Raw genomic sequence first — 121,674 nt, forward strand, 5'->3', positions numbered from 1 at the left:
TTAATGAATAAAGAAACTGCTTTGGACCTATAGCAAGGCAGAACTTAGGTAGGCAGGGAAAGCTGGGAGGAAGAAGGGCAGAGTCAGGGAGACGCCATGGAGCCACCACCAGAGTCAGACATGCCAAAACTTTGTTGGTAAGCCACCGCCACATGGCGACACACAGATTACTAGAAATGTGATAAATTAAGATGTATGAGTTAGCCAATAAGAAGCTAGAGCTAATGGCCAAGCAGTGATTTAATTAATACAGTTTCTGTGTGGTTATTTCATGGCTGGGCAGCCGGGAATGACCAAGCAGCCTCCATACCACATTTCAATCATTTTACTTTGCCTCTTTTGAAAGGACAGCCTAATCTATATTTTGATTAATAAGAGTGTTTCGCATAGAAAAAATATTACAAGTTCATTTGACTTTGCTATTTCTGATTTTGCATTTACAACACGGGCAGTCTTCATAGTCAACCCAAGGCCTGGAAGTATGAGCGGTGAATCGCGGATGCTTTGATGAGCATCTCCAGCTTCTGTTCAGTTACACTAAGAAAGAAGAGTGTAGGTGTAAGTCTATCAGGAGAAGAAGAGAAATGGCACAGCTTCTGCTGTGGGCTTCAGATGACTGATACACAATGGGAACCGTTTGAGCTCTGGGGGCGGGGGAAGGGGGTGGGAAACCCCAAGGGTATCAGAGACTAGGGTGGACCTGCCACTCTGCCCTGCCTTAGAAGTTAGGGACACACTCTTGTCCTTTGATAATTTACGGATTTTTCTCTCGCAGAATCTGAGGTGTGAATATCACCTGCCAGATGAGTTTTGAGACGTTTGATTTAGTCAATAGCATGGAAGAGAAAGAAAAAGCAACCAAAGGTCTTTTCATTACAGTGTCAGCAAGTTCTCAAAGACCATGTCTCCAATTTCACAGAAATGAAAAGGAAAAATCAGATGCCACGATGCCAGAAGAGAAACAGCAGGTTTATAATTAGAAGTACTTCTGGAGATCTGGCCACAGCCATGTGTGACATGATACACTTTCAACACTGCATAATGCACCAGGAGGCAAGAAGTCCTCCTTGCAAGAAGGCCTGAGATCAGGACATCCTTGGGTATTTAAATAGGAGTTACGAAGTCTGGCAGTTTAAAAACAATATTTTGATCAAAGTCAGTTGATCCCTTCTGCTGGCAAGGGCTGGCTGGCCAGTGCCACTACTATTGTTCCAGCATTTAGTTTCAGAAAGCAAAGAGAGAGCAGATTGCTCGCCGGCACTGAAGAGCAGGTGACTCCTGGAGAACTTGACAGTGCAGAGATGGGTGAAGCAGAAAGCTGAACTGTGTTTACCAAGTTCCCTTCTGCAGGCCACTAACTGTTGGCTACCCTGGGTTTCTCTGCCGGGAATTCTGCACTGTGCAAGCACAGGCACAATTGCCCCAGGAATGTAGAACAGAAAAAGAGATTGTGACTAGCTGGAGAGGTCAGGGAAGGTTTCCCGGAGGAGAGTAAAGTATCTGACCTTGAGGTCTGGGTGGAGTTGACTAGAGGGAAGGAAAGGACGCTCCATCCCAAATAAAAAGTGCAGGAAAAGCAAAGCCGTGGAGGTGAGGTTTTCACAGGAAACTGAGGAGGGTGCTGTGGCAGAAGCAGAGAATGTTAGACGTGTAGTTTATGAAATGCATATTCCAGCTCAGCAAGAAGAGACAGGCAGGAGGAAAGGAAGGGGAGACACAGAGAGGCAGGGGAGTTTCTCATAACAGACTCCTTTATTAAAAATGTATCGATATATTACATTATATATAAATATACATAAAATATATAAATTAAATATATATCAAAGCTTTTTTATTATGTATACAGTGTTCTGTCTGCATGTATGCCTGCAGGCCAGAAGAGGGCACTAGATCTCATTACAGATGGTTGTGAGATACCATGTGGTTGCTGGGAATTGAACTCAGGATCTCTTCAAGAGTAACCAGGGCTTTTAATTGCCGAACCATCTCTCCAGCCCCCCAAATGTGTGTGTGTGTGTGTGTGTGTGTGTGTGTGTGTGTGTGTGTGTTTGTGTAGGGGGCAGGGCTTGGGAGATGGCTCAGCTGTGAAGATCACTGCTTTTCCAGAGAACTCAGGTTCAATTCCCAGCCCCCACATGGCAACTCACAACTCTCCACAACTCCAGTTCCAGGGGATCTGTCACACTCTTCTAGCTTCCACAGGTACTGCAAACACAGGATGCACAAACATACCCATGAAGAAAACAAGCATATGACATAAAATAAAATTTTAAAAATGGGGTAGAGAGAGCTTGGTGAAGGCACCCACAGTCAACTTCTGACCTCCACATGCTTGTGAACACATGTGACTGCCCACACGTGTGCCTGTACACACACCTATGAATGAACATGCACACACATATGCATGCACATATACAAAGGAAAGAAGAGTAAAAGACACAGGAAGGCTTGGCTCGGCTCCAAATGTAACAATCACAGTATTAAACACAATACCCACATGGCTATCAGACCTCACCACCATCTTCTTCAGTCCTTGGTCTTGGCTGCTGTGCTGAGTTGTCTGAGAACACTTTGTTTGTGGGGTTTATTGTCTCTGTGATATGAATATTTCCTCCGGGGCCAACTTCAAGTCATCACCCGCTTATTGAACGAACGGTGCTCATGTCTAAACCCTGAGCCAGCTCTTGTTCACATGCTCTACGACCGGTTCCTTCTTTATTTTCCAGACAGTGCTTCTCATGAGTCCCTATTCTCTGGCCTTTGTAAGTATGGATTTGCATTTCATCATAGGACTGAAGCCATGAGAATAGGTTGGCAAGACAAAACAAACAAAAGCTAAATGACTCTTATTAGAACTGCAGGGTGCTCAACTGTGTATTTTATCATTTAATGCATTGGTGCTTGACTTCCATTATCCATAAAGCCAAGTATTCTAGCAGTACTGGGTAACATTATAAACAAATGTACCTGTCTGGCTCTTTAGAATCATTTTATATACTCTCTCTCAGAGGCATGCACATTCCCAAGCACTCTACACCAGTCCATTGATAAATTTAATATGTATATATAACTATTTGGGTATCCTAATTAGTGAGACAGACAGGGGAAAATGATGTCACGAGTTTGCCTTTTCAACAGGTTCCTAGATGATGATGGTGGTGGTGGTGGTGGTGGTGGTGGTGATGGTGGTGGTGGTGGTGATGATGGTGGTGGTGGTGGTGGTGGTGGTGGTGGTGGTGGTGGTGGTGGTGGTGGTGGTGGTGGTGGTGGTGGTGTGTGTGCAGTCGTCACACCGGATAATTAGAACAACACTGAGTGTAATCATCAGATTAGATGCTGGCTGGAGGTCATGGCTGTCCACCCCTTACAGATTCTAAATTCTCTAGCTGTTGCAAAAGGGTTGGCATTGCCACTCCAACATCTCTAGAAATTCTACAGAAGCCAGCCATCCAGCCCTTTACCTCTGACACTATTGCCATAGCTTGGCTAAAATGCATGCCTGCGTCCATTCTGGCAAAGTTAACTTCCATGCTCCTCACCCAGGGCCATTAAAGCATTTCTCCTGCCCATACCTCATTTCCTACAAAACCCCTGTAACTCCCCGCTCCTACCGACCTCCTAGGCTGACTGCCCCTGGGTTCTCATGCCAGTTTTCACAGTTCCCTTTGCATATCCGCATCTTTAATTGACTCTATTTCTAGGGTGTCATTTTCCTATTTGTGTTCTCGTGCACATAATAGCTGCTTCTGTCTTTAAGTGTGGCAGTTGTGACTTTTCTCACCGTTTCCCCTGCTCTGAGCCAGGTGTGGAGCCCGCAGAAGTCACCTCAGAAAGGCGGCACTCAAGATCCCAACCCGACTCTCCTGGGCTCTGGCCTCTCTTCCTCTCTAAGTCCTTCCCTGACTGACCAGCCTCTCTCACGCTGCAACCTTTCCTTGTTTGCAGGGTGCCATAAAAGAAGTCAGCAGCTTTGGGTTTTGTAGAGAGAAGTTAAAGCCCAACAGTCTTAAGAGACCAGAGATGGCCCTCTGCCTCACTTGGAATATCATGCTCACTTACCAGATATGTGTTTTCAGGTAGGATATTTTGCCTTTTGGAAGTGATTTCTTGCTGCCAAATACCTGAAGCACTTGTAAGATTCAATGAAGTAATTCATAGGAAAAAATTAATAAGATTTCAATGGTGTCATGCCCAGAGCAAGGCTGTTCATATACAGCTTAAGAGAGTTGCAGAAGCTCCCTGACTCATGGCTTCCTCGTGGGTAAATTATGAACAATAGTACCAGGGTACCTACTGCACAGGGCATTTCTGACAACAAGGAGAAAGTGAACTACATACAGGTGTGTTTAAATGCTTGATCCATGGAAACATCTCTTCCCAAGTCTCTCGTCCTCCACTAGGTCAGGACTCCTGAGGTCACAAGAATGTCCCCTGCTCTGGACTCTTTCGCTTTGTCCACCATCCTCTGCTCCTGTTCCCGTAGGCTTTCTTCCCTTTACAGCTCCATTCACTCCATTGGCAATTATAGCCTGGATTCTAATTGTTCTTAATAAGAACCTGGGGGTGAAAGCTCAGAGATCAGAGAAGCAGAGCAGCCAGTCACTAGAGAGACCTTTCAAAACCTCTACCAAATCCTCAGACCAAAAGGACGATCCCGTCCTCAGACTACACGCTCGGATATCATCCTCAGAATGCACTGTTTTTGTCTCTTCCTGTCTTATATTCCTCTCTCTGTACAGTCATATCCTTCCTGTCTCCACCTCCTTAGTGCTGAGATTAAAGGTGTGTCACTCCCATGTTCTGGGATTAAAAGTATAAACCAACAACACTTGGTTCTGTTTCTCTTTGAGACTGGATCAATCCAATGTAGCCCATCGTGGCCTTGAACTCACAGAGAAAGAAATCTCTGTCTCTTTCTCCTGAGTCTTGGTATTGGTTTTTTCATTTCCCATTTTTTACTGTTTTTATTGAACTATACATTTTTTCCCATTCCCCTCCACCTTCCCCTCTCCCCTACCCCCTATGCTCCCAATTTCCTTAAGAGATCTTGCCTTTTTCTCCTTCCTAGGTGGATCCATGTATGTCTCTCTTAGGCTGCTCTTTGTTATCTAGGTTCTCTGGGGTTATGGACTGTGTAGGCTGGTTATCCTTTGCTTTATGTCTAATATCCACTTATGAGTGAGTACATTTATATTTGTCTTTCTGGGTCTGGCTTACCTCATTCAGTATGTTTTGTTTTTTGTTTATTAGATCTAGATGAGGAGTCCTGGGATTAAAGGTCACCATTGCCTGACCTCTAGTGGCTTAGCTTTGTACCCTGATCTTCAGGCAAGTTTTATTTGTTAAAACACAAAGTATCAGTATAGACAATAAGAGTGGAGTTAGGACTACCATTCAGCTCCCTTAAATCAGGGCGAAGGGAAAGAGTTGACAGGTCTGTGCAGATAAACACACAGACTGATGACCACTTTTACATTAGCTCCTTACTGTTGTTGAAATTACCGTCCATGGAACATGTCAAATTAAAAGGCATAGTCACTCTCTCAGTGCTCACAATCCCATAGTCATGAAGCCAAAAAGCAAACAAATAAAATCACAAGTTATAGGCTCAATGTCCTTTATTTATGGTTAGAAACCAATTATGAGTGATGTTCATCTTTTTGGGTCTGGGTTACCTCACTCAGGACAGTGTTTTCTATTTCCATCCATTTGCATGCAAAATTCAAGATGTCATTGTTTTTTACCGCTGAGTAGTACTCTAATATGTATATATTCCACACTTTCTTCATCCATTCTTGCATTGAAGGGCATCTAGGTTGTTTCCAGGTTCTGGCTATTACAAATAATGCTGCTATGAACATAGTTGAACAAATACTTTTGTAATATGATAGGGCATCTCAAAACATATAGTCATCCTCCTGGATATGGGAAGTAGACAAGATTGCCGGGCAAAAATTGGGAACTTGGGGGTGGAATGGGATGTGGGTAAGGGGAAACGTGGAGAGAAAAGTGCGTAGGGGAGGATGGGGGGATCTTGGGGGAATGGGATGGTTGGGATAAAGGAAGGGTGGATATGGGAGCAGGGAAGTATATATCCTAATTAAGGGAGCCATCTTAGGGTTGGCAAGAGACTTGACTCTAAAGGGGCTCGCAGGTGTCCAGGGAGATGTCCCCAGTTAGTTCCCCCCACTCTTCTCCCCTTCCCCCCACTCCTTTCCCCCTCCCACCAACATATCAGTGCACCTGCACTCAAACATGTGCGCACGCACACACACACACACACACACACACACACACACCACTGTATGTGTAGATAGTCATTATGAAAGATGTAATTTTCCTACCCTTCCAGATTCTCAACCCAAATGTCAAATAAAATCACCTGGGAAGATTTTTTTTTTGTTTTGGTTTTTCGAGACAGGGTTTCTCTGTGGTTTTGGAGCCTGTCCTGGAACTAGCTCTTGTAGACCAGGCTGGTCTCGAACTCACAGAGATCCGCTTGCCTCTGCCTCCCAAGTGCTGGGATTAAAAGGCGTGCGCCACCACCGCCCGGCTCCTGGGAAGACTTTTTTAAAAAGAAAAGCTTAACAAAATATAACATCCTCCTCGGTTCAATTAAATCTGCATTTCTGGGCATTCACATTTTTATATACTCCTCGAAGATTCTAAGATGAATTCTGAGCTCAGAGTTACCTGGTGGGAGCAGCAAACATCACCTGTTAGGTAGAAAGAAAGAGTCCAGCTCTGCCAGAGGCCACGTTCTCACTCTTTCTTTGTTCTTCTGCCAAGGTCTTTAATTTCCCAATGCACCCTGCCCTCTCACTCCGGAGTCTCACAAAGGCCTTCTACCTAGAACCTCCACCCTCTTCTTTCCTCCATCCAGGTCTAGTGCATCCAAAACTCAGCTCAAGGAAAATTCACATATGATTTTTGCTAGGATAATTATGGTGACTATGCTATTTTAAGTAGATAATAGAATTGTTGTGTGATAATATAATAGTTGATTAGTTGCATAGTTCCATTTTACTTGGTGTCTTGCTAGAAGCAGGGGTTCTCAGTGTGATGCCAAGAACAATAGCAGAAGTATTAGCAGGGAACTTGTCAGTGATGGAAGTTCTTCATATGCACTGAACAAGATACTCTAGGGGTGGGCCAGGCATTTCAGGATTTAATCTGCTCTTAGGGCGATTCCAGCAAACACTGAAGTTTGAATGTACCTGTGATGGAGTCTCAGTTCCTAGATGAAAACTCCACTGCTGCACGCCTCACGATCCTGTGAGGAATATATGCTCTATAAATATTTATCAGATAAATGATAGCATGGTAAAAGAATCTGATCTGGGAAGGAATACGAGGGGCTTAGATGGGATGGTGGAAGGATGGAGGGGAGTACATGGGACATAGATGGGCTGGCAGAAGGAGATCTTACGGGATATTAAGGAGAGCTAGGGCTAAAGCAGAGGCATTAGTCAAACAAATACAATGTCTGGAGGAACAAAAGAACTATGGCATTCTCCTGGAGGCACAGGAAGACTCTGGGAAGGCACCAAAGGTGGTGGTGGTGGTGGTGGTGTGTGTGTGTATACAAAGATGCACATGACAGCATTCCTGAAAGAACAATAAAATGGGCAAGCACAGCGACTGAGATTTGAACGAATGGTGGAGCTGTTTGGGAAGAAGCGTGACTTTGTTGGAGGAGATATGTCGCTCGTGTTGGGATTTGCGGTTTCAAAGGCCCATGCCATTTCCAGTTAGCTCTCTTGCCTCTTGCCTGTGGGTCAGATATAAGCTCTAAGCTACTGCTCCAGCGCCATTCCCGGCAGCCTTCTGCAATGCTTCCTGGTCATGTACTCTAACCCTCTGGAACTGAGAGCCCCCAGTTCAACATTTTCTCCTATAAGTTCTCTTGGTTGTGATGTTTGTCACTGCAATAGGAAAATAACAGAGACAGAAGCTCCTGAAGGAAAATGTACACTGGTCTTAATGAGGTTGTGGCTTATGGTGTTGACTGCTAAGTAGGCATGGACCTATTTAATTTCTCGTCATAAAGATTATTGACTTTCTGATTGTGGGGGCCATTTTATTTCTAAATGTGAAGAATGAATTTTTATACTTATTCAGTATATGTGTGTGTGTGTGTTTGCATTTGTGTGTGTGCACAAGTGTTTATGTGCCACTGCACACATGTGTAAGTCAGAAGACAACGTCTACCTTTACATAGATTTCTGGGATCCAACTCAGGCCATCAGGCTCAGCAGCAAGCATCCTTAGCCACCGAATCATCTCTGCAGTGCCCGGATGGAGAAGGGTTTATAATAGATAAGAAACAAATAAAACCTCATATCTTTTATCCTCTCAATAGGGTATAGTATCTTGATCTTGATTCTTGAAAGCATATAACCCATATCTGGCAATGGTTCTTATCATCCTAGGATTCTGGATGGAATTGTATTCTTGACCTGCCACCTCAGGGCCTCCGTTCAATCATTTCCCCGCTCTGTGTGGGACAGCAGTCTAGAAACTTGGTTTTACAACCTCTTCTTGGCTCCTATTCTCATACCAAAGTCCCCCTTTTTTGAAGCCAGATCTGCTTATTGTTGACTGCCAAGGGAAAAACATTTGTTTCCACCTGCAAAGGAGGAGTCCTGCTTTTCTAGAAACGCCAGTGTCAGAATGTCAACCCCCTCCATTGTTCAAGGTCACCAAGAGAGACAAGACTCACAGAGGCACTGGATGGATCAATGTTTCATTCGCATAAAGGAGTTACCCAACCAGCTCAGCTTCAGCAGTGGGAGCCCACCCCCACACCAGCAGCTGAGACAAGGTGCTGATCTGTCTGCTTGCACTCCTCCCACACCTCAGGTGAGGAACCCAGTTCCCTGCTGCCAAAAGCTGCTACACTAGTGGGGGTGCCCAAGTACCAATTAAGGTGTGGGCTAAATAGAGTAAAGGAGTATGTAATAAGGCAGGGAATAATGTTCTCACACAAGCCATGAGTCAAACATGTTTGAAAAACTCTTAACACTTGGTAAGAGGAAGTGTTCTGGATCCCAGGCTCATTCGTGTGTGATTACAAAGAGGTCTTGAGAAGTTTAGTGTTGAAGGAAGTCCTTGGGATCATTCCATTTACTTTTTTTACATTTTACTTTAGATTTATTTATTTATCTATTTGTTTATTTATCTTACATCCCCATCACAGTTTCTCCTCCCCCCCTTCCTTCCAGTCCTTGCCCCCTGTTCTGTCTATACCACCCCCATCCACTCCTTCTCCATTTCTGTTCAGGAAAGGGCAGGTCTCCCATAGATATCAATCAAACATGGCATATCAAGTTGCAGCAAGAATAAGCACCTCCTGTGTATTAAAATGGGGCAAGCAACCCATTATGAGGAGCAGGGTCCCAGAAGCCAGTAAAAGAGTCAGAGTCAGACCCTATGCACACTGTTAGGAGTCCCACAAGAAGATCAAGTTATGGAACTTTCCCATACATGCAAAGGGCAATCACATGCAGGCTCCCTGGATGTTGGTTGAGGTTCTGTGAACTCCTATGAGCATTGATTAGCTGATTCTGTGTGTTTTCTCGTAATGTCCTTGATCCCTCTGGCTCCTACAATCCTTCCTTCCTCTCTTCAACAGGATTTCCCAAGCTTGGTCTCATGTTTGGTTGAGGATCTCTGTATCTATTTCTATCAGTTACTGGAAGAAGCTTCTCTGATGACAATTGGGCTAGGCACAAATCTATTAGCATAACAGAATATCATTAGGCATCGTTACATTGGCTTTATTTTAGTCATGTTTGGCTCTATCCTAGATCTCTGGGCCACTCAGCCTCTGGGCCCTGGTGCTCCAGGTGGTGTCTGGAGAGGGCTTACTCTCATGGCATTGGCTCTCAGGCTGGAACAGTCATTGGTTGGTCTCTCCTTAGTTGACTTCCCAGGGGAGGCCTTACCCTCTCTGAGGAGCAGATGAGGGGGTAGGGTGGGGGTGGGGAGAAGGTATGGGGGGTGGGAGGAGAGGAGGGTGGGGAAATTGAGATTGGTATGTAAAAAATGAAATTTAAAAAACAGGTATGCTTAATAGATTATGGTTTTCAGACTCTTCAGAGATCCTCTGGACATGACATTTACGGTGTTTAATGGGAAAAAAAAATTCTTGTGATAGCCAGAAATGCCAGCAGGACAGACTGTAGGTTGAAGGTTATTTGGCTGGTTTGGTGTTCTAATCCATCTACTTTAAGTCTTGCTTGTTCATGGGAGGTGACCAGTTCAGGCTATATATGGGCTATTGCAACGAGTCTTAGCTGGGGTCATCCTTGTAGATTCCTGAGAGTCTCCCTTCCATTCACTTCTTTCTTCATATCAATTTGTTCTCTGTCTCATGTGTATTTGGCGGAAGGGATCACAATTCATATGCTAACATCCCAGGGAATTCACCCAGTTTTCAGACAACCTTACATCTGGTCTAAATGGAATTATTATTGCCATAGACTGGGTTTGGATTTGGTTTGTTCCTGTTTTTCTAAATTTTTGACTTGCATCATTAAGCCATACTGTGTTTTTTAGGTAGACCCTTAGATATATAAATATTCCTCATAGGAAAGCTTTCAGAGTGCCCCCGAGGTTTTATTGCGTTGTGTTTTCATTTTCATTGAGTTCCAGACATTTTATTTCTTCCTTGATTTCTTCTTTGACTCATTCCTTATTTAGCAATGAGATGAGTTATTCAATCTCCATGAGTTCGTGTATTTATTAGAGATTCATTTGCTGTCAATTTTAAGTTTTACTGTATTGTGGTCAGATAAGATACATTCAGTTAGTTCAATCTCTTTGAACTTGTAAAGATTTGTTTTGTGTTTAGGATGTGGTCTGTTTTAGAAAAACCTCTGTGTGGTGCTGAGTAGAATGTGTTTTCTTTGTTGTTTAGGTGAGATAGTCTGTAGACATTGCTAAGTACATTTGATGTGGGATGTCAATTCATTCTGATGTTTCCATGTTTGTTTGTTTGTTTTATCCTGATGACTGGTCTTTTAGAGAAGGGGGTCATTGACATCACCAACTATGAATGGATTGATGCTAATCTGTGTCTTTAAGTCCAATAGTACAATTTTATGAAAGTGGATATACTTGAGTTTTGTGTATTTATGCTTAGGATAGTAATGTCTTCTGGCTTAATTGTTCCCTCAATTAAAATTAGAATTCCCTTCTCTATCTCTTATTATTTTTAGTTTTAAAGTCTTTTACGCCACATATTAAAATAGTGAGCCCAGCTTGCTTCCTGGCCCCATTGGATTGGAATAACTTTGTCCATATTTTTATTCTAAGACTGTGCCAAGCTTTAAAGCTAAAATGTATTTCCTATAGACAACAGACAGATAATGTTTTTCCTTGACTCGTTCAGCCAGCCTGTGTCTTATGATTGGAGAATTGAAGGCCATTAATATTTAAAGTTATCATCTCAAACTTTGTGTGTTAATTGAGGATATTGTACTGTTGGGTTTTGGTGGTTGTTTGTGTTTGTAATGGTACTTAATTATGGCTTTGTATTTCTTTCCAGAATCTCTCTGCTATGCTTATTCCTCTCTTCAGCACAAAATATTGCTTCCTGTATTTTCTTTGGGTTTAGTGTGGTGGATATAAATTTTCCTAGGCTCTTTATATCAGAGAAAATTTTTCTTTTTCCTTTAATTATGGCAGATAGTTTTGTGGGATAAATTAGATTATTCTGCCTATCCTGATCCTTTAGAATGTGGAATGTATTGCTCCAGACTTTTCTAACTTTTTTTCCCATTTCCAAATCAGCTGTTATTCTGGGTTTTCCTTTATAAACAACTTGCATTTTTCTCTTGAAGTTTTATTTGTTATATACACTTAATGTTTTAACTATGGTATGTTATGGGGAGTTTTCTCTCTGGTTTGTCAATTTGGTATGCTCTTTGTATCTGTATGCCTATTTCTTTTGTAGTCTTGATAAGTTTTCTTCTATGATCTTGTTGAAGAGTTGGTCTATGGCATTGACTTGGGATTTTTCATGGTATCCCGCATTACTTTTATGTTGTTTTGCTGTGTTTTCTTTAATTTCTTTTTATTTCTTGCTTATTTGGTCTAGATCTTCTATATTATCTTCTAATTCACTCATTCTACTTGTAAGGTTTTCCTTTGAGATTTCTAGTTGAGTTATTGGATTTTTCAATTCTATTTTTGTTCCAGCTTGAGTACTCATCGATGTTTCTTTCTCCATTCTCAAGTCTTCACTATTTGCATCAGCCTTTTGTCTGTGTTTTCTTGGGCATCATTCAGCTACTTATTTCCCTCAAATTCTTTCTCTTTTATTTCATTGAGCTACGTCTTTATGTTATCCTTAAACTCCTTGAATTCTTTGATGAAGTTTATGATTGTTCTTTTAAATTCTGTGTCATGGGATTCATCTAGATAATTCCCATTGACAAACATTTCTACAGGACTGGTAGGTTTTGAAGAAAAGATACTGGTTTGACTTTCATGTTATTTTTACTTTTGCAATGAGATCTGGACATGTGTACTTCTTTTGTTAGCATGAAGTTTGTATGGATAGAGCAGGTTGGGGCAGCAGAGAAGGGCCTAGAAGTTGGAAATAGCTTGGGTGGAGTGAAGTCAGGTGGGCAAAGGGTACTGGCCTGATGTCCAGAATGTGCCTCCTGGTCCAAGCCTGGAGTGTGGGAGTAGATCTTGCTGCGTAGAAAGGATGGAGACCTTGAAAGGAAGAAAGGAAGGGACCTGTGGCTTAGGGAATAGGCAGGTAGGTTCTGGGAAGGCTAGAAATTGGTTGCAGTGTAGCTAGACAAGAATGATTTGGATTTGGGATCTGGGTTAGATCTTGTGGGTTGTGAAGGGTTTGTGGATGAGAAAGGTTAGGGAGACTCACCAGGCTTGATCTTGGAGGAGAGTGTGTGGGAGATCTGGCTTGCTGGAAAGGTTGGGTACATATTAGAAGGGCCCTGTGTAGGACAGGTCCTGGTGAACTCCTAGAGGTTTTAATGAAATATTCAAGACATTGAAGAAATAAATTGATGAAGACATGAGAACATGCAAACAGCTGCCTTTTTAAAAACACTGCTTAACCCGAATGGAATCTATGTCAGTATATATCTATTCAGTGGAGAGCATTTGGTAAGGCATAAAGCTATATGTCACCTCTTTGTTAGAAGGTTTTGAAAATATGGGATGGATTGAATGGTTTGACTTAGATTACGCTGGAGAATACACACTGTCTTAATTCTACTACTTGACCAAGGTCATATAAAATACTGTGACCAAGGTGACTTATAAGAGAAAGAGTTTACTGGGGTTTATAATTTCCGAGGGATAGAGTCCATAACTACTATGGAAAGGAGCATGGCAGCAGGCAGACAGGATGACACTGGAGCAGTAACCGAGAGCTCATGTTTTGGATAATCATGAGACACAGAGAAAGAGAAACACAGGGAATGGTACAGGTCCTTTGAGACCCCAGTGACATACCTCCTCCACAAAGACTTTGCCTCCTAATTGTTCCCAAATAGTTCCACCATAAAGACCAAGTATCCAAACATATGAGTCTATGAGAGTCTTCTCTTTCAAACCACCACACAGAGCTTTGCAAACAAGAAATGGTGGATGTGGGCAAATCATTTCTGTTTCTTCTAACAATCCTTTGGCTCTTTGGAGGGAATTTCACATCCCATTTTTCTTCTATTTACTATTACGATAAAAATCTCCCCCATTTAGGTATAAAATAGTTTGAAGTTAAGTTGTTTTGCCATATGATCTTATTTCTGGCATGCTAATTTTGGTAGATATTTTTGGGCTTTTAGTGCTAAAACCTGAAATAATAAAAGCCACCGCCTACATTCTACTACAGTTATAATTTTTAACTTAATGTTGGTGCTTTACGTTGACTAGACATTATTTTAACAAAATCTTATTTCCTCTTGTCCTATTTATTTTCTCTTCATTGAATCAGATTCTGAAGTTAGTATTAAAAATCAATGCATGGATAGTGAATTCAGAAGCAGAGTAATCAGCCTGTTTTAACAAGAGGGGGAAAATGAACACCGAGACAGGAACTCAAAGCTCATGTTTTGCAAATGTATCTTCCAGCATGCATGCATTCCAAAATGTTCAACTATGTCTTCCTACTAGTGTCATGGTCATTGGTGCGAAGAGAAGATTTTTTAAAAAAAAGTTACAGTTTATATGCATAGTAGGCAGATTGTTAACCACTACAGACTGATTTTTTTTTTTTTTGCATTGAAATGTTTCTCTCCTTTTGACAGGGAAACTGAGTTTACTAAAAAATTAAAATCATTATGGGATGGAGAGATGGCTCAGAGGTTAAAAGCGTATAATGCTCCTTCAGAAGACACAAATTCAATTCCCAGCATCCACGGCAGCTACCTGTGCCTCAGCTCCAGGGGAATCCAATGCCTCTGCAGACACCTGCACTTGCATGCGTTCCTTAGACACGGATACTCACCATACACATTCTTAAAACCAATAAGAATAAAGAAAAATTAAATAAGTATCTGAATATGATGTAAGAAATTGGGCTTGCTCATACCAAGCAAGCTGAACTGAAGTTAGGTTTGCTTTCTAAGTCTCCTGAGTTTTAAAAACGTGTTTTTCATTTCTATCCTTTTCTACTTTGTAGGAAAACATTTTGGTGTTTGTAAAGCCTAAGACCTCAGACATACTCACAAGCACAAGCTCTGGCGGGCACTCACTTTTACCTTTCATTGATTCCCCAAGACATTCAGCCTTTGTGGCTTAGGATTCTATGAGATGGTTAGATTTTTTTTTTTATTACTTAGCACAACTTCTTTGACTCTTTTAGACAATACAATCCAATTACAAGTGAGGTATTTTAAAAATTAAACTAAGTTTTTCTCAAATTTATTTTTTCATTTGGGGAGGAATGCCTTATGTTATCCAAAAACTACATTTGAAATAAACACAAAAAATAGTAACTAATTGGTTTGTGAATAATTTCTACTTATTTCAAGGTATAATCATCTGGGCGTCTAATACAATGCCCACTAGTGGGCTACCTTTCCTCTCTATCATCCTCCCAACATGCATTGAACATGAAACTTTTTGAATCAGAAGGATTTCAACTGTAGAATACACTATGGACCTCATGAAAGGTATTGGGGGAAGCCAGCCCTATAGAATGTTTGTTGTGGAGTTAAAGGATGGGTCTGTGGTTGACAGAACTTCATGCTCTTCTAGAAGACCTACGTCTGCTTCTCAGCAGCTTCTGCTCTCCTCGGGCACTATACTCACCTACACATATCCATGTGATACATAATCAAGAATAAAGTGAACTCTGGGGCTAATGAGATGAGTCTATAATTAAGAACACTGTTGCTCTCACAAAAGATCCAGATTCCATTCCCAGAATCCATATGGCAGCTAACTCCAATTATTTGTGGCTTCAGTTCCAGAGGATATGATTTTCTGGTCTTTGCCAATACTGAATGCTTGTGGTATACAGATATACATTCAGGCAACATACATCCACACACATAAAAATAAATAAATAAATAAATAAACCTTTGAAAGTGTATGGTGAGAGATATATTGTTGTGGGACAATTGTTTTACACTGTAAATACTTGTTTCTTGACTTGCTTAATAAAATGTTGATTGGCTAGTAGTCAGGCAGGAAGTATAGGTAGGGCAACTAAGCAGGAAGTAGAGGCAGGGCAAGGAGGAGTTCTGGAAAGAGGAAAGAGTCAGTCTGCCACCATTACCCAAACACAGAGGAAGCAAGATGTGACTGCCTCTCCAAAAAGGGTACCAAGCCACATGGCTAACACAGAGAAGAATTATGGGCTAATATAAGTTATAAGAGTTAAGAAGAAGCCTGAGCTAATAGGCCAATCAATTTATAATTAATGTAGACCTCTGTGTATTTCTTTGGGATTGAATGGCTGCAGGACCTGGTGGGACAAAAACCTCAGTCAACAATGTATTAGAGAACTTATGTATGTTATGTATTATGCATTATAAAAGTTACACATTAGAGTGTAAATGGAGACTGTGCCTTTGCTTTCTGGCCGCTCAGGCCCAAATAATACACAGAAACTATGTTAATTACAAAACTGCTTGGCCACTGGCTTAGGCATATTCCTACCTAGCTCTTGTATCTTAAATACATCCATTTCTATTATTTTATATTTTACCATGAGGCTCATGGCTTACCGGTAAAGTTCTGGTGTCTTTCTCCCTCGGCAGCTACATGGCATGTCCCTGACTCTGCCTTCTTTCTCCCTGCATTCAGTTTAGTTTTCCCCACCTAGCTCTATTCTGCCCTGCCATAGGCCAAAGCAGCTTCGTTATTAACCAATGATAATAAAACATATTCACAGCATATATAGGGGAATCCCACATCATTAGAGAATCTAGAAAATACATTTTTTCTCATAAAATACAAAGACATTGTGCAGAATAGTTTTTGTCAACTTGACACAAGCGAAAGTCATCTGATGTCAATTAAGAAAATGCCTCTGTAAGATTGGTTTGTAGGTAAGACTGTAGGACATTTTCCTAATTACTGATTCATGGGCAAGGGGGCAGCCCACTGTAGGTAATGCTCCCCTGAGCTGGTGGTCCTGGGTTCTATAAGAAATCAGGCTAAGCAAGCCATAATGAACATCCTTCCATGGCCTCTGCAACAGCTCCTGCCTCCAGGTTACACTATGTTTGAGTTCCTGTCCTGGCCTCCTTCAGTGATGGACTACAATATAGAAATGCAAGCCAAATAAACCCTTTCCTCCACAAGTTGCTCTTGGTCATGGTGTTTCACCACAGCAACAGTAACCCTAAGACAGATATATACAGCATACTTTCTCATCAGCATTCTGACATATACTTCAGTGTGCTTCCCCTCTGACATCTGTGTGGGGAAACCTCTATTACAGTACGGATATTGCAGCCTCGCATCCCGATTAACACATGCCATGAGCAAAAGCACACCTTTCACATAAGTGATGCGGCTTTCACAGCTTGGGTGCCATTTTCCCTTCTTTAAATACGTATGTGCAAATGAGAAGGTTAGTGTGATGATACCATGGGAAGTTTAAATTCACAGGAAATTCCCAAAGTAGAGAAAGAGCTTCTAAACATCACATGTGCACAAGGTCACCAAGTATAAATAGTAGTTGATTATAACTCGGTTTTCCTTGTCTTCAAAGGCATTTTAGTCATCTCATAAATTAAACTGGGTCCTTTTTGTGTTGGCTCTTCTAATTTTAATTATTTAGGACCAAAGCTTTCCAAAATGCAATAAACGGGGTAAATATAACATTTTGAGAAGAATTCAACACAGATCCTAACCACAAGAGAAAAATATAAGGCAGAAGAGAAGGATAAACAGGATTAGAAGATGGCATAGCCATCTGTCAGCCTCCCAGAGGACATGTTGGTTTTCACATCAGTGTTTGCTTTCTTTTTCAATGCTTTCCTGGGCAGCATATTGCTCGGTTAGCATAATTCAGGTCCAGGAATAGGACGTCAACTGATAATAGTTATACACCTTTAGATATCTCTTTTCTATAGCCTGGCCTATCTACTAACAGGTTTGGGATAATGGGTTTCAAAGAAAGGGTGTTACAATGGGAATCACAATATAATAAAAAAAATAAACATTTTCCTTTTATAATGTTTATTGTTCAGAAGCAAGGTAAAAGCTTCTGTAGATGAAGTCCCTAGAGGAAATAAAGACTTTAGTCTAGCAGGCAATATACAGGATGACTTTCAACTTGTCCTTGGTGAAGTACCAGGAAATCCGCATCACATAGAGTAATCCACACTGTTTAATATAGTTGATGGCAGTGTCTTCAAGGGACAGCAACCCACAGGTGCTGGAACTAAAGGACAAACTGAGAACCTGCAAAATGTGGGCTACTGATATTTGAGGGCCCAGTCCACAGGACAGAGCCAACCCTGTGCAGGTGATCATGGGTTGTATAAGAAAGCAGGCTGAGAAAGTCATGGGGAGCAAGCCAATAAGCTGTGTACCTTTATCATCTCTGTTTTAGTTCTTGCCTTGGCTTCCTCTGCTAATGGTCTGTAGCCTGTAAGTCAAGTAAACCCATTCCTCTGTATGTTGCTTTTGGTCATTTTTTTTTTTATTGCAGCCCAAGCAACCTAAGACAGATGGTCTATATCTAGTTAGACAATTTAAGAAAATAGATGGAATAATTTGTAAATAATAGAAGCTCAATTCTCACAGTCCTGGAGAACTGCAAGTTCAAACTTGGCCCTTGTAGCCTCAATGTCTAGAGAGGTATCAGTCTCTGCTCCATAAACAATGTCCTTTTTCTGCACCCTTTGGGCTAGGATGCTCATTCTCAGTCTTAAAAAAACTACACAAGTATGAGGGTTGGACCCTTATAACAATGGGATACCTCCCATTGGCCCTCCTCTATACTACTTCACTGGGCATTAAGTTTCGGTATAATTACTTTGGAGGCACACCATTATTCTGACTATAGCAGAGAAGGAAGGTTTTTGCATCCACCTTCAACTAGGCCTAAAAGCATTTCTTAATTCTGGGGGAATTTAAAGATAACAGTGAAGTAATTTTTCTTAGAATGAGAACCCATCTTTCAACTTTAAAGGCAATCAAGGAAAATTTGGTACCAGCCTCACACTCTGCTTCATTACAAAACCATTAGCAACTGATCATTTGTTGAGGGAGCGACAGCAGCTACACTGGCTTCATCTTCATGGTGCCAATCACCACTGCCTTTTGTGCCTAGGTTTGGTTGCCTTTTGTCTCTAGGCATCGTATTTTCAAGATTCACTCTCTTGGTAGGTATTTACTTAAATGCTATCCTCGAACATCACAGCACATTTTACTTGCTGGTAACTTCCTGACTCCAACAGGTACCTTGCTCTCCTCTTTCTTTATAGCTGGGAATGTCATATACTTCATTCCATTCTCCAGAGACAAAGAGATGAAAAGGCTTTAACATCCGTTTTCTTTGTAAAATTCTCTCTGTTTGACTCAACTTCTATGTAATACCTTGCTGTTTCCTTAAACAATTTCTTTTTAATTGATTTCCTTCCAAAACTGTGGGTTATCACAGATGGCTGGAAATAGTGGAATGCTATGAAGGAAATGGAAGTTTTTCTCTTCCCTTTTTAAAGGTGATTATATTCTAGAAATGGCATCTCTTTTACTTTCCAGATATGAGAAGGAAGGAAGGAAGAAATAAAGGAAAGAAGGAAGGAAGGAAGGAGAGAAAGAAAAAGAGAGAGAAAGAGAGGAGGGGGGAAGAACAGATAAAAACAAACCAACTACTCAAGAGAAGCTAGGGTACCCAAGCATCATTTTCCCATCTTCAAGAGTTTGATGTGTGTGAGCATTTGGGGATCAGTAGATGATACAGTTGCCACTGAAACTCATGTTGAGCTTGCATCTCTGCTGTGAAGCATCAAGGATTAGGTGTATTGGGGATTGAAGTCATGGCAGTATACACACCAGGCAAAGGGTCTACCACTGAGTTACACTCCCAGTCAGCCTCAAGTCTGGTATTTCAAAGGTGATTAATTAGTGTTCTCTTCTTGTATGGCTTCATCTCTTTGTGGGATGATGGATTAGTCAATTAAGGGGTAAATGAGTTATTATAAGATTGAGGTTACTATAAAATCCAGTTTGTATCTGTCTCTTGTATGTGATGCCTCTTTCTACCTTCAGAATCTACAGGATCCTAACCAGCAAGAAGATCCTCATCAGAATCGCAAAGTGATTCAGAAAATAGTCCAAGACATTAGGCACCAACTGTCAACTCGGAGCAACACCAAAAGCTGGAGGACAACATCCGGCAGGTGCCCCCAAACAGGAATATGATGGCTTCTGGTTATATTAATGGCCCCCGGGGAGATGTTAACTGGAGTCTTGTTTAGGTTCTAAGACTTGCAGAAAAGAAAAGCAGGTGAGAAGGATGAGAGCTGGGAGACTGAAAAGATGCCGAGCATCAGGGCACTGGCACTTCTCCAGCTCTGATCGGCTCCTGTAGGAGGGCTCTAATCAGGCCTTTGTCTGCCTCCCTCCCGAGACGCCCAGAGGCCCCATCTCAACAGCCTTCCTGCAGCAGCTCTCTTTCCTTTGCAGGCTGGAGTTCCAGACCAGTGCTCTCTCCTGGGACATTGCTGGGCCCTCCACAGTTGGTGTAGCTGGATCAGGAGCTGGCATCTGAACAGTGTTTTGGTAACTTGATTATTGGCTATGCCAGGAACCCATCTCTCAAGCAGCAGCTCTTCTCCTATGCCATTCTGGGCTTTGCCCTGTCTGAAGCCATGGGACTCTTTCTGTTTGATGAATGCTCTCCTCATCCTCTTCACTGTGAGGCACTGTGGGGTAACCCAGATGTCCCTGCTGCTTGGCTCCTTGCCATTCTTAGTGCTGGAGTGTGCTAAGCTTTGCCATTAAATGTATTTTTCTAAAAACAAAACAAACCAACCAAAATGAGAGAGAGAGAGAGAGAGAGAGAGAGAGAGAGAGAGAGAGAGAGAGAGAGAAAGAAGGAAGAGAGGGGGGAAGAAGGGAGGGAGGGAGGAAGGAAGGTGAAAATGAAAAGGCCTTGGGAAGCAGGTCATTACCCCAAGCAAATGACCTTGGCTTTTGCGCATTCTATCAGTTCTCTCCACATTTGAGTATCTTTTCCATATGGGTACAGCATGTTTTTCTCTTGGTGGTCAAATGTTGGTTGTATAAGTTATCTTCCAAGAGCTCCAGGAAGGATTAATCATAGTTGCTCAGGACTAAAAGAGTCCTTAACAGTTTGTCTTGAAGCTGGGTATAATAGTGCATGTCCTTAAAGCCAGCAATTGTCAGAGGCAGGTGGGTCTGTGTGTAAGTTCCAGGCCAGTCAGGGCTACACAGGGAGCAGCCAGGGCCTCAGAGTCAGTGTTTTTACAACCCCCCCCCCAAAAAAAAAGTTCTGGTTCAAGTCAAGACTGCTGGGATTGGGACTCTCCTTGCTCTAAAGCTCCATTGGGCACCTTTTCTGTAACACACCTGAAAGAGAAAACCATTTCAACTGGGAGGGAGAAGAGATGAGAAAGGGCAGGTTACTCCACTCAGGAATGGATGAGCACAGCTTCATGATGGAGAAAAAGGCCATTGAAGACAAGGAGGGGCTTGGGACAGGTCCAGGGTGGGCAATAAGAGGCTGAAAACCTCTATGCTCAGGGTGTCACTGAGGACTGGTGATGACTAGCAGAATGGAACCCCCCAAAAGAGGCTGGGTCACAAACTAGTAGCAGGAGAGGCGTTTGAGCCATGGGAACCCAGCAACTGCCTTCTTAATAGGAGGCAGCCACTGTGCAGATGCCTGCTGTGCCTCCCTCTTGGCTGGTGGCAGTCACAGCTGAGTGGCGAGTCATCAGTGCTGGGCAGCCATTCATCCTTTTCTGATGCCAAGTCCCTAGTCATTTTCAAAAGAAAACAAAAGCAAAACAAAACCAAAAAAAGCCCAAGGAGAAAGTGAGCTTTCTGTCCCTTCAGAACTCACGTGGTGGGTGAAGCCATTGTTTGTTTTACTAATGAAGCGGCCACAGATTCAGTGCATTGTGGGCTGGATGTGCTCAGTTACTGAACAACTGTTGGCTCTCATTGCTGCTGTCACCGGTGATGTCAAAGGGCCACTATGGTTCGCCTGGTGGGGATGGGAAGACTTTGTCAGCATCCTTTGCTCGCTGAAAATTCGTTCCCAGAAGGCAAATGAGCACTTTCACTCATGTAAGAGGCCAGAGTAAGCCAGCTCTGTCTGTGCCCAATGGATTCCCCTCTCTATGCTGTGAATACCATTGGTTAATAAAGAAACTGGCTTGGCCTGGTAGGGTAGAGTAGAGACAGGCCGAGAAGACTAAACTGAATGCAGAAATGACTCCAAGATAGCAGGATGTCTCAAATCTCATCCCAGCATGAGTGTGTGCCCTGGACATCTGAACAGCCTCTAAGCATCTCAACAGGTTCCAGAAAGTCCTTCCTGGAAACTGAGACTGCCTCTCTGTAGTCCTTACTACCTATAAGGTCTAGTGAATCTGCTCCGTTTCAGGTACTTTCTGAAGCTCTTGAGTTGTTTGTTTGCTGACTTAGCTACCTTCCCTAAAGGTACTGTCCCTTAGAACAGTGGTTCTCAACCTGTGGGTCATGACCCCTCTGAGGACTGAACAACCCTTTCATGGGGGTCACAGAAAACCATCAGAAAACAGATATTTATGTATGATTCCTCACAGTAGCAAAATAAAGTTATGAAGTGGCAATTAAAATAATTGTATGGCTGGGGGAGTCAGCACGACATGAGGAACTGTAGTAATGGGTAACAGAATTAGGAAGGTTGAGATCCACTGCCTTAGAAAACCTTGTGTCTTAACAAGCTTCACTTCAAAGTGGAAAGTTTTATTCTGGAGGAAAGAGCAACACAACAGGGGTCTATGAAAAGCATTGTGAAGCAGGGACGGGCTTGGGAGGCCAGATGTGACAGCAGCATCAGAGATGACGCTGACCTTGTAAGTTGAGGAACTTGTCAGGCCAGTGGGAACGTCTTTTTAGCTAACACATCACCACTTGTACTTGGAGAAGAGGGATGTGCTGGCTCATGATGGACACTCTGAACCATTAAGGTGGGCTAGCAGTATTCAGCTGTGCTCCTATGTCACATGTCCCAGCACTTGGTTCATAGCCCTTGGTGTGTATGACACTGCCTTCCCCTCCCTGACCCCATGTTCTATCTGGCTTTGCTCTGACACGATGCCATTTTTGCACTGCCTACTAGGATCAACTTGGCACTTTTCCTGGTCCTTCCCTGATGCCTCCACAATCTGATCCTGTACCTAGGAATAACTAGCTCATCTAACCTTGCTTGAGAATCAGGACATTGTCTCTGTGGTAATGGGTGTTGGTCTCTAGATCGTGGGTCCTTGGCTAAGAAAACAAGAATGGATTGATCTCACTCAACTACTGAACTTCAGCATTCTTGTGGAAATATCATTTCAGAATTTGTCAAATGAAATGAATCTTTCATTATATATTCTTTACAAAGGAATTAGGGCTGTCCTGAAATGTTGAAAACACTAGGAATGGGGTGTTGTCTAACTGCGTATGTAACACTCGCTCCATGCAGCTATTTTAATGATCTAAAGTTCAGTTCAGATTTGCTCTGACAGTCTCGCCAGCCACATTTGTGACATGGGTGGACATGGGGCAGCACACGCAGGACATTGCCGGCGTTGCCGGGTTTTCCCCAGTACTCATACTGCACAGGGAAAGTCATTGAGCATGCTACAGAGAAGAATGGTACCATCAGGTCTGTGACGTGAATGGCCGAGAGAGGGGAGGGAAACATTGGGTCAGCTGACCTTTGCGGAATACTGAAGATGTCACAAGTCTGATTAGCAACTTGGAACATTCAGAGAAAGACAAGATAGACTATGGGATGGATAGAAAAAAGAACACCCCTCAGTTTACATATTTGTCCAGTTCTTTGGCCTTCTCTCTGGCTCTGTCCCCTTGAACACCCTGGGCCAGGACCTCAACGCTGCTTTCCCCTCTTCCGCATTCCTGTTTCTCTCCTTCATGCCAGGGCCTTCCCTCACCAGCACAGGTGGTTAGGAGGTGGGGGCCAGTGGCTGTCAGAGACGCCAGTGTCCAGAGCATGCTTGCACTGGTTAGCTTTTGTCAACTAGGTATAAACTAGACCTAGGAAAAAGGAATCTCAGTTGAGAAATTGCTTCCAGTTAGATTGAACTGTGGGCATATTCATTGGGATGTTCTCTTGACTGCTAATTGATGGAGAAGGGCCCAAGATGCAGTGGGCAGTGCCACTTCTAGGCAGGTGGGCTGGCGCTGCATGATACAGAGACCTGAATGTGAGCCCGGAGGTCAGTCAGTGAGTAGCATTCCCCTGTGGTCTCTGTCTCAGGTCCTGCCTCCTGGTTCCTGTCCTGAGTTCCTGCCTCAGCTTCCCTTCACGGTGGACCGATAAGTCAAACAAACCCTTTCCTTTCCAAGTTCCTTTTTGACAGTGTTTTATCATAGAAGTAGAGAAATAAAGAAAGGTAATACCATAGGCCCGTAGGCAGAATCTCTAGTGATAAGTTTTTACATTACTTTTCATGAATTGAGAAAGCTGCCATAGTGCTCCAGCGCCCAATAACTAAAAACATTAGGAGGTGACAAAAATGATTTTTGAGATGCATTCAGTAAGGGGTGACCAGAAAAATTCTTGGTGACTAAGTTACTCAGAAAGTTGAGTAGTTCAAATGTCTCTCCCTCCGCCCTCCGAGTCTGGTAGGAATCGTAATGCTACTGTATAATGTGAAAATTTTCAAATAGAACTAAACCCAGGTCTATAAATACACATGATTAAGGCTTCAAATATAGCAGTGCTTTCTTTTCATGGGGGCTATTTCTGTGTGGTGATTGCCTGGCTGATATGCAATTTCAGAATACAAATGGCTTTTCTCCATAACTAATGGGGAAGTTGGCCGGGTGCTGCACACCCAGGTCCTCTCTGAGAAAAAGTCTGTTCAGCTGTGCCAAGGACTCTTCTGGATTATGTAAGCAGAGTGGACAAGAAGCAGTGGTGTGACTGCACTTGCCATTAGGATGAAATAGTCTCTGTTTGGTTTGTTTCTGGTTCTAGAATACTGGCCCTTCTGGTCATAAATCATACAATGGTCAGCCACAAACAGGAGCCCAGCGCCTATTGCATGCTAAATTGAATAGACTGCAGTGTAAATCAGGCATAAATGCCAACAGGGTCTGAGTCTAGATTCACAAGCACTTAAAAAAAAGTTTAAATAAGAACGATGTAAATTCATTTATAACCACAGTGATTAAAACATAAAGGTCTGGCTTCAATGGAACCACCGACTCCTACGAGCAAAGATGGTCCAAGGAGTTGGTCATCTCATCCCATCCCATACAAAGGGGGGACTGAGGACCATGTGGACCCTCAGTGTCATGGAGCCACCTCTCTAAGGTCATCACAGCCAACAGAACCCCATTCTCGGTCAGTGCTCAGGCCACGTTTCATCAGTAGAATGAAATTGTGATGTTGGGTGTGCTTTAAACGGGGGTGAATTTGGTGTCAACGTGCAAATACTAGTTCCCTGTCTCATTCTGTGACTTTGACAAATAGCATTTAGGGAAGTTGAGCTTTGAAAAATGCCAACATCCTAGGGTAATTGGAGAGATAAAGCACTTGAAAGCCTGGCGTCTGTTATATAATACATATTAATTACCAAGTGGGCAGGAGACATTTTAATTTGACTAGAAAGTCGTTCTTTAGTCTCAGTGATATCTGACCTTTCTGGTCTGGCTTCTGAATGCTCTTTTGGGGAGCATTTGGATGGCCTTTCCTGACTGCCTATGTTAGGCTAGAGTTAGACCAGGTGTAGAGAAGCCAAGCAGCAGGGTCGGAACACAACCAGGTGGTGAGACTCTAAACTTTGTGTGAAAGAAACAGATGCGAAGCAGTCGCTCGTTAAGATAAAGGGATAAGTGGGGACGAGGCATACACCAAAACCACCTCACAAGCCCAAGCCCAGAAAGAGCTAGACAAGCCAATAAAAGTGAAACTTGAAGTCTCTGCTCTAACACAGTCTCTAATTTTATATTAATATTTTTAAATTCTTGCTCTTAAGCATGATCCCTAAAGTCATGAGCTTTAGACCCTGCCGGGGCTAAGCTGCTCAGGGACAGCAAGAGGAACTTGGAGCCCAAGGCCACCCTGGGATTCCATTCCCACCATCTCCCAGTGCCTGCCAGAAGCAGCAGACATTACAGAGAAGGATCTGTTTGCGGATGTCTGTAATGATATTTCATTTGTATTTTAATAAATAAAGCTTGCCTGAAGATCAGAGAGTAAAACAGCCCCACTGGTCAGTCTTACAGATGAGGCAGTGGTGACACACACCTTTTAATCCCATTAGCTACACTAGTTTGCAAAGAAACTGGGTGGTGGTGGTACACGCCTTTAATCCCAGTCCTAGAGAGGAGTATAGGATGCGGGGAGACAGCTCTCAGGCTCAGTCTCATTCTGAGGATCCTGGAGGCAGGATTGCCATTTCAGACTGAGGTAGATGTAAGAGCCAGTGGCTGGCTGTTTTGCTTTTCTGACTTTCAGGGGGAACCCCAATTTCTGTTTCTGGGTTTTTATTAATTGTGCTACAGGTATCTCTGGATTTCTTGTGGTAGAGAAGACAAGCACTTGTAGTAAATGAACTGGGCATAGTGTCTTTCCTGAAATTCCAGGAATCAGGATGCCAAGGCAGTATAATCCTGAGTTCAAGGCCAGCTTGGTGTACAATTCTGTCTGGGTGTTCACAGGCTCTGTAGCGAGACCCTGTCTTAAACACCAACAAAAGTCCCATCTCTGCGCCTTCTTTTACCTCTAACAGCTGTTGGCAAATCCTAGTGCACGACAGCTAACCTCAGAAGCTTTTTGGGACTGTATGGGTTACAAAGATAAAAGCTGTGGTTTTTTTTTAAATAATTCATTTTATATGTTAGATTCCCTTGAGTGGGGGTTAAAGGTGGCTGTGAGCTTACTGACTTGGGTCCTCTGGAAGAACAGTCCTCTTCACCTCTGACCCATCTCTCATGCCCCCAGATTTTATTTATTTTTTTAAACCAATATGCTATTACTCTTTATTTATTTGAGTGCAGAGGTGAGAGAACTTTTGGGAGCTGGTTCTTTCCTTCTCCCTTATGGGTCTTGGGGATTAAGACGACGTGGTCAGGCTCGGCAGCAAGTGCCTTTATGCTCTGAGCCATCTCACTGGCCCTCACAGTTGTTTGAAGTTGTCCTGGTTATTAGGGCTGTGGAACTGAGATGTTAGAGTGTATAAGGCTGTGAACCTATAAGCCCAGCATCGGAATGTTTTCTTCTAGTTATTACTGATTAGATTATCTGACACACTGGCTTAAAAGCTCAGCAGACCGCAGTAAAAGGGGGAAAGTAAGTCTCTGGCAGTCACAATGTGACAAAGACAGCTGCGTTCAGAATTTTCCTGGGGGGGGGCTGGAACCTCCAAATATTCCAAGCCTTAATCTGAGGCTTGGAGGGAGCTGCAGCTCAGGAAGGGGGTACCACTAGGACTGAAGTGGCTCTCTCCAGGACAGTGAGCCAGCCTGGGCAGCTGACAAAAGAGTCAGTCCTGTGCAACATTTTGAATACAGTGCCAGGCGCCTGTGTTTGTACAGACTGAAAAAAATAGAAGGGACAGAATAGAAACAGTGGGAAGCATCCAGGTACTAGAAATGCCAAAATACCTCAAGGAAATAGAAGACAGGATAAGAGTTTCATCCAAGGATTAGAGTTTGCTAACACACACACAGACACACACACACACATGTATATATAGAGAACTAGAGTTTTTTATATATCTATATCAATATGTATATGTATAAATGTATAAATAAATTAAAATAAAAAAGCAAGCAAGCAAACAAACAAAAAACCAGAATGGTAATTATGGAGAATGAAGTAGTGGAGATAAAATCAAAACCCTGAAGATGGTTTAACATCATGTAGAACAGAGCTGAAGGAGGGCATCGGTGTGGGTAAGAGAAGCGAGTAAAACACTGAGCAGCCCATAAAACCGGATAGCATCTTTAAGGAGCAATGGAAGAGAGACAGAGGTAAGGGATAAGATATTAAATGATGTTTCTCAGCACTCAAAAATGATACACCACCACAAAGAATTCTAGACATAGTAAAGACACCTTTCAGATTTAAAGGTGAAATAAAGACAACTCCAGAAAAAAACAACAACTGGACAGTATCAGGGGTACATATACTTGTACTGAAAAAAAATGAGGGGATGCAATTCCTCCTAGAGAAAGAAAATGATCTCAGAAGCACAGAAAGGGTAGGAAGAACAGGAGCAGGCCAAATACATGAAACTGCACGGTAGGTAAACGCATGCTAACTCAGGAAACAATGCTAATGGCTACATTTTAACTGCAAGATGGACAACGAGATGACATTTGTATGAATAGTAAGGGAGGAGGGGCCAGGACAGTCAGCCTTGCAAAGACTTAGCATTAAACCGGAAGTGAAATGGGGCTAATTCTTCAGAGGCCAGAGTAAGTCAAAAATGCCCTAGTGATCTTTGGGATAACTAGAATATAGTAGAAGTGAGGTAAGGAAATGGAGGAATGAAAAGGTACTTTATATATGCAACAGGAACAAGGAAAGAGAGCAATTAGGGAACACTGAAATATCCAAAACATCTAGATATAGAAAATTATTTACAGTTAAATGACCTAATCTATTTGAAATACAAACATCGTCTGATTGCACAGACTGCTTGCAGAAGAGAAATTTTAACTATAAGAACACAGAACGATCCAAAGAGATGAGCAGAGCTGCGCCGGGAGGAATCTAAGCAAAAGAAAACTAAATTGGTGTAGTTAGATTATCATTACAGTAAAGTACAGTTTGAGGCCAGAAACACTGCAAGAGTTAAGTCTATTTCCTGATTATAAAAGCATTTCTAATTGGGAAGGAATTATAATTCAAAATCTGTACATATACATAATAATATACCCTCAAAATAGGGACAGCAAAAAAAAAATCATGAAGAGAAGTGTGTGCACTCATGACCACAGAGGACCTCTGTGTGCTCGCACTTCCACCCTCCCGCTGTGTATGCGCGCATGTGTGTGTCTATTTGTGTGTTTGTGTGTGCATGCGTGTGTGCATGTTTGTCCCTCTGAGTGTCTAACAGAAGGCTGCTCTCCACCCAGGAGTTTCTCACGAGGGTTGCATTTGCAGCAGGAAACCTTGAGGGAGGAGGAAATGCCTCCCACTGGGATGAGGAGCAAATTTGTTTGCTGTGCTGTAAGGGCTGAGGGATCCCCTGCTTCTCACAAACCGCTCTCCTCATTCCTGTGGGATCTGGGTAGGGAGAGAAAGTGACTCAAGCACTGATGCTCACGCTGCTATGAATGACACAGCCCCCTTGACCGGGCACAGCCCCCTTGACCGGGCACAGCCCCCTTGACCGGGCACAGCCACCTTGACTGACTGGGCACAGCCCCCTTGACTGGGCACAGCCCCCTTGACCGGGCACAGCCCCCTTGACCGGGCACAGCCCCCTTGACCGGGCACAGCCCCCTTGACCGGGCACAGCCCCCTTGACTGACCAGGCACAGCCCCCTTGACCGGGCACAGCCCCCTTGACTGGGCACAGCCCTCTTGACTGACTGGGCACAGCCCCCTTGACTGGGCACTTGGGAATCTTCTGTCAGAAATGCACTATTAGCTTAAGAAGGGTAAAAGAAATCATACTCCAAGCCAACAGTATGCTGCACACAATAGAAGAGGCCCCGATAAAATGGCATGGGAAAGGTAATCAAGAGAGCAGGGAAAAACATATACGGTATAGGTTTATGAATATATGACTTTAATTTACAGGCAAGAACTGTAATTTAAATTAAAGGGAGAATACTAAATAGCAAAGGAAGCCTATCCATTAGGAAGATATCATAATTTTATAGTTCTTTGCTTTCAATAACAGCTTTAAAATGCTCAACACAAAATCTGGTAGGACTAGAATAATTGATGAGTAAATCTGCAATCATACTGAGATTTTAAAAAATATATTTTGGGGGCAGGAGAATGGTTCAGTTGGTAAAGAACTTTTCCTACAGCATGAGGAACTGAGTTCAGATGCCTCAAACCTATGGCTTCTTAAAAACTGAGGTTGGCAGAACATCCCTGTAATCCCAGCATTAGAGATTGGACAGGAGGATCTTGGCAGCTTGCTCAGCAGCAATCTTCAGGTAACATGAAATAAAAATCATTATCTATTTCAAAGGATTACCACTCTTCAGAACGTGCCCTCTGTTACGAAATGAAGGCAGAAATGTGTAATAAAACGACAAGACACTTACAAACTGAATAACAGCCTTCTTAAAAAGTGAGATGTTTGAAGGAAAATCCACACAATACAAAAGTAACCATTCGAAAATGAGTTGTGCACAGTTGACTTTGGGGCCAAAGGGAGCTTGCCTGTTAAAAATACATGCTGGGCGGTGGCGGTGCACACCTTTAATCCCAGCACTCGGGACAGAGGCAGGCGGATCTCTGTGAGTTTGAGGTCAGCCTGAGCTACAAAGCCAAGGCTATACAGAGAAACCTGTCTTAAAAAAACAGTACCAAAACCAACCAACCAACCAACCAACCAACCAAACAGACAGACAGACAGACAGGGGGCTGGGGAGACAACACAGTTGGTGAAATGCTTTCTGCAGAAGCTTGAGAAACTGAATTTGATCCATAGCATCAAAAGCCAGGGGTGGTGGCAGAAGCTTGTCATTCTAGCACTAGGAGGAGGAGACAGGAGGATGCCTGAGAGCTAGCTGGTCAGCTAATCTAGTTGAACTGGGGACTCCCCCACGTAGGCAGATCTCTGTGAGTTTGAGGTCAGCCTGATCTACAAAGTCAAGGCTACACAGAAAAACCCTGTTTCAAAAACACAGTACCAAAACCCACCAACCAACCAACCAACCAACCAACCAAACAACCAAACAAACAACCAACCAACCAAACAAACAAACAGACAGGGAACTGGGGAGACAGCACAGTTGGTGAAATGCTTTCTGCAGAAGCTTGAGAAACTGAATTTGATTCATAGCATCAAAAGCCAGGGGTGGTGGCAGGAGCCTGTCATTCTAGCACTGGGAGGTGGAGACAGGAGGATGCCTGTGAGCTAGCTGGCCAGCTAATCTAGTTGAATTGGGGACTCCCCCACATTCAGTAAAAAAAACCTGTCTAAAAAAATAAAAGTGGGGAGTGGTAGACGAAGATATCAAATACCAATCTCCTGACCCTATCTTCGTTACTTTCCTATCGCTGTGAAGAAATACGGCGACCAAGGCAACTTCCAGAATAGTTTACTGGGGCTTATAGTTTCAGGTTAGTTTGTGATCGTTGGGGAGAACATGGCGGCAGGCAGGAAAATAAGGCACTGGAGCAGGAGCTGAGAACTTGTATGCTGTGACATTCAATAACCACGAGGCAGAGAGAACTTACTGGGAATTGTGTTCCCCGTCATGATGATAATGGATTGAACCTCTGAAATTGTAAGCCAGCCACGCCAATTAAGTATTTTCTTTATAAGAGTTGTTGTGGTCATGGTGTCTCTTCACAGCAATAGAAATCCTAAGACTTATTCTTACTTATGAATGCCCAGCCTTAGCTGGGCTGGTTTCTAGCCAGCTTTCCTAACTTAAATTAAACTGTTTCTCTTCTTCTACATTTTGCCTCTTAGCTTTTGACTTTCCTTTATTCTGTATGTCTTTCTTCCCTTCTTACTCCATGGCTGGTCCCTGGCATTCTCTACTCCTCCTTTTCTCACTCCTCTCTCTTCTTCTCCCTAGATTTCTCCTTCTATTTATTCTCTCTGCATACTAGCTCTATCTATTCTTTCTCCTCTCTAGTATTGACTATTCAGATCTTTATTAGACCAATCAGCTGTTTTAGGCAAGCAAAGTAACACAGCTTTATAGAGTTTAACAAATGCAACATAAAAGAATGCAACACATCTTTGCATCATTAAATATTCCACAGCATAAATGAATGTAACACACCTTAAACTAATATTCTACAACACACACATATACAGGTGCATATCTTAAAGGGCTGCCCATAAATAATTTGCCTTAATTGTTGGGAGTGATAATATAGGAGTTTCATGTGTTCCCTTTTTCTTATATGCATAGTGACATATGAAAATCATTATAGTGAAATGTGAAGGAAAGTTCCTAGAATTTAAACAATACACATTATTATTATTGTTTTTTTTGAGACAGGGTTTCAATATGTATTATTTTTATTTATGTGTGTGTGCCTGTATGAATTCATGTGCATCGTGTGCATGCAGGAGCCCCTGGAGGCCAGAAGGGACATCAGGCACCTTCAGATACCCTGGAGCTGGAGTTCCAGGAAGTTGTGAGCTGCACATGATCTTCTACAAGAACAGGAAGCATTCTTTACTGCTGAGCCATCTCTTCAGCCCATGAATTCTCTTTAAACAAGTTCATTTTGGTCATCTATTTTTATCACTCAGAGTCAGTATTTGATCCTTTTCCTTTGGGAAACAATCCAAAAAACTCCAGAGAAACCAGAAGATGAAAATGCAAATGCCAGTTTCAGCAAAACCAGAAAAGAGCTAACATCTGTATACTCCAAAATAGGCAAGAAGAGCTGTCAGAAGCTGGAATCCAGCACAGGGTGGCAGGACCATGGCTGAGAACTCAGGAGATGGGGTTGAGACCCAGACAGGATGGTAAGAGGGAGGTTCGTGGCCTAGGATATCAGCAGATGTTCGCTTGCTGCAAATGTGGGCTGCCCACCGGGCATCAAGTCACATCCCTATTCACAGTGGTTGGTCCAGAGAGGTCTCCTTAACTCAGTTTGATTCTAAGCCAGTGTGGAACACCAAATGAAGCTGCACATAAGTAAGCCATTTGTTCAGAAAATTGTGGTCACAGAGGCCTTTATCTGGTGTCTTCTATACTTACCCTAAAGGAACTATCTAGGAAGAGCCAATCTCTCCTGAAATTGAGTCAAGAAGCAGAGTGGGAAATGTATTGGCAACAGCAGCCCCAGAACTTATTTCTGTAGCTGAGAAATAACAAAGAGACTCAGGCTCTTGGCCACTTTAAAGCCCATAGGTGCACTTTTCAACTCGCGTGCACAGGTGCTGAGTTTGAGAGTGAATGCTGACTGGTGGCTGAGCCAGTAAATGGACAAGTAGTTTAAACCATAGATCTTCGTAGGTGCGATCTGCCTCCTTACTGAACTCATGTTGTTTATAACCTGCTCTGCCACTGCTTAAATAGAACGTGACTTTTAGATAATTAATTAGCACGGAGGTTTCTGTCCATTATGTGCTTCTCATGTCTTTTTCCAACCAGAATAAATAATTTGGCTTTCACGTATTTAGTATAAACACTGTTAATATCAGACCATCTTTTCTAGAGAAGTCTTATTTCCTTCTGGTCCTTGTAATCCAGGCTCCTCTGGTATGCTAACCATGACAGCAAATCTTTAGTAGGCTTGCCTACTTAGGTGCAAAGTTCGAGCGCTGCCTTTTCTACTTTGACCTGTCTCAAGAAGTGCATGATAGAGGGGTATTTGCCTACGTCTCAGTTCAGTTAATTGTAGTGTCCTAAACAAACCACTGAAGATCTTGGTGTTCTTATTCACAAACCACTGGAGTTGCATCTGGCTTTGTATATATTGTATATAGTTTTGTATTAGGCTTAGAACTCTCTTATTTAGACAAAAGGGAGAGGTGTTGTGGGAATTCCTTCAGCCAATAGCCTTTAAGATACCGGCCCACTTTTGGTGTGGTCTCATGTACTATAAATGCAGATGAAAAGCATGTGCAGCCCCTTTTCTTCTGCTGGATTTGGTTCCAGTTCCCAGCATACACAGAGGACTGTGGATCACTATACCCTTACTGTGAGTTTATCCCCAAATAAACCAACCTTTGTTATATTCCATCTCGGGCTATTGTGGAGCTCTGTGGTATAACTATGTTGCCTGACACACACAGGTGACTCCCAGAGCCTTTACCAGCTTAGCTTAGACTGCAAGACAAAGGATGTATTGAACACATGTGACATTAAGTCAGACTGAGAGGAAGAGAGGATCACGGCAGCAGTTATCAACCATGAGACTTCAATAAGTCATACTAAGTTTAAATATCCTCATGGGAGGAGATTACATCCAGCTCCCCCAGTTTTCTTCTGGCTAACTCCTACTAGCTGAGAACAAGAGAAATGAAGAGTTGGACTATGTTGGAAACATAAGCTCTTCCTGTACAATGGGGATGTGGAAGGAAGGGTTGGTGTAAACATCTGGAGCGCTGTATTAACGTGTAAACAGACTTACTGCTCAGTAACCTTCTCTCGAAGACCCACGTGAAGGATGCCATGGTACCCTGGCCAAAGTATCATTAAATTTGAATACCAAGGATACCGCTAGTAATGCCACATGACTCTCAATATAATACTAGATTATAATATTTTATACAAACCATTTCACCTCAAGTTTCCTCACTGAAAAAACATATTAGGGCTTTATTATCTAGTGGGGAAGTACACGTTCTTACTGATGTAAGATAATGGCTTCCAAGCCAAAGACTGAGGAAACAGCTACATAAGATGGCTTATTAAAAAACAAAAGCAAAAGTCCTTTGATCTAACCTCAAGCTTGAGAAATGCTAGATTGGAAGAAGTTAAATATTATTCTTTACAGCAGGCCTTTTCGGAACCTGTAATTAGCTACTAATGCACTGTGATTCTGTAAAAGGGGAATAATTAATTTTGATGCCTGTGTGCTTGACCATGGAACATTCTGTTCATAATATTTTGTAATGGTAGCATTGTCTGTAATATATACTTGAGAAATAGTGGGATCAGATATCATTGCATATATGGGCAAAAATTTAACCTGTTACCATGATATGATCTGAGGGATGTTCTGGGGGACTGAGCTAGGGTTTGTTCCGAGGAAGGAAAACTAGAGCATCCATAGCTCCTAGATTCCATTTAATTAAAATCCCTTGGGATGCTAACAAGCACCAGTGGATGAAAAGTCTCACGTGTCTTCATTTCCATCCTCTGCTCAGCACAGCTCCAGTTCCATTATCCTTAAACATCTATTAACATGATTGCTTCATAATTACCAAGGCTAACCGCCAAGCACTTTGCCAGGAAGCAAGACACTGCTTATCTTTAAATGCTCTTCTGGCTTGTGCAAAATGGTCAGTAGGTTTCTTTTTTTTAAACCCTTTATATGCCCTTAATTGAAGAAACATCTCTAAAACTACTATCTGAATGACTACAAGATAAGAAGAAGATAGCACATGGAAGACACAAATCAAAGCAGATGAACACAAAATCTGCTCTTAGAGTGGGACAATACCAGATTCAGCATCTACAGCAATTATCGGCCACAGACGCTTCATATGGGAAAAGCATGGTGGGACCTATCGACTTCCTTCTGGTCACACTGTGCCGCTCGAATTTTAATTTCAGAACAGCCTATGCTGCATGTTACCATGGACTCACACAGTAGTAATAGTCAATAGACTTATCTCTGAGGAGTCCCAAAGGTCAACTGCCTCCACGTGTCTGCTTCATTGCCCATCCTTTGTGCTGCTCCATGGACAGGAGTCCAGCTAAGTGCTGAAGACACAGCCTAACTGGCAATATCCCACACTGTCACAATGCTTTGGGAGAACTGGGAGAGCGAGTGGCATTTACCAAGAATGTAGGTTATTAGATATTTTCATACTCAGCACACGAAAACAAACGAACGCCTGAATTTTTCATGGTCTTATAGATAAAATCAGGGCTCAGAGAGATTATGTTTGCCTAAGGTCAAGCCAATGCCTAATAAATAACTAGGTAAAACCTGAGTCTGCTCTCAGTGAGTCCCAAGTCTGTTTTATACTACCCATGCTTGTTCTATCACAAACAACCTGCTTTTTTTTTATTTTTTATTTTTTTTTAAACAACCTGCTTTTTTATAGATCACAAATGAGGCAATTATATAGTTTCAGTATGAAGCAAAACATCTTTAAAAAAAAACTGGGAGGGAATTCCAGTGAATACTGAAATTTGCTTGCAATTAATTTTCCATACACTTTTATACCCCAATACAACAGGGGGAGAAGGCAAAAGACTGCTTTAACATGATACAAAGAACAACTAGAACAGTTACTGGCTTCAATACTTGAGACATCAAGTCATTTTTTTTTTTTTTTGAGGAAAGCTTTCTGTTGTTTAGGCAGTGAACCCACCCTAGGCCAAGCAACCCCAAGGCAGCCACTCCCTAGGTAAAAACTCCTAATTCAAAAGAAAAAGCAGAAGTATGCTAGAATTCTCTGACCTTTGGTCAGGGTGGAGTGGATCTACCTGTACGGGCCTTAACGTCCAAAACACCAAGTAACCACACCCTAGGTCAGGGTGTTTAGCCACACTTGTGGACAACTTTGAACAAGTTAAAACTCTCTGACCTTCAGAGCAGGTGGAAACAGGCTCACATTTTTGGGCCTTCATGATCTTTCCATTCTGTAACTGACTCTCCTCTTCCATCACGCAATTCCTATAAAAAAAAATCCCCATTTTCAGCACTTAGGATAGTTTCTGTGTTCCTGATGGGACTCTGACTGGTTCATAAAATGTTTAAGTGCAACAAAATTGGTTTGCATGAAGTTTAAAATGTTAAGTCTTCTATCGATCCTGTCTCCTGGGAGGCTAAGTCTCAGCTACAACAAAGCAAACAAAGTCACAGAACCAATAGGCTGAGAAAGACCTTAAGATGTCTTCATGCTAACAACTGCCCAATGCAGAAATCCCGTGCAATGTCTGACAAGATGGTTGTAAGCTTCAGTGGATATCTTCAGTGCTAGTGTATTTGTTAGTTATAGTAGCAATACTGCTGTGTAACAAACCACCCCAAAACTTGGTGGCTTAAAATAACAGGCATTTTCTTTCTTTGTGCTCATGGGCTTGGTTAGCACTACTCTGAATATAAGTTGCCGAATTCTGGCACCATCTGGGTTCAAGGCTGTTCTATGCATCTACTGTATTTCCTCTTTAGTCTAGACACTACCTGAATGCTTTTTTTTAAAAATATTTTTACTGAGCTCTACACTTTTCTCTGCTCCCCTCCCCTTCAACTCTTTCCCAACGTCCCCATGCTCCCAACTCACTCAGGAGATCTTATCTTTTTTTAGTTCCCAGAGCAAAACATCTTAACTTTTATCATCACACTGACTTTAAAGTTTTACTAATGTCTAGACCTTTCTAGCCATTTGGCTACATCAATGGAGGTCTTTACTCTCTACTGTTGTAACGAACTTTCATAACTCAGTGTTTGGGGAAGAAAAAAGCCTCACTACGTTGACTGCCTCATTTCATCTTCATTCTTGGGGCACACACACCTTTCTGTCTCTTTAAAAAACAGGTTTCCAAGCTATGACATATTCAAATATGAAAAAGTTTGGAGAGCTAGGGAAACACTGGTCACATGACTTCAGTACCCATCTGATGCAACTCCAGACTAAATGGGGAACTCCAGAGTCGCTGCAGCAATCCAATCACTCATGTGTTATCCTTTTAGACTGTGAACCAGGCACATCCTCAGGACTCTGAAGTTTGATTCTACTGTTTCCTTATTATTAAAGAGGCAGGAGAGAGAAAGAGTGGGGGGGAGGGGAAGGAGGGAGGGAGAGGGAGGAAGACAAGACAGACAGACAGCAAATCTCTTTTCCAATTGCTATAAAAATTCACGGGTTCTGTATCAACTGCATCTCATTGGCCTTCAGAGTGAATGAACAATTAAAAATTGAACCCCCAGAGTCATTACCATATTTTAATTACTTTGACTAAATACTTGGCCAGGGTCCACCATGATTTAGTTTTACTGTGACAGAAAGAGCCAGCAGAAAAACAAACAAACAAACTACAGTCATCTAGGCAGACAGTGATACATGCCCAGACGTGAGCTTGTTTTGCTTTCTAGTATTTAATTCATACCTACTAACAGGTGGAGGGAAACATCTTTTCCAGGAAACACCATAATACAGCAAAGCTGCTTTCCTTCCCTTACAGTCTGCTAGAGTCTATTCAAAATGAAAATAATTCCATGAGTGCTGTTCCCCATACTCAGGCTCACGGCACCTGTTTTCAAAGTCTTGTATCAGAGAAATTATGTAACCGGCTATCTGGCTTGATCCTTACTCTGAGAAAACAGGCCACGGTTTTTTGCTAGGTGTTTCTAGCCCTTCATCCTCTCCTCACAGACTTACACTAGTGTTATGGTGCAATAGCACACCGTAAGCCGAGAATGTGGCTCCTGCCTGGTAGCTGAACAAACTTTGTCACTTAAAATGTAAGTGACTTGACTTTCTGGGTTTTACTTCTTTATGTGTTAATCATTTCTTTGCACTATCAGGATCAGAGGGATCGCAGTATGGTTCTTTCTTTAAAGGTTCCTTGGATGCGGTCAAATCTATGGGCACTAGAGGGAAGACTTGTGTAAATGTTCCCTCGGCAACTCTAGCAGATCAAAGTGGAGAAAAGAGAACTAATGGTCAATTCCTGCGTCCCACGTCCACAGTGCAGGCTGCCTTCTGCTCCTGCCACCATGCCCAGGGTCGTTATCGGAAGAGGTCACTTTTCAGAAACCATCAGTTCCAGTCACTGTTAGTTTCAGCAGCACAGTCTCACTCACAAGGGCAGCCGTGATCCGTGCAGAGGCTTCTCGAGCCACAGAGTGCATGGTTACCAGGGGACCTGGCTGGAATACAGATTTCGGTAAACAGAGAACTTCTACATCTCTAAGCAACTTCAGTATACCACCAATGCTGCTGGCTGGAAGACCACACTTCTGTAACAAGGTCCTAAGACATCGGCCTCCTCACATTTGACCAAGAGAGTTCAAAAGGGCACAAACACAGAGCTGCCACGGCCGGCGGCCTCCACACTGTAGGCGGCTTCCGCACTGCACACAGGAGTTAAGTTCTCTCACGCCTACTGCCCAGACTTGGGTCCTGCCGACAGTCCTGGTCTAGTGAACGATAAATCCTGGTTCTGTTGCTCCAGCCTTATCTGGTGCCACAGTGTTGTGGAGAACCTATCCCGTGTCCAAGGTTCCAATTACTTGGGTCTAAAGTGGGCCCTACCAATAAATAAGACTCCAATGGACAATCAGGCATGTCCAACTTTTTGGCATTGTACCAGAGTTCATGCTTGAGAGCAACACAATTGGGCTGGAGAGATGGCTCAGGGGTTAAGAGTACTGGTGACCGGGGTTCAATTTCCAGCACACCTGTAACTCCAGTCCCAGGGAATCTGCTATCTTCTTCTGACTTCCATGCATGTGGTACACAGACATACATGCAAGCAAAATACCTACGTACACACAAAATGAAAATAAGCAAATCTTAAAAAGAACTATGCAATTTAAAAAAAACTGCAAAACACATGAAAAGTTTTAAGTAAGCTTCTGATTTTGAATTGGACTGCATAATAGCTGCCCTTGGCTACATGGTGCCCATGGGCCACACACACCTGGGTGACTAAACCATTTTTTCAGGTCCAAGGAAGAAAATTTGTTCATGTTCTTTGGCAGACTGCAAAGACCTTTACCCCATGGCTATTTATGTCCTTACGGGAATAATGGGAGCAAGGCTCCAGGCTCGAGCGCCTGACAGTGCGCAGTCTACCCACCTGGGACCCGGTTCACAGGTTGCTGAACAATACTCCAGTATTGTGCGGCCTTTTTCCTAGAGACTCCTACTAAATGTGTGAGTTATGCGCCGGGCTGAGGTTTAGCTGGCAGTATGCATGCCAGCCTAGCATCTACAGGCCCCAGGTTTGATCCCACGCAGGACATGAGAGAAGTTTAGCAGAGTGCAAGCAACCCCAGTACTAGGGAGGTGGGTGCAGAAGATCGCGAGTTCATGGTCGTCTTTAGCTGCACAGGGAGCTCACTCAGGAGAACCTGAAGAGAAAAAGGGCGAGTACGCCTTACACATTCTATAGAAAATTATTTTAATGCAGGTATCATTACAGACACCTTCAGCAATCAAAATTATTTTCTCATTTGAATGAACAAACAAACCTGGAGTTTATATATTTACAAATTTAAAAATATACAAAATAAGGAAACCAGCTAATAAAAACAAGGACAGAACATCAGATGGTGTCATTAAAGTCATATAGCGAGTGTGAAAATAATAGTTTATAAATGGAATGTCCCAGGAAAGGCTTCCGTGAGCTATTTGGTCTCTGCAGAGACAGAAGCAGCATCTTCTGCTGCTGCAGACCCAGGCTCGGCGGCAGGAGCAGTGTCACACAGGGCAGAGACATCTTCTATCTCACTGGAGGCTGTCTCGGTCTGACTGGAGCACTCAGGCTGAGAGGCTGGGGTCTCCTGACTCAAGCTGGCTTCTGTTGGACTGGGTATGAGGTTAGCTTGAGCAGCTGTGGTTTCTTCTTCTGCTTCCATTTCTGTTTCTTGATTCTGAACTTCCTCACCTTCTTCCACCATTGCAGGTGGTAGCTGTAAGAAAGTCTAATAACAAAATACCATATGAATGTGAGTGTCAAGATCACTGGCTTAGAAAGCTGAGCAAGCTCACATATTACATCACTTTCTTAATACACAGCTTCTGCTACAGTTTTTCAGACACTGCTAGCCATTTGATGTGACAAATTCGACACTTTTAAACAATAACCTTGATTCTGCTAATGGCAAAGAATATATCTCTGTGTCACATGTAAGTAAAAACCTACATGAAAAATCCTGAGAGTTTTAGTGAGAGGAGTGTTTGACAATGCTTCCGAGAAAGCACAGTGGTTGGTTAGCATTACCCGCCACATCAGCTCGAGGTTCAGGTTCACTGAAGGTGTCTGTGAGGAGAGCCAATTTTAAGAGCAGGACATGGTGGGAGTGAAGGGCGGGCAGGGCTCAAGCCTCCAGCTCATTCATCTGGAGCAGCACAGCCATCCATGCCTAGCTTTTCCTCAATGCCTTGGCAGCTGGGGCCAAGCAATAGTTCTTTCCTCCTAGATTTTGTTTAGCTAGTCAGAAATTTTTTTTCTTTTTTTTTTTTGTTTTTGTTTTTTTTTTTTTTTTTTTTTTGTTTTTCGAGACAGGGTTTCTCTGTGGTTTTGGAGCCTGTCCTGGAACTAGCTCTTGTAGACCAGGCTGGTCTCGAACTCACAGAGATCCGCCTGCCTCTGCCTCCCGAGTGCTGGGATTAAAGGCGTGCGCCACCACCGCCCGGCCAAAAATTTGAAAACATTTTAAAAGTACCACTCAAGAGCAATGGGCACTCGGGGCAGAGCTAAGAGATGGAGATACACAGACTTGAAATTGGTAAGGTACTAATTTCCCCAAATTGACCACATACAATTTCACTCCTGGAGGCAGTGTCTCAATTACAGTGGGCTTTGAAAGGGCTAGAAACTGGCTGGCTGCGTCTAGGTAGAACGGGTCATTTTTGAAAAAGAATGGAATTAAAATATTCATTTTGCCCCATTTTAAGATCTGCTTATTCGAACTGACTATAACCCAGGAGCACGGTGATGGTGAAGGGATGGACAGATACCCCGAACTGTGGAATACAGTGGAGTACAGAAAGAACACTCATGTACACAGTCGATATTTTGGGTTTACTTATTATCATTTTTTTTGGACTAAGGTGACAAATTCAAAAGAGAATAAAACAGTCTACTGAGGAAATGGCATTATATGATACAATATCCACATATGGACGAATAATATAATACAGCATGGAATCTTGCCAGAATGAAATCAAAATCTATCCCACTTGCAAACACCACAACCCGAACTATAATTGGCAGAGGGTAGTCTCTGTCAACTGGGGCTAAAGTATGTATTTTTAGGACATGAAGAAAGTATTATAGGAAAGTAATTTTACATACTAGATATAAAATTCAAAAGTCTACTAAAAGCTTCTTTAAAGAAATTATAAAAACGTGTTTGATAAGGATCCTGTAGCTGGAAGACTGAAAACCTCCAAGAAGTCATTACAATAATAATATAAACAGACTCACCCCAAAGAGGATATTTAGGGGGCAAATAACAACACAAAATGACGCTTAAATGAAGAAAATGAACCCCCCCCCCAAAAAAAAAACTCAAGCTGCAGTGGGCTCACTACATTCCTGCTGTCCCTGCTAAAATAAAAAGGCTCACTACATCAAGTGTGGGTAAGGACACAGAATGAGCACACTCACATCCTTCTGGATACAACAGCAAGCTCTATTTCAAAAACTGCATGTACCAGATCAGCCAGCAACTCTCCGTTGGAGGAAGAAGTGCAACGTTTTACACAACAATTACTTTGTAACAACCCACAATAGAATAGAAACAATAAAGTGATAAAATGCCTACCAATAGCTGAAAGGAAGGGACCATTCTGTGAAAGCAACAACTGGAATGGTCAAAACAAAACAAAACAAAACAAAACAAAAAACAAACCACGGAGAAACAGCAGACCAAAAAAGTCTGAGTGCATATTGGATGCTTGCACTGGTGTGACTACCTAGAGAGCAGAAATCACACCCCCATGGGTTTAGAGGACAGAAGCAGAGTGACATGGGAAAAGTGGGGACAACAGTTATGCTCAGTATCTAGATTAAGGTGATAGTTTTAGGAGGACACACATACATGATAAATACAGAATGTATCAAATTGCACACTTTGAGCAAGTGTACTTGATGCCAACTTATTACTACAGAAAGGTATTAAAATATGAGTGCTACCTGAGTAACAATATCTGACTGTGCATTCTCCATAACGAATTAGTAGTACGATCCAGTCTGCAGTTAGAGAAAAGAGAGTCAACTCTGAGCACGCTCACCTGATGATAATGATGGGTCGTCTGTATCAAATGCATGTACATGTTGTACACGAAGTTCGCCATCTGGGGCATATTCTTTATCACCTGCACTTCATGAGGTGGTCTCTCTCCATTCTGTAAGGAAGCAAAGAGGGAGTGAAGTAGCTAGTGAAGAAAACCCAGCACCTATCATTCCAATGCAAGCCCATCTCAGAATCTATAAATAGCACTAGGGTATGGAGGATATGAAATCCCAAAGTCAGATCTGGAAAGTACTTCATGAAAATCCATGAAAGAATGTAAGACAACAGAGTTGAGAGTCATTAAGTTTGAAGACAACTTTGGGCTGGTAAGTAACATAAGAATTTCTATATGTGAATTAATATCAAAGAATCATTAAGATAAGACCTCATAAATAGAGGAAATAAATCAACATAGTCTAAAACAGTGATTCTCAACCTTCATTCCCCAACCATAAAATTATTTTTATTGTCACTTCATAACTGTAATTTTACCACTGTTATGAGTTATAATGTAAATATTTGATAAGCAGGATATTTGATATGTAACCATCAAAAGGGTCGTGACTCAAAGGTTGACAAACACTGCTCCAAAGAGCAACAATTTCCATTACTGTCAGGAATCCAGAGAGAATCTACAATTATTTCAGACTGAAAATATTAGAACTATTTTTCTATTGATGTTTTTCAGAAGCATTAAATGTGAACACTTATTATCAATACTTAGCCTGCCAGCCAGGGAAGTAGGGTTCAAATCCCTGTTGTAAGCCTCGCAGCATCTACCAGGCTCTACTGCAACACTGCCCCTGCGCACAGCCCTGACCCGCAGCACCCTGCAAGCTCGATTCTGCAGGCCTGCAGTACATGAGGGGACTTTGATGGAGCAGTTTGGAGAAAGCTGACAGTGAAGCAACTGTTTGACTGCTAGAGTCAGTAAAACAGAGAAGTGAATGTAGACCTGTCCTTCAGCCGCCTCCAAAGATGGGCAACTTTCCTATTCGTCATCACGATCACACGCAAACTCCTATCGTTTCTTACTGTGGGGATGGATCTTGTGGAAATCTAAGACTGTGAAAACAAGTTTTCCAGGACAAAGAATGCTACCTTACAGTAGCAAGCACATAATAGTGAGTCTATAAGAGTCAAGTGTAGAGCTGCAGGGCTTTTGTGACACGACCCCACAAGCCCCACCCCATTTCCCTCAATTTTCTCATAGCAGCAATTTTTTTTTTAAAAACAAAACAAATAAAAAAGCAAACAGAAATGTCTTTAAAAAGAAGTGGTTAACATTACCACAAAACAAACACACTAACTTATTTTGTTTGTTTTAGAGGACTGAAAAATAAAAAGTTCATTGAATATATTCAAAACAATTTCATTTAAAATTTAATTGACTCTGGGACATTTCAATAAGTGGAAAAAAAACAAAACAATAAAACCCAAACTCTGTAGCATGCTCTAAGAAAAGAAAGTAACAGTAATCGTGCGTCTGCGCCTTTGTGTGCAAGAATGTAAAAATGAACTCCATTTTACTCTATCCTAGAGGAAGAGTAGTGAGAAAGAAGAGCAGGGAGAGGGGAGAAGAGGGTTAAGCTGCATGTGTTTTCCTGCCCCACCACCCAGGATGCAAGCTTTGTAAGAAGAACTAAACTATCTAATTCTTTAGACTGTTAACTGACAACAGACGGACGAGAGGAGGTGTTATGAGGTGATCACAACAGGAATTCTCGAGTCACACTGCCTGCTTACAAATCCTGGCTCCTCCACCGACCCGACTTCTCTCATTCTCATCTTCTGCACACGTGCAGTTAGGGTATCAGAAGCTCCTGGGCAGCTGTGCTACTGACACCAATGAGATGATGAATGTGTGGAGTTCATTCCTGAGATGCAGCACGTTTCAGTAGTGTTGGCATATATTAGTTTTATAGTTCTTTGATGTAAGGAGCATTTCATATTGGTGACAGGGTATTCTCGAAAAAGTGGCCAACTATAAGAGAACTCCACAGTGATGAAAGGCCTACCTTTCTGGAGGTTGGGAAAGGTTCTGTTGGAATGATATGCAAATGCAGAGGGCGAGCAGTGAGCTGGCTGAAAGCAGGAGTCAGTTCAAAACAATTTTGGAAGAGGGACACTCTAGCGAAGATATACAGCCCAAGTCTGGCTCTTGACATGGCTACCACCAAACGACGGACATCCCTTTAGGAAACAAAAGAATTTGTATAGTTTGAAATTAATAATGTATCTATGCAGCCTTTTCCTTCTTTTACATAATCCACTAAATAGTCTCATTACAAGTTACTGCAATAAAAACATTAAGGACTTAATAGGCATAAAGCAAATTAATGTATGTGATCAGTAAACCAAGTAAGTGAATGAATGCTTTGATGATACCATCTTTAGTGCGTTTGTGCATTTGTGAGACAGACAACCAACGCACTGGTCTGAAAGGAGCCCTACCCAGAATCATAGCGGTTCAGGTGACAGTCACCAATTACCACATCACCATCACTATGACAATCACCTTCTTCCACTTTTTTGCCTAGCAAATTCCCAGGTTCTATCAAATATAATTTTCCTTCCTAGAAAATTGACCAGTTTTACTTTAGAGAAGTAATTCCTCTCGCTTCTCTTCACATTCCTGAAGCAGAGTTATGCAGAGGTCCAAACACTGGTAAGTGCTAGAACTCCTTAGTAGGAGTTCTCTCACAGAAACAGAAAGGAAAATGTAAAAATGCCATCTAGGAAGAAATGGAGTGTTGGAGGAAGGAAGCAGTTTATACTATTACTGTGCTGGGTTTCCGTGGCACGTCCAGGAGGCTCTAGCTCTGCATATAAGCAGACACACAGCACTGCACGTCCTTCTGTGAGAACACTGACTGCAGTCTTTGGCTAAGAGGCTTTTATAAGTGTCAGCTCCACAGAACACGAGAAGAATGCAACTGAAATTTTGGGCACATTCAAGTAAAGGAGTCTTCCCAATTATTTGAATGTGTCCCACACTGGGCTCCAAACTGCTCACAGGTAGAGATCATAAAAGCTAAATTTATTTCTATATATCCAGAAGCAAGAACATTGCCAAATTACAGATGGTTAAAGGTGTTTCTAATCAAAAAATCCAGAGATGCACGGCAATGCTCAAACCCCTTCTTTCTAAATCTCCCATTCATAAGTGTTTTTAGTTTTCAAAAAATCACGCAGTGGTCACTACAGAACTCAAGTTAATGAATTAAAAAAAAGGGTTTATTTTTATTGCACATGACTGGGTGTTTTGTCTGTAGGACTGGTACCCAGAGGAAGAATAGGACAGAGAAATCACATATTCACACTTCAAACTCAGAGGTCAACAAAGATGGCCATTCAGACAGCAGTTATGTCAGCTAGGAAAAGAAACTGTTTCAGGAAAGACCTAACTCTATGCTTGATATTTCAATAAGCAAAAATAAGCTAACTTTAACGCTATCACTTTGTAACAATTTCTTTTATTTATTTATCTATCTATCTATCTATCTATCTATCTATCTATCTATCTATCTATCTATCTATCTATCTTTCTATCTATTTATTATGTACACAGTGTTCCGCCTCCATGTATGCCCTCAGGCCAGAAGAGGGCACCAGATCTCATTACAGATGGTTGTGAGCCACCATGTGGTTGCTGGGAATCGAACTCAGGACCTCCGGAAGAGCAATCAGTACTCTCAACCTCTGAGCCATTTCTCCAGCCCGTAACAATTTCTTAAAACATTATTGTCTTTGCTTACTCTTCCATAAAGGTTATCAGTCTAATAGAATCTGACCTGAGGCCCAAAGAGATCTGGACTTAATGACAATTTATAAGAGCTTGGAGAACCTTCTCTTTATATTCATCTAATAAATTAAGACAGTGAACTCAGGCTCTCCTGAGTTTTGCTAGTAAGTCACATGAGATGAAGATTTATATAAAACCAAATGGCTGCTTTGTAATAAGAAGATATTACTCCCATAAATCTCTAATACATAAATACATCACAGAAATGATAAAAATAGGCTATTGTTTGTTTGAACCATTCTTAATCCTGGGAGAACAAATGGCTCCTTTATCCTCTCATGAAGCTGAAAGATGGTAGGGAGAGAAAAACCAAAGCCTTATTCACTGAAAAAAATGCTCCTGAAGAGGCCCCTTCTACCTTAGCTTCTTTGGTTCCTGACACTGTTCCTACCAGATCCAAGACTATTGAGATCCTACGGCAACACCTTCTCTCTGCATGTAAAGAAATGGTGAAGAAGCTGCAATTACTACAGTTATGAGGTGACACTTGGTAGGAACAGCACTGATAAACTACACAAGGGGAGATGTTATTACCACAGAGACTACTACAAGCTGCATAATCATCACTTATAGAAAGCAGCTGACAAATTTAGAACAATGTTGTCCCTGACTCTCCAAAATGAAACAGACGATAACTTTTAGGAAGAGTATAGCGTCTGAACGTCACGCACCTCAGATGGCCCACAGCCCTGGTCCGCACTAGAGAAAGGAGGATGTAATCGTTCTGCTGACCTTGGAATCTATCGACAGTTGTCACCTAGGAAGAAAAGGTGGAGAATGAACATATTTTCAAAAGTACAGCAAGGCATTACCTAAACAAAATGCTGGAAGCAAGCATCTTACCTTTAAAATTATCTCAGAAAAAAAACCTACCCGCATCAATTCTTGCTTGGAATTAGAGCAGAAGCCAGTGAAGCCACTAACGCACAGGGAGCACCCTGGGTCACACCCTCCTGTCACTCACACTCTCGTCTGCTGCACTTGTCTACCACTGCTGACAATTAAAGACCTGTTCTTGCTTTCTGTCGTTAGGCTGCCAAGCTCCAGAAGGCAGGCTATGTTCAGCTGATTAAGTGGCCCCAAACACTCAACAACAGAACTAAGCACACTCACTTATTATTCCGTGTGTGCCCCCAGTATTTGTTCATAGCATTCTTGTCAAAGTGAAAAGAAAGTCTTCACAGTACTTTTTATTCAGCTGGAAAGCATCCATATGAATAGGGAGAGAGGCTCATCAAGATTCTAGTCACCAATTCTAACTCTTAGGCCTTCATCCCTGCTCTATGAATTCAACAAAGAGTACTGATTCCCCTACATGAATCACCAGTACGGTTCCTCTCATTTTAGGAAGTCTATAAATCATTTCTTTGGCCTTCACAGAGATACAAATTACGTACAACGAGTTCTGACATACTACCACCACCATGCCCACCACCCAGGGCCCTGCTATAAACAAGCAGGCAACTTCCCAGCTCCAGGCAGTCTCTGATCTACTTACTTCATTTTCTGCTGGCTCTGAGCAAGCACAGGAGGGGAGCCCAATAGCATAGGCTTCTGTGTTGTACAGAGAGATGTTCACTCTGTCCTGCTGCTGAGCAGCCTGGCTTCCGTTAATGAACATGCTTGTTAACGGACACTAGAGTTCTTTTTACTTTATGGATACTTAGAACAAAGCTACACTGAGTATTCAATTTGTTTTTGTGGACATGGTTTCATTGCACAAAGTGGAATTGTAAGGCTATGTTAAGTGTATGCTTAACTCAATAAACTGTCAACCTATTTCTTAAAGTTTCTGAATCCATTTATACACTCACCAGCGATGACCCAGTGCCCAAGTTCCAGCTGCTCCACTGCCCAACACTATCAGCTTTTATAATTTTAACCATTCTGTGGATGTGTTGAATCATCATATTGTATTTATAAAAGTTTAATTTAATTGTATTCAGAGACTCATGCAGCCAAAGCTACAAATATAATAAGAACTGGGGATGGCCTTGAAGTTCTGATCCTCTTGCCTCCACCTCACCAGGGTCAGGATTCCAGGCACGCGCCACAGTGCTGTGTTCATGTGGTGCTGAGTATGGAAGCCAGGGCTTCACGAATGCTAAGCCAGCACTCTGCAGACTGAACTGCTTTATTTACGTCTTCCTGACAGTTAATGACGATAGTGACAACTAGTTACAGGGCAGGGATGCTTTAGTGGCTATTTGTAATCTTCCATGAAATATGTCCTGTTCACTAGACCATTTTATAGTAGTCTGTCTTATTCAAAATGACTCTTATTAGAACTGACCATTTTGAAGGAAGTCTTATGTGTAGACACTATACATGAAAATTCTGTTGCCATCCTGACCTTCTAGTAAGTTAGCTTGTCAGACAAAGTGGAACAATATAAACAACTTATAAATAAATGCAAACCTTGCCCAAAAGGTGAATATGAAACATATTACACCCATAAACTACCTTGTTTGGCCTTCCGATCAATGGATTATTCCCACATCGCCTATTGATGATGTCCCGAATAAGGTGCTTTTGTCCATTGTACGTTGTCAGAATACTGATCTTGTCTGCAGGGTAACCAAGCAAGCACATGTACATGAAGAGTGCCACTACATACTCTGCTTCTCCAAGGTTCTGTAACGCAAGCACAGCCACACTGGACATTAAGTTCCCTATTTTCTACTTCATAACAGCTGCAAGAGGCTTGCCTATCTATCACCTACTTATTTTCAGCACATCTGAAGTGAAAAGTTAATAACCTGGATAGAAAACCGAAGGTTTTTGATAAGTTGAAGGATAGCCTTGTTCTAGGTTAATATTGATAAAACCCTGATGTCTGTAATATATTTGTAGCAGAGGACATAGAGGTAAACATGCCTGGGGCCACAAGAATCATGATATATAGTCTGTACAACATACTATAACTGCAGATGTGGAACTAAATATTAATATTAAGGGGTGAGTTAGCTAGGAGCCCATACAATGTCCAAGTAGCAATATTACAACTGACTGCACTGTGCAGAGCTTTTCCAGCCTCTCCTGCCTCCTGACGACTCCTGTGAGCTTGGTCCTGCTGTCTCCCTTTACCACCTGAACTGGACTCATCAGGTGAGATGTGCTCTCAAGCTGGCAGTCTGGCTTACGGCTAAGTTTGAGCTTCTGGGTAAAGACGGGTGATATGGAGCTTAAAAGCAAGGGCTTTACTGAACTTCAAAGTGAGAAATCTGACCCAGAGCTACTTAATCCAGCTCAGCAGTGACCAAGTTCAAGCATCAGACAAGAAAGTAAAACAAGAACACAAGCACATCCTGAAAAGAAAGCACAAAGATAAGAAGCTGGATTCCAGGCAAAGGCAAGAGGAAAATTACTGGATGAACTTCAGAGACACCATTTATATTCAGGTTCCTGGTGACAGACAGCCTCAATTATCTTTCATTTAAATTCTCTAGTTCTTTGGAAGACAGGAGACAAAAGAAGCCACGTGACTGTAAATCTCCATTTTCTATATTGGTAGCAAAACACATTTATCTAAGGATGAGCTCCAATATAGATAGAAGAGCAAACCAGGGACCATGGAAATGACCTTATGTAATAAATAAGACCGAATAAAATTCAGTTTTGATTCAGGTATTTTTGGCAAGATCAGTGCACTGAGTTCTCAGCAAATAGAAGGCAATTCTTTATTTATGTGAGTAATGAAGATCGCTTAGTTCAGCACACTGCTTGAGTCAGATGTGAAGTTTAACAGACAAACAAGTATACTTAATGAACATTTTAGAAGCTGGGTCAAGTAAGTCAAGGTTGCTTCAACTTAGGGAGTTTTATTCATTTTTCATTTATTCTCTCAGACACTGATTTTTAAAAATGTATTGTTTAAATGCACATTGATCATATTGGGGAAGGTAAGGATTTCAATACTTCAGAAATACATTTAACCAATAGCAATCATCATTTGAGAATACCCGTATTTCTTGATATACTGAAAACTCACCCAGAGATAGAATTAACAAGTAAGGAAACAGATGAGTAACTTGGATACCATTTCAGATCAATACCATTTGGTGGCTTAGGCAAGGACTCAGAACCACTATATAATGAAGCTATCAGGAGACACCAATCAACTCCGGAACTCCTTCAAAGGTAGGTATCAGAAAACATGTTTCTACTTTGAATAAGGCTCTAAACTTGTTAGCATTTAAAGGTCACATGTGTTTTAAGTATATGAGAGAGTAACATCAGTATTTCTCATGTGTAGAACAGGAAAAATCTGATCACTGATTTAAATTACTTATTTTCAAACTAATTTGTAGTGAAAATATTTTAGTATTTTAAGTCTTCATATACGCATCCAACTTCTGGTTTAAAATTATTAAGGAGTGAGAACAGTGTTTTTTTCTACATATGACAGCTTACACTTCCAATTATTTTCCTACTAGAATGCAAGATCAAATACTGTCTGACTTTGTGATTAACTACTAGTAGGGATTTACTTATTTCTTTCTAGGTGAAGTGTTTCTCTTTTCTGTTGGTGTAATATTTTTAAAGGTTTATTTTTATTTTATGTATGTTATATATGCTCGTGTGTGTGTGTGTGTGTGTATACACACACACACACACACACACACACACACACACACACACGAGCACATGCTACCCACAGAAGCCAGAAGAGGGCACCAAATACCCTGGAACTAAAGTTATGGATCACTATTAAGCTGCTTTATGGATGCTGGGAGATGAACCCTGGTCCTCTACAAGATCTGGAAGATCAGCTTCCTAGCTGCTGAGTCATCTCTCTAGCTCCAAGAGTATTGTTTTTTTTAAAGCAACTGAGCTCTAACAAATTTTAGTTAGAAACTTCAATATATTGTTTTAATTTATTTTTTCAAATCAATTAAGGGTTTTCTTTATTTTTAATTTATTAAATTTAATAATTTAAAATAAATTTATTTTTAATTTATTAAAAAGAAGGCCCTTTCTTACCACATCACTACAATGTCAATATTTGCTTTTAGTACTTTCTACTGAGTTTTTAGTTATTCTTTGTGCATCTTTGACCCTTCTGAAACTGACTGCGTTTGTGTGGTAAGGTGAGGTTGTAACCTTTCTTTTCCTCAATGGCTGCCTACATAACTCAGTATTGCTGAATTCCAGGTACTTCAGCCAGGCAAATGCAAGACAAACTCCAGTGTCATGAGGTGTTACCTGATAGAAGTAAGGGTTAGGCTCCGATTCTCCCACTCCCTGGAAGTCTTCCACATTGATGAGCTGGAAGTCATAGAGCAGGCCAGCATTGGCTGTGCTGAACTCTGGCAGAAGCTGCACATGTGGTAAGTTGCCCAAGTTCTTGTAGCGCCAGTTGTAGAGGTTACACAAGCTGTCCCAAGACAAAGAGCCCCCGAACACAGAAGATTAGCAAGGTGGGACCCTTCAGGATACAAAAGGATATTTTAAGGAGCCACAAATTTTCGTTGCCAAGTTTGTTTATCTTTTTTAGCAACACTACTTTGGCAACTTTAGGCTACTTGTGGAATGAAGATGTTCCAAAAAGGATGCTCTCCTGTGCTCCCGTGTAAGCACTGCTGCTATGTCATAACCCGCAAAGCCTCTAAGTGGGGACACTGGAGGACCTGGGCGGTGGCTGGCATTCCTTATGGAGTTAAACCACAGTTTTACTCTTGTTTACTTTTGCTTTAGGCTTTATAATTACATTAAGAGAGGATGGAGTGAAGCCCCTTTAATCGTTAATATCAATTAATGAAGAAAACAACTGACTTGGTCAATATATACTTTATATAATAGGCAATAAACATGGTTTCAGATTTGTAGTAGGTAGATTTATAAATCTTAGAAGAGGCTAAATTTTATGTAAAAGATGTTTCAGGGAACCTATATTAATTAGTAGTGAATCTTCACCTTGCCCTGGCTCTCCCTTGAGCATCGAGGTCCACAGTAGGGACCCCAACCCGCACAAAGCGAGTGAAAAGAGACTGCTCCATATTTGAGTACTTCTGAAAGGCCATGTTCTTAATGACTGGAGGTAACTGGTGGTGATCACCGATCATAATCCATCGTTTCAATCGGCTGAATCCATCTTGAGGGTTCTAGAAATGAAAATCGAAGAAACACCAAAATACTGTAATTAATACATTACTAACAGGGTTCTAGCTTACCAAACACAAGACTTATTATTAATCACATGACTTCATTAATTTACAAATTCTGAGCCCTCACCAGCTCCATGGAGGAGCCTATCAAATACACCAGATGAGTTAGTTGGCAAAGAAGCAAGGGTGGCTGGTGCTATTGACTGACAGCAAGAGTGGGTGAAGGTCTGAGAAGGCCTTCAACAGGGTAATCAGAAGACACCTTGAAGGTTAAGGTCAGCATTATGCAAAACATAAATAAGGAGAAACGTGCCCAGAAACAGAAGTGGAAAGATGTCAAAGTGAATACCTGGTGTCAAAAGTATGACGAGAAGTTTTAAAATCTTGAGAGTAAAAACCATACCACTAATAGTTTTGTATACTATTAACTTCATTTTCTTATTCTACATGCCCCCCTGTTCCTGGAAATATATCCTGCATCAGATATAATAAACATTAAATTTTATATGATAATTTATAAAAGCAATTTGACAGCTAAATTTATATGTAAATTAAGTACTATCTAGTATTTTTTTGGTAATTACACATTTTGTTTTAACACTTCAATAATAAAGAACATATAACAAGAAACATTCTGAAAATACTACTACTTGGTTTTAATTTTAGGTATACAATTAAGAAAAGCAATTTCTCCAGAGAACACTAGAAACAACCATAGAAACATCTCTAACAAAAACAAAAAACCAAAAAAACAAACAAAAAAAACCCCACAGGTAATTCATCTTCCCTCCAAATAACATAATAATGTAATTTTGATTAAAACTCATCTTTTAAGCCTGGTAGTGGCAGCACACTCCTTTAACTCCAGCACTTGGGAGGCAAGAGGCAGGCACTCTGTTAGTTCAAGGTCAGCCTGGTCTACAAGAGCTAGTTCCAGGAAAGGCTCTAAAGCTACAGAGAAAGCCTGTCTCAAAACAAAAAGAAAACACAACTCATCCTTTAAAAACCATATAAACTGTGCATATAAAACTGTGTGTGTATGTGTATATGTGTGTGTATATATAAACCATGACTATTTTTTATTTCTATTATTTTTTGAGACAAGGTCTCATTATATAGCTCTAGCTGTTTTGAACTCATTATGTAGACTAGGTTGGTCTCAAACTCAGTCTGCTTCTGCCTCCCAAATGCTGAGGTTAAAGGTGTGCACCACCATGCTTGGCTTAAACCACAGATTTTAAAACATCTCTCAAAGGGAATACAAAGCCATGAGTAGATCAGAGAAAGAGTTTATAGGCTGAAAAATGGGACAACAAAGTGAACTCAGGGAGAGCACGAACCACAATAACCAGCATCCTAAGTACAGCTTAGAATGCTGATGCCCACGATTCTCAAAAATCTGTCTCTGACCTTTATTTCTTACCTGTAGAAGAAGAGGTATAAAGGTTTCTATCTCCAGAATCTGAGCAGCCTCTTCCATTAAAATGTTGTCATACTAAAAAAGAAAATCTTGTCAAACTGAAAATCTTGTCAAGCTGAAAACCCAAGTAGTTACCACCTTAGGCCTAAAACTGGTCAAAAGCCTTAATAATTTCATAGTAAAAGAACAATGTATAACCTATGCAATCTAGCTCACATTCTGACAATTCTCCATCGCCCTTAACCTCAGAAGGTGAATGTTTACAGATCTGTAAAGTGAGGGTTTTGGTGAGTACTGCTGGCAGTGACAAAGACTCTGAGAATTCAAATTTGTGATTCAATTATTATGCTCTACTTTAACTGAGTTGTAACCTCCCCATCTGTCATACAGTAAGTCATTTTAATATCTATAGTGATATTTTATTTATGTTTTATATTAATAAAGCTTGCTTTAAGGTGAAACTAAGCCACTAGAGGCCAGGCAGTGGTGTCACACACCTTTAACCCCAGGATCTGGGAGACAGAGGCAGATGGATCTCTGTGAGTTCAAGACCACCCTGGGCTACACAAGATCAATGCAGAAAGAGATCCAAGTGGTGATGGCTCACACCTCTAATCCCAGTTCTAGGGAGTCACATGCCTTTAATCCCAGCACTGGAGAAGAATGTAAGGCGGGTGAGACAGGAACTCGTGCTCTGTCAGTCTAAGGATTTCTTCGAGTTAAGAGCTCTCTAGTGGCTGGATATTTTGCTTTTCTAATCTTCAGGTTGAACCCCGATATCTGTGTCTGGGTTTTTATCATCTGTGCTACAATATCTCATCTGACGGAATAAACAAAGTCATTGTACTGAACAGACAGTGGGGCTGGATACACGCTTACTATGTGAGTAGTGTTTGTAGATAAATGTCTCAGGGAAGGATTCTGAAATACTACTTTCATAGCTTTTAGATCTGTTTAAACATTTATTTTAAATAAGTGATACCCAGAAAACCTGAAACCTTAACTATGATGATCTAGTTAGACAATTAAATGATAGATGCTAATTGGAAGACATTACTCAAAAATTAGATTTAGCTTCATTAATCATTTAAATATTACATTATCACAAACTTCTGAAAAAGAGCTTTATAAGTGAACGAATCCCCAAGAAAGAAGTCAAGATCATCACAAAAGAAAAGAGTGAGGAAATGAAGACCCAATGAGATGATGCCTTAAGATGGAAGTCTTTACCTTGAAACCCAACTTCACCAAATCATGTCGCTTCAAGGCAGCATGAGTACAGGTCATAGCAATGATTTTGGCTTCTTTTACCAACAGGTATTTAGATCTATCCAGTCCACTGCGAAGCAGTTCCGAGGCTCTGAATTCCTATGGAGTGAACACCAGCAAGAGACAATGCTAGACTAACAGTTCATGTGTACACAACCACAAGCCACCTAATCAGACAGTTCTTGAGATATTGTTAATACAATAAATGTAAACCAAGCCTAATAAACCATAACAAAATAAGCTAAGCCTAATGAGTTATAATTCCTTTTGTTATTTGGATGCTGTCTGAGTTCAAATAAAGCCTAGTGAGTTAAATTCCTTTTGTTATTTGGTTGCCAGTTGAGTTCAAATAAGAGCTTATATTCAAGCTATAATTTGGATCTTTTTGCTTATAAAGTCTTGTATTTACATTATAAAAAAGCGCTGAGTAAATATCAATTATCAACATACCTGCATTATTCAAAGTCCCTCTGAGAAAAGAAAAACTATTTATTCCTACCAAACAGCAAACAACTGGTTATACAAATAACAAAAGACTAAAAAGCCAGCTAAGAGGATGAATTAATCTAGAGATTGGCAACAGCAAGGAAGTCACTGTTACTACTAGAGGAGGAAGGATAAACAGGAGAAGGGGGTGTCATCACAGCCCAGGGACTTGGGCTACCCCACCAGCTGGAACTATAGTAGGCTAACCTAAAAGCAGAGGGAACTGAAGCTGGAAACTCTGAACTATCTCTTTCCACCTCCTACAGGACCTCTCAGGACAAGGCTGGATCTAGCGAAAAGGCCGATTATGAAGGCAGGGCCATTACATCTGCAAAGATTAGAGTGAAGCTCAGCTGTGGCAGAGGAGGGTCAGGTACAACAGTATCAGGGCACCAGACCTGAATATTACACACACCTACTTTAATTTTCTTCCTTAACATTTTGTTTCTCAAATAACTTAGGCATTACTGATTCAGGTGAGGTGCTCTGAATACCCCTCCCTGCACTCTGCAAGAAGGCAGCTGCTACTATGTACTGAATACATTTTTATCCTATGATGCTTATGTAATAGCACTATAATTTTCAGGTGTAAAATTGTTATTATCCTATATATCCACCTACCTACTTTTAAGTATCAGTATTTACTAAATACCAACTATGTGCCATATACTAGGAAATGGGATGGAAGCATATTTAGAAAAGAAAAGAGATATAAAGTCCCTCTTCTTTGAACCTGGAGTGACACCCTCTACATGTTCTTACTAAGAAACAAACTCAAAGATGACTGTTTGAAAAACTGCTACAAGGAGTGTTTGTCATGTGGTCCCCAAAAAGGGGATACAACTGGCTCTCAGTCTTCTCTATCTCCTGTGTGTAATCATGGTCCCTGCTTCACTTCCATACCAGGATAAAGCATCCTGGCTAATACAAGAACTTTATTTTGTCTGTTGATCACGAGGAACTAAGAAATGGCATGTCTCAAATTACCATTCAAAGAACTACAGTAGTTTCCCGAGAGGCTGTGATATCAACAGCTCCATTGGCAGAGTGCTTGCCGACTGTGTACAAAGCATGGGGTTCAGCCTCATCGCTGTATGGATTAGCCATGATGGTACACATCTGCAATTCCACTGCTCAAGAGGTACAGGAGAATCAGAAACATAAGGTAATTTGCAGCTCCACAGAGAATTTGAGATGAAAAAGAAAACCAAATTCTAATGGAAACACTGCTTTCTTAAATAAAAGGGACATAACTCATTTTAATTCTTGCTTATTTCTTAACTAAAACTCTACCTGACTGAGTGTGGGAAGGCAGAGGCAGAAAGATTTCTGTGAGTTTAAGCTAACCTGTCTATTTATGTAGAAAGTTTCATGCCAGTCAGGGCCTACAAAGGAAAATATTTCTCTCTCTCTCTCTCTCTCTCTCTCTCTCTCTCTCTCTCTCTCTCTCTCTCTCTCTCTCTCTCTCATACATACACACACACAGTAAATATTTTCAAAACCTTTTCTTAATCTAACAATTTGGTTTGCAATATCTGACTATTTAATTTGCCTCACTAAAAAGATAAACCACAAACATTTAAAGAAACATTAAAACAAGTTGAGAAGCCTTACTTCAAGCTGAGTGAAGATTTTCTTAATATGTCTGAAGCACCCTTCAGCAATTTCCATATCTTCTTCATAAGATCGCCCTTTAAAGATGGGTTGAGGAGCATTGGCAAAATACTCGTGGAATGGGAAGAATGTGGCGACCTCTGCGGCGTCTGGCGAGGTGCTCCCTGTGTTTTTCACTCTGCTTATGTATTCTTCCCAACGTGACATTACCTGTAGGAAAACTCGAGTTGTACTTTGCTGGCTGGGTTATGAAGCTAGTGAAAACAAACTAAACAGTCTGACTCTAAAGCAGACTACTTTGCAAGACAGTGTAAGTTTTTGTTTGTTTCACAAAACCCATAAAATCTCATTTTGAATGCACTCAAGTGGTTTGGGCAGGTTGACCTTTCTCTCATATTTATAAAAATTTTCAGTTATAACATTTCTACAATACACAAACCACAAGACTACAATGAGAACAAGTAACATAAAATCAGCACTAGTCTACGATTATATCTTAATTCACTTGGAGTTCTTAGTGATGCAAATGACTTACTGTTTATTCATTTATGTGGTTTCTTATTTCTCAATGGTTTTCATGTTCAGAAAATTATCTTAACAAAATCACAGCCTTTTGAAATCAATAAGTTCTAGGTGATACTTTATTTCTATGTGTTAAAAAGAACAACATGCTTTCCCTTGTTAGTTAATAATAAAATTATGTCTTTTATACTTTGCTATGACTGGGTAGGTAGGATATTTAGTTACATTATTTAGTGAGGCAGAGAGAGAATGAGAATAGCAAAAAAAGGAAGAAAATGATTTCAAATGTAGTAATGTAAGCTTTAATTCAGAGTTACTTATAAAGAAAATTGAACCCTAAACTATGAAAACACAGGGCCTGGTGAGATGGCTCAGGATAAAGGTGCTTGACCTCTGGAGTCCACAACGTGAAAGGAGAGAACCAACCCACAAAGCCATCCCCGCACAGACAAAATAAATAAGTAAATGCTAAAAAAAAAACAAAACAAAAATCCCCAAACAAGTTGAAGTAATAATATGAACACAGAATGTTCCTAATTGTTTTGGAAATGCCATACATTATAAAACAAAAGCAGTAACATTTCAAAAGAAGTCTCCAGAAATCAGGTCACTTTCCACTTGAGATGATTACTATCAAGTCCACCCCTTGAGTCCTACCTGGTACAGGAAGAAATAGCCTGCAGTTTCACAGGTATATGAGGCATCTCCTGGAACCCCCAGACTCTTCTGTAATCGCTTGACTTCTTCTAAAAGTTCTATTCTTCGAGCCAGGACATAATTAACTCTCCCATACCTAGAATTATCAAACAAGGAAGAAGGAAAAGCTGTAATGAAGAAACTGATGAAATCTACCAACAGATTGCAAGAAACATCACAGAAACTATAAATGATTAGAGAAAAAGAAAGCCCAGTTTAACTTATTTAATTATGAATGGTGGATAAGTTAAACTGTAAGTGTTATATCTTGGGCCACACTACAGGGAGGTTATTTAAAGTATAACTGAAGATCTGGAACTTAGATTAACAGTCTGAGCAGAGAGAAAAATCAATCAAGCAAGCTATCAATTTTTTTGTAGCTATATCAAAACTTCCATGTATGTTATAGTGCATCCTGCAGCAGACCACTAGGCTAGGAACACAGAGTGGACAGACTGGGTACTTTGAACAGCACTGCTCTGCTTAGCTATTCTAAAAGCAGAATATTTCAGATGCTTTGAAAAGTAATTTAAAAATGCATTCTGTGTTATCTGTATTTTCTAGTGGACAATCTGGCACTCAAGCCTAGTTGAGTGAGTCAGAGTTTGGGAGTTCCTTGTCCCAAGATACAAGGCAATAAACCTAGTAGAAACAGAATTAGACCGAGTCTCTACACACTTTTTTCACACACAACACAGTGTCTGAAAGAGGAGTAAGCAGTCTGTTCGTGTGACGGCCCTGACAAAGGAAGAGTCCTGTCTCTGAGTTTCTAGGTCTTACAGTGTGCACAGGCTCACCTGGAGCAGCAAAAAACAGGTGCTGCTATATACTTATATTTCCCTTTCCTTCCCTCCTTTCCCCATAGTGTTTTAACCCAGACGGGCAGAAATCTAGTCTCCTCTTTCTATGCCTCCCCAATCACGGGGTCACACGCTACCATCATTACACTAAGAAAACAGGGTAGGTGCTCTGAAGAATGAAAAGTTGAAAAAAACTTAAGTTGTACGTGGATATGATATGTAACTTTTTTCTGTTTGCTTATCCATAAAATTTTTCTACAGTAGACACTTTGGTCATAGCCCCCCAAAAAAATTAAATAAATAAAAATAAAAAAAAAAGGAAAAGAAAATCAAGGAATGATTTTAAAACTAAGTTCCACTGGACTGCAATTTTAAGCATTCTCTTAGTGTTATGTTCACTGAATTCTGAACAATATGTAGTACATAACTCAGTTTAGTTTTTAAACTTATATAATTAGTACTTCGTGCATGCATGATGTAAGGCAAAGGGCAGCTCTGTGGAGTCGGTTCTCCTCCCACCACATGGGCACAGGCACCTGAGCAGGCGGCAGGCTGGCGTCTTCAGGTGGGAATCACCTCACACATCATCTGAACTACTCTACTGTACAAACGGCTTTGACGTGAGGAAACACCTATGGGAAGATTTCACAGGGATCACCAAGTGATCCAACCCAAGAATCTAGTGCCTCGTTGACTTACACTGTGCTGTTCTCTCTGTGCAACACTAACACTTTATAAGCTAAGTATTTGGTGAACTCTGAATAGACATAACACAGAGATATAACATGCTTTTGATGTCTATTATCACTTTAGGTCAATGGTCATATTAATCAAACAAAAGATACACTACACCTACTAATTGTGCTTTTTATCTGAATTTCTATATAACTGAAATGAGTTGTTATAATTTCTATATGAGTGAAACAAACAATTACTTGTAAAAAAAGTTAGGTTTGCACAATTTTATTCCACTTACAATGAGTAATATTAAATTATTAAATACAGGGATAACCACGAAGCTAAAGTGCACCTTGTCTATACTTTTGGGTCAACCAACATACAGATTAAGTAAGTAGGTGACACTAGAATCTTAGGAATCAAGTTTGGATATCCACATCTCTTTTCTTGGTATTTTTTAAAGGAGGAAAATGTTAAAAGTAATTTTGTGTATGTTTCAACGTTCACCTCCATTCTCTTACCTGCTAAAATCTTTCTCTGTCTCCAGTTCTTCTTCTCCATGACCCAGACGCAGGAGGTGCCTCTCATCTATGTCTAAAGCCATGATTTTCTCAAACAGCTGGTTCAGAGCCTGGTCAGTAGGGCAAATGGATGACAGTGAGTTTAAACAGAACAAAGACTAGTCTCTAGAAGGGGACGGTAATGTTCAGTTACATTAAGAATCAAAATTCAAACTGAACAAAGCAGGTTTAATATGAGGTTATGTATAAACTTTTAACAAGATTACATTTAATAATGAATCTTGTATTTGCATTATGTACACTTGGTCAAATGAATGACTGGAAATTATGAAAGCAACCTACACTTTACATCTCTATGTCTAATTTATAAAAAGAGAATGTAAGGCACTAGTTAAGGGCTAGTTTCTCCCAGTGGTGACAGTTCTTAAAATAAACAGTGCTGAGTTTCATTTCAATACCAACAGTATTACAAGTGTTGGTGAGGATGGAAAATAACTCAGCAATGCAGAGAAAGGGCAGTGAGACAGCAGGGCACGGGGCGTGCAAGGGCAGATTCGCTATGTGGGCCAGAGAAAGAGCAAGTAAATGTTCAGCTCTCTCTATACAGTGACCAGAGAGCGCTTTCTGCTATAAACTGCTTTGATGAAAACCATTTAGAACCCACTTCTCTCTTCCTCTGAAAAGTTTATGTTAAGGGTTCTCTCAAATCCTAAGACTTTTCTCCGACTTCTGTGGGTGATGGAGGAAGGTCATTGGCTAATAAAGGAACTACCTTGGCCCATTTCATTGGTTAGAAGATAGGTGGGAGGAGTAAACAGAACAAAACGCTGAGAGGAAGAGGAAGTGAGGTCAGATTCCACAGCTCTCCTTTCCAGAGCAGACGCCTCAGAGAGACGTCATGCTCCCGGCTCCAGGGAAGATGCACGCTATGAAGCTCCGACCCAGGATAGACATAGGCTAGAATCTTCCCGGTAAGACCGGTGCTATACAGATGATAAGAAATGGGCTAGTCCAGGTGCGAGAGTTAGCCTAGAAGAGGCTAGGTAGAAATGAGCCAAGCAGTGTTTAAATAAATACAGTTTGTGTGTTGTTATTTCGGGCATAAGCTAGCCGGGCAGGCGGCTGGGGTGTTGGGGACGCAGCCCCGCCGCCCTTATTACTACATGTGGGTAGGGAAAAGTTTTGAATAAAGGCAAAAAAAAATTTCAGCAAGGTAAAAGTCTGGTAATTTGGGAAGATACACTAAGTAAAGGCATCATTTACAGCATTAGCCACTGGTCAGCCTCCATCCTCAGTTATCACTAGTCCAAGTCTGCCCCTCCAGCTAATATACATATTCAGGCTCCAGAATGTTATATGTAGCCTTTGCTGCCAAAACTGTAGCAGATTCAAGAATGGAAGGCATTACTTTCTTTTTTTTAAATTTAAAATTCCCACTATCTGGCTTTTCATACTGTTCAAATCTCAGAACCCAATCAATTGGACTGAACTCAATCAATTGTTCTGAACCCAATCAATTTGTTATCCATACTAAGAACTGAGGCAGAAAAATTATATATTGTAAATTCAGAAAAACTTCAAGATTTCCTTTTGAGATAGTAAGTATTGGAGAAGTGCTTAGATGAGGCAGCCAAGTGAACATCCAGTAAACAAAACAGTTAACAAGTCAAATGAAAATCAGCCCTCTGACAGACACCAAGGTGACTGAATTCCAAAGGACATCAGCCTTAGCAACAAGGGCGTCTTTGGTGTTTCTGCCACAGACCTTCTCCAGCACTGCTATTCAAGCCCATCCTAAGTAGCCCGCACAGTAACAGGTCCGAACAAGGCACAAGACAAAGCTTAGTCAGAGATGCTGTGAGATAAGGCATGACTTACTGTTTGTGCACCTTAAGAGCTTTTTAACAGGACTCTACACTAAACTTTATTAAATAGAAAGAAGAAAAAAAGCCCTAGAACTTATTTTATTGCATTTATTCAGGTGGGGAACAAATTAACTTTTCTTCCCAAATCAATAAGTAAAAGAATTTGGCATACTGTACAAACTACCACTATGTAAAAATTTCAGAACTACTGTAAGTATGCCAGATGAATGAACTGTAGTATTACTAAAAGTAAATAAAAATGCAAATCAAACAAACAACAGAATGAATGACAATCCAGAAACTGTAGTTCACTGTAAACCAAAATCTCTAAAGATGCACCAACTGCAGTCACTGGCAGACTGAGAGTTAGCTCCCCCAGGTTTAGGGGAAGCAGTTTCACCATGGGTGGGGATCCTCTGAGAGCTGCTGGTCAAAGTTATGCTCCAGCCAATGAAGAATACTATTCTTCACTGTCCTGACACCTTCAGAAGGATTAACAGAGCACACAACGATCTTTTGTGTAACAGAATCACATGTACCTACTAAGGTATTTAAACAGTCTGGTACTCACACACTTTAGATCTCTGAATCTGAGGAATACTCATTCTATTTAACAAAAAGAAATACTAGCAACAGGGTAATTAATGCTTTCAATCTCAAAATGAAAAGTCCTGGTATGGGCATGTGCATGCACACATACACTGACAGACAGACAGACAGACAGACAAAGACACATGGAAAGTCAATTACCTGATTAGAATGAGTGACAATTAAAGTTCTTTGTTCTGGAAAATTGTGGTAAATGTTGGATATGATCTGGACTGCAACATCTGTTTTTCCTGTACCAGGTGGGCCCACAACCTAAGGAAAAAATGATAAACTCATATCAAAGACTAAGTTACTACATTATTAGAAAATAGAAATAAAAACTTAGAAAAAAAGAAAAGAAAAAGAAACTTCAGGGGTTGGACTCAGTAATGTAAAAACAGAACAGAGGAACACAACCTTAGAAATGCATACATCTATGGAAGAACACCAAAAAGTATAAATTTTATATCACTGATCTCCAAGGAGAGAAAAATATATACAGAAAAAAGTGTTTGATTAATGGTTAAAACTGTTAAGTCCCCAAAATCCTGTTCAGAAAAAAAATTCACTTTAAATAAATAAAACCAAACCAAAAACCAAAACAAACTTAAATAAAATGATGAGAAAGAAGTATCACATACTTGCAAACTCTCGGACTGTATCAGATTCAGACTAAAAGGCAACAACCAAAAGCTAAAAGAAAAAGTTGCACATACTTGGATATTAAACACACTCAATGCAGACCTTTCTCTGTAAAGGGCCAGAGAACAAACACCATTAAAGACTATGCTGGCCAAAAACTGTTGCAAATACTTCCGTTGTTACAGGAGGATAATTGATTTAATAGAGATGGCCATATTCTAATATGTGCATCTATCAACACCAAGCTGAGCAGCAACATCTCATGTATACAATGCTGCAATTACTTAAAAACACTCAAAACTCAGCCAGCTTTGCTTACCATCGTCAGTCCAGGCTGCATCCCAGCCCGGATGGCCTCTATCTGTGTATGAGTGAACTGGATTGTATTTCTGCAAACAGAGGAGTAAATAAAAGTTTGTTAGATATGTAACAACATTTAGTGAAAACTCAGACAACCATGAGCAGAGAAGCTCAAACATCTACTTGTTCTTATTCCCTGACCCCCAGAGAATAATTTTTACGAACTGCAGTTTCCAATACACTAAGCTTATTGTAGGCCTCATCTGGCCAGCAGAAGTTCTAGCTCCCAAATGAACTGCCCCTGCAGTCCCAGCACAGACCCCGAAGACCATTACACAGGAGCTCCATGCTCACATGCCAGTGGTTGTGTAATGCTGACTGTTAAAGTGCCAGAGAATGTTTCTTTTTGAAATGTGACTACAGAATTATCTAGAATTTCTCAGCTACTCAGATAATTGACAGAACTGAAAGGAAAAAGCCCCAACGTTTGAAACAAAAGTATCCCACCCAAAAGAGAATTTAAAAGCAGTTTGTTACTAGGCTAGGTAGTCAAATTACCGTTTGGGCTGGTTGTAAGGATAAGGGCCTCTATTAGGAATAACATGAGGTTCTACAATTAAGGTCTTTGCTTCTTCGGTGTCCTCTTCTTCCCCGTCTGTGTCTTTCCTTTTCTTCCCTTTTCCGCTTCTCACCGGGAAAGTTATTCTACAAGAGCAAAGCCCCCATTCATCTTTAAAATAAGAAATGGTCCAAGCTGAGAAGGGGAGTGGGCATGACCCCCATCCTTAATCCAGAAGCTACCAGCCACTTGAATAGGAAATATTAGTTTTTGCCAATGGAGTCTCACTGGGTTTACAAACCTCACTTTAGGGTAGACCCATGCCCAGCAGTAGATGGTGCCCACAAAATGAATTCAACGGTATATCTGGAGTTTTTTTTTTTAACATTTTAAATCTTACTGGTCTTTTGCTCATATATTATGGTTCCAATTTTGTGTTTATATGGTGTGTCTGCACATGTTTTTCATGCTTTTCTTCTTCTTCTTTTTAAAATCTGTTTGTTTTATCCCCTACCCTCCTTGGCTGGTTTGCTTTCTATAGAGAGAGAAAGAAGGCATTGGGTTGGAGGGGTAGGAGATGGAGAGGTTCTGGGAGCAGATGGAAGAAGGGAACTGTGATCAGAATACAGTGTATGAAAAAATTTATTTTCAATAAAAAAGAAATAACTACTATCTTATATATGACATTGTATGGAGAATAAAAAGATGTATAAGAAAGATTTGTGATTTACTTCTACATAAACTATAATAAAAATGAAGGCAGATTTATAATTATTATAATTGGAGTTAAGCCTTCTGTTTGGGGAAAAAGTCATCCAATTAATGGACAAATCAAAGAAACACTAAATACTTGTCATATGCAGTGTAAAGTGCATTGGTGTTCACGTATTCTGACAACTTAAGAAGACTGGTTTAAAGAACAGAGACTCTCAGAAATTCACAGCCAGAAAGAAAAGACTTCCCAGAAAACAGAAGTAACAGCAAAGGCCAAATACAAACAGCCAAGCATTGCCAGAGCACAGAATACAACAGAAAAAAGGAAGGACAGATAGACTGGAGTCTTGTTATAGCGTCTCTGAAACACCAGGCTTAAGACAAGAGGTTCTTAGTCTGGAGTTAGAGGCCAAAGCTTTCAGTGAATTTCCTAAATTAAACTAAAAAAAAAAAAAGAAAGAAAAAGAAAATTCCTCTATGTGTACTTTTCCCGTTCTTGCAGTACAGACAGAGGCAAAGGTTGCCGAGAACTAATGCGGAGAAGGAGTCACCTTACGAGTAAGCAGCAGAGAGTAAACAGCAGACTCACTTCTCCAGTGAGGGAGTGAACGGCTCTATGTAGGAAAAGGCATCGGAGATTTCAAGGGCAGAGGCAGGAAATACAGCACCAGCAAGACTGAAGGGCCTAGAGAAGCAGTCGTCAAGAGGGACACAGAGTGTTCCTAACAGAATCGATTATATACAGCAAGAGTTATGAGCATAAACAGATAAAAAAATAAAAATGGGAGACAAGAGAAATGTTTCTGTAATTAACAGAAGTGAGGGATGAAAAGAAGAAAACGAGGTATGGGTATTATGAAAACTATGCTGAATTATTATTTGTATTTAATAGGTATGTGGAAGTTGTGTGCTCTGGTTCCCAGCTAATGAAGGTGCAGGGATCGTCGTGTAGTCTCTGATGTTCACGAACATGCTCCGGCAGCTGCCAATGGCTCCAAGCAGCTCACTCGATTTCTACTCAACAGCTACAGCCCTATTTGACATTAATATAACTCTAGTTTGAATACATATTGAATATCTCTCATTTAAAAACATGAAATTGAAAATGTTTCAAAATCTTAAACATTTGGGATACTCGGACAATCCTCTGAAGTTTCGAATTCTGGAACATTCTGACTTTTAGACTTTCAGATTAGGAATGTTCAATTGGTGATGTCTATGGAAATATTTCAAAATCTGAAAAAGCTCCAAACATAAAATATTTCCTGCCTCAAACATTTCAAATAAAGGATATTCAATCTGTATTTAAAATCTTCAAAAGGCAGGCAGAGTTAAAAGAAAAGTTTAGCTTCTTAGAATCAAAATGAAGCTCAACATCACATGCCTGTATTACCAGTTAAGAAATACACTAGCCTATGTGTGAGATGTACAGGCATGTGTCTTTAGTCAGCTACTATATTTATATAGTTCTTTCCAAATCAAAGACACTGATTTCTTTTGAGACATGAAGCTACTTTTAATGTGGTCTTAAAATAGCTTCTGTACTGAGTCAGGAATAGATTCAAATATAATAGTTGTATCCCAGTGATTATTACAGCAAATGTAAGGACTGCCAAAATGAAATCCAGACACAATGCTCCAAACTCACTTAGTCAACAGTGCTGATGCTAGCACAGATGGACCACAGAATGGCTGCCAAAGCATACCCATACCTGAAAGGGGGTGTTTGTAGAGCTGGGTCGTTCACAGTCACTTTGACATTATGACCAGGAAAGCTCGCTTTTAAATGTTCAATGGAGAGAAAGGTATCATTGAAATCCAAGGTAGCAATCTGATTGGGCATTTTTGAATAATGGGCACTACTTGGGTCTCCATAACCTAAAATGATGTCATGCAGCCAGTCCGGTACCACACAGTCGGTATTCATCAGATTCCGAATAGTCTCCAACACAGCCTGCCAGTAGGAGGACAGAAAGCTTCGTGTTAGTTGACATCTCAAACATTTGCACTCCCCTGGAATGCAGAGCTGATGGCACCAATCCGGAATGCCCATGTGTTTCAAGGCAAGCAGCTATTTTCTGCTGACAGGTGCTTGGCAAGACTGAACCAACAGCTATATTTTCAGCTGATACCATACACTGAGTTAAACAAAAGAACTAAGTTAGCAAGAACAGTTTATCCACTAAGAATTCGTTTAGATAGAATGACATAAATGGGTTTGCCACTTGACTCTTCTTGAGCATGATGAAAATAAGATTTATGTCAACCCAATACAAGAAAGAAAGAAAGAAGGAAAGAAAGAAAGAAAGAAAGAAAGAAAGAAAATTACAGAAGAGGGCCTTAAAAGCAAATGATTCCTAATAAATTTGAGGTTTTCCCTCTCATATAGCTCTTCCACTGGTGAAATGCAGAAATACTTATAAAATCAGCATGGAGAGAAATAAAAAAGCTGTCAATAATAAAAATGACAAATAAATTGAAGAATTAAAAAACTGGCACTAAGCTAAGCAGTGGTGGTGCAAGTCTTTAATCCTGGCACTAGGGAGGCAGAGACCTGTTTCGAAAAACAAAACAAAAGAAAACAAGAACCGGGACTACAATAAAAGGGTACTACAGGAGTTAGCATATACGCTGTCAAAACGAATTAACAGAGCCAAGAACGTTTTTTTAGACTATCCAAAAACCATTCTGATAAATATGGAAATTAGGAGGCAAGGCCTAATTTCAAAGTACACAGTAACCAAATAAAGTTTTAAAACTCAGGGACCTAGCACAGTTTAAATATGGCATGGGTGAGTAATGGACAGACAGATCATTGAGTACATTCATACAACACTGATGAATGAGATGATAACTCTGCCATCTAAGGAAATTGTAAATGTAGTAGAGATGAAGGAAGACAGGGACTGCGAAAAGTAGTAGAATGTGACAATAGTAAAGAATCCTACACCCTACAAAGGGAATATACTACAGATGAGAGATGGATGATGGGGAGATGGGCTTGATACCAGGAAAAGCTTCAAGAAAAAGTACCATTTTAATTTAGTGCAACAAATCATTTCTGATTGACTTCATCATTAATGGAAAGTTACAGAAATGTTTTAAGCAGCAGGATATAAAGTATCAGTGTTCTAGAGAATTAGGAAATACACATGACAGAATTATGAAGGGACTAGGGCATGGTGGCCATTCCAATGGCCCAGGCAAGAAGTGGAAGACCCAGATTAGAACAGGCTGCACTCACTGGAAAGCAAATAAAGCAAAGAACCAAATGAGGGATTCTATGCCAGTACACATACAGTAAACATACCACAAAGGCAGGTCATGGTCCCCTTGTTTGCATCAGGACCTGAATGCTTCTTTTAACTTCCTTTTAGGAAAATCACGTTGGATTCCCACCAGCAATGGATGAGTGTTCCCCTTACTCCACATCCTCTCCAGCAAAGGCTATCATTGGTGTTTTTGATCTTAGCCATTCTGACAGGTATAAGATGGTATCTCAGAGTTGTTTTGATTTTCATTTCCCTGATGGCTAAAGATGTTGAACATTTCCTTAAGTATCATTTGGCCATTTGAGATTCTTCTGTTGAGAATTCTCTGTTTAGTTCTGTACCCCATTTTTTAATTGGATTATTTAGAATTTTAATGTCTAATTTCTTGAGTTCTTTATATATTTTGGAGATCAGTCCTTTGATTTGGGGTTGGTGAAGTTCTTTTCCCATTCAATAGGCTGTATTTTTGTCTTACTGACTGTATCCTTTGCTTTATAGAAGCTTCTCAGTTTCACGAGGTCTCATTTATTTATTGTTGCTCTCAGTGTCTGTGCTACTGGGGTTATATTTAGAAAGTAGTCTCCTGTGCCCATGCATTGAAGACTGCTTCCTAGTTTCTATCAGGTTCAGTGTGGTCGGATTTATACTGAGGTTTTTAATCCATTTGGACTTGAGGTTTGTGCACGGTGATAGATATGAATCTATCTAGTGGGAATGCAAACTTGTACAACCACTTTGGAAATCAGTATGGTGGTTTCTCAGAAAATTGGAAATCAACCTACCTCAGGATCCAGCAATACCATTCTTGGGCACATACTCAAAAGATGCTCAATCATACTACAAAAGCATTTGTTCAACTACGTTCATAACAACATTATTTGTAATAGCCGGAACCTTGAAACAACCTAGATGCCCCTCAACTGAAGAATTGATAAAGAAAATGTGGCACATTTACACATTAGAGAGTACTACTCAGCGGTAAAAAACAATGACATCTTGAATTTTCATGCAAATGAATGGAATTAGAAAACCCTATCCTGAGTGAGGTAATGCAGACCTAAAAAGATGAATATGGTATATACTCACTCATAAGTGAATACGAGCTATAAACAAAGGACATTGAGCCTATATTTCAAGATCCTAGAGAAGCTAAATAATAAGATGAACCCAAAGAAAAACATATATAGATCCACCTAGAAATTGGAAACAGACAAGATGGCCTGACAAAATTGGGAGCATGGGGTTGGGGAAGAAGTGAGGGTGAAAGGGGAAGAGGAGGAAAGAAGGGGTGTGTTGAGGAGAACTTGAGGGAATGGGATAGTCGAGATGGAGGAAGGACAGAGATGAGAGCAAGGAAAGAGATATCTTGATTGAGGGAGCCATTATAAGGTTAGCAGAAGCGTGGCTCTAAAGAAATTGCCAGGAATCCACAAGGATGACCCCAGCAATAGGGGAGAGGGTGCCGGATCTTGATTTGCCCTGTAGTCAGACTGATGAATATCTTAAATATCATCATAGAAACTTTATCCAGCAATTGATGAAAACATTGGAGCACCGAACTAAGCTCCCAAAGTCCAGTTGAAGAGTAGGAGAAATGAGAATATGAACAAAGAGATAAAGACCATGATGGGTTCACCCACTGAAACAGTCTACCTGAGCTAATGGGAGCTCACCAACTCTAGCTGGACACGGAAGAAACAAGCACAGGACCAAACTAGACCCTCTGAATGTGGTCGACAGTTGCATGGCTGGGGCAGACTGAGGGCCCCTGGCAGTGGCACCAGGATTTATCCCTATTGCATGTACTAGATTTTTGGGAACCTCTTCTTTTTGGATGGATACCTTGCTCAGCCTAGATATAGTGGGAAGGCCTTGGACCTTCTACAAAACAATGTGCCTTACCCTCTCTGAGGAGTAGATAGGGGTGGGGTGGGAGGGTATGTGGAGGAAATGGGAGGAGGGGAGAAAGTGGGAACTTGGATTGATATTTTTTAAAAAATCTAATAAATTAAAAAAAATCATGTTGGGCACCTGTTAAACTTTCATGGTAATTACTTATATTTCTTACTTTCTTGATTGGTAGTTAAGGTCTCAACCATGTTTATTCATCTCTACAACTCCCATATAACTAATCACAACCTCAGACACACAAAAGACAATAAAAAGAATGGCAAAAAAAGAACTATTTTGTAGATTTCAGTCATGTGACTGAGATTCCCTTACTGAAAAGTGAGACTGTCCTAGGTACTGTACAACCTGGAAAGAAACCTCTCAAGAGATACTTAACTGAGTTGCTTGTGTGGAGATGATTTATAATTTTATAAATATACCTAAGGAAAATCATCTACCGTGAAACCGTGTAAAGTCATGGGTTATTTAAAGAACCGGGTGTGTGATTAGTGTGGCTACAGTAAAGTAAGTAAGGAGATGGAGGACACGATAGGGGAAGTCATGGGCAAATGATGATGTAACAACAGTGTCTTGGATTATTAAAAACTCTCCAATGTGATGAGAAACCATTAAAGAATGTAAAACATGGGCACCAAAATATAACTGACATTTTGAAAGAACAGCAGAGAGGCTATGGAGAGAGAGTAACGTACTGGGAGGAGCAGAGGGGAAGAGAAGCAGGGATGTGGAATGAGGGTGTCTACATACGGCATCGCCAGAGGTGGGAAGCCACTCAGCACTGAAGGACTGTTTGTGGAGCAGGAGGAAAGGAAGCAAGGGATTCCCACTGCATTTGTCTTCAGAGAAAGAAGAATGGAGCATAAATTTCTGCGTTTGAGAGCTCATGTATTTTCTTATATACAGCGACAGTGTGGGAATGCAAGAGAGTGACAGGACTGTGTCAGCAATGAGGCTTGGAGAAAAGAACAAGGAAAGTCACCTTGCAAAAACTGGAAGTTACCAACATTAATACAACTTAAAAGAACAGTGTTGCTTATAGTCCCTCCTAGAGACTTACACATGAGCACAGAAAAAGTATTTTCAGATCTTCCTTTACTAAAATTCTCCGTCTAAACCATGAAAGCAAAAATTAGGAACCCCCAGGTCTTCCTGTTCCTAATGAGTGACGTGTGTCAAAACACTGTATCAGAGCATCATTCAGCACTTTTGTCCGCATCTGTATTCTAAAGACATCTGGGAGTACACCTACTTTGGATCCACTAAATGAATGAACAGTCTTCCTCCTCATTCTGGGCCTAAACTGAGCACCTAATGTAAAAAAGCAAGAAAGGAACTGACTTTCAGGAGAAAACCTGAATTCATTTATAAATTTCCAATTTCCTTAAAGCCAAAACAGATTTAGCAAATGGATTTCCTTAAATGTCACATCTAATCAATATGCTATGAATTTAAGAATGCTCACAAAATTAAACAGTTAATGTTGTCTTTAAACTCCCTTACCCAGTATACATGTGTTTCTATCTTAGGATTTCATTATTAGGATATCAGGGCATTTAGGTACAGAATCAAACTTACCTTAAAGTTATTCTCTTTCGGTTTCCTCCTCATTATGACATTGAAGGTGTCATACACATCTTCGGCTCCATTTTGTATAGTGTTGGTCATATCCTGTTGATACTGGTTGGGATCCAAAAACACTCGAAACGTCCTTGACTCACCTCTAAGATTGGGTCTGGGTTCAGGTCCTAGATATTGTTAAAGACTTTGTTAAATGAAATATGTATTTTCAACTAACTATCAAAGAAAGTTAAAAGTATTTCTCTTATAGAAATGATAAGCCATTAAACTTATATCCAGTATCCCCCTACGACTAAACTTTTCTCTACTTAGACAATTTAGATTCAAAATTAAAAGCATATTCCCCTTTTTCTAAATTTTTATCATTTCTTACAACTCATGTTGTGCAGAGGTCAGAGGGATTACAATTGTGTGCTGTCATGCCTGGCCTACTTAGAAATATTAAAAACCGTATACTTTCCATTATCTAATATAGAAACTTAAAAAGGCAACTCAGTTGCACATACTACTTGTGCACATTTATAAAGTACAATGGAAAATTCAATACATTTAACACAGTTTTTTGTTTGCCGTTTTTTTTTCCACCCCCACACTGGGGACTGAACCTAGGGAATACACAGCACCTGTTAGGCAAGAGCCCGTCACCCATTACCTATTCTACAACTATCAAGTAGGCACTTCACATACAATCTTCTGTGTTTACTACATAAAGCAACTAAGAAAGACAGCACAGAAGTGCATCACTCTAGACATTCTCTCGAATGAAATAGATCACCATACCATCTTCGATGACTCGCCCTTTGTCATCCAGCATGCCCTGGATTTCACAGCCTCTGACGTATACCAAGCCAACCTGCTCAATAAAAGGTCTCCTCCTGTCAAACTTAGTACCATAGGGCTTTGTGGGACGCACAGTGATTAAAAAGCATACGTCGTGTTTGCGGAGACCTAGTGAAACACAATAGCATTTTGGCATATTAGAATTACATTGCTTCTGATCTTTCATTAGCAAATTCTTAACCTTTTTGAAGGAGAGAAAAAACATTAAAAATAAAAAAGTGACCAATAAGGCATTTTGGATTATAATATAATTATGTGTTTCCTACAGTTTTTAATATTAAATATTTCATAGCAGTAATTAAAAGGAAGATCTTTTTATATTAAAATTAGAAACTTCTGTGTCATGAATTAATTACTGAGTAAGACTTCCAAGTCATGTTACAGATCCAAAATTGGATGTTCATCATCATCCTTATTTTTAATTCTTATTAAGTAACCAAAAATATGGCTGGAATATAATTCATCTGTATCATAGTCATCAAATTTCTACCATCAGTTTCACCTATCCATCATTGTCATTCCAAACAGCCTAAGTGCACTATCCTAAAACAGGTTAACTCAAGAATAACGCATCCAAGCACAGGAGTGCTTTAATCCACAGATATCACACACAGAAAATGGCTCAACACACAGTTTCAGAGAGCAAACGGAATCTTTCTAAGTGAATGTCAAGAGAGGAGAGATTGGGGTCAAAGTCCCGGGGGTCTCCACTGGCTTCCCAGCTCCACCAATAACACTGAAACAGGAAGAAAAGGGGCATCAAAGTGTTACAGCTCACAACATGGAATGCCACATCACTTCATCTTTGTTTCTTTTCTGACCTATTATTTTTAGCCATTGAATGACAAAAATGAAAATGTACATAGTCAGTCTACTTATAATCTTGGGAAAAAGATATACAACTAGATTAAGACATCAATGTGAATTAATGGCTAATAGGATTGGAAGCATCATGGCTTCTTTTTGTAGAGTTTGGGTGTAAGCAAAGCTAAAAATAACTCAAATCTGGAAGGGCAAATAGATGCAAAGGGATTGAGGAGGCAATGGGAACTACAAGGAACAGTGTTCTGCTGAGTTACGCTGCTACATAACCTCGAGTCTGTACAACTCAAACATCTAGGTTTTAGAGACAAAGAAGAGGCCCTAGGAAGCCCCATCAAAGTAGGAGTCACTTTCTGACATCAACAGCGACGGCTGACTGAATATCCCTCCACAACCAGAACATTACAGCAGCAGACACCTTAAATTCACACTTAAAAAGTCTGTACTACCATGAGCTCACCTTTCTTCTCGAGCATTTGTAACCATCCTACCTGTGTTTGAAGAAGCAAAATCTAATATCCAGTTTCTATATGGGGTAATAATGAAGATAAGGCTCCAAACTTCAAAATCTTGAGGGAAGGGAGTTCTAATTTTTTGTGGAAACATTTCAAAGCTATTCTGTATGTAAGACAATATTCAAGACAGTCCTCCCCTCATTTTCTGCTCGCATGTTGGATCAATATAAGGGCTGAATATGGGCCCAGCCTTACAGAAGAGCACTGCTCTTCCCACTACGTGCCAGAGTGTGGTTCACGCATCCCTAAATACTCCACAGCACCCTGCCTTGTCCACCAATATCCAACCATTCTATTTCTCAGTCTACCACAGGTCTATGGTAAAGGAGGGTGTGAGGGGAAGAAAAAGAAAAGTCACGGGGCTGGAGAATAAGTGAGAGAAAGCAAATAAGAAAGACATTTTTTTTTAAAGTTTTCTTCAGGTACTCCAGGTAGTAGTTCCCAGAACAATGGAGAAAGGGCTTCATCGGGAGAGCATTTTTCCTTCCCCAACTTTTTACAAGGCCGACCTGTCATTTCTCATCTGTAAACTCCTGTAATGGGTCTTTAAAATTTTCCAGCCATTACTATTTCTGAGAGTGCCAATAAATCACTTATTTTATTGGCCAATGTGTAAAATAGTGTTAGATACTTAGCACCTTAAGTTTCAGTGGGTAATAATTGCAAGACCCTGTCCAGAAACTAATGAATTCTCAAGCTACTGTACCCATAAAGGTGCACCATGTTCTAGATATATAATGGAACAGACTGGAACTCACAGAAAGATACAGGACTCAAAAAATCTGTTACAAATGATACCCAGTAAAGCAGACGTTTGTCAAACATTTGGCCAACTGCATTGCTAGACTCCTTCAGAATCCCCTTATAAGTCTAACATATGCTCCCCGTGGTTAGCGCCATGCTGGGAGCTATAATTTCTGGAAACTGATCCATTATGGCACTATCCCTTTCCTTCTGGCATCTGAAGAAGGTAGCAGGAGATTAAACCTACTGGCTGCTATTTCTTACCACAGCGCAGCAAGTGAGAGCCCTCAGACAGCTGGGGTTGGGCAGGCAGGGAGGGGGTAGGGGGGATGATACAAAAGGGCCCACCACCTGGCGGTTCAGGGGCTGCTTCTTACACAGGTGTTAGCAAAGTTTTAACACTTTTTCACTTAATATTTTTGAACATAGCTTCCCCCAAAGCTAATTATGGAACACAACTCCCATTGCCAAAACTTTATATAGTTTTAAAAAAATTAGGAACATAAACAGTTTACTTTCTTGTCAATTATCACACAACCTCAAGTAACTCTAGTTTCACTGAGTCTTTATCCATCTTTCTTCTTGTCGTAAAATAGTTTCCTTAGGATCCTCACTCCATGTCTCCTCAGCAGATCCCTCCTCCGACCTGCAGTCTCCATGAGGTGTCTGCTTTCATCTTTTCAAAGTATCACTGTCTCTACTTATTCTACAAATGGGTGTGAGTTATATCTGAGTCTCCTTTAGGACACATTCATGCTTTTATATTGACTCTAAAAATCCAGAAAACATTATACTAAATTTATAATTTCCTCTCAGTTTGCTTTGCAAACTGCAATCTTTAGAACCCTTTGACAGTTATGATTTTGTTATTTAAACATTTATATACTTAAAATACTCTTATATGATCCTTAGTATTTTTACTAATTACAAAGATAACTAGAGTACTTTATAATAAATTTTATGAGCAAAGTTGAATAAAATTTTAAAAGGACAACATTTAGTAATAGTCTGCAATGCTTCTAAATCAGGGGTTCTCAACATGTGGGCCAGGACCCCTTTGGGGTCACATATAAGATATTTACATGACAATTCATAACAGTAGAAAATCTACAGTTATGAAGTAGTAACAAAGTAATTTTATGGTTGGGGGTCAGCACAACATGAGGAACTACTAAAGGGTCACAGCTTTAGGAGGATCGCAAGTCACTGTTCTAAACGGGAAACTAGAAAGCAAAGAGGTAAAAGGTACCAAATTACCTTCCCATTCATCCTTGATGTGGTCTCTAACATTCAGATTGATGGTGACATCTGCACGGACTCGGGTCGGCCAGTTTTCACCAATGTTGGGTTTGGCAACCTCAACGACAGTAAAAGCCACAATGGGCTGAGCCATTCGTGCCCAACCACCAAATACTACACCACCATACTCAGACTGCCTGAAAAGTCAAAGCAGTGGATGATTACACAAACAGGAACTTTACAACCTGATACAAGTAAAACTTGGGGGATACATGCTTAGCTCACGGTCAAGTGCTAGCTAGCACTGGTTAACCAGGGCAGGGGCTCTTTCTTCTTAGAGAATAAACAGTATTCTATACTCTATACTGTATATATAGCCACACACTTCCTTTACTCCTTCATCTCTACATAGACACAGGCTGTTTCCCTATCTTGCTGTTGACAACAGTGCTGCTAAGCGCATGAAGAACATGTATTTCTTTAAGACGGTGATTTTATTTTCTATTACTGGGGAATGTCCATACAGTACTCTATGACTGTACCATTATAGTCCCAAGAACATTGCATAAGCTTTCATTTTCTTAATAATCTTGCCAATAGCTATCTTCCTTCTTAATAAGGATGAGTGCCTGGAAGTCCATTTCCTGCGGAGTAGAGGTCTGAGCGCTGCTGGTTTATAGCCGTTGACCACTTTTATATCTTTATTACAATCATCCACTTACGATGTCTGCCAATTTTTCAACTTAAATTTTTTATGTGTGTCTATGTTCTTATACTTCTGATATAAATCCTTAATTAGATATGAGTTGCAGGTATTTCTTCACACATCATAGATTTCCTCTCATTTTCCTTTTTTTTTTTTTTGGACAGAGACTTGTTACTTTAATGCTTTTCTACTCACTATTGCTATATCTTTGTGTTTGCTTCCTCTGTTTTTGATGTTAGAATCCAAGCCAAAAAACAAAAGCAAAAGTAAAAATATTAAGAGCAATGTTATGGAAATCATCTGTTTTCTTCCAGATATTTCGTGGTCTCAAGAGTTAGGCTTAATCTGTTTGAGTTCATGTTAATGCGGCAATGATCTGATTTCTTCTGGGCTCTGCATGCAGATCTAGTTTTCTTCCTTGACTGTATATTCTCAGCACAGCTGTCACATAGACATAGTTTTATTCTGGGGCTTTCCACTGTTACCTATTTGTATAGGACCCTATTTTTTGGTGTTATTTGTTTGTTTTCTTTTCTTTTTTTGAGACAGGTTTTCCCTGCGTAACAGCTCTGGTTGCTCTGGAACTCAATCTATAGATCAGGATGGTCTTGAACTCAAGATCCATTTGCCTCTGTCTCCAAGGGCTGGGCTTAAGCGCGTGGGCCACATCTGGAATATGTCCCCACCCCCTTTTAGGTCTACTGCGCACTATTTTGATCACAGTAGTTTCGTAATATATTTGAAATCAGGAAATGCAATGCCTCTACTTTCACTGTTCTGGATAGAAACTGCTTCAGCTACTCTGTCTTTTTCCCTACTGGAAATCTCCTAAGGCTTTTGCTCGTCTGGTGTCTCCTTCATTTCTAAAGGACAGTTCTTCTTAGGTTTATTTGATCTTTTCCTCTCTTCAAATAATTTCAACTATTAACATTTTATCTTTTGTTCTTTACATTCTTATACAATGCCTAAAATATATTTATTTATTTTAATTTCATTTTACATTCCAACCACAGTTCTTTCCCATCCCTCATCCCACCCTTCCCCTTTACCTCCAGGAAACTATTATTTAAAAACTTAAAAATGTGGAAGAATCTTCATTGGGATATATTACTTTAAGTCACTTAGAAGTATCTATCTAACTCACTTAAAAAAGATCAGAGGGGAAGTTGTGTTAATTGCTAACAACCAGCAGCAATTCCCAAATACTCATTCCTATCTCTGTTACTTTAAAGTGCATTCAGAACTAACTTTACATTAGATGGTGCATTTGGAACATAAACTAAGGCAGCACTTTAAAACTTACATTTAATATTAATTATAAAAATGACATTAAATTACATCTACTGTGAAGATTATGTGCTGTAACTAAACCTATACAACTTTATAACATTAGAGAAAGTCTAAAAATAAAAGTTGTGCAATGGCTAGCACTGGGACAGCTTTTGAAGGCATGGCAGTGTGCTTAAAACCTTAGAAAAGGGTCTCTACCTCTTTTTACCCCATGACAGTCGTGGATCTCATTTACTGTGAATGTACAAACAAGAGTTTTAGTAAATGTACACGATGCGCATCTACCACCACAACCCAACTTCAGAACATTGGTATCGCCCCTGAATGCTTGTGTCCAACAGCAGTTAGTCTCTGTACACCCCAGGCAACCACTAATCCGGGGCCTTCAGTCTTATTGCTTACAGAACTGAAACTTGAAGCATAGAAAGGACAGACTTCTGCTACTTGGAAGCACATCACCTTTTACTGCTGTCCACATGAAAACGTGACCTAACACGTGTACTGTGCAATAGTGCCTGGGTTTCTCTCCTCCACCCTCACAGTGTGACCAGCCCTTGTAGCTATTTCTTCATGGGCACCAGTGACAAAACTTTAGAATGATTTATTATTTCAAATGGGAACAAACTAACTCCAAAAGCAACATTTTCTTTCTTATATCAAAAGATGAGTAATTTTAAAAGATCCTCTATTATTAGAGAATAAAAACCATGAGTAATTGTTTGTTTTCTTTGTGTGTTTGATATTTAAATTAAATGTACAAGTGAATTCTATTTACTTAAATACTAGTTAATAAATCCCTATTTTGCAAAATGGCCAAAATTAGGCTCTGAATCTAGGGATATAAATGCAAGGTAACCATAAATTGTAAAGGAATTTCTGCATCAAGTGTCCCCACAGGGTCTGAACAATGGGCAATAATTTCAGCAAAGCTGTGGGCAGGGAAGAGCAGACAGTGGATATACAAATTTCATAATCCTAGCCTACTTACTGACTCAACTGATTATTAAGTCAAAAATACTTGTGTTAGGTTTTATAGTCTTATCCAGAATAACTTCTCACATAATAATTAAAAAACTAGAACTGTGTATAAAATAAAATATGGATGTGAAAAAATAGATCATAATCATAGTGCCTGTGGCCACTTTCTATGGTGAGGAAAAGGGAGAAGGCTGGAAGATACCTAAGGAGGTTCACACTTCAGCAACCATTAAGTTTTCCATACAAAGTCAGCAACACTGCATGTGTGTACCTACTGTGCCTGAAAGGTAATGAAGATTCACTTCATGACTCAATTTTATTAATAAGCAAATACATACTTTTAATATACGTGATCAGTGAAGGAATACCCCCAAATCTCTAGGGTAAAATTCCAAAACTAACCTTCACCAATCTCATAATGCAACACTGTCTACCACGGCTGGAACAAAGGCTTTTCTTAAAGAAACTCTCCAGATAAAGTCAAAGATAGAAACAGAAGAAATGCCCATGTAAATAGACCTGTAGGTGAACCCTACCAGGTTAGTTCCAACATGCTACTCAGAATGTTCTGAAACACCCAAGGCCCTAGACACTTCCTTTGGGCACCGACTCACACTTCCCACTACAGTCATGGGAGCAATTGTGGAAGAGGAAATGTCCTTTCCGGTAAACTCCACCCAAGACTAACAGAGTGTCTCTGCCCTATACAGGACTGCTGGCCAGTACACATCCTCCCTCTTTACCCTGCTACTACCATCTAAGCGAATCTTGTCTACACTTCTCCCCTCCCTAACTAAAATGACCTCTCCTCCCTTCTCCCCAGTTCTCCAGCCATACCTCCAGGTACTTAGACACATAGTTCACATTTTAATACCTCAGAAGTAAATTCACATTTTAAAACTTCTCAATTCGTGAGTATCTTTGACAGGTAACTTCATATTACTAAACGCACTGATTTTCTTAACACGGTGTATCATTTTACTGTAGACACATTTCTTCATTATAAATGGCATCAATTTACTGACCATGGCTTCATTCTGCTGACACTGTCCTCGATGTCTTGTCTAATTTCATAAGTGGATTCCAAGCGGAAGAGATTAAAGTTCCTCAGGAGGTAGTCATGTAGAGTTAGAAACTGCAAATTCAATTTGGGGAGAGCAAGACAGCCTGAAAAAGAAAACATCATTGGTGATAGCATTATTCTTTGAATCAGCCATCTGATCTAAATACAAAAACCATACCAGCTACTAGGGAAGCAGCTGCTGATGATGTGAAACACAGGCACGTCCTCACACTTCCATCTGCGCAGACACTAAGGCTAGACTAGCACAGGCTGCCTTTTGAAAACTGAGGGCACAGCTACAACTATTCATAAAAGTAATCTACATCAGTATTTCACACACAAACTGTGCTTCTTAAATGTTCGCTGAGACACAACACTAGAACAGGCTCTAGGAATTTAAAAGCTCCTTCCCCTTCATGCCATCCAAGTCCTGAAGTGTGTAACATTAGCATAAACTCACAATGTGATAGATTACTATGCAAATTTAATTATGAAGATGTCACTCTGCCTAAAGAGAACTCCAAGCATTCCTTTGGGTAGACTTTAAGGGTCAAGGCGCTGTCTATGTGTTATTCCATCCCTTCTCTTCTCTGTCAGTGAATGAAGTCTTACCCTTATTTAGAGATCAAGTACTCCACAGCATTATCAAAGTAATCCTTAAAGCCACAATACATTTAACACACAAATCACGTTTTTGAAATCATTATTTACAGTACAAACAGTAATAAAAGAACTAAAAGAAATGATGTGCAAAATACTCATATCGTTTTTATTAGTAGATACTGACTTGCAATCTGACTCAGCATCTCTCTCTCAGGCACAGGTTGAAGGAAAGGTGTCTCATTTTTATTTAAAACAAAACAAAAACAAAAGTTAACACCTTGTAACCTCCATTGAATTAAAAATGGCTACACAGAAGGGAATAGGTTCCTTTGAGCATCCTTGTCTATATGTCTGGCACCTTGCTCTCATCTGGTCTTCTGGCTCTGTCCCCCTAATACCCCTTCCCTAATTAGTCCAGCCTCTACTTTATTATTACATGGATTTCTGTTTTAGAATATTTGTATACTGTGTGAAGGTGCTTTTCTGTGATTAATGTAATAAAAAGCCATTAGGTAGCCAGGAGATATAGGCAGGATTTCTGGAGAAAAAAAAGGAGGAGAATATGGGTGTGTAAGAGATGCCAGGAGACACAGAGAGGAAACAGGAGGTGCAAGATGGAAGAGAGGTAACACCACATGATGGAACACAGATTAATATAAAAGGGTTAATTTAAGTTATAAGAGCTAGTTAGGAACAAGCCTAAGCTATAGGCTGAACTTTCATAATAAGTCTCCATGTCATTGTTTGGGAGCTGGCCTGTTATATATGGTGTCCAATGTAGGGGCATGTATTTCCAAATAGAACCCGAGAAAGCTTAAAAAGTTCCCAACACACAAACAAGGAACCAGATGAGGATTCCTAGTCCCAGTCTCTCAGGCTGGTTGCAGTACATAGAGACACGGCTCTCCACTTCTGCCTATGGGTTGGAGTCAGCCCCCAGAGCAATGTGCAGTGCCATGTGCTAAGCTGAGCCATGTGGCAGTGACATGACAGTTTAAGATTTGTCTCATGTGGTCAGAGAATGCTACAGATGCTTAGGAAAGCCAGGTCCAGACACACACACACAAAAAAACCTATAAAAGTACAGTATGTTTAAACATGCTTAGAAGCTGAAGAAAGAAAATGGATATAGACAGTTATAAAAAAAATAGTTCAAAAATAATAAAGTCTTTAAAGAGAGAGTAAAATGATGTCTTTTAAAAAGCTACATAAAGATGGGAAATTGGGCATCTGGATCCTGTATGGTGTTTTGTTGACTGTGAATTTTTAGAATGTTAATGAACAGAGAACGACAGTTGCTGAGAGACATTAAATTGTGGAAAGAACTGCTAAATTAAACCAGCCTATATACTTTAGGGATGTCTTGGCTTCAAATTGGAAGTTAGACAATATGTTGCATTGGGGGAGGGGGCTCTGCTTTTGTTTCCACAGGAAATGAAAAGCTATGAATTCCTTTGAAGTTAATCAAGATCATATTTGACCAGGGGAGCCCTCCTGAGGATCTTGGTTACAGACATGAGGGGAAAGTCAAAAAAGACTACAAGATAGGTAATGTAGAAGCTAATCCCTTGACATGGGAAGAACACTGAGACTGGGTAAGACATGATAAATCTTGTTGTTGATAGAGCCCTTATGACTTACACATAACATCCTTTCAGATGGGTGGACAGAAATTTATGTTACAGTTTGGTTATATAATCCAAGTGGACTTAAAAAAGTTGACAGATGCCTTTTATCTGCTCAACATAAAACAAAAAGCCATCTTTAGCTGACTTGTATAAATCACACATTCTACACTTTTGTGAATACAGACATGTATGTTACCTTTAAAAGTTTCTATGTTTTCAGAAAAAAAGGACCAGACACCAAAATAAGACAAGCAGCCCAGGTGATCCAGCTTCTAAGAAAGGGTGTTAGTTCCCCAAAATTTTGCATCCAGAGCAACTTCAAAGTTGCTAGCTGAGATGGCCCAGCCTCACAGACTATCCAGCCAGAACTTCAGACAAGTCTTACACTTTCCCATCACAAGACTGGACAATAGCTAGCTCTCTCACTTGACCATTATCCTAATAGTCTCAGGGTCACCCCCAGGCAACAGGAAGCAGTCTACAGAACATGATGCCCACATTCCTAGGAGGTGGGATGGGTGGTTTTTGGTCATTCAGTGGGTTATGGATGTTTGTCACTGTTTAGGGGGGTTGGTTACAAGTTGTTATTGGTCAAGATCGGGAAAAAAGCTGAAAAAAGGAGATTAAGTCAAAGACCTCAATCTGAAGGGGAAAAGTGGGGATACAGTATAGAAATGATGGGATAAAGGGGTGGATTATTGAATCTACTTTTGAATAACTATGAGTCCCAAATATTTTACACTGGTATCAATTTTTGTATACTGATTCAAATTTAAGGTTATTCTGCATATATGTTTCTAATTTTGTTTAAGGTATTGTACCTATGCAGATCATTTAAAAACATGTGAAGTTTTAGCCCTTGCAAGCTATTTAGGATAATAAAAAAAGACAGGTTAGTAGTCATCTACAATGATTAAACTTATAGTCATGTTAGGTATGTTTTCAAGGCCAACAGAGATGTACTTTAAATTGAAAGATGGCTTTCAAACACTTCAGAGACCTATAGAATATGGCATTTAAAACGTTTAATAACATAAGGCTTTTCATTACAATGGAACATGTCTATTCCTGACAGCACCAATTTACTTCAAAAAAGATGATGGGGATCAAAGAAGTTCTATAATGTAGTTTGCTTTTCTTGTGGCAGAGCTAGCCATTTGGGCAAGAAACTGCTCTTGCCTCAACTGCTGACAGTATGCTCTTTAAACTGGACAAGCAGGACACAAAAGAAAGCAAGAAAGCAATTGCCAAACTTTGCCAAGACAATGTAAGTCAGTCCTTCAAAATTTCTGCTTCAAAGAAAAATCTCTCAGATATTCTAGAGTTATGGGCCAAAGATGGATGCTCAATATTTCAGAGGAACCTTGGGTGACAGTTTCTATCATTTCTTGCTTCTGTCATTTCTAAGGTTTTGGAAGTTGTTTGTTCTGCACTTCCTGTTTACTTAAGTAATACAGCCTTCTCAGTCTTTGATGGGGTTGAAGACCAGATAGGTTATAGTTACGATTTTTCTTGTTACCAAATTCAAAAAAGAAACTTACATAAGACATAGCCTCACTAAATTAGAGTTAAAAGCTTTCCTTTTTATTTAGACAAAAAGGAGGTAATGTTGTGGGATACTTGTATACTGTGTAAAGATGTACTGCTGTGATTGGTATAATAAAAAGCTGAATGGCCAATAGCTAGGCAGGAAGTATAGGTAGGCTTTCCAGTGAGAAAAAGGGAGAGGAGGAAAATCTAGGCACACAAGAGACACCAGGAGACACAGATGGGAAACAGGAGATGCAATATGGAAGACAATGCACATGATAAAAATGTAGATTTATATAAATGGGTTAAATTAAGTTATAAGCTAGTTAGGAAGAAGACTAAGCTATAGGCTGAGATTTCATAATTAATAGGAAGTCTTCATGTTATTATTTGGGAGCTGGCTGGCGGGACAGTGAAAGATTCCTTAAAGATTCCATTATTCTACTTCCCACTTTCCTTAATATCTCTTCTTCCTGTCTCATGATCCCTGCTCTAGTGTCTTGTCCTACATACACACACATACACACCCCTACATATAATGTAATTTCTATGTTCCATATATAGAAAAGAACAAGCCGTGCTTGTCTTTCTGATTGTGGCTTATGTTTTTTTTGGGGGGTGGGGAACAGGGGTTCGAGACAGGGTCTCTCTGTGTAGCTCTGGCTATTCTAGAACTCACTCACCTTGAACTGAGAGATCCACTTGTCTCTGCCTCCCTGAGTGCTGAGATTAAAGGTGTGCACTGCCACTACCACCTGACACTGGCTTATGTTGTTTAATATAATTATTTCTAATTGCACATACTTTCTGAGAGTAGATTTCAGAAATTTCAGGAAATCTTTAGAACAGGAGCCACTGAAAGAATTGTGACTACTTTAGGGTCATCACTAGTATAATACCACTAGTACATTTAGGCCAAATTCTCTGCTTCAGTGTATTAATGGGTAGTTTTGAAGCAAAACTACAGGCTCAAAAGGTAGTATATACACTTGGGAGATTAAGGAGACAGAAGTTCAAGACCAGCCTAAGGTATATTTCAGGTTAGTTTGCACAGTGTGATACCTTGGCTCAAAATATTAAGAACAAAAATAAAAATTAAGAACCCCAAACATTTGTTACCAACTGCTGTTATGTAGTTTATTGACAGTCATTACAAGCCTTCACAAAGAACTTTAAAAACGCGCTAAGAGAGCGTTTGAAAGGCAAGTCTACTAAACAGTGACACAATGAAAACTGTACTTTCTGCATTCTTAAGCCTCCTTAAAAACAGCCTTGTGGTTTAATAACCATATTTTATATAGGGTAACATATCTTAGGGCCTAGTTACATTGAATACAAATTCTTATCCTAAGCAATCAAAGTTCTCATTCTTTCTAGCTTCTAATATTAACTTTAGAACACAGAAAAGTAGCCCGTGTACAGAGGAGTTGGCGTGCATTTTAGCCATATATGAAGAAATTAAGTTCACGTCACATCTGATGCTCTGTATCCTTCACTTGCGTTCCTTTACCTACCTTCCCCAGAATAGTACTCAGTTGGGACAATGTTCTCATCCCATATAATCTTCTCGGTTGGATACAAAGGCATCTGATTCAGCTGCTGAATCTGAGAGATCCGGCGTTCATGGCGAGACACCTGCAGGAAAGAACAGGTTTGTGCAGAACATGAGCAACACTAGGGTTTACCCAGAGCAACCAGGACAGGCAGAGCAACCGGGACAGGCAGAGCAACTGGGACAGGCAGAGCAACCGGGACAGGTAGAGCAACCGGGACAGGTAGAGCAACCGGGACAGGCAGAGCAACCGGGACAGGCAGAGCAACCGGGACAGGCCCACCGTAAATTCCTGCCTTTCTCTCACTTCATTTTTCTCTTCCTGTTTTCCCCCATAAATCACAGAATAAGGAGGCATCAAGGAAATGTACTAGTGCCAATCTCAGCTCCTCCATTTATAAGGAAGTTACTATAAGCTTCTTAATCTTAGTTTTTTCTTAGTAAAACAAATGAAGCGTCATGGTCTATCAGGGGTCTATGAAAATGAAATGGGATACTATAAACCGTATCAAACTCCGTGGTACATGCCAAGAGTTTTAGAACTGTAGCATCTATGTAAAAACCAAACAAACATCCCCAACAAAAATTCTGAATCCTGGATTTAATTTTCATGTTTCTACTAAGAATCTCACATAACCTGAGAAATTTTATAAATCCCCTAGTCTGAATCTTCTCACTGTAAAACGATAGGGTAAGCTGCACCTCCCCTGCAGTACATATGCTTAATACCTTAGTTGTGCATCTCACACACAAACAAGCCTGCTTTCTAATTAACAATGCCAAAAGGACACTATTTTTCTATGAGAAAGATCCCTGGGAAGGGTCTGTATTTCTTTTGTTCATAAAAACTTTTAGTATTGGTACCAACAGCCTGACTCAAAAGAGATTTTACATCATCAGGAAAGAGCTCAGGGAATTTTTAGGAAGCATTTGCAGTTACAGACAGTGACAAGTGACTTGTAGGAGGACAGACAGAGATAGCAATCTAAGACACACTTCACAGAGTAAACATGCAAGATAAAAAGCATTTTCCATACTAGAACTAATTTAAAATGCTCCCCGAGGCTTTGTCCCCGAATGACACTCAAACACCTGTCACCAAGCTTTAAACACCTGTTAACAAATAGTTTCTGGTCTCTACTCCCCAATTCATCTTTCCAAGGGTGGAGGGTTATGTTCTACCTCATGTATTAAAAATATAAGCTTGGAAAATAAATCACAGAGTGGTACATCTAGTATGATTCAACATGTATAAGAAAAATCAACAAATACATGCATATTTATTTATTTATTGCTTAGACACAAATGTCTGAAATAGATGAAAAGCCAATCAATCTTAAAATAGTAAAGAAAAAAATACAAACAAAACAAAACCTAAAACAACCATTTTAAATCCTTCCCTCTCCACCCTAGAAAAAATAAGAAAACTGGCCAGATGAAGGCTGGTAAGAAGGAGGTGGACAGCTCATCGGACTGTTAGTGGCAATCTCCACATTTTGGAGGATAACCAGGCAGCCTCTTTCTCAATGTGGATAAACACATCAGATTACCAGTTTCTGGTTCTGATTAAATGTCCACCTATGGGTGTACACACACACACACACACACACACACACACACACACACACACACGCACTCTGCAGCAGTATCTGTAAAGGTGAAAACTGTCAACAACTTAAAGAGCCAGTAGCTGCAACATTGCTAAATAGTCATCTGTTCCAGAAAATGCTGTACTGAAGGGGAAAGGTATCCATACACTGCAAAGTGAACTAAATTCCCAAAGAAAGTGAAATGAAAATCATATATTTTTTTTTTAAATCCTGGAAGTACTTGAATCTTTGCTCCTTTGGTACTGGAGACCAATGTATATATAGCATTGAAAATATTGTATAAGCACTCTATCATTGAGCTACATGCTTGACTTGCATTTTGACTTACAGAAGTTCTAAATTGTAGCAATAAAATGTACTCCACTATTACTCAGATAATTAAGTCATATATATACACATACACGTATGTATATATATGTATATATAAAAACATACAAACACACACACATATAGAAAAACTTTAGAAGGGTGTAAGTGCAGAATTCTGAGTAACTGGGGAAGGCCAAGCAGACAAGTTCTTCACTCCTTAACTTTAACCATTGTGGAACTGTACATTTATGAAGTTAAACAATACAAACTAAAAAAAAAAACCCAGCAACAATAGCATATTGCTCCAACAAAAACTATGTTTCTATAAAGCAACACAAAACTAGAAAAAAAATGTGAGTTTAAAAATTAAAGCCCCTCATCACCAAAACTAACTGAAAAGTGCTCATAATTCTTAAGTTACTTAGGGATAATTAACTATACTTCTAAATTATTAAGTTTATATTATCAATATTACCTAATATTTGAATACATTACGTTTGAATAATCACCTTTTCAATAACCACATGGGCATGGTCATCCACAAGCCCTGTGTCTAGCCATGGACTTTTAACTCTGTACCCCCAGAGTATCAGTCCAGTAACAGAGGCTCATCTGTGATATAATGAATTTCTGCCATAAGGGAGCTTGAAGGCATGAAAAATGAGATTAAAGAAATTAAAGAAATGAAAAACAAGTCTGACCAAAATAGGTAGACAGGTAGGTAGGTAGGTAGGTAGATAGGTAGGTAGAGAGATAAATAGATAAAGATAGACAGATAAATCAAATAATTCAAGTAAGTTAAGGTCAAGGTAAATTACTGAATCTGTATGCAGACGTCAATACTGTTTATATTTCTATGAGGGATTCAAAAAGGCAGTAAAAGCCATGGGAGAAATACTGAGAACATTAATATTTACCAGCAATTCTAGAAGAAATTCTTTTTCAAAAGTTGTGTCTTCATTTTTAGGAAGCGTTGGCAAGAGGCAGAGGTATGATGCCACCTGGTGGAGTGTGTTTGAACTGCAGAATGGAGAATAGTTTATTCAGATCAATTAACTTTACTTTGGAAACAGTTTTTCTTTTCTTTTTCTTCCTTTCCTTTCCTTTTTCCCTTCCTTTCCCTTTCCTTCCTTCCTTCCTTCCTTCCTTCCTTCCTTCCTTCCTTCCTTCCTTCCTTCCTTCCTTTTTTTTTTTTTTTGGTTTTCCGAGACAGGGTTTCTCTGTACTTTCAGAGCCTGTTCTGAAACTAGCTCTTATAGACCAGGATGGTCTCAAACTCCACCTGCCTCTGCCACAGGGATTAAAGGTGTGCACGCACACCACACACCACCAGCCCTCCATTTTCCTACTCTTATCTTAAAAAGTAAACATAACCCCAGGCCATAGGCATGAAAAAAGACAAACAAAAACAAACAACAACGACAAAAACTAAAAAACAGGGATTAAAACTTCTGAAGTATTTTCTGGGGACTTGAAAACGACTGAAGGACTCTGCAAGGACACCACTTTTTGCTTGGGCTAGAGTCCAGCTAGCTCTTGGATGTAGTGCCTCCTTGCTCCCATGGGGACTATCTAAAGTCAGTTACACTTAAGAACGACCTTGATGAAATAGAAAACATTTCTACTGAAAAAGTTACCAACACTGGACTCTTAGACATTTTAAAGAAGTATGTGACAAAATTCAAAGTATGTATTTTACATGTAATTTTTTTATGTGAAAAAAGATAAATTATCCTTATTTGTCTTTTATTAACAGTATTTTTCTTTTATCAACCCCAAATTTTTTCTTATGTCTTTTATATCAAGCCTCTCTTTTTCATTCCAAACCCCCTTAAACTGCTAATCTATTTTCAATTTTGTTTTCCAGGTAAAATAAATGGTCTAGCTTTTTACATTGGCTAGGTAATGCACTGGTATTCAACAGCAAAGCAATCAAGAAGGAGTACAATGGGGAACACTACTAGCTTGCCTGAAATACCTACAAGATCCTTGACTGTTTTAAATACACAGGAAATAAGAAGTAAATAAGCTAGTAACTATTATCTTCCAAAAAATACAGTAGTGGATATGTACTAGATAGTATTACTGATGTTACATATCTTAAAACCACAAGATTTTCCTAAGTCATACCGTTAATATCAAACATGAAGCTTTACTGGTTTCTGTTATATTCTGTTTATAGCTAGGCAGCTTAATGCTCTGCTCAAAAAACAATGGCCTAAGTTATTAAAAATATTTTCACCCCTTCCCAAGGAAAAGATGGTTAGTTATGTTTAAGTGACTCTTTCCTAACAGCTAGAGGTAAGCAACAGTTGTGAGGTTAACCAGGGGCCACCACACAGCCTAAGGCAGTAGAAAAGGAATAAAAGCAACAGGGAAAAGAAAATCCCAACAGCCATGTTCTAAGGAAGAATGCTGTTCTTTTCATGTCGTCTTACCTGAGAGGCCCAAAGAACTTGACCAAGGAATCCCGGGCATCTACTTCTGCCACATTGGAAAGGGCGAAGTCATAGAGTTCGGGGAAGTGCGCAAAAGCAGCTCTCTAGAAAAACCAACCGTCAACAGTCAATGCCTGTGCATCAACACAACCACCTGGGATTCCTAGGCCATATGGGGGATTGCATGTTGTTCAAACTCCATGGGTTTGTGTACTTTCATTTCTCTTGCTGTTGATATCCCGTTATGGTTAGATAAAATACATGCGTTATTTCATTCTCTTGTATTTGTTGAGGCTTGCTTTTTGTCTTAGTATGTGAAATATTTTGGAAAAATGTGTGACTTTAGTGTTTATGAATACTATGGAGATATCTATTACATTCATTTGATTTGTGATTTCGGTAAGTAATAAATACTCACTACATCTTATGTTTATCTTCTATGTGATCCCTGCCTCATTAAACAATAGGGAAAGCATCAATTGTTCTAGCAGGAAAACAACAGTATCTGAGGTTTGTGCTCCCTCTCCACCACTGCAGGGAGTGAACTCAAAAGCCTTGTGCATGCCAAGGAAGCACTCCACCAGAGAGACACCCCTAGCTTTCTGTGACCCTACCACAGTTGACATGAAAATGGCATGCATGTTAGCTTCCTTTGCAGTGAACTCTGGTATTTTATGACCAAGAACTAGCCCTAAAAACAAGCCCTAGGGATACCGTACTGGAGATTAACCCAAGGAGAAGTGGAAAATACAGCACGCTTCTGACTGATTGGTCTCTGGGAAGATAAGATCTGGCAAGGGGCATCCAGACCAAAAGTAAAGGACAAGGCAGGCACACTGTGAGGATCCGACAGACTGAAGTAACAGTCTTTCTCTTAGATCATGCCTCTGTGTTACAGAAAAGAACTAGAAGTCCTTCTATCAGGGTGGATGGCACAGAAGGTCACCAAAGGTAGAGGTAGGCTTGCCATGAAATCGCTAGACAACTGCAAAGTGACCCTAAAACCAAGCTTGAGAGGAAGGGGCCTGCACCAAGAAAAGCATGAGTCAGACATTCACACTTAGAGAGCAGAGGAAAGAGGACAGAAGCACTGCCGCTCTGCAGAAGGCGGAGAGAGATGCCTGCGCTCCTCTTCTTCCAAAAAGACGTGCACCTTAGTGCTCCATGTCACCCACCCAATATTTAGGAAAGGTCCATAGCCGGTGAGAGATTAGGACTGACTATGAAAGAGAGTGTGAATTAAGCATGACACTGTTATTCTTCAGAGAGACATACTCTAAATTGACAAGCCAGGTGTGAGGATTAATCTAGAATGTCAACTTGATGGGGTTCGAAATGATCAGGGAAATAAATTCTGGATGTGACTATGAGAGACTGTCCAGATTACCTTAGCAGAGGGGGGAGACCACAAATATGCAGCGCCATCCCATGGGCTGGGGTCCTAGACTGCATGAAAAGGAGAAAATGAGCCTGGCAGTGGTAGTGCATGCCTTGTCTTTAATCCCAGCACTCAGGAGGCAGAGGAGGCGGATCTCTGTGAGTTCGAAGGCAGCCTGGGCTACAAGAGCGAATTTCAGAACCAGCTCCAAAGCTACAGAAAAACCCTGTCTTCAAAACCAAAACCAAAACCAATAAAAACAAAAGGGGGGCGGTGGGGATCAGCCATCACCTCTGCTTTCTCACTGCAGATGCAATGTGATTCCTGCCTCACACTCCTGACACTGAGTGAGCCTTCCCTGTCCTGATGAGCTGTCCCTTCTTTCTTTAAGTTGCTGTAGACGGCCGATTCACCAGAGCAGCATGACAAGTAACTGGTGTGCTGGTGAGGCTGCAGTCCCAGCACTCAGAGGCTAAGGTAAGAGGATTCAAAGTTCAGGCCAGACTGGACTACATAACATGACTATTTCTCAGAAATAATAATCGGTGAACAAATGAATAAATAGAGTGACAGAAAACAGAGGGACTTTTGGGACCTATTCGAGCTATACTGATAAATTTCACTCCTATGACATGTATTTATTGTAAAAATATTTATAAAGCATAAGTATATAAATAAGATATATGAAAATGATACCTAAAAGTAAAAATATGTATAATAATTTACCTTGGTTTTTTTTTTTAGATTTCATTATTTATTTATTTTTGGCTTTTTTTGGGACAGGGTTTCTCTGTGAAACAGCCCTAGCTATCCTGAAACTAGCTCTTGTAGACCAGGCTGGCCTTGAACTCACAGAGATCCAGCAGCCTCTGCCTCCCAAGTGCTGAAATTAAAGTTGTGTGCCACCACTGTCCAACTATAATTCACCTTGTTATATGTGCGGGTGTGTTTGTCTCCCTGCAAGCATCATGGCAGGCAGGGAAACAAACCTCGAAGAGACGAGAATAAAAACTTGGTTCAACTTGACTTGGTCAGTTTGGATCAAACTTGTAGAGAGTGTAATCCCAGGAGGTTTATTGTAAGCATATTTAAACACAGTGGAATTTGCGAGGAGGGGAGAGGCAAGGAGAGGAGCAGAGAAAAATGTAGAGCTCTATAAAAATCAATTAAAAAATAAAAGAGAGAAAGAAAAGGTACACCGCATTTTATTTATTTTATTTACCTGAAGAGATGTGATTCTGTCATAGTGAATTGTGGTCATCTCATTCTCGGTCAGGGCATTTCCAGTCTGGTCATTAATTTCAAAGCCAGTATAGAACTTCAGCATCTCTAAAAGCTGCAAGAGTTCATTAAATTAATAAATTATTTATTAAAAGTAATAAAAAATTATGTCTTTCAGGGGTTGAAAATTTCAGAAGGTAGCATTACACAACAAATACTTGAGAACATACCCAAACATATTTAACTTATGTGAAAATAAAATGTGTTTTATGAATAAATTATTAAGCCTACTTCATACACATAGTCCACTCCTACTGAGAAATTCAACTGCAATCCCAATACAATAGAAGAATTTTGCATAGTAGATCATCCTGCGACAAGGTCTATGAGGGACTGCCTTAACTGATAATCAATGTGGGACGGCCTGGACAACTGTAGGTGACACCATCTCTAGGCAGATGGGTCTGAGTTGTTTAAGAAAGCTACTTAACCATGAGCCAAAAAGCAAGCCACCAAGTAGCATGCCCTCATAGTTCTGCTTTGGTTCCCTGCTTACACTGTTGCCCTAATTTTAAGGATGGGCTGTGACTTGGAAGTTTAAGGCAAGCCAACACTTTCCACTCCAAGCTGCTTTCCAAAGTGTTTATTGCCAACACAGTAAAGCAAACCATAGCAGTATATCACTCATGCCTCCCATGAGTCTCCACGGCCATCACACCTCTTCAGCTTAGCTCATGATGAAGAGGCCTTGCTTTCTGCACATGGAAGCACATCCAAGGCACATTCTGGCTGCATTCACTTAAAGATTTACTATTTTTAGTCCTAACCTGTGACACATTATAGTCAATTACTAAGAGTTTATATGGCAAATCATTGAACAAAATTTTTGCTGAATGAAAAAGAAATAGAAGTGCTTAGTAAGATAAGAGATAAAGAGTATGTAACACACATAGAACCTGTATCTTAAATTTACTCTCAGCAGAAAAACATAATTACAAATTAGTTAGATGTTTTCTTTTGTTTGACATGACAGGAAATCCAAAGTACCAACACACTGCCTTCCTACCTAAAGCAATAAGCTGAAATGCATTTGCCTTCCTACTCAATGAAGCAGACTAGGTGCAGTACTTTCTTTCCTATGCCATCAACTGCCTGTCACTGTTGTCACAGGCAAGAGCAGCAATGAACTTGCAGTTAATACCTTTTACCTGTTAGATCTCACAGTGGCTTTTCACATAAAATTAAAATATATGAACACATGAGACTACATTTCCAAAGCCATAATTTAGTTCAATAATAAAAGAACGTAGAGTTAACACAAGTTAGATAATTACTAGAGTTGTATAGGTGCATTCCAGTATGTATACAACATTCAAGTCAATATTCTAGAATTTTGCTTTGGCTCACGCCCTGGTATTTCCAGCTGCATAGTAAAGCAAAGATCAACTTAGGAGATCACAACATTCAAAGTGTCAGATCCACGAGAACTCACCTGGGAAAACAGATGGCCATCCCCTTCTCTGTGAACAAGACTGGAAAGGTAACAGTGAACCAAAAGGTGGGAGTCATCCAGGATGGTATTAAACCAGCGCCTCGTGGGGAGCAGAGCCTGGAAAAGATAAACACCATAGCATTCATTTTGCCTGATTCTCTGCAGCTAGAGATAAAATCTACTACTATTTCATACCAAGTGGACATCACAAATACCCTCCTGCATGTCCAAAGACACCTGGTATACAAAACAAAGGGCCTCATTCATGCTGTAAAACAAAACTAAAACAAAAAACACTCAATGTCAATGCTTTTCCTTCTAAAAACAATGGGGGCACAACTTAGAAGATAAAAATAAGAGTGGACACAGGAAGAATCTAACAGATCATCTATCTTGTTTATAAGTTTTTAAGCAAGATCTACGTGAAATTCTAGTATGCATTGCATATAACTGTAAAAGCAAAGCTCTTTTCTATTTCCTGTTCTTGCTTCCCTTATGACAATAAGAGAGACAGTGATGAGAAACTGAGCTGGACAGCTTGACAAGTTATGAAGAACATCACTGAGGAGACAAAGTTACTCTGATGTGACACAGTGAGAGAGTATACATTAGTCACTGGTAGAGTCAGCAGATGATAAAATCCTCAAGAACGATTGTTAGTCTAATAGTTTTAACGCTCATTTCAAACCAGGGGACATATTTTATTTCAATTTCCTACATTAGAGAAGAAAAGGAAATGGATTACTCTGAATTACATCAACTTATATCTGAACTTTCCGAAAGAATCCCATTCTTAACAATATGAAATCTTTAAAAAAATCTAAATTTTAAAAGGCAAAAGAACCCATGCCAACAGGACAGTTAGCACAAAACCTCAAGGAATCAAACCCTGAGACTTCCTTGTCTACATGAAACCTTGAAATAAAAACAGACCAAGGGTCATTTCAAGTATTTCAGATGTACCTATAGCTTGATCTTTGACTTTTAAGGAATACATAGCATGTTGATATATATATGTATATATATATATTTCTTACCTCTAGATCAATCATAAGTTCGATGAATCTTTCACAGTAATGAACTTTGTCCATAGTGACAGGCTCTAAACATGAGAGAAACATGTTAGAATTTTACCAAGCCATTTTGTGTGCTATTTCTTAAAACTGGCAGCTAATAAATAATTTAAACAAACTCATTTATCTTATTCTATGCAACTCAACTATGATTCAGAATAAGAATCTCACTTATTTTTTTTTTCAAGGCAGGCAATCACTATTTAATTCTACTAATATGAGAAAATAAAGAAATCTAGATTGGGTCTGAAGTGTATTTTAATAATCTGATGTGTAAATTATTTATAGCTTTAAATTAATTTCATGTGTATGAGTGCCTACAGGTATGTTTGTGCACCACGGTCTGCAGAGGACGGAAGAAGGCATCAGATCATCTAGAACTAGAGTTATATATGGTGTTCTGTCACATTCATGCTGGGAGCTACACGTAGGTCCTTTGCCAAGAGCAGCAAGTGCTCTAACTAATGAGCCCTCTTTCCAGTCTTAATAACTGTAATGTTTTAAGAAATCAAATCAAAGGTAGTTTTCTTTTTAATAGAAGGCAGTTTTATATCTGGTTTGTTCCACTTTCCTCAGTATCATTATATATCAAACTCATAAGAATTCTCAGGAATAAACATAGACACACCATACATATATATATATATAGTATATACACATATAATATACATTATAAAATATGCATATAATATGTACATACCCACATATGATGTATATAGCCAACTTTGAAGTGGAAAATATATATAGCAAAGAAAAAGTATTTATTTTTCACTGTCCATGTATGTCTTTTCATAATCTTAAAAGGGGATTATATTGGCTTAGAAAGAGCATTAACTTTGACATGAAAATGTCAGTGACATTCAGTAGGCTGCCTCTGGTGAACCTTAAGAAAAACATACATAGATCTACTTGGAAAATCAAAATAGACAAGATCGCTTGACAAAATTGGGAGCATGGGGGTGGGGGAAGGGTGAAAGGGGAATAAGGGAAGGAGGAGAACTTGAGGGAGCGGGATAGTCGAGATGGAGGAAGGACAGAGATGAGAGGAAGGAAACAGGTATCTTGATTGAGGGAGACATCATGGGGCTAGCAAAAACCTGACACTAGAGAAATTCCCAGGAATCCACAAGGATGACCTCAGCTAAGACCTTAAGCAGTAGAGGAGAGGGTGCCCAAACTGGCCTTGCCCTGTAGTCAGACTGATGAATATCCTAAATATCACCATAGAACCTTCATCCAGCAACTGATGGAAACAGAGGCAGAGACCTGCATCGGAGCACTGGACTGAGCTCTCAAAGTCCAGTTGAAGAGTGGGAGGAGTGAGAATATGAGCAAAGAGATCAGGACCATGATGGGGCACCAATTCCAGCTGGACTGGGAAGGAACAAGCATAGGACCAAACTAGTCCCTCTGAATGTGGGTGACAAGTTGCATGGCTGGGGCAGACTGAGGAACCACTGGCAGTGGCACCGTGATTTATCCCTACTGCATGTACTGGGTTTTTGGGATCCTATTCTTTTTGGATGTATACTTTGCTCAGGTAGGGAGGGCCTTGGACCTTCCACAAAGCAATGTGTTTACCCTCTCTGTGGAGGGAGGGGTGAGTGGAGGGCGTGGGAACTTGGATTGGTATGTATAATGAAAAAAGATGATAGTTTGTTTTCTTTAAAAAAAAATAAAAAGAAAAGAAGAGAATGTCAATGTACACATAAAGAACTAAAAAAATTTAAATTTAAAATTAAAAAAAATTTAAAAATACTGATTGATGATATTCATGAACATGATGTACTATTGTTTTTGAAAAATTCATTTTTAATAATAACAGCCTTGGGAAATAAAATACTTTTTGGATGTAAGTTTTGTTTTTTCTTAATACCAGGAAATGACCTATCACTTACCCTCTAGAACCATGGTGTCAACACTGTTCCTAGTGACACACATTATTTAACCATTGCTTAGCTAGGACTCTAAGCAGTGGCTAATCAAACACAGCATCCATAAATACCAATCCATAAACACTTAAAAATGCATTTATTCATTTGCCATATGCAGGAAAATGGAAGGTTAAATGCTGCAGAAATTTATATTAGTTTCCACCTACTGTATGAAAATGCTAATGGCAATTTTCTCCCCTGAACTTCTTCTCCAGTTAGTACCTACCCATTGCCCAGATGCCAAATCAATAGATTATAATATCTGGAGAGACAGTAAATATCTATTCTAGGTAGTTATTTTCCATGTAATAAACTGAGGACAAGATAAAGCAAGCTGATGAAGATGGACACTAGATCCTGATTTTTTGACTTCATCCTTGGCCACAGGGCTCTTACGAATAAAGCCAGGTAATCAGATCATACAATCTTAGCACTCTGGATGACATAGCAAGAGGAGCAGAGGCTCAGGACTAGCCTGGATACCCAGTGAGCTTCAGGCCATTATGTTCTATAGAGCAAGACCTAACCAAAAAACAAACAAACAAAAAAGAACTCCCCAAAAAAACAAAAACAAAAAAAAAACCTTCAAAGTAACCAATAAACTTAGCAGCCAAAACTCACAAATAACAGAACGTATAAGGTCCTATGATCAATAAATGAAAGAATTTAAGAGGCTATGTTTAAATTAAATGCTTTCAAACTAGTACTTGGATGCTGTGCAAGAATTTTTTTGTTGTTCTAAAACTAAAAATTAAAACAAAACAAAAATAAATTCTTGAAAAAATTGACAAAGGTCATGTTAAAATTAGAATACAAAGCTTGGTGCACAAGCTCTGCTTTGGCAGACAGAGGTGCATCAGTAAAACCCTTTCCCATAGTGCACTTGGCAGTCTAGTCTCTATACTTGCATGTATTATATGCACACAAACCCTTCTCCAGTGATGCATGCAGCATGAAATCTGAAGGGAAGATATTTTAGGGGAAGGAGATAGATCAGCTAGATAGGGAGGGACAGGAAGAATGAGGGAGGGCAGTGAGAAAGGGAAATGAATGAGAATAAAGTATATGAAATCCCATGATGAGACCCATTACATTGTACGCTAATTTAAAAATATTAAAGAAATATGGGTAAAGACGGACTTGAGCCATCTCATTTTGTAGTTTATTATCTCAGAAACACTACCCTACTGAAATGTTATCCCCTGAAAACTCTATTCAGCACTGTACTATAAAACAGCAAGTGAGGGCTATAAACACCTTATTCACTATTGTCCCCAGCATCCTGCAGAGAACTTGGACCTGGTAAGCAAGTGCAAAATGTTTACTAACTAAATGAACATTTCAATAACCATGCTGGTGCCTCAATAACCCTCTAAGGTAATCCCAATGCTCAGGCTGGCAATATACAGGAAATGGAAACGGCCCACATTTGCCATTACATCTTTAAATCACTAGGAGCAGCGTTTGGAGCAGAAGTGAGTAAATTCCAGGAGGGCAACTACACACTAATGTACAGTGAGCTGGATAAAGGCGGCCACTTACCAGAAAGTGGGATGGACTTCAGCACGGAAATAAACTTCTGGATGAGCTGGGAAAGAAACCTTCTTTCTTGGTATGCCCTAAAAATCAAAAAGTAACTCAATTATTTCTGAGTTATTAAAAAGCAAATTCAAACACTGAGCTGTCTAAATGTTCTGTCTCTCTCATATTGGGCACATAGTATCTCTTTGTAAACACACAGGAAGAAAGGAACAGCCTCATTACTGACCTGATTTGCCTACTAAGCACCTCCTCCAGTTACTTTAAGCTTCCATTTAAATTCAGGGCCAAGACTGCATAGAATGGTTCAAAATTGCATCCATGCTGTCTTAAAAGTCTAACGGCTTAGCTGTTAAGAACGCTTGCTGCTCTTCCAGCTGAACTGGGGTTCAGTTCCTGGCACCTACATGATAGTTCACAACCACTTGTAACTCCAGTTCCAGATCTGATGCACTCTTCTGGCCTCCAATAGCAATGAATGCATGTGGATCCGGGGAGGTGGCTATACATTCAGTGACAGACCTTACTCAAAAAAATGAGGCAGAGAGCAATAGAGAAAAATACCTAACATCAGTCTCTGGCCTCTGAGCACACACATGTACACATTGCAGATCTCTGTGAAAATACTCATAATAATCTAAATGAAAGCATTTATTAACAATTTATAATAGCATTACAAGAAGAAAGCAGGCAATAAATTAGGCAGTGTTGTGACCCAATGCCTAATGGGGAAGAAAGTTTTGCCCACATACTGCTCTCTTGCTTCTGGGTCCATCTTTTCATCATTCTTTTTAATCAAGTTCCAGAATTTTCTTAGCTTTGGTGTCTTTTTTAATTCTAATTCCAATCGTGCCTAAAAGAGAAATATGATATACACAACAATCAGTAACACTAATATTTATGATGATACTTAGATTGACCATTAGCTAGTCTCTTAATATATGATGATATGGGATCACCTGAAAATAATAAGACGAAGTGTGAAAACTAAGGAATGAATTGTATTCAATTCTGTATTTTTAATAAAAATAAGATAGAATAAACTACCTTTAATAATCATTATTATAAGTTCAATAATTTATTTCTAAAATTAAGAATTTAAGGCTGAAAAATATAAGCACGAATGCTTATAAGCATTATCACTGAAATAAAATCTAAGTCTCCAACGATGAACACAAAAATAACTGTCAAGGTTGGATATGTATCTTGGCAATATATGCTTTGCTTAGGATGACAAATCTCTGGGTTCAACCCCCAATGCTGAGGTCAGGGCAGAGGACAGGCCCTGCCAAATGGAAATAAGTAGTAGATGGTTGAGCAAGGCCGAACATGGTATACCAATATGCTCAGCACTGATAAAAAAAAAAAAAAAAAAGCAAGGTCCAGGTAAAGATCCCATCTCATCAAAGAAAAAAGAGACAAAAAGTGCCCACATCAGCACACTTTCTCTTGTGGTACTTACCACTTGTCAAATTAGTTTTGTTTATATGTATCTCACTCTATCAACTGGTACTATAGTACTATTTTTATCTGTCTCAGTCAACCAGTACAGATGATTGGTCTGCATATCTGGGTGTGTACAGAAACTCAAGCAGGAAATAGAATGTTGCATAAAGCTTTACACTTACTTAAACCTGGTAGCTTTCAGTTGATACAGAAGATATGTTATTCTATTACATACACATCATTTAATAAAAAGTTAATGGAAAGGCAGAGATAGCTAATATTAAACATGATCCAGACCTTCTATAGCTGTATACACATCCTAAGCCTGGAAATAAATAAAATTCAAGTTTACATTTAGCCTCGTCCAAATACATACGGAAGGATAACAATCACACTTTACTCAATTATCCTCTTTCTCTTCAAGTTCAATAAAATGGCCCCTCATTTCACTTTACAATATTAAAATTAAGTGGAGCATACATTAGGATGCATGCAACATTCCTTAAAACTGTAAAAGCTACATTTACAATAAGTTAATACACAATAAAATCCTAAGAAGGAAAGTAGATTTTAACTGACACAGTTTTGTGTTCATGTTAAAGCCACTCAGTCTGAAACCACATGACATGTGACAGACACATGGAGAGCATTCTGGAATAGGTACTTACAGGCTGCAAGCCCATCCACATAGGGAGGGAGATAAGCTGCTGTACTTGACTCCTTATCAAGTCTACTTCCTGTACAAAGCATGAAGAAAACAAGTTTATATATATATATATATTCCAGTATTTTTACCTAAGTTCTTATATATAGTTTATTTCCTTTTAAAGTCCTGGAAGAAAAATATGTCATCAATACTTTAAAATTGGTGATATTTTACTACTTAGAAGTTCAACAAGGGACTAGAGATGGTTAAGAGCAATTGCTGCTTTTAGAGAGGACCAGGGTTTGGCTCCCAGCATGCATCTTGAGAGGATCACAACAGTGTCTAACTCCAACTCCAGGATATCTGCCATCCTTTTCTGGCCTCTGTTGGTACCCACATACACATGGCACACACACATATACAAAATCAATCTTTTAAAAAAAAATCAATATTTAAAATGGTAGTTTCCATTATTTGCAGATTTCATATAAAAAACTCATTTATTAACAAAAATGTATTTGAAACCCCCAGATTAATACTTCCTGCAGTAATCACAAAGAACACAAAACAGCAGCAAGTTTAAGTTTCCCCAGGTACCTGACTCCCCTGAGGCTGTTACCTCTCTGCTTCAGTTCCAGTTATCATACACTAGCAAGTGTCTTTTCTGAGATGTAGTGTTACATTTTTATTATTGTATCTTGTTTGTGATTTAATCCTTTTATTATGGATCCCCAAAACAAGGCTGAAGTACTATCTGAAGCTCATAGTTATAATATACTCAATACACTGCCATGTCTTCTTTTAGATTTATTATTTGTGTGTGTGTGTGCACCTGAGAATGCCAGAAGAGGCCCCAAATCTCCTGGAGTTATAGACAATTAATTATAATTAATTATAAGTAGCCCTACATGTAGTGATGGGAAGAGAACTCGGGTCCTCTGGAAGAACACCAAAGGCTCTTAACCATGCATCTCTCCAGCCCTTACATGTGTGTCGTTGTGTTCTCCCCACCCCACCCCGCCCCCCGAGACAAGTTTCTCTGTAACTTTGGAGCCTGTCCTGGAACTAGCTCTTGTAGACCAGGCTGGCTTCGAACTTACAGAGATCTGCCTGCTTCAGACTCCCGAGTGCTGGGATTAAAGGCATGAGCCATCACTGACCCTGCCACGTGTCTTACATAGAAAACATGTGTGTTAGATAAATTGCATTTAATAACAGTGCTGATGATGGAGAGCTTATAGATAATCAAAATAATATATTAAGTAGCATGTTTTTAAACAGAAACAAGCATAAAGGTTATGACCCGAGTCAGGTGTCATCTAAACTTACTCTAGAAGAATATGGAAAGTTGCAGAATTGAATGGAAAGTAAACTTACCAAGCTATTGAAGCAATGATCCAGGAAGAGCAGAAGGACGGTCTGTTCATGGAGGGAGAACTCGCCATCAGTCTCAGCCAATGCTGCTTTCAAGATGCACTTAAAAAAGAACGGGAAGTGGTCTGGCTTCTTCTTAAAGGTCTGAAAGAATAGAAGTTCACTTTGAGCCGGGGTGGTGTGGGATGGTGCACACTTTAATCCCAGCACTTGAAAGACAGAGGCAAGTGGGTCTCTGAGTTTCAGGTCAGCCTGGTCTACAGAGTGAGTTCCAAAACAGTCAGAGCTACACAGAGAAACTCTGTCGCAGAAAACTAACAAACAAAAAACTAACAAATAATTCACTTAGAGCTCTTGTTTGCATTTTTCTTTCTTAAAGAAGTGCTGGTGGGGGTTTTAGAAATATATTAACAAAATTAAACCAGCTGGGCAGTGGTGGTGCATGCCTTTAATCCCAGCACTCGGGAGGCAGAGGCAAGCAGATCTTTGTGAGTTTGAGGCAAGCCTGGACTACAAGAGCTAGTTCCAGGATAGGCTCCAAAGCTACAGAGAAACCCTGCCTCAAAAAAGAAAAAAAACAAAATCAAAAAAACAAAATTAAATCATTACATGATTATTGTATATGTGACTAGAGAAGTAATGCATAATGATAGTAAGTCAAATAGAACTTTTTTGACAGGGCTATGAGAGACCTAAAGCTAACAGAATAATGACTTCAATTCTCTTACTTATTCTTATGTACTTAGATAAAGGTTTATTCTCTCACTGAGACAGTGGGGCTGATCTATTGGGAGCTCACCAAGGCCAGCTGGACTGTGACTGAAAAAGCATGGGATAAAACCGGACTCTCTGAACATGGCAGACAATGAGGGCTGATGAGAAGCCAAAGACAATGGCACTGGGTTTTGATCCTACTTCATGTTCTGGCTTTGTGGGAGCCTAGCCAGTATGGATGTTCACCTTCCTAGACCTGGATGGAGGGGGGAGGACCGTGGACTTTCCACAGGGCAGGGAACCCTGACTGCTCTTTGGACTGGAGAGGGAGGGGGAGAGGAGTGGGGAGAGGAGGAGAAGAGTGGGAGGAGGGGGAGGGAAATGGGAGGCTGGGAGGAGGCGGGAATTTCTTTTTTTTTCTTTCAATAAAAAAAAGATGATTTTGGAATATTTTCATTCCTTTAATTTGAACAAAACAACTACATCTTTGAGAAAACCTATAGTTTTCATGCTGTAATTAATCTCTGTTTCTCCTGCTCTATACCAGTTCTTGACACTTAGAATGCAAATAACATAAATATATTCAAGGCCCTGCTACTTATTGCCACGCATAAGTGAAAGAGATGTGTGGCTATTCTAGTTGTTTCCGTTTACTTCTCTAAACCAACCTCTACCAACAGTTCCCATGATACTAATGGCAGTTAAGTCCAAATGACCCTTATCCTCTGTTTCTTTCTCCTTCCAGGACTTTGCATGCTAAGAAAGTGCTCTACCACTGAACTACATCCTAGCTCCTGAGCTGCTTGTTACTGTAGTTAACTTACTGTTACTTCAACAGAAGTTTGTACCTCAAGTTCTGGTCCATTGTTCTTCCCCAACTCACATTATCCTATGCTCATGATTCTAAAGATACATCTTCAGGGGGCTCGAGAGATGGCTCAGGGGTTAAGAGCACTGACTGCTCTTCCAGAGGACCTGGGTTCAATTCCCAGCACCCACATGGCAGCTCACACCTGTGTGTAACTGCAGTTCCAGGGAATCTGACACCTTCACACCAGTGCACATAAAACAAAGGTTTTTTTTTCCGTTTTGTTTTTAAAAAGGTACATCTTCATTTCTGATCTCCTTATCACCTAATCTTTACATTTATCTGTTTTACTACCAGATTAAAAAGGTAACTTAAACTCTAACATTTAAACTAAAAAAGTCCAGTTTCTTCAATTCCTCTATTCCTTTACAGTAAATGGTTCCATCACCTATTTTCAGTTGCATAAGTTTGGTACGTTATTGAAAATTAGTACACTTCCTTAATGCTACTTCAATTATCAAACCCAATCAGTTTATTATTTTTAAATCTTGTATGTCCTCTGAATCTATGACAGTAGCATTTTATCCATATTGTTTTTCTTCGATTTCAGTTACCTGTACCGTCTACACTCTAAAATTATTAAAGGGAAAATTCTAGAAAGAAACAATTCATTTATTTTCAACAATACACTGTCCTAAGGAATATGATGAACCAGTGCTCCTGTGGCCTGGACTGACCACACCCTGGCCCACAGTCTACATAACCTATGTGCCCACTAGACACTCTGCCTTCTCAGTGAGCAGACTGATTTCACTTAACCCTTATTTTCTGTAATAATCACTACACATTACAAAAGTGATCCTGACAATTTAAGACTAGTATAGAATAATTCTATTTTATTAGTCACTGTTGAACTCTTACACTGCCCAATTTATAGATGGAACTTTATCCTAATTACTCCATAGGAAAGTGTGTATGTATAGAGAAATAATGTGTGTGTATATATGTATGTATGTGTGTATATATATAAAGAGATATGTGTGCATAAATATACACATATAAATTTATATACTACTCTATAGGAATGTGTGTGTGTAGAGGAAGAATTGTGTGTATATATGTATATATATATATATATATATAAAGAGATGTGTGATATATATACATATATATTTATATGCTACTCCATAGAAAAGTATGTGTGTGTGTATATAGAGAGGGAGAGAGATATGAGTTCATATATATATATATATATGCTACTCCATAGTAAAGTGTGTGTGCGTATGTGTTTATAGGTACTGTCATCTGAAGTGATATTTACTAGGGTTCTAAAATGCATTTTTGTGCAAAACAGAGGAATTCCTGCCCTGTTATTCCTTTATTTCAAACTCTAATCACTAAAGTGGTCTCTATATTTTATCAATTGGCGAAATTACTATCTGGCTTAAAAAAATTCTCTCTTCCTTTCTATAATCATTTGAAGCAATTTCCTGAGATCCCTAGGATATCTTGTAACACCTTAGGTTAACCTGTAAGCCCTACCTGCCCAAGAACCAGGTAACTTCCTGGGATTCTGGGAGCTGTAGTTCTTAGAAAACAACAGCAAAAGCCTTAGGGGAAAGTATGGCGACTGTATGGGTTTGTCATTAAGTAGCTCTGCAACATGTGTCTAGGGGCCAATCAGATGGAAGTCCCGCAAATGGTCCTGACCAAAGTCTATCTTGGTCAGTATTTAATATTTAAAAAAAGCTTGTTTCCAACTTGGCTCAAAATGATTAAACTGGTTTTTTTCTGGCAAATCTCAGGAGCCATAGTTTAACCTGAGCTCAAATGTGCCCTGGGATACAGTCAGTATTTGAGAGAAATGCCCATGTTTTAATCTTAACAATTCTAACTAACTTAATCTTAAACAATTCCTCACTTCGGAAACCACTTCATCGAAATAGATGACAACTACTATTTTTTTCTTCATTAAAAAAGAAAATCTACATTCCGAGTTAGACTCTGTTGAGCCGTAAAAGAAACGGTTAGCTCATTAGTAATTTCCACATGGCAAAAGAAGTCCCAGGCTGGAAAGGAGGTAAGGAGACTAAACTGAAAATACAGCGCAGCACACATCAGCTTTCACACATCATCTCCTAGAGCTCCCAATACAACTTGTGCTTTGCCAGCTCCAAATGTCATTCCCTGTTTCAATCACACAGAAAAACAACTCTACATTCTTATTATTTAAGTCCTAGAAAACCAGCTGCAAGTACTACAATCAGAAGAAAACTAAGAGGACCTCTCAAACATCCATTCTTTGTCTCCTGGTGCTTTACTATTGGGTGATCTCCCACCCTAAGCTTAGGGATAGCTGCTATCAGGAAGATTCTGCTACTCTGTAATGCTTAAGGGGGCCAGAGTGAGAGCTGTGAAATAACTCAATTTTGTGTTTACCTCCCAGGCTGGGACATTTTCTCTGAACTTCTCATTCACCATACAGCAGATGGACATTAAATAGGCCTTGCTGGAAACTTCTGGAGAATAATTCATCCAGAGGTAATTTTCAAGATATTGACTGGAAAGAGATAAAAAGTTGCACAGAATATTTCATTAGTAATCACAGGCATTGTACTGCATACGGCACCTGAAAAGAGGATTATTTCTACATCTTTCACAGGGTTCCCTGTACTCCGCACCGGTGCTTCTTCTGTAACCTTACATCTAGAAACCATGGCTCCACGAATGACAGACTGCACTCCTAAGCAAGAACATGTCAACGGATGGTTATGTTCGAATCTTTATTGGTAACTTGAGTAAATTTAGAATCACCTAAGAGACATACGTCTTGGTGTGTCTGTGAGAATGTTCACAGAGACATCTTGGACTGAATGAAAAAAGAAAAAGTACAAAGTGTGTTGAGCACCAGTCCTCACTTCCCCGTTTCCTGACAGTGGAGGCAATGATGACCAGAACTACAGCTGCTTTTACCTCCATGCCTCCTCTACCAAGAGTGAAAAACTGTACCTTCATCTGTGAGTCAAACCAAACCCTTCCTTTCTAAATGGCATGACAAGTACTTTGTCATGGTAACAAGAGAATCCACTCATCAACCAACTCTGAATACTCCCTAACCTGAAGGCTCACACAAGTGAAAGTAAAAGCACTCCACAAATATTAACTATAAACTAAAATGACTTATAACACGTTGTCAAAAAGAGGCTTCATAAAGCATAATTTAAAAGGTAATTCGCTGGGCGGTGGTGATGCACACCTTTAATCCCAGCACTCAGGAGAGGCAGGCAGATCTCTGTGAGTTCAAGGCCAGCCTGGTTTAAAAGAGCTAGTTCCAGGACAGGCTCCAAAGCTATAGAGAAGCCCTGTCTTGAAAAACAAAACAACAGCCGGGCGGTGGTGGCGCACGCCTTTAATCCCAGCACTCGGGAGGCAGAGGCAGGCGGATCTCTGTGAGTTCGAGACCAGCCTGGTCTACAGAGCTAGTTCCAGGACAGGCTCCAAAAACCACAGAGAAACCCTGTCTCAAAAAACCAAAAAAAAGAAAAACAAAACAACAAACAAACAAACAACAAAACCCAAAAAGGTAATTCAGTTTCCAAGTTAATTGACATTTTCCCCTCTCGGTACTAAAATTCTTACCATAGTCTTATGGATAGATGTATTTCTGACTTTCCAAATGTAAGTTAGACAGTGCTTTGAGCTTTGGCATCAGACACAGATATCCCACCTCTACCAACCACTTAATTACACCATTTTGAAAACACCTGTGACCTCTGTTTGTCCAGCAATTAGAGGATAATGCCTCAATTTCAGAGTGACTATGAGTGATGTGTATATAAAACATTTAGCACTGTTCAGCTTAAGACATGTTCACAAGCATGCTGAACAGCACTTCTGTTTTCGTTTTTACATGCTAGCCAACCCTAGATATAGCCTATCTTCTTACACCTTCATAATCAAAAGTTGTATGTAAGCAAGGCATGGTGGCGCACACTTTTAATCTTAGCACTCAGGAATAGAGGCTGGCGAATCTGAGTTCTAGGTAAGCTTGGTCTATAAAGTGAGTTCCAGGACAGCCAAAAGTACACAGAGAGATTCTCTCTTTCTCTGTCTTTCTGTCTGTCTCTCTAAGACAGGATTTCTCTGTATAGCTTTGACTGTTTTGGAATTCAGTCTGTAGATCAGGCTGTCTTGAACTCATAGGTCCATCCAGCCTCTGCTTCCAAAATGCTGGGATTAAAGACACCATAGCTTGGAGAGAGCTTTTCTCAAAAAAAACAAAACAAAACAAAAAACCAAAACAAATAAACAAAAAAGCCAAACCTGTTCTTGGGCTAGGGATATGGGTTAGAGATATGGCACATGCTGAACATGAGTAATGTTTAGCAATCTGGAAAAAGGTTACATTTTCTAGGGTTTGAAACATTTACATAGCAGTAGGTAGGTTTGAACAATGGTGTCTTACTTATTCACAAAATTTCAGCTGAGAAGGAAGTTCCAGAGTAAATCCTGATTTATTCCCACAGACCACGTGTAACTAGTGAAGACCATCTCAAAATAAAAGTTACCCTGATAATAGGGTTATCTCTCAAAACAAAAAAAAAAAAAATCAAATTAGACCATCACAAAAATATAAATAGTCATGAATTTAGATTTTATTTGCTATTGGGAATCAAACCACAGCCTTTTACGTGCTAAATGCAACCTGAATCCATGAGCTCTTCCTGAAGGCTGCAGAAGTATTTTCGTTGCTGCAAAGGGAGCCTTTACTCACAGGCCATCCTCCACGCAATGCCTTTTCACTCACCTAAATTCCAACAGCATTATTTTCCTGATGGCAAACCTAAAAACATAAAAAGAACCAACTTTGAAATAGAAAACAGAAACATTTCAGAGATCCCAATCCTCATTCATTTGGAATCTTTTGTAATCAAATTAAATGATGCATCAGATTTTATAACATCAGATCACAAAGGCCAAAAGAGTGCACAGGTCAACTTCACAAGCACTAATGCTCTCATCTCACAGATATAGCTACCAATGTCCCAGATGCAGAAATCAGATGTCCCACACACTTCTGAGTCTTCACTGTGGGGAATACTAGGTATCTCTCTCTCTATTATACTCTTCTTTATAATAGAAGTATGTGGCTTTACATGGATAAATGAAGCTTTACAAAGTACTGCTCCAGAGGCTGATTTTATTTTTATTATTTTCTAATATTAGGAATAAAGTACCAACACCAGAACACTGCCAGTAGGTGGTAGTTCAGATTTGAAAATTAGATTTATAACTCCCTAGGAGACTCTTACCCTGCCAAAATCCTATTCTACTGTATTCTGATTGCTTAAACAGTTTTACCAACTACACTGTCACAAAACATTAGCAAGGATGAAATGAATGCTTTTACTGTACAAAGGCAAAAAGCTGGAGGAACAATGAGAAAACATTAGCTTCTACAGTTCGGGAAGGCTACAGAGCAGATGTGACACCTTAAGAGACATACTCCGGAGCGGCAGCTTAACTAAAGGTGTATGTATAAGAGAGGAAAACCACCCTAGGCAATAGATACCAGATCGGAAGAGTTTTGGGGATAGAAAAAGCTACAAATAATAATCACAAATATAAATACCAAGAAGGGTTTGTATTTTTCTAAATTACCAATATGGACCGACAACATACAGTAAGCATGACACTGTGCTCAAAACAACACACATTTCATATGTTCATCCACAGTTGGACAATGGTGTATAACAAACTAGGTCCATTGATGCCATTGGCGATCACATGCAGCTGATAAAGAAACGGTAGGCAGACATGGAAATTGTTTTATTACCGTACATCCTTCCAGGATGTAGTTGTACTAAAACATGGAGTTTGGAGTTGTACAGCACCCTCACAACCACATCTGAAAACTATATAAAGAAAACAATTTATTTTCAAATGCTAAAAAGGGCTCTGTCATATGAATGTGTGATCCGCATGTGTGGGCACACATACAGTGTACGTGGAGGTCAGGAGACAACTTTATGGAGTTGGTTCCAGGGATTGAGCTTAAGCCTCCAGGTCTGTGTGGCAAGTGTTTTACCTGGTGAGGCATCAGCCTGGCCCAAGTCTGTTGATTTAAAGTTAAAAAAATCAAAAAGCAAGACTATAGCAATTATTTTTCATTTATTTTTCACTTATGAATTAAGATGTTAAAGGAAGAAATAAACAGTGTCTTCTAGAGTACTGACAAAATTCAAGTTTTCTTTGTGGAAATATAATCTAAAGGGTATACTATATCCTGTCAGTGTCACGATTCAAAATAAAAGCTTGTAAGTTTCAAATAAAGATAAATACAAAGTGGCAAAATAAAGTATTTGTTAAGTTATTTTTATTTTTCCACCACAAAACCTACCTGGTGGATTCATAACAGGATTAAGAATAATGCCAAAGGGTATAAATTAATAGATCTAGAAGAAAATGGATGTTATTCCTATTAAAGAACAAAGTATTGGATAAGAGCTAAGGAAATAGGTCAGTGCCTCAACTACTAGGCAATACCTAAAAGCAAGCTCCTCAACCATACGCAGGAATTGCAGGAATAGTACCTCAAAGTTTGGGGTTGGGGAAACGCACTCTGTATGCAACACACTTAGAGCAAAGCCAGCACACAGCAAACACTCAAGCAGTAATGACTCCTGCTCTAAACAGAAGTTGCATAAAAATATAGTAAGAGAAGCTTTCCAATCTGACACTGCAAGAAAGAGCAAAAAACGAATGAATTGTGCAATAAAGCATGCAAACCATGTGACTAGGCAAAGGCTTTTAAGATTAATTTTGAGATCTCAGAAAAATCTATTTTTAGATAAGAATAGTAAGACCTGAATAACTGATGAGTACTACGATATTCAAAGGTTCTTATGACTATAAGCAGTCTATTTTGGCAGTGCATTATAACCATTAATAAAATTACATTACATCGAGCATTCCCTAGATACTGAAGATGACACATTGCTCAGCAAAATAATGTCTTCAGGCACTAGTCTAAAACCCTGTTCATTTAAAGATTTAAATATATTTTGTGATTTATGTCATAAAAAATTCTAAACAGGATCACAAACAACCCATTAAAACCACTGCCCTACTTTGACACTGCCTTATTTTTGCTTTCAAATTATTTAGTGAAATTTACTTTTTTAAGACTTAAACACATAAAAAAATAAAAAAAAACAAGCAAAAAATTCTACAAAATTTGAGCATGCATGGTGGCACACAAGTGTAACCCCAACACTTAGGAGCCAAGACAGCAGGATCACAAGTTCAAGGCCAGCCTTGTGCTCTGCGAGACTTTATCTAAAAACCAATTATAAAATTACAACATTTAGACACTATCTTTTAACAATAATAACTGGGGCCGGGCAGTGGTGGCATACGCCTTTAATCCCAACATTCAAATGGCAGAAGCAGGCAGATCCCTGTAAATTTGAGGCCAGCCTGGTCTATAGAGCGAATTCCAGAACAGACTCTAAAGCTACAGAAAAACCCTGTCTTAATAAACAAAAACAAACAAAAAATTAACAGGGCATAAATATCTACAAGTAAATATGTGGAAAGATGACCAATCTACATGGTTAATTTTTTTTCAAGCCTCCCATGAGCGAATGCAGTGTCTAAACCCTTCTGTGTGAGGTGGGGCAGGGAAGATAGAAACCCCACACAAAGCTGAAGACACTGTGAACAGGAACAGGAAAGAAAGGCTTAATCACTCCTTTATATATACAATTAAAAAATAACTAATTATGCCTTGGTTTTATGCAGTGTATACATAATAATTATTTTGAATTTATATCTTAGTTTTATAATTTTAAGAGTGTTTTTCAGAAGATTTATTAGAAATAATAAGAAAATTATTAGTGAACTTGAAATAAATCTATGCTCTATCTATCTATCTATCTATCTATCTATCTATCTATCTATCTATCTATCTATCTATCTATCTATCTTGGTCCTTTAAAAACCAAATTAACTGTGTGGGGTTTAATCCCTCTGATTGAACCCTGAACGAGAAGACACAGAAGTAATAGATGACTCATAAATACCAGCATAGAAACATTCTTGCCATCAACACCCCAATGAGCAGTACAGAAAATAAAAAGATCCGTTGCAAGCTAAGAGCAGAACCAGACACTCAGACACATTCCACATGGTCTACATAATCCCAAGGTACCACAATTATTCATTCGTACCTTGATTTGACGATCTCTTTTTCATATATCTCTTCAATTACCTGTTCCAAAAGTATAAAAATGTTTAATGTATCAAGCACCTTGCTTTTCAATCTAAACTGGCAGCTTCCAATTACTGACTCAATTATTTATTATAAAATAATTTGCTTTAAGAAAGATCAAATATTTAAATAATTAGAGACTTTTTAGCAATGACATTATTTCTCAAATATAAAGTAAAAGAAAGTAAACTAGAGAAATAATAAAATCCATCCACATAAATACACAGCTCTAAAATACTCTTTAAACAGGATGTGTTTATAACATTTCTAGAGAAACAAACCTTATAGAGTCATGTTTTCAAAACTTAATTTTAAATGATTTTAGATGCTATTAGACTCTAAAAGTCATAACAGCTTCTCCCAAATCAGCTGGAAAGTAAGTTAAAAGAGTGAGGGCATTATAGAAACAAATGGTAACTGCTACATCCTACTATCCAAATGATACGATAATAGCACAATAGCCAGGTACATAGAAGTCAGGCTCTGGAGTTCTAAGTTCTGCCTCAAACCATCACTATTGGAGGCTGTGGCCCTACCACAAGTGCCTGACCTGTCTAATGTCAGTTTCTTCATCTGATAAAAGGACCAGAAATAATGACCACTATAAAAGGTTGCATGAATAAGACAGGGCATGCAAATGTCTACTACAACTCTGAAATGTGGTCAACTTTGAGCTACAGTCACCATAGAAACACAGTTCAGTTGTTAAGGGTAGTAAAGAGCGTTTTGATGCCGGTGTACTGCTGTGTTACTGTTAATGTTCCTTATATGCTCAAAGTGTATATATCAAATGTTTGTGGGCAGAGGATGAGAGGCGATGGGGTAAGTCTAGTCTGAACTAGGTAGAATTCTCTATCACTATTTTTTATGAAAATTAAATTATGAGTTTTAACTATAAACAAATAGTAAAATTATTCTGAATGGGCATATATAATTTCACCTAGAACTATCTAACATAAAGTAAAATGACTGAGATATGAATTTGAATCTCAAGAAAAGCTTAATGTAACTAGATCCAATTCAATCAATCTGGTAGTAACGGCATGGTATTTGTTATTAACGGAAAATTACTCTAAAGACTCCTGATGCTAACACACAAAAGTAAAAATAAACAAACACCATGTATTGAGATCAGGTTACTCTGTCGATGATTAAAATTAAATCATGTGCTCTGTATCCATGAATATCTTCCTGAGTAAAATATGACTACTAGTAAAACAAAAATACATGTACAAATAAAATGTTGAACCTCAAATGATGCAGTACGATTTTATGTTAAGTGTGGCTTTAACAAAGCCACCTGAAGCATCACAACTCAATCCACACAGTCAGAGATTAAGGCCTGAGTCGTCATCACTTGTTTTGTGCTTTGCAGTGTCAGCATACACTCCACGGGCAGGCTTGGCATTTTAGGACACTTCCAAGAAGAACCCTCCAGTTAGCTGGCATGTAGCTCATTTTTTTTTTTTGACAATTGCTTTGATGACACTGTAAGTCCCCTGCAGGGTGCTGTCTTTAGTCATCTACTCTAGACAAGACAGTGTCCACTCTCTCCTTCCTTAAGACTCCTTTGCCATAGTCTAGCAATCTGAAATCGTCGGGAAACTAAAGATTCTATTTTTAATGAACAGCCAAAACTTTCATATAAATTTTTCCATATTTACAAAAATATTTGTTGCATGCTCATCTGTAATAATAAAATATTTAAAATAATCTAAGAATCCACAGTGGGGAAATCATTACACAGACATATTTCTGGAAAGGATTAAAGGAAATAAAAGAAAGTGATAGCATTAATATTATCTCTAGTTAATGAATTTTATGTTATTATGCATAACTTCTAAAGACTCTAAAATTTCTAACATAAGCAATTATTAGTTTGATAATGAAAAACAGTATTTTCAACTTCAAAAAATGTACTGAAAGCTTTTGTTGAATTAATCCTTAAAAGTAAATATCAAAAGTATAACTGTGTGCAAGTATGTTGTAAGAGAAAACTACTTACTTTTATATCAAAAGGTGATTTCTTCTTGATGTGAGGAGCCCAGTATTTACATGCTAACTGCAAAAATATTCAAACAAACAGTAGAAACATTAAATTCCAGATCCACACCACTGAACCACTTAGACAGGTCACTCAATGCAAAGCTGTTGTTTCTTAACAAAGCAGATGTAGGATTAGGGCACTGGGCAGTTTTAAAGGTACCATATAAGTATACAATTTAGATATCATCCTTGGCCCCAACACAATAACTAACAGATTCCAACAGATTCATCTCTTTTCTGAAACCCCTGGCAAACGGTATGGTTTGTTTATAATCAAAGTAAAAATGTTTTTGGATTATTCATAAAGAAATCCAAGGGCTCAAAAGATTTAGTTAGCTGCCTATGATTAGTTAGTCAACAGCTGGGTAAGTATTAAAAACCAGTTCCAAAATCTTCAGGAAAGTTGATATGTAAAGAAATAAACCTTTAAATGATTACTATATGCCCAGACATAAGTAGACCAAATCTTTAAGAAACTACAGTATAAAGGCTAGTTATTCAGAGGATATAAAAGTTGGTGTTTTATATTTAGTAGGTTAAATTTCACATAGAAATTTGAATACAGATACATAATCTCTCCAGAAATTGAAATGGACTGTACACATGTCAAGAACTGTGGACTAGGAGTGGAGAAATGGCTCAGCAATTAAGAGCACTTACTTGGTCTTTCAGAGGACCTGGGTTTCAACCCGATTAACATGCTGGGTGTCTTACAACTCCCTCCAACTCCCATTCTGGGGGATCTGAGGGCCTCTTCTGTTCTCCATAGGTCACCACACATACACACACACACACACACACACACACACACACACACGCGCGCGCACGCACGCATGCACGCACACACAACACTTCACCCGGCACATAAAAATAAAAATTAAAAACCTGAACACTTCATACTGATTTTTTTTAAAACCGAATAAAATCCTTTTAAAAAATGGAAACTCGTCAGGTGGTGGTGGAGCACGCCTTTAATCCCAACACTAGGGAGGCAGAGGCAGGTGGATCTCTGTGAGTTCGAGGACAGTCTGGCCTAAAGAGCAAGTTCCAGGGCAACTAGGGCTGTTACACAGAGAAACCCTGCCTCAAAAAACACAAACAAGGAAGAAACTCTAGCAAGCACAAAGATTCAATAGATTTATGAGGAGGTAACTGCATTGTCTTGCATACTGGTGGTACTTAAATGTCTGCTATATAGATAGACAAATACACATATGAAAAGATAAATGAACAGGTGCTGGAGAGATGGCTCAGAGGTTAAAGCCTGGCTGCTCTTCCAGAGGTCCTGAGTTCAACTCCCAGCAACCACATGGTGGCTCACAGCCATCTGTAATGAGATCAGGTGCCCTCTTGTGGTGTGCAGGCATACATGGAGGCAGAATGTTGTGTACATAATAAATAATAATAAAAAAAAAGGTAAAGGAACAAATGAAGCCAAGGCTGAACTCTCCACTCTCAACTTAGTACAACCAGGACAGCACAAACTGCTCAGGAGAAACATCACAAGAAGATATAAGGGAAAGTAAATAGAGAAAATAATAATAATAATGATGATGATGATGATGATGATGATGATGCAAGGTCACAGAGTCAGAACTTAGCTATGCTTTAACTTCTTGATCATTTGTTTAATACACAAGACAGAAGAACCCTTCCTGGGCAGGTATCAGAGGCCCAGAAATCAACTCACAGAAGAGGTCATGCATCTAACCCCGAAACATCACTTACCCATGGCAGATTTCCACACTTTGAGGTCACCCCTTTGGCAAAACCCTTAGACAAATACAAGCAATTTAAATTATGTCTTCAAATCACTTCCTTCACATTTCTACTCTGGCATTTTGCATATTAAACTTTCAGTTTCTCCAGATCTTCTTCCAAAGATCACAGACTGATGCAAGGATAACCTTTCTTTGCAACTTAGACAAATAGCACATGGCAAGTCCCAGACATTAATTCTTGTTATCATTACCACTCAATCCTCCTTCTTCTCAATACTTCTCAATGACTGCATCCATCTGTTCATGGACTGACTTGTCCACTTATTCCAAATACATATTAAACACGCTCCACGTGTCTAATATAATGCAGGTGTCCAGGAGTACATGGAGAATAAACAACTGGTTTCTAGCTCAACTCTCACAACCGAACACATGACAGACTAATATGATGCTTATAAATAAATGATTTTCTCCAGACACCCCATTCCATCCTACAGTTTCAATTTGGTATCTGAGTTAATATCAATATGCTTTATCCTCATATTCAAGAGCTCTTTCAATATATACAACTAAATGCATATCATAGTTAACATAGTCAAGACTGTACTTTTGATATGCCAAAGCAACCAACCTTTTCCATCTCAGTATATGCCAAAACATCCACGCAGCTGTTCAAGGCATTCTTAATTAATATCTTTCCTCCACAATCTATGACCAAGTCAAACTGTGTCAACTTGAGACCATAACCAGCCTTTTAACTTGAACAGCTGAGGCTCTCCAATCTCTCATATATACTGTATACTAACACTATCGCTATCCCTAGAACTACTTTTGCTCCCTTATCCCCACCTAATATCCCTATTTTGGTAAGGCGATATTCTAACAATACCATTCACCAGGTTGCAATGCAAAGCCATTGGATATAGAAGAAAATCCAAACCTATTTGTCCTCTCAAATTGTACATGAGCTAGTCCCCGTATATGGCCTCATACTCCTACTGGTAATTCTCTGCCTTTTTCTTTGTTTGGTTTCGGCTGTTGATATTTGGGACAGGGTCTCACATACTCTATGCTGGCCTTGAACTTGTGATGTAGACAAGGCTGGCCTTGAACTCCCATTCCTCTGGTCTTCACCTCTCACTTGTAGGGAATTAAAGGAATGTACTGTCACTCCTAATCCATTTTCCCTCTCAGTTCATATATTCCAGCCACTGTAGCTCTCTTTACATTCAAACTTCACGACATCAGCACTTGACAATGCCCGCACTGTTTCCTTGTTCTCTCTCAAGTTAGCACTGAACTTTAATGGAGTTTAGGATGTCAGGAATAGCCTCTCTGATGTGATGTAAAGAAAACAGGTTAAATCGGGGTTCGGAAGAGCGGGAACAATGTCTAGAAAGTCAGATAGAAGTTACCATGGCGCATTTAAGTCACTGAAGCTTATAGTGGCGAAAGCTCAAAGTGAGAACGGGAGGGGCATGAGCAAGGACACTTTAAGTGAAAGCACAGCACTTTCAAAGCTTTCAGTCATTATCCCTGGGGCAATCAAAACCGTTGCTGAGGCAGCTTTACCCCCAAGTGCACTCTGAAGCAACCTGAAGAACGGACTGCAGGAGAACAGTAGGAAATATGTCAGATCAGGAAGCCTTAGAGAGGAGGGGGAGAGAGGTCCAGAAACTGACAAGTTAGCACGTCGTCACGCAAGGGCTAAGTGAATGAATCAAACAGCTTCTAGGATTCTGCCCTGACAAATCTGCTGAGACGGGAGAGAAGCGGGTGGGCTTAAAAACTTCCGCACTTACTCATGAACCTACTAAAGAATAATTTCTAAAGAACTAACATGAGCGGGAAAGATTGAAGGCCCAGGATTGGTTTTGCTGTCTCCAAATCAAAGCTCCAGAAATAATTAACGTTCATAGACGGATCTACTTGTAGAGGAGGTCTTGTCAAATTAACAAAATTCTATTCAAACACAAGTTTTGCAGTCTTTTTTCTGTCAACGTGGAGCGGACTCTTTCTGCGTGGCATTTCCAATATTTAACTAGTAACGGGCACGTACACGAGAAATCAAAGACCTGGCCATGCTTCCTCCCCGCTCACACAGGCAGACCCGCCGGGGCTCACCTGGGTGACGAACTCCGCATTGATCTGGGACACCGTGGGGGCCACGATTTTCTTGGGCTGCGCAGGGGCCGCCATCGCACCAGTCGCCTGCGGCTCCGGTGCAGACCAGAGACCCGCGCTCGCAGTGGGGACGCCAGAAAGCTTTCAAGCAGCCGTCGTGATGTCTAGCCCCGAGCTGCAGAAAGCGCCCGGCCAGGACACTCTGGGCTCTCACAGTTCCTCTGGGAACCTGCGAGAGAATCCCGGCGTTCCCCCGGAAGCAGAACTAGTAGGCCCGGAAGTTAGGGCAAGCGTTAAGCCCTAGCTAGAAAGCCAACTGCTTTTACCTGTTTCTTTATCGCCCCCTAATGGAAGGTGGAGAGATAACACCCAGCGTGCGGAATTAGGGTAACAGGGACCAGCCTGATAAATAGTGTTGGACACGGTTAGTAAAGGTAGGAATTGGAAGAATAGGATTTTGGGGTTTTTTGGATGCTAAAGAAAGACGTAGTATAAAAACCATACTCATTCAAGGCATTCTGCGGCCTTAACAGCTGTCTAGAAGTATTGATTGTCATTCAATAAACACAGAGTGTAAAACTTGATACATTTTGAAATGGTTGTGTATCTTTTAAAGCATCACCAAAATCATGACAATGAAATTGTCCAATGCCCTCAAAAGTTACTATGTGCCATTGGGCTCTCAACCTTACATCACATCTCATTCAGCCTTCTGTCAATACTGATCCTCTGTGTCACTGTTCATTAGAGAATTTTATTTAAGTTTTATGTAAATTTTTTTGGGAAAAGAGACTATTGTACATAAATTTTAGAATATGCTGTTTTCTTTGTTCACCCAAAATTATTTTGAGATGCATCTGTGTTGTTGCTCGTATCAGTCACTGATCCAATTTTATTGCTAAATAAATTAATTTTTTTCAGACAGCATAGTTCATGAATTTAGTAATCTGTTGCTAGATATTGAAATTGCTGCTAGTTCTAGACTGCCATAAACAAATCCTCTACAAGCGATTCTTAGCCATTATGGAGAGACATATTTCCTCTGAAGTAACACACTAGATGGTTAAGTCCTATGATAAGTGTGTTTGTTCATCTTTTTAAGAGGCTTCTGTCTTTCCAAAGTAGCTGTACCACACTAACATTTGAGACTTGTGTTGTCTTCTTTTTCCCACCAGCATTTAAAATGAATAGTGTTAAATTTTTTCAGCCATTTAAATTGGTATGTGGTACATCACATTATGGTTTTAATTCATGTTTCTCTAACGACTAGTAATGTTGAGTATCCTTTTGTGTGTGTTGTGCATATATACTCACTAGGGAAATACCTGTTCTAAACTTTCATCTAGTTTTTATTCAGTCACTTATTGTATAATCCTCACATTTGCACACACCTACTATTTACAAATTCATACACACGTTAAATGACTACTTCTAGTAAGTTCTCTCTGGAGAAATGTAGGCAGGAGACTAGCAACTCATTCTCTCTCTTTTAATTTTATGATATGTAGTGCCCTACCCAAAATTAATAGTTTGAAAAACATTAGCTGTGGGTCTGGAGATTAAGTACATAAGGTAGTTTTTGCCACTCCATATTTTACTCTTTATTTCTAGGGGTATAGCTAAAAATTTACAAGCTTACAATTTTAAATGCAAAGGAATCTGGATGTAAAATAACCACTGACACCTTATCTCCAAATGTAGCACCTATGAAATTGTAGTGCAGGATTTCTAATGGCTTTGATGATGAATCTTGATCATCTGAAACTGATATCTATACTTCCCTGCCGCTACCACATCTCCTATAATATATTCTTAAATAATAATAATAATAATAATAATAAAACACACCCTGGAGTCAGGAAAGGTCTTCAAAAGCAAGGATGCCATTGGTGTTAAGTACTTTGTGTGATAAAAGGACGAGAATACCACAAAGACCAGGAGTGGGGCAATTAAAAGACTTCTACTGATCAACATTAATTGGGATATTTTGTTGCTGTAGGAAAAAATAAAAGTTGGCTTTAAAGTCAAGTCTGTTTATAGGAGTATCTAAAAGGACTAGTGCCAACGTAGGCATCAGGCAGGCATTTTGTGAGGGCTCTGGTCCATTTCTCTGTGACTCTTAGGCTTTGACTCTTCCAATTCCGTTCTGACTTGATGATTAGGTCACAGCACTGATGCGGAGAATCTCTGCGTGTACCGTTTCCTTCTTCAATCTGAATTAAGAGCAATCATGCACTCTGGCTACCTCCTTAATTAAGTCAGTGCTTTCCCCAGAGCCAATCTGGGTGACTCAAATGAGAGATGGAATGTGCTAACAGGTTTGGAGAGATCCAGCCTGACTGATGGGCAGCAACCAGACTCAGTCTGCCCCAAATCTAGTCCTGGAGAGATGTCACTATAACTAGCAACACTCATTCAGTAACTGTCGGGAAGGCCAATTTCAAAATTATAGTGGGAAGTAGTAGGGATACCAGACAATATACGACTAAGAACTGAATGAGTGAAGAGGCAAAGGAGGCAGTAGGGATGTAATATATTCCACCAGTTCTGATAATAAAGTAAGAAGGGTGAAGGATGACGGTAGTCAGAATAACAGTCTTCATAACCAGCCCCTGCATGCTTGCATGTGTTGTCTGTGTCCTGTGTGTGTGAGGGTGCGTGCTGTGCCCATACAGGTGCATGTGAAGGTCAGTGGTCCATATCAGGTGTCTTTCTCTATTGTGTTCTACCTATTCTCTCATGGAATCTGAAAGTTTGCTGTTTGAGCTACACTGGCTGACCAGTGAGTTAGCCCCCAGGACCTACCTCTCTCCACTCACACCCTCAATGCAGGAGCTACACAGATATATGCCCGGCTGTTGTGGGTGCTGGAAATCCTAACTCAAATTCTCATGCTTGCTCAGCAAATCATTTTATACAATGAACTATATCCCCACTCCCAACCCTGTTTTTAAGGTAGGTACAAGGATGGTGTTCGCTATCTTTTTATTTTCTCCAAAATATGCCCTCAAATTTCATCAGTTTCCATATCATCTTCATATATGTAATGTTAGTACAGATGGACTCAATCTTACCTCCCCTGTCTATGTCTGCAGTTGGTTCACAAACATGCCTTGGAAGGAGATGGCAGAGGTGAGCTTTGCTAAGATTTTTGAGAAAGTTACTCTGCTCTTGTGAGTAGGATCCCTCATTCATATGCCACCCTACTCCTCCTCCCATGAAGGAAGCTGAGGTACATTACAAAACATTAAAGAATCATATGGAAAATAGTATGTCACCATGAAAGGCGGAGCAGATAGAAGGAAGCAGAATCGATTCAAGAACATGATTGGACAGCTCTACAGTAATCTAGTCAGTGGATTTCAAGTCATGAAAGCCAGTTAGACTTATTGTTAAAGTAATTTGAAGCAGGCGACCCATTAGTTACAGTCAAAAACATCTTATTAAAAAAACATTGGCTTTTAAAACGTGTTATTTAGAGGTAAAAGAATCAATGGGGAAGTATAAAACTAGATGATGTGGGATCTCCTCTGTATGTTATGAATATTTTTTTTATTATTGGCTGATAAAGAAACTACTTTGGCCTAAGTCAGGGAAGAATACAGGTAGGTGGGAAAACTAAACAGAATGCAGGGAGAAAGAACACAGTCAGGCAGACACCATGTAGCTTCTAAAGGAGAAAGATGCCAGAACATTATCGGTAAGCCACAGCCTCGTGGCAATATACAGATTAATAGAACTAGGTTCATTTAAGATATAAGAGCTAGCTAGGAATATGCCTGAGGCATTGGCCAAACGGCATTGCAATTAATAAAGTTTTTGTGTGATTATTTGGGTCTGGATCATGGGGAAACAAAAGTACAGTCTCTGTTTTCACTAGACATTAGGGAAATGGGACAATTGAGGTTTCTAGTAGGGGGAAAGGAAGAAGCAAAGAAACATTCTAAGAAAGATGACGAGAAAGGACAGACATTTGTGAGTGGGGTTTGGAGTGCACTTGATTTGGCTTTGATCTCAACATAATTTAAGGCAAATTCATCCTCTGAAAGTATATGTGAGGATCTAAATGAGGTTACAGACAAAAAGTATACTGTTGGGCCCAACAAGTGCTGTCTCCTTAGCACATCCATATAAAGGCTCGGCACATGCCAAGGCAAAGTTTGCCCAAAGGATGGTGCAGCAGAGAGGTGGGTGGGCATCTGCCTCCATACTGTC

The 121,674-nt window shown here is 39.9% G+C and overlaps 1 protein-coding gene and 1 pseudogene across 1 annotated transcript; one reads left to right on the forward strand and one right to left on the reverse strand.

Moving 5' to 3' along the window:
- The first annotated feature begins 7,656 nt into the window (after nt 1–7,656).
- Nucleotides 7,657–20,451, forward strand: LOC142844317 (uncharacterized; annotated as a pseudogene).
- A 17,122-nt stretch (nt 20,452–37,573) lies between these two features.
- Nucleotides 37,574–117,726, reverse strand: Aqr (aquarius intron-binding spliceosomal factor). The gene is made up of 35 exons (XM_075961738.1): nt 117,460–117,726; nt 113,574–113,630; nt 111,528–111,568; nt 108,104–108,139; nt 105,736–105,856; nt 101,778–101,918; nt 100,423–100,491; nt 99,061–99,161; nt 98,312–98,388; nt 94,800–94,864; nt 93,763–93,879; nt 92,272–92,385; nt 89,672–89,775; nt 88,151–88,253; nt 85,277–85,397; nt 79,964–80,105; nt 75,983–76,161; nt 72,585–72,752; nt 71,802–71,971; nt 66,756–66,997; nt 64,329–64,475; nt 63,790–63,859; nt 62,991–63,101; nt 60,376–60,485; nt 58,338–58,473; nt 57,159–57,368; nt 55,020–55,157; nt 53,793–53,864; nt 52,179–52,366; nt 51,468–51,639; nt 48,726–48,896; nt 46,934–47,019; nt 44,476–44,650; nt 42,456–42,569; nt 37,574–40,138 (listed from the first exon to the last, which is right to left on the reverse strand). The coding sequence occupies exons 1-35, from the start codon at nt 117,532–117,534 to the stop codon at nt 39,842–39,844; spliced, it is 4,440 nt and encodes a 1,479-aa protein (XP_075817853.1). The 5' UTR covers nt 117,535–117,726; the 3' UTR covers nt 37,574–39,841.
- Between the last annotated feature and the right edge of the window lie 3,948 nt (nt 117,727–121,674).

The sequence above is a fragment of the Microtus pennsylvanicus genome, chromosome 2, assembly GCF_037038515.1.
Source record: "Microtus pennsylvanicus isolate mMicPen1 chromosome 2, mMicPen1.hap1, whole genome shotgun sequence".
In the NCBI taxonomy this organism is placed as follows: domain Eukaryota; kingdom Metazoa; phylum Chordata; class Mammalia; order Rodentia; family Cricetidae; genus Microtus; species Microtus pennsylvanicus.

Bases quoted from the DNA above. Each gene is read 5' to 3' on its own strand.
- Aqr (XM_075961738.1), bottom strand. From the start codon at position 117,534: ATGGCGGCCCCTGCGCAGCCCAAGAAAATCGTGGCCCCCACGGTGTCC. The intron at 111,569-113,573 runs GTAAGTAGTTTT...CTTTTGGAACAG, and splicing joins AATCACCTTTTGATATAAAA to GTAATTGAAGAGATATATGA. The intron at 105,857-108,103 runs GTGAGTGAAAAG...ATCTCTTTCCAG, and splicing joins ATAATGCTGTTGGAATTTAG to TCAATATCTTGAAAATTACC.